This window comes from Miniopterus natalensis, chromosome 5 (assembly GCF_054644295.1).
Source record: "Miniopterus natalensis isolate mMinNat1 chromosome 5, mMinNat1.hap1, whole genome shotgun sequence".
Taxonomy (NCBI): domain Eukaryota; kingdom Metazoa; phylum Chordata; class Mammalia; order Chiroptera; family Miniopteridae; genus Miniopterus; species Miniopterus natalensis.
In genome coordinates this window covers 21,735,002-21,879,180 of record NC_142085.1, presented here as the reverse complement: position 1 = coordinate 21,879,180, position 144,179 = coordinate 21,735,002, and positions in this window count along the sequence as shown.

Sequence of the window (144,179 nt, the reverse complement as noted above, 5' to 3'; positions counted from 1 at the left end):
GACCTCTACCAAGTTCAGGACAGATCTTTACAAAATCAATGAATTCCTCTTATTTTGTCTAACTTGGAAGAAGAAAATAAATCCTTCATATGGCACTGGGGAAAGGAGAGCAATGATTTTTAGAAATATTTTCATCTTAATTAGCCCAAAGAGGGGCCATGAGCATGAGGTACCTGACACTCTTAACAAAGTTTCAGTGCCAAGAGACTCCTGTGGAAAGCACTCCACAATAAAGGCCATGCACCTACTGCACACTCCTCTGGGTGGCCATGGGCCCTGGAACACTACCTTGGTAAGTCACAGGATAAAATAAGCAAGACACCACACATGAACTATGCTCCTTCTCTATTAACTTCTGTGATAATAGCACTGATAACTAGTGAAAGACACTTTGTTGATCTTATAATATTAATCAAATCACAGGCTCATTCTCTGGAAAAGAATTAAGTGGCCATTTAGTTGTTTACTAAAGATCATGAGGAGCCTGGGGACCTCTGTTCTCCTTGGCTGGATCTTTAGATTTGTCACCAAGATTTAGATCCCCTGGTGAGTTGCAGTTTGACACCGACTCCTTTCAACCCTGCTTTTTCAGAATGTACTTCAATAGTAACTTAGAATTTCTTCAACTGATGATTTATTTTCAGGTTATTTCATTTGGTTTTAAGGGCTACATTTATATGTAAATATTTTCTCCGTAGATGTCCAATTTCCTTTGAAATTTGGTCTCTCTACACTGAATCCCAAATTCTTTAATTCTTTCAAAAATATATATGAAAAAGGAAAGGTAAGAAAAAAATAAAAGAAAATTCCAAATTGAGATTAGTAGATATTAGATGACGTTTCTCATTCTTTTAGTAATTTAGATGTCATCCATGTGTGTGCCTTGGATATGGCCTTTGTCTCATTAGACCTGTTGCTGCTACTTTAACAAAATAAGGCACTTCTGTTTGCTTTGATTCGCTACATATGTTCATCTTTCTGGACTGCTCTGTATTGGGATGTATTCTTACGTAAGTATCTGGAATTGAGATCCAATACAGCAAAGAAAATCCGCAGCCCAGCCAACCTGGGTTTCTCAACCTGTGACCTATATCCACTAAGCGTTGGGGTCACATTTATAGGTGAGTGAGCCACTCACTGTTCCAGAGAAAAGTAGGAAATGTATGTAACAGCATTCTTTCATTCAACCCCAACATTTCCCCAATCTTGGAAATTTGGCGAGTTTTTGTTTAGCTTGTTCTCTGATAGTGTCAGGTGACATCAACAGCAATGCAACCTGGCAGGAAGGGATGGAGACATGAAAGTCCTATTTGTTAAGAGTAAAAGGGAAACTTGCCCTTGCAGGTGTGGCCCAGTTGGTTGAGTGTTGTCCTAGCACTGGAAGGTCACCAGTTCTTCGACTCCTGGTCAGGGCACATGCCCAATTTGCAGATTCAAACCCAGTTGGCAGTCAGGCAGTCAGGGTACATATGAGAGGCAACTAATCACATTGATGTCTCTCTCTCTCCCTCTAAAAATCAATAAAAAAAAAAATTATTTTAAAGAATAAAAGGAAAAGAATAATCGTTTTGCTTATAGTAACTAGCCGGCATAATCCCATCCCTTTGCTTCCTACTTCCCAATTTTGTAATAAAATATTTTTAGTTTGATTTACTACTGGGGACATGGTGGAAAAATGGGAGTCGAGAGAAAACTTTGATCTGTGTCCTACCCCAAACCTTTAATTATGGAAATTCCAAACTGCCCAATATTTTTGCCATAAATACCCAGACCAATGCAATCTTATAGGTGTTTTAAAACTCATTTGTGCCCAAGTAAGGCAGGGTGATTGGACCAGACTCAGTGGATGTAAAGTCAAATGCTCTCTTTATTTGCATCAGTTTACTCAAAGTTAATGTTTCCCTTCGCCTGGTTTTCTTGTTCCATATTTCTCCACAAGAAACAGGTTGTCACGCAAGAGGCTGTGCTCTCTTATGACTCACACAATACTCCAAACCAAACATTTTCCTCCCACAAGACTTTAGTAGGTTTCATTTTTAAGTGTGGAGTCATTGCTCTGTGAATTGCTAACACCAATTTGTCTTTCTTTCTTTCTTTCTTTTTTTCTTCGCTGAACAATAATGGGAATGGTTTGAGCTTTAACAACCAAGACACAAATAAGACAAACAGCTAGAAAGCAGAACACTGTGTGGCTGTTAAACCATCAGCCCCTTTCAGGTCCTCCGTAAGGATTAAGGGCGAAATGAATCTTTTCACATATTGTTACTTGGACACAAGGCACAGAATCAACTTCATTCTTCTCCTTTGAACCAAAACGACAATCGTACTGGGAAGCCTCCCACCGTCCCCCGAGTCAATTAAAGACCCTGTTACTGGAGTTATTTTAAATGGGTGTGTATAAAGCGCTAGGGGACAGATTGTAGGATATAATCCTCAACTGACAGAGGGGAATGTACTAAAAGTCCCCCAGGAGATCACCCATCTTGATGTTTGTGAGACACATGGTAGCAGAGATGGACAAACCAATTTGAATGAGATAAGAAAAGCCAGGCTTTTTCTTCCCTTCCCCCAAATCCTCAGCCACCTCACAAGCTGAACCTTTCAAATACACTTAGTGCTGAGGCAATTTGACATGGACGGTAGATTAACACACCCGCACAATACACACAGGCCAGGGCCTCTCTCCTAGTGACGCCAAGTTGCCAGCGTCAGCTGCCGCATAGTAGGCCAAAAGCCAGCTTGGGAAGACCAGGATTGTATCCGTAACTCTGCCTGTCTTTATTTCAGGGCTCGCCAGGGCCTCCAGGAGAAGAAAGTTCCATAGGTTCTTCAAAAATCCTGAGGTTGACGCTTTCCTTTTTTTTCTTTTTTAAGAAGGAGGAAAGAAATCATCTTTAAAGTGTGCTTGCTTTCCCATAGTTGCTAAATTGCGGTCGTATTTAGGGGCCATTGGCGAGCGAGACCAGAGAGGAGTCATGGAGACAAATCCAGAGACAGAAGAAGAAACCTCGCATATTTTTGTGATTTCTATATAACCCCCTCGCGTTGCTCTTGATGACCTCCCTCAGTCCTCTACCTCGCTCTGCTGGGTATGTCATAAAACTTACAGGAGGAAACAGCAGCGGCCCTGCACGGGCGCCCAGGCCGGGTTCCAGCGTCCGCGTAGCCCTTCCCTGTGCTGCAGGAAGGGGGGGTCCCCGCAGTTCCCGATGGCATGGAGAGCGCACGCATGCGAGCGGAGTTTAATGCATCCCCGTGATCTAGCAAGGCTTGCTTGGTCTATTTACCCCCAGCCCTAAAAACACTGAAAATCATTTGAAAAGAAGTTGCTTAGAGGCCAGTTTCTCTTGGGCTAATAGATGAATATGTGCATTTGTTTCCAGAAGTTTCATGTACTCTAAGCCCAAACACACACTAAACCTTGAATGCTCAGCTCTGAAACCTACCCATCCCACTAAGGTTTATTTTCCTTACCTGATATTACTTATTTTTGGCATACCCCCTCCCCAATTTCACACCAAAATGAATCAGTGGGCAAAATTGGAGCCATTACTGTAGGATACAGAAATAAAAAGGAAAAGTAATTTTTCTTCCTCGCCACCCTAGATTTTATTATTTATCTTGATTAATTTTAGCCCTATACATTTTTTGAAATCATGGTGTTAAATTTTGTGCTAAGTGACATTTAATTCGTTCAGAATATGATGTATGTTTTTTTCTTAATATTATCAGGCTTTTCATTAGAATGGGGAATGCGTGACCAAAGACATGATATAATTGGGAGAAGTAAATACATATGACGTGGTCAAAATAGGAAATGCTAAATGTGAATAGTCACAGTGTCTCACATTCGGTGGTTTCAAGTACAGTTCAAAAAAGTTAAAAATAGCCTCAATCCAGGAAGTAGCCTCTGAAGAAACGGATTGTTTTGGTCAGGGCATTGGTATATCCACTGTATGGAAAACTTAGATTTCATGAGAGCAGGGATTTCCCCAGGAACTCATGAACATTTTTCAGCAATGACAAAACTCAAATCCAGAAACAGAGCTGATAATCTGGAGCCAATAGAACCAATATACATACTAAAGTCACATAAGTCCTTTCAAAACATGGTGCAAAGCTACCATAAAAATGTCTCAGCCTTTGCTTGGGGAGTGGGTGGCTTATGCAGTTCCCTTATGGAACTATTTTGTTCTGTCCACCTGTGTTAACTCATGCAATTGGAGCATACTTCTTAGAGTTCACAAGCACTGCCTGATAGCTCCTCCTATCATTTACTGGTTTCATGGAAGAATCTTTAATTGTGTAGAATGCTGCTTTTTTCAGCACATTCTCTACCTTTCCTTTTACTTACTTATTTTTGTTTGCATATTGCTAATAACATACAAACACAAGAACATCTTGGAAATAATCAAGTGCTTTTCCATGGCTTCTAAGCAATTATAAATAATTTTTGAGGTGTGAAAGTGGGACAAGACTATCATTATTTTGGAACCTGCTCATAGAGTATATATTAGCTTATAAATTGCTTAAAATCAATTTGAATTATTGGTATAAAATGAGCTCAAAGATGCTTTTGACCATTTATGTGTCTCTGAATAAATGAGCACTAAGGAATTTGTAAATCATATATACCCATGCAGTCCTCTAAAGTGATAGCTCTAAATATGAATTCCAACTACTAATATGTCCATATGTCTATAGAAGAATATTCTTGTGTCTTTAAGTTTGCATACATATGTGGTTCAAAATAGGTAAAATTTTCTGAAAAAATCTTATGATTCCTTTCATGTCAATTGCATCTGTTTATTAATTGATGATTGTTATCTCCCTTCATAGATCTATAAGACATTGATCTGTTGTCCACTCTATACCATTATATTACCTGGTTTACACAATCTGCCAAAGTGCCTTGAGCAAAACTGATGATAAACCAAGTTAGTTTAATTGTGTCTCATTTCCTGCCCTTCTTTGTTTACTGGTAAAATCTGATGGAGAGTTGAGGGAGCCGAAAGATCCATCCTCTGTCTGTTCTCAAGGGGTCTCTTTTCCATGTATGAAAGCTCTGGGTAAATGAATCCCTGAAGTCCACAGTACAAACTATGATAACACACCTTCCCAAGTATGGTCTTCATCTTGTGCCCAATATCAAAAGAGATAGTAAGGAATCAACTTCTCTAAAATAGCAGTCAAGTTTTTGAAATGGTTTCTTGCTTGGTTAGTGGAGTAGTAGACAAAGATTGTGGGGCTTTTTTTACTACTGAAAATATGTGGGGGGGGGAGTAAAGTTCTGCTTGTTTTGTGTTTTCCTCAATTTCTAATTCCATCGACTTAACTTCAGTGCATAGAACTACCCTCCTACCTTGGGCAGTCAATCATGCCACACAGAGTAGGAGCCCTCAAGCTGGGGATATTGGATGCAGTGAAGAAAATACTATAAACTGTAAATCAAAGATAATGTCTAGTGTATGAGAATTTTGCCTGAAGACACATTTTTATTCCCCAAAGCCTCTTTGCTAAAGCATTTATTATGGATCTTAATTCCTTTTGCAAACTTAGTTAATACTCATGGATATCTTTTGCATACAGAGCAGGGCACATGCCGTCAGAACTGATGTGTCTATCTGGCAAGTGCAGAGCTGAGCCAAGTCAGTTAGAGAGGAAAGGAAGGAGGGCCACTGAACAGTATGCCACCTAAACAAAATGTTCACTCTGTGAGCCACTCCTGACTCCTTGTGCCTTAGGACCAACTCCCTGGGTCCACCAGCTGAAAAGTCCACACTTGGAGAAGTAATTCTCTGTGTTCTCCAAACAACCTCATGACCAGTTTTGAAATAATTAAAAAATATTTGCTGTCTTTAGATCAGCTTCCTTCAAGCCAGTGTTTATTTAATTCATATTTCTGAGGTTTTCTGGCTTGGTTGCACTTGAAAGTCAACATTCTTGTCCCTTTCCCTTGTCCCAGCATGTTCAAAGTTGAGAATGGTGCTCTTTCTTGCTTTCTTAAGAGCTCTTGCCAAGCCACTGGGCATGTGTCTTTTGTTCATTTTCTGGGAGTCACCAATAGATTCAAGTCCTCATTCTCCCATTTAGTCAAAAGTAAGAAGCTCACTTTCTTTACACATGCACTGAATTATTTTCATTCACAAAGATACCTTACATAGGTGTGTTCCCAGTGATTGGAAAAATCAAGCTACAAAGACCCCTAAAAATGCCTTCTATTCTTCTTCATCCCCAGCTCCACATCAAGACATGATTAACTAACCCCTGTCCAGTAGCCAGGTTCTCCTTCCTCTACCTGATTATCTGTCACATCCGTTCCATCAGAATTCTTTATACTGAGATTTCCACATCCTGGTCCTAGTTTGGGCCCACTGATTTTAAACAAAATCTTACATAACTAAACTCTGAGTTGATACAGGCATGTAGAGAGCTCCTCAAGAGTTTTTCAAAATAAACTTTGACCGAAATGGGGGAAAATTGAGTTCTCCTTTGGAATATGCAATATTTTCCCCAATCTCAGAAAGGTATATTTTTTATTGCATCCATTTAAATGCACCTCTCAAGAAAACAGTTCTGGAACCCAGACTATCATGCCTTCCTCCCAGTCACCACCCCTCATCACAGTTAGTGTTTGCTTTGTTCATCTGGTAGTTACCACACACTTCCATTTTATTGTTAATTTCTTTCTTTCTTTCTTTCTTTCTTTCTTTCTTTCTTTCTTTCTTTCTTTCTTTCTTTCTTTCTTTCTTTCTTTCTTTCTTTCTTTCTTTCTTTCTTCTTTCTTTTTTTCCTCCCTCCCTCCCTCCCTCCCTCCCTCCCTCCCTCCCTCCCTCCCTCCCTCCCTCCCTCCCTCCCTCCCTCTCTCTCTTTCTCTTTCTTTCTTTCTTTCTTTCTTTCTTTCTTTCTTTCTTTCTTTCTTTCTTTCTTTCTTTCTTTCTTTCTTTCTTTCTTTCTTTCTTTCTTTCTTTCTTCTTTCTTTCTTTCGCATATTACCTATTAAATCTAAGGCCTTTAAAGGTGTCAGGAGTTATCTCTCTTATATTAGTTTTTTTGGATCCCAGTGGAGGTTTGATTACAACAAGCCTACTTGGCGCTAGATGTGCGTGACTATGCTGCTGATACACAGGCCTGGCAAGAAGCTCTGGCCTAAGATGCTGGAAGCCACTGAGAAAAAGAACTGCCCACTGACTTATTGTAAATAGTCTCTTAGGAACTCTGTCCTTGAGGTGACTCATCTGAGAGGGGAAAGTGCTGCCAGCTTCAGGTAGGGGCCTTTCCCTGTGTCCCCCAGCCTGGCCTTCTTGAGCTGAGATGTCATGAAAAGCCCAGGACACTGTGCCTAGAAGGGCACTCTGAAATTTTCAGCAAAAAACAACTGAAGAAGTGATGAGATATTTGCTGGGACTAGTTTAGAGTTCTGTAAAGAGAAACTCTTAGAACGAAGGATGCCTAGAGTTTGAAAAGGTGATGTAGCTTCTTCAGTGTCCCAAAGTTCTTTTGCTTTCCCTCTACTGGAGGGAGATTTGGGGTTTCAGAGTTCTGCCTTCTCACTTCTCCATCCTTCAGTTTCCCCCTTTCAATGGAGACTCCTTTTAGGCTTCTGTGTCCATATGCTTTCTTTATTCCTCCCATTTTTTTTTCTTCCAATTGCAAAATCTTTCATTTAAGCATTATATAGTAATTCATACTGAGGGATAAATGACCTATACTACCCTGTGTATGGAGAATTCAAATTGCATACATAATATTTAAGAATATGAGGGGAAAAGTTTGACATTGTTACAGTGAATTCCAGGAATTAATGTAGGGAAATATAGTTTAGGGGGAGAGAGAGAGGCTTAACCAAGATCCCTAACATTGTGCAGGGTACTCTACCTTGCATATACAGTCTCTATGAGAAAATTGTTACTGAGGTACTTTCCCATGAAAATACCCCCCACCCCCGCCCAGTGTTAACCTTGGCAAGACTGACAAATATGGAAACTATATGATTAACTGTCTGAGAATCAGAGGGATTCTAGCGGAATGATGCAATCCAGAGAACCATTTTATATTCCAATAATTCCACATTCATTTCAGACTGGTGGTGTCATCCTCCAGATTTCCTTATTTTAATACAGGATTCAAATTTGGTGATTCACAAACCACATAAGATCATATAGCTGGCTTATAACAAACACGCATTCATCCATTTTATCAAGAAATTGAATGCTTTTTACTAGCTAGGAACTCTGATAGGTCATAGAGCAGTGTTTATCCACCATGGTGATCTACTCCACTACAGTATATATTCATATATTTAGTAAATGTCTACTGAGCAGGCAATTTATGCCCAGCACTATTTTCACCACTCTAAATACAATGGCCAATCTGACCAACTTCCTGTTTAGATGTAGCTGGGCTCTTTTGTTTTTAAACTAAGAATCTCCAAATTTTTTGTCACAAAAAATTTCCCAACCATAATGCACCCTCATTTATTTGCATCCCAACAAGTGTTTCTGGAGAGAAGAAGTCTTAGTTTTTTCCCTATATTTCCCCATGGGAGTATCTCACACAGGAGGGTATTAGAATTAGCACTTTGTACAGGAAACATTTTTGGAAATTATTTTTTAACAAAACTAAGTAGGTCTTAGAACACTAAATTCAGAAAAGAATATTTTGGAATGATGGTAATCCCCATCAAAACAAGGCTTAAAACAATGATTCTCAGTCCTTGGTTGGATTCATAACGTGCCCTCATCACTGGTTTTCATCTGGTTATCAGATGAAGCTTAAAGTGCTGAGTGTATTCGCTGCCATCCAATGACCTTAGGTGTGTACAGCTTTGGGGGAAACACTATCATTATCATCACTCTTATGCTCCACCCTCAAGGACTTGACACTGCTGTAAAGAATGCTGAGTGAATGAGTGAATGATCCAGAATCTGAACTGATATCTGTCTAAATCCCCCATGCTAGGTTTTGTTTGAACTTGGTAGAGATGGGAGGGGTTGATAATTATGTTATTAAAACTTCTATCATTTCCTAATCCTTGCTACCTTTCCTCTACATCTCCAGTACATTTCTTTCATCCTACATCTGTACTGATTTGACTCCTCTTTGATGGAAGTTGATTACCAAATGCTTGACATTTGGTAACCTTCTAAGTTGGTTTCTGAACCCAATTCTAAATTCCTGTGTGTGTGTGTGTGTGTGTGTGTGTGTGTGTGTGTGTGTGTAGACTTCCCCATACCAACAAGCAATTCTTGGACACCCATTGCTCTTATTGTTCAGGAAAATGCCAAGGGTTTTGAGAGCTGTGAGCCAGGAACTGTGGATGAAGACCAAATATACATGAGAGATATATTTTGGTCATCTGAATGACCACATATATGATTTCTTATAAATCACAATACTTAACCTTTCTATCAAACCGATACATCTGGAACTATAGTATTTAAAAAAAATAAATCTAATAGCCTTGTCAGCCTTTGCTAGACCTTTTTTCCTTACTGTCAGGGTTTTCCTTTCCAAAATCAATGTCTCCCATTGTCCCAAATCTACCGGACAAAGCACCTGCCTAGTGACAGGTGATGTAGACAGTGATCCAAATTTCCATGTGCCTTTCACTTTCCATCCTGCTTCATTCCTGAAGACCTGTCTTGTCCTGGGCCCTCACTTCCCTTCTCATATTTCTGTTTATGTTGCCCAGTTGCAGCCTATCTCCAATGTGTGTCAAAACCATTGTTTGGTTCCCTCAGTAGCAGTTCAGAAATATATTAGTTAAATGTGTTTTGTATACATGAGCAAAATTGCCAACTGGCCTAATTTTTAAAATTTCAACCAGTGGCGGTGTTTTTTATATTCATGTAGAGATGAAAACTATCAGTCGAAGATCACATTCCCAGGACTAGTAGGCAAGAGAGCTACACCTCAAAGGATCTAATTTTAAGTTCCAGCATTTCCCAAAAATGCAAATCTTGCATTTTACAAATAATTCCCCATGAGTCTAAGTTATGAGAAGAGAATGGGAATGCTGGGCAGCCCAACACTTCCTACAGGGGAAGCCGTTCAGCATATTGCTAATTAGAGCCATATTTTATTAGCAACAAATGTGGCCATTGACAGAGCAAGGACATTTATCAGCATCATTTTACTGGGAACTCACTGCTCAGTTAATATATATTACCTTGCTGCTCTGATACTTTGAAGACCTCTGCAAGTAGCAAGTAGTGCTTAAAGAGGGGAAAGTGAGAGCTGAAAGAACGTCAGAATTCTAACAAAATTTTTCAAAAACATCTTCAGGTAACTTGGAGAATCCCAGATAAAAACAAGTTTCTCTGTATATCCAGGAATTAAACATAATCTTCGGTAAAAGTGGTGGGAAGTTAGTGTAGTGACCAGCAAAGGGGATTTAATGCATTTTAAGGCCTTAAAAGGCCATACATACATTGTCCGAAATGATTAGATTTAAAAGTGTCCAATTGGAGAGCTCTGATTGCTTTGCCTTTTCCAAGAAATGTACCCCGGTTTAACAACTTCCTAAAAGTTTTAGCTTGCTATATTCCTGACCGTGAGGCATAGAATCCCAGAGGATTCTGTCCCTGCTTGTAAATTGTGTCAGTTGCTGGCTGTGTTTGTGTCTCATTTCCTTTATCATGTTACAAACGAAGCAGCCGCGTGTTTGCCTCTCACCCTGTGCCTCTCAGTACATCCAGGGCTGAGCTGTGCGTGGTGTGCAGTCAGAAATGCCTATTGAATGAACTTCTTGTCTATGTTGATCCTATTAACCAGATAATTGCCTAATCTCCACTTGGCTTTGTGCTCTATAGGCACAAGATAACAGGTGAAGTGAATAAAAGCTCTCTTCAAGCAAATACGCTCGTGAATGGGGCCTTTTTCTAAGAGGGCATGGTCGCCTGTACCCCTGGAAGACAATGTTCATCTCACACCAGTGAGCAGATTAGATCCAGAGCAAAGTTGACCCAAAAGATCAGATTTTGTAGCAGCACAAACAAATCTTTATGGAGGAGAAGTCAGGGGGAGGCCCGGCCCAATAGGACTTTCCCTTTCCGTCTCCACTTTTCTCCAAGCAAACATCTGAACTGCAGACATTCCGATCACCGTCAACACTGTTTACTGGGGCTGAGGCAAAACTCAATGAGATCAATTCCAAGTTACAGAACCAGATACCAGATACACAGAGGAGGAGAGCTGTGGTATGAATGGGGGCGGGGGCAGTGTATAGAGAGAGAGAAGAAAAGAAAAAAATATCTGTGCTAGCACATACAACAGTCAGGTTGCTAACCATGTCATGAGATTGTGGGGAATGATCCACCTCTGGACATATCTATTGCATTTGAGGCTCTGAGTTAATCAGATACAGTTGACCAGCATTTCAGCAGACATTCGACTATTCCTGAAGGTCAAGAATGCTCACTTGAAGGAAGTCATTTCAAGCAGCCACCTATATGTCTTACATCCCAACCCCTGATACATAAAAAAATACAAATATGTGACCCATCACAATATTTTCATATTGGGTAACTACAGAGAATATTTTGGCAAGGGTGCTTAATCTAAAATGTTCAATTTTAATCAGTTTGAACTATGGTCTGTCTTTCTGTGAACTGAAAGCCACCAATCAATTTTCCTTTATCTTTTTTTCTGTTTTTCTTACCCAAGGCAATGCCTTTTGTAAAAGGGTATTTATTTTTAATGGATTTTTTAATGAATTTTTCAGTCAAGCTATTAATAATGCCATTAATTATAGGCAGCTTGTATTAAAGTGCACGCTGGCCTCTTAATCCTGACCCCCAGCTATTGGCTTGCAGCTAATCCAGCCTGGTGCTTGGCAGAGAAGGGCAGGGCTCAGCCAGCGGCTGCTAGGAAACGGGATGGGAAAGGCAGAACCATGGGATAAGAGGGAGGAGGGCTCCGAGAGAACGTTTTGTCTCTTCTTTGCCAGAGGGCCTGAAGTTTAAAGCCAGATGATGTGGGAGTGGGGTGGGATAATCCCGCGGATGCCACGCAAGCACTTAGAGGAACTTCCCAGTGGAGGGCTTTGCTCTGCCTTCAAGGCCTGGCCGGGTTGATAACCCCACAGGAACACTGCGTTCCCTCACCTGAGGCGCTTCTGGGCTCCAATCTGCTTAAATCGACCAGACAGAAGCCTCGGCCACATAATGGATTCCAATCCCTCGCTTTCTCCCCTTCTCCGCCCCAGCTTCCTCCTCTTAGCAAAAGTGTTTAATTACCATTTGCTTTCAAGCGCGTTCAGTGATCCATTAGTGAAAATGCTGCTGCGGGTTGAGGGTGATGGGTGTGTTGTGTATTTTTTAAGAATGTTGGCAGGTAGCACAGCAAACTGTTAGGTTTCGGTGAGGGCCAGCCAGCTTTGGGGAGGCTGTTGTTGATTCTTATGGTTGACATGGGCCTTCCATTTGAGAGAGGGAAGCCACTTTAATGTGAAGTTGGAAGAAAAAAGACTTCAAGGGAATCCAGCAGCCCAAACTGGAGCAAGGAAACGCCGGCAATAACAACTAAACAATACTGGAAGTAGGCAGCTGAATGCATTTTGATAGGGATCCTGAAACAAAAAGTCAGGAAAGTAGGAACCCGTGAGTCTTCCTGACAGCAATTTATTTTGTCTCTCAAAGGGCATGGCTGCCTGCAGTTGGTATGAGAGAAAATATTGTCTCTAAAAACAAATCCATTCTAATAAAAATAAACAATAATCCTCGTGGCATTAGTGTATGGAGGACAGTGTGAGAGATATTTTCTGGTGCAATGATTTTGACATTAACCAAGGTGAAACTTTACTTTTAATTAATACCCCAAATAAGTCTGGGTTGAATCCTCCAAAGGAATGAAAACAGGTTAAGGGGTTTATTTCACATTAGATTTTGATAAATATTTACATTGTGTGGGAATAAAATAGTTTCATGGGAAGCTGATTTCAGAATCGATTGATTTATTAATAACACTTAACTTTTATTTTTTTCAACTATAAACATTATCAGTTTCCCATCTGCCTTAAAGGATTTCTGCCATTAAAAATAAAACAGTATATTAATGGACTGTTTATACTAGGACAAACTGGGATACTATTCTCACATTAGATTAAGATGGTTCTTCATGTAACCTGTATACACTATATGGCTCTCATGGGACTGCTTCATTTTTAGGATAGAGTGGTGAACAAAAACAGCTAAATTCTACCCCTACTGAGCTTAAAGTTAGCCAAAGTGCCTTGGTAATGCCAACCTCTATCTTCCTCCCTGTTCCAACCATATAGAAATGAAAATTCAGGGTTTGATCATATCCATGCCACAGATGACCACCAAAATATTTCTAAAGAGTACTGGAGATGGCCAAGATTAAAGACAAGGGAAAAATTTTGTTTCCTTCATTACTTCTACCTTTGATATGAGTATAGAATTTTCCTTTTTTTTTTTTTAAATCCTCACCCAAGGATATGTGTATCGATTTTTAGAGAGAGGAAGGGAGAGAGAGAGCAGGAGAGAGAAATACCTATGTGAGAGAGTAACTTTGATTAGTTGCCTCCCATACAGGCCCTGACCCGGGATGAAGCCCAAAACCTAGGTATGTGCCCTGACTGGGAATCGAACTGCACAGGTTCGATGCTCCAACCAATGGAACCTCCCAACCAGGGCTAGAATTTATCTGAGAAAGCTAAGAACATGCATCTTTATTCATCTAAGGTAATCCTCTCTGGTGAATCTATAAGAAATTAGCCTATGGAAGAGTTTTATGTGCTATTAACTTCCTCCAACTAGAGCATCTGTCTGTTGCATCATTTGAGAGGTCACCCTTGCCAGTTCATCACTATCTGGCCTAAGCCCATGCTCTTTCAAGTTCTAGGTACTTGATGGTCAAGCCATACCTTGAACTCTAGACTAAGGAGAAGTATTCTTCACATGCCCCAAATAGTTACTCAATTAACCTTATTTTCTTAGTATATGGGAGAACCTGGCTTATGATTTCAGAGCATAAGGAGAGATCCTCTGTGTATTACCAATATTTTATATACTTGACTTCCCACCAAACTGAAATCTTGGGGAGCAAAGGTTGTATTTTTTTCTCCTCAATCTTCTCAGTCTGGCACAGTGAAAAACAGTTGACACTCAGAACACTTGAGTAGGAGAGTGACAGGTGTAAAACTAAAATGAATGTAAAGTCAGATGTGAGGAAATTGTAATTTTTTTGTTTGGAAAGCTGGTTCCTATTAAATTGTCATTGAACACTGGATCCTTTCATTCTCATTTTTAACCCCTAACTATCCACAAGCTGGATAATTGTGGGCCTGATGTTTAACCTCTCTACACCATTATTTTCTCATCTTTAAAATGGGAATAAAAATCTCTGCTTCTAAGAGTAATGGAACTTAAAGAATGCAAAGTCCCCATAAAGGAGCAAGAGTGGGAGCTCAGTATAAGCTAATAAGTTTATTATTATACTTGTTCTCTGACAGCATAAATTAAAACCATACCATGTGGCATTTTTTCTATCGAGTGTATCCTTCCCAGGAAAATAACTATGCCCGTTCCTTGATTTAACTCCTATGCCTTATTGCATATGCTTCATTTAGTTGGCGATTAGACCTCACTGGTCGTTGCATTACTGTGATAGATTATAATTCTGGGAGCCAGCTTTATACAATTAAGAGATGCAAGAGCAAACAGAATTCTCACTAAACATTACTGAGAGCCTTCTGAGTTCCTTTGTGAATTTCTCCATGTTTAAAAAATATATTTGGACTAATTTTTAATTAAAGGGGCTTAATGTTCCTTACGGCTAATCAGGGTTCAAATGCAAAATCAAACTCAATGGGGACAAACCATTCCAATCAGGTTACTGTCACTCTGCTACTTAACTGGAGAGGAGGAAGAATCCATGAAACTTTAGTTTTATGAGCAGTTTACATGAAACTCACGAAAGGAACACCCTGTACTCACATTTGTGAGCTGGGCATTTTTCCCACTGGATTTGTGGATTTGTAAATTGTGACTTAAAACGAGCAGTAGAGTGAAAGTAGACTGGCGGTGACAGACTCTAGATGTTTCCAAGGCCCAGATTATGTGGCTGTGGCCGTGGTGTCTCTCTTCAGAAGATGTCACAGTTGAAGTGTCATTGTTATTTAGTTGTTCCAAAGTTGTTTGTTTTTTTCTGCTTTAGGGTTTTGCATTAACTCAAAATTTCAAAAATTTTAAGAACAAGTGAAACTATAAATTTACTTAGCTGATTTCAAGTGTGTTGGTAGTTTTATCACATATTCATTATTCTTCCCATTTTCCCCTCAGAATTTTTCCTGGAAAGCTGAGTTTCTGGTTGCTATGGGGAGGGGAAACTTTATAGTTGCTGCCAATCAACATTTGATGTTAGCTTCATTATCAAGCCAGACCAGTCAGAGTCCTAGAAGGTTACTTGTTGGTTTAAATGTTTCATTTAAATGTTCATTTAAATGTTCACAGTGTTGTGAACAAGGCAGAGGGTGCTTCTCTTACCCAGGACTCAGTTGAGGATACAACAAAGGACTCAGCAGTCCGATCTTTCTGATCACAAAAGCTACATTTAGTTAATTGGACAATATGTGTCAGTGAATATATTTTATATCTCTCTTCATGCCAGTTCTTCAGTGTCTTCTTTTAAGTTTATCCTCAGCCTTCATAAATTTTATATTTTTATCAGTTATGTGTAAAGCCAATTGCAATTTCTAGGACATTTCCCTATAGAAATTTTTGTGAAAAGTGGAATAACCTCTAAGTTCAGCTGTTTTATATGACTGTCATTGACTATATTCAGTCTGTCTTCTGTGTGGGAGACATTGTGATTTCATATACTGTGGAAGCTATTGCAGAACATAAATTCTACACTTAAATTTATTTAAAATAAGCCAGGTACAAGATAAGCTAAATTCTTCTGAGATAAGATTGAGAAGGATCTAATTATTTTCCTGAGGGGTACAAAATAAAACACAGAAATTTTTGGTACCTCAATGTGGGAGTTATCAGACAAGGCTTTAAGAAACTTAAATTTTGCCTAGCCGGCCGTGGCTCAGCGGTTGAGCATCAACCTAGGATCCAGGAGATCGCAGTTCGATTCCTGGTCAGGGCACATGTCCGGGCTGCGGGCTCGATCCCCAGTCAGGGGCTTGCAGGAGGCAGCCGGTCAATGACTCTCTCATCATTGATGTTGCTACCTCTCTCTCCCTCTCCCTCTCTCTTTAATATCAATAAAGGTATATGTATATATATTTTTTTTAAAAAAAAGAAACTTAAATTTTAAGTAATTTATTTATTTAAATTTACATAATAAATTTATTTAAACTTAAATAATTCTTTCAAACCTCTCTCCTTCCCAAGCCCATTCACAAATAAATAGTACAAAAGATTGAGTTTCTATCTGAAAAGAAAGCAGCCTGTGTTTATGAATGGCATCCTGTGTGCAAGTCCTGACACTGCTTAAAATAGTGACTCACCTTCCCCACTTCCTTGATCAATATGCCGCGTTAGACGATTGAATGGAATACGCCCTTGCTTTCATATAGCCCCTCACCTTCATTTTACAAACTGCTTTTGCACCCATTTCTTCCTACTATCCATGTGGGACAGCTTGTAATGTCCTCTAGGCCTTGTGCAGTGAGTAGAAAAAAGATTGTTATCTCCATTAATAGATTACGAAATTTAGGCTCAGAAACTCAAGCGATGCCCACCGTTCTATAACTTTAAGCGGCAGGGTTAGGATTTGATCCCCAGATCACCTGAATCTCCATCCACCCGGCTTTCTTTCCATCACGCTAAGTTGCATACTTAATGTGACACAAATTAACCTGACTTCGTATAATGTGTAAACAAAGCTATGATAGAAACTGGGTTGATAAGCTGAATTATACAAAGTTAAAAGTTTCCGTTCAACCCTAGCTTGCTAATTGTGTTTCTGGACCAATTTGAAATGCGTAGTCTACGCAGCAAGGACTAGGCGGGTCCTGGCTAGAACCTTCTTTTTTTTTTTTTTTTTTTAACTTTTTATAATTTTTATTTTTGTTTAAAGTATTACAACCGGCTAGAACCTTCTTCCCTCACCCCACTGCAAGCACCAGAGAGATTTCTCACAGGGCTTCTGGCTCCATGTCAGATAAGAGAAGGAGACATAGAGTGTCTTCAGTGGAAGGCTATAAAAATTAAAACTAACTTTTGAAAACATTCAGCTAATTAAAATCGTATGTTAATTAAAGAAAACTAGGTAATTTCCCCAAGCTGTGTTAGAAAAATCAAATAGTAACCTAACTATTCTGAAGGAAAAATGCTGGACTAAAACAAGTTCTAAAATCACTCCCGACCTATTGGACTCGGTCCCTCACCCATGTGGTGGTGGCAGCGAGGGACGGAGGGCCCAGAGGACGGTGCACTCTGTCTTACAGTCTCCAGCTCTCGGTGAAAGGTCTGGGAACATGACTCCTGCTCAGACACAATCGGGGACAGAGGATTAGTCTTCGTTCCATCTTTCAATTAATTTCTTGGCCGGGCAAACTAGTATGTTGCCAAACTCTTTGCTCCTTGTGCGGGGTCACTCAGGTCTTTCTCTCTCTTCCTTTTTCCATGACTTTTAGTAACCTTCAAAGAAAACGTACCTGATAGTAGGGTAGTGTTGCCAAAATGAATATTCAGTGAGTAAATTTATAACAATTTCAGATCCTTGGAAAATAATTCAGTGTTGTCGCCAATCCCACTACTTTTCTTTTCCGAGGGAGGTTCCAAACGGCTGATGCTCTGCTGTGTCATGTCACTTGCTAGTTGTTTTGTTTTGACAGAGCTGGGTTATGGATTCAAGGGAAGGGAAGAGTCAAAGAACAAAAGGAGCCCACTTCATGCTGGAGATTCTCTGTCTTCCCAGTGGGACTGCGTTTTCGTTTGTTCTTCAGAGGAATGAATACTGATCAGACTAAATTTAAGACCCACAGGGAAGCTGTACATACTGTCAAATTCTTTGGGTCCCAAACAGTAACACACTTTATGATTTCAAAAGTACTGATGAATCTCAGTAAAGACCAGGCGATTTTTTTTTTTAAAGCAAAGTAAATAGAGTGCCCAAGGGATTGGAGTTCTCTCTCATTTTTCACTTTCTCTGTTTTCTCTTAATTCTTTATAGCCCCCACCCTTCCAACATTTCTCCAGGGAAGTGCACAACTCCCAAGGTTATAGCAACAACAAAAATGACACTCAGTGTGCTTTCAGAGTAAACAAAGGCTGTGCTTGTGTACAGAGTCTGCTTTATTGACCCAATTTAACAAATGCCTTCCACATAGTCTTGTGAACAGCAGGAATTGGGACATGACTCCTGGAATCAAGACTGTCTTATGGAATCCTGGCAAGTGAGAGCAATTCAGACTCTCAGGTCTATCTGATTTCACCACATGCCTATAGACAGGGTGTACAATACAATTGGGGGTAGTTGTGATTTGAGGAGTCCAAGAAATCATGGTATGCCTGTTCCTTTTACCTTATAGCTTAGTTCATTATGAAGAAAAACTGGAATGTCTAACAATAAATGTCAATAGGTATAGATAGATAGATGATAGATTCTATTTTATAGTCATCTTTAAAGGACGATTTGATAAATATTAATCCTAACTCATTTCATTGAACCACATAAAATAAAAGCTAAAATATGACTTTATCAGTTTTTTTTAAAATCCTCACTTGAGGATATATTTAGCTAGAGGAAGGGGGGAGAGAGGGAAAGAGAGATCAATGTGATAAACATCGATTAGTTGCCTCCTGACTGGAGATCGAACCCTCAACCTAGGTATGTGTCCTGACTAGGAATGAAACCCACAATCATTTGGTGTATGGGATGATGCTCTAACTAACTAAGCCACCAGGCCAGGGCTCTTCACTCATTTTATTATATCTTCTTCCTCATTGGTATCAAGAAACTCGTATAGTATAGTATAGTATAGTATAGTATAGTATAGTATAGTATAGTATAGTATAGTATAGTATAGTATAGTATAGTATAGTATAGTATAGTATAATATGATAGAGTAGAGTCTATCTAGTCTAGTCTGTAACAGGAATCAAAAAAGTTTTTTAGCAAAGGACAAAATAGTAAATGTTTTAGGTTTTATGGGCTATATGATATCTGTCTGAACAATTCAACTCTGCCGTTGTAATGCAAATGAAGTTGTAGTCAACAATGTTGGTGTGTTCCAATAAAACTTTATTTATAAAAACAGGTGGAAGCCTGCCCGTAGGTCATTACTGGCCAACACCTTGTCTAGCTCATGGCCTATGAGGTATATAGTGTGAGGAAAATGCCTCATCAGTTTTTAATATTAATACAGAGGAAAGTCTACACAATGGTGCAGTTAATATAATCTGAAGTAGTACCATTCAGTTACCCCTTCACTTGTAATATTACTTCCTAGTATTACTATTATTCAACAAGTCTGAATTTATCTTTCCATTCATTGGTAAGTAAAGAAAGACTGTACTGAACATGCATATGAGGATAAGGCATGGTGCTTGACTCTGTAAGGAAAGAAATATATAGGAGGTGGAATTCTAGATTCCCCAGGAATTACAATCTGGTTAAGATGATGATTTTAAGGGATTAATCCTTAACTGAAATACAAGATAGACTAGGAAAAGTGTCATATGGAAAGGTATTGATAATACATTATGTGGAAATCCAGAAACAGCAAAGTGATTGCTAAGGCAGGAAGGTACTAAAGTATCTTAGTGTCAGTAAATATGTTGAGTGCTTTCACTTTATTGATTTCTCATTTAGTCCTGACTATTAACCTAAGATAATAGTATTATTATTTTCTTTTTTTTTTTTTTTTTTCAGATTAAAAAATTGAGACTCAGAAGAGATAGATTAATTCAAAATATTCTTTATCTCGGTTTGCCTTTTTCTTTAAGGTCATGGTGAAAGGAGTGTTTGCTCATTTCTGTCCAGCACAACTCAGAGAAGTACATGAAAACTTCCACTTCCTGTCAAAGGCAGAAGCAGAGAGAGATGGAGTGAGTTGCCTCTGGCCTCACAGTAATTTACCTAAAAAGCTGCATTGGAATTTGCAGCCTTATTTTTTTAAACCACATCGGAACACACCACCATGCAAAGGTCAAGATCTAAGCCACATTACAGTGGTGAAAAAGGTGAGGAGTGGGCCATGAGTTTACTTACCCTTGGAACAATGGCATTCTATTATTCTGAATGGAACATGAAAATATACTAGTGAGTGTAGAGAGAGAGCTTTTGAGCTGATAAAAATATTATGGGATGATATTTCTGAAAATCCTCTACAAAGCTAAACGAAGGCAGAATGAATCTCGGGATGTCATGGGGATAATTCTAACCATTATTTGCCAGTGTTTACATCTTAAATCTCATTATAAATGTCATTATTAGCTCATTAGGTGGTAAGTCATTTCAACTCCAGGACCCCAGTTTCTTCCTCTGGAACAATAAAAAACTGCACCCACACTCATCATTACGGTTGCTTCCAGATCGAAAAACTAAATACATCAGAGACTCTCTAACTTGCTGTGATTTAAACCTATGAGTTACATACATGTGGCCTTTGTATATTAACCTGCCCATCAGAGTTTAGAATTAAGTGCTGAGCCAGAAAACATGTGAGCAAAAAGTGGAGGCAACACAAGTCATACTGACTATGAACGTACCTTTCAGAGTAAGCAACTCCTTTTTTTTTTTAATTGAATTCAAGATGTATTTTTAGTATTCCATGTCCTTGGCATTTTTTATGACTCCTCCAAAGGCAGAGTCATCAGGGGGTCAGGTCTCATGAAAAGCCTCTGAGAAGAGAAAATTCAGGTGTGCATTTTCCTTCCAAGCACTGCCGAGTAGCTCCGAGGCCCAGGAGCAAGGGAGCAGGTCGTCAGGGCCTAATGGTCTCTCATCTTTCTCTTTAGGAAGATAGGATTAAGGAATGTCTGGTTTGTGCCTCGACCCTTTTTCTTGCATTACAGACATATATTATAGGAACCTCTGCCTCCACCAGCCACAGTTGCTGGGTATCTCTGTACTTAGCCTGATCAATTAGCCCATTTAACGGGGGCTCCCCAGCCAGCATCCCTCTGGAAAATAGGTGAGGAATTCTTATATTCCTCTCAATATGTTAATCAGACAACTGGTATCACAGTTCTCTAACTGTGTAATACCAGTCCCCCTTGGCAGATATATTTTATTTGGATAATGATGTGAAATTTAAGATCTACGTTTCAATTGTGCAGAGCCATAGGCAGTTGTCAATTTTAGTGACAGACATAGACCTGGAGCTAAATTCCTGTGCACAAGCAAAAATTCCAACAAGCATAGCACAATTCTGGTCCCTTAATAGAAATACATTTTCTCCCATCGAGGGGCAGTCTTTTTAAACTGTTCATCGCATCTCTTGGTACCGGCAAATCATTAGTGCTCTTGAATATTTCCTTTAACACGGGCACTGGTGACTGGAGCCATCAAGCAGCTTGACAGGAAAGCAGATGGTTATCACCCAGGAGCTGACTTCTCTAGGAAAACAGTGCTGAATATACACCCTCCTTTCTTTATCTCTCTGCAGTTTCTCTAGCAATGTTGCTCCTTAATAGGGCCAAACTCCAAGGCAAAAAGAAGAGCTCTCAAATGCTGAATTTCTGAGACCTCATGATCTACGTACTGGGGAGAATTCCCACTGCTGATCTTGCTGTTGGCAATTACATTAAAGAAACAGCCAGCGAGTGAACTGCGTGGCCCGGAGCCTGGGTAATGTGATGAGCGGCCTCTCACCTCCAGGTCACTTGTTCAAATCCTACTGTGGCTAATGGGGGCTGAACAGCGTCTGGCATTCTAGGTAAAATTATTTGTTAGATTTGTGAAAACATGCGTCAGAACCTCAGGCAAATGTACCAGAATAAACATCACAATTAATCCCAACCCATCCGTGTTCCGATTTAGCATTTGGTGAGTTTTAACCAGCCAAGAAGGGAAGAAGGAAAGGAAAAGAACAAGCCTGTAAGGTATGCGATATGCGCTCCTCTTGCAAAACTGCTTTGTGTTGTGTCCTCGAGGTAAATCAACCAGGACTTTGTCTCAGCAGAGAGCAAGGGATTCCAGAGAACAGGCTCCACTTCCCTGAAATGCAAAGCAGGGACAAAGGCCAGAGGAGCTTGCTGTGGATGGGGGAGACACTGCCCCTCCGTAGCCTTGCTGACACGTTTCCAGGCACTGATCCCTGGCCCAAACAGGAAAACAGAGGACCCAGGGGTGGGGCGTAACGCTCCTCAGATCTCCTCTCTGGACCTTATTTTGTCATCTCTAGTATGAAGGGTTTAGGGAGAAAAAAAATCTCTGGAGCCCCAACTAGCTTTGTGAATCTGCGATTCTTACGCCTGCGGGTCTGAGTTCTAGAATATGAACAGCTTTTTCCTCCCTGATTGAGTTGGTATCGCCACCTCCTCCAAGCCCCAGCAAAAGGGCATCGGGATCTTTGTCATGAGACCCACACGTAAGCTTGGGGGTCACCCGGGCAAGGCCTAAAACCTGTCTCTGCTCTTCCCAGCTGTGTGGCCTTCTTCAGGGAACATCCCCTGCCTAGCCTTGGGCAGGTCCCTCTCCCATAACAGAAAGATAATATCTACCTGTGGGTTGAAGAAGATAAATAAAGAACCTAGCATGGTGCCTGGAACATAGTATATAACCAATAAACGGTAGACATTTTATTGATAATTACCTCTTTCACCGCTCCCCACCCTCACCCCAGAACCATTATAGGGTTAGTATTGCTTATCCACTCACTCGGGGAATCCTGAAATTAGAACTTATCTCATTTTGAATCTATGTAATCAAAAAAAGTGAGCTAAATGGTGCCAGCGGCTGACCATCACAATCTCACCTCTGAATAAATTCAGGAAACAAAGTGCTTTGAATATTCTTGACAAACCTTCAGTTAGGACAAAGGAAGAAACTGAAGGAATTTTCAAAACTGGATTTTTTTTTTAGTAAGAGACAATAGGGGGGGAAATCAACCTTGAGCGGGTCATTGGAGACGGTTTTGCAACTCATGTTCAGTCCCTTTCTGGACTCAGCTTGCCTGCCTCCCTGCCTCTCATCCTCTCATATGTCCCCTGACTATATGCACCCGAATTGCTAATTGTTAACTGCAGTGACTCACCAGCTGAAACCTCATGGATAAGAGAGAAAATCTTATGGGAGACAAATAAAGTTCTCTTCGACTAGTTAAATTCTTATTTTCATACATACAGATGTAGAACAGGTTTCTCAGCCTCAGCACTATTGACATTTTGAGAAGGATGATTCTTTGTTGTAGGGGCTGTTATGTGCATCTTAGGATGTTTAGCAGAATCCTTGGCCTCCACCCACTAGAGACAAATAGCATGTTCCCAGTCCTGACAACTAAAATGTCTCCAAATGTTGCCAATTGTCTCCTGGGGGTGGCAAAATCCACCCAGTTGAGAACCACTGATGTAGGAACTCCACCTTCCCCTCCTCAAGCCATCTGAGAAGGTAACTCTAGGGGAAGGTAAGTAGTTGGCATTTTCTCAGACAGCAAAGGGGTATAATTTGTATTGTGTTTACCTAACTTTCAAGTTACATGTAACCATTGCTTGTCTTTCTGCTCTCTTTAAGCCCCGTGTAGAGCTGTGGATATATATGTTGGGCTATAGTGTTACCTTGGGATTTAGAAACAGGAACTGGAGGATTGGTGTTTGTTTTTATTTGACAGTTTTTGAGATTCTGTGTCTATTGATCTCTGATGTTTTCCAGATGGAACACACAACAACAGCATACAGCTCAGTTGTTGATTAAAAACAAAAAACAAAATATATAACAGTTTCTAAAAAAAAATCCAGAAAAAAAAAAAAGGTGTGGTAGAAATCCAACCACAAAAGAACACCACTGCAGCAGGAAGTAGTAACTCAGAGAGAGCATGACAGAGCTGGAGCCACAGAGGAGGAAATCAGAGACATAAAAGGATGCCAGCCTCACAACAAAGCCGTGCACTTTCAGCTCTAAGACGATAAATAGACTCAGTGTTCTCTTAAGATTGACTGGCACTTAAACGTTATTATGAGTGAGTATGTCAAGATAATAACAGAAAAGTACTGCAAATATGCAAAGAAAATTATTACACAACAGCCTCCATAATTTAAAGGGGGTGGGGAGAGATAAATGACGCAGCCACAAGATCTGAGCAAGAGCTTGAAGCTGGTTAAACTGGATTGGGGAGCTTCCTGGCACTCTGCATTTTCCAAATGCAGACACTGTTCTGGATGGTATATAGGATATAAATGTAACTGATGTCTTGCAAAGATCTTTGATCCCCAGGCAACTTTGTGGGATCCTTTGGCAGTTTGCCCAAGCCTCTTCAGATGTGTGTTGTTACATGTCAGCTACAGAAATGTTACTGACAGTTCCTTTTTTTCTGTTTGTGTGCTCTGCAGTGAAATAGCACACTCAAAGGTGGCCTTACCGCCTCACGTTTTTCTTAAGAGCCAGACTCAGATGAGATGGAGGAATAATATATTTGGCAATTCATGCTTTCAGACTCCCCCACTTTGTAGGGACCTGGCAAAAGGCAAGTGGAAATAGGGTGGCAGGAAGTGGGGTGCAGGAATCAAGGAAGATGGGTAGAGTCGAGTATTTTCTACCTGTTTGTTGAAAGATCCTTGTAAGCTTCCCTCCCTGCCAGTAATTTACTCCTTACAAGAGACTGAGGCATGTTCAGCATTTCAGAATCAACTAAAGGGCAGCCCACTGGTTCCACAGTAAGACTTGCCTTCTGCAGGAATTTTTCTGGGATTTGTAACTAATCAATCAGCCATTCCTCTCCAGTGTCCTTTCCTTGCTCCCTGTAAGAAATCTAGAAATAGCGATTTCCCAACCTCCTCCCCACTCAAAATACCACCAGTAGTAGAATGTACATTTTGCTGCTCACTAATAAAGAATAACACAAGCTCTTTTTTTTTTTTTTTTTTAAATCCTCACCTGAGGATATTTTTTCCATTGCTTTTTAGAAAGAGTGGAAGGGAGAGAGAGAGAAACATTGATGTGAGAGAGACACGTCGACTGGTTGCCTCCTGCATGTTCCCCGACCCGGGCCAGGATCCAGCCTGAAACCGAGGTACGTGGTCTTGGCTGGAATCAAACCTGGGACCCTTCGGTCTGCAGGCCGATGCTCTAAGCACTGAGCCAAACTGACTAGGGCACAAGCTCCTTTTTTTTTTGAAGCAAAGGCTGCCATGTTGAGCCTTCAAAGGGGTCTCCAAAAGATGGCTAGAGGTTTCTCTGTGCAGAAAAGACAAGACTCTATTGGTATTTTCAGCCAAGTACCAGGTAGAGTCATAGCCAGACTCATCTTCAAAAATAAGAAAGCAGCAAAACATACATTGTAAACACCTCAAGAATTCATAAAATACTTTTCGCCTCTCATGATAGTTTATCAACTATAACAAGAAGCTGTGCTTGGGATTTAAATGAGACAAGATGTTCAATCCCAAGCATCCTTCCCATGGAAATGGATAGAAGGTGAGCGATACGCCCTCAGTTGATACAGCAATTCGAGGATCTGTGTGGGTGGTTTTGGAGTGATCTGCAAAAGAGAGTAATATCAATTATCTTTCACAGTTGCTTTGCAGATCAAATGTGATGGTCTATGAAAGCACTTGGAAAATAAAAAGCGGCAGTTACGTGTACGATGTTATTAACAACAATGGTTATTTGTTTAAATTGCAGCTCAGTGTCTAGTGCATCGTTCCGGCAGATCGGGAATGTGGCGTGAAGGGAAGTTGGGTGACGTGCTGAAGTATGTGTTCTCCCACTGTTACCTGTCAACCTTATTAAAGAACCTGGTGATGTGTTAATTGCATTCTGCATTTAGGGAGCCTTCACCACCATCATGATCACCATCAAATGCTTGAGGTTCCTTGTCCCCCTGGGCTTTTTTTGTCACATGAGCAAAGGAAACCACTGAAGATGATCACAAACTCTGCCCTCCATTCACAGCTTAGTGTTAACTTTTGTTTGCATTCTGACATTTTCCAGTCGACATTTTTAATAAATACTATCCCAGTTCCTAAGGGACCTCATATTGCTAATGATAATTATCACATGGACATGAATAGTTTAAGTGCAAATATTAAAACACCAAGGAAATAGGTAATTTTGTAACAGACAGATCACATGGTTAAAACATCATGGGGACTGGAGCAAAGGTAATGTGTGGTAGGGAAGGAAATATATAAATGGGAAACTTCTCTTTATTTAACTTCCCATTGATTTCTGTCTGGAAACACTCTCAGTTAGAAACACTTCTTTTTTGACAGTAAAGACAGAATCTGTACACTTCTCTGGCAATAGCTCTCTCTTCTCCAAGAGAAAAGTTCCAACTTTCAGACACAAAATGCATAACTTCCATGTTTTACTTGTTAAGAGAGGGGGAAAAAGAAGGGACTCTTTTCTGATTGTACTACTTTGGGTTGTTACCCTAGGCAAGAAGACATTTATAAGGAATAAATATCTAGGCATATGATTTCACTTATATGTGGAATTTAATGAACAAACTGAACTACCAAGCAAAATAGAGACAGACTCATAGATAAAGAGCAGGCAGACAGCTCTGGTGTGTGGGGGTGAGAATGTTTGGGGTAGGGGTGGAGGGATTGAGCAAAAAAGGAAAGAGAGAGACCTCAAGGACATGGACAACGGTGTGGTGATTACGGTGGGGAGGGAGGTGGGTGGAGGTGGAAGAGGGAATAGAGGGGATAAATGGTGATGGAAAAAATAATAAAATAAAATATTAAAATATAATAAAATAATAAAATAAGCTACCTAATTAACTAACTGATATATTTTAGTTAATACTTATCCCAGGCATAATTGTCAACATGATATAATTCCTTCTTTTTTTATAGTAATTTATATTTGAAAAGTAGCTAAAACACTGATTTTAGTATAGAATCTTAAAAAGAGAGGGGACACGATTTTTACATGGCATCTATATTTGGTGACACTTGAGACAATCTCCATTCTCAGGGGCTTTCTGCTGATTTCAATACTTTGGCAGACTGAAAAGCTAAAGGAGTAACTTTTTTGACTACTGATTATCTTGTTCTCAATTATTTTATAAAATGATGCTTTTACTAAGTCTTTTGAGTAATAATTTATAATAAAGAAAAGAAAGCACTTTACATATTTTTAAAATGGTGACCTGTCCTAAATTACAGCTGATAAACACCAAGTCTACATAATAGTAGGGGGGAAATCTGCTAATTTTCAGTCAATTCATTAAAATGCTAAACATTAATACATTTGAGTTCTTCCTTCCCTTAGTGCTGGTTGAATCATGAACCTCATCAAGGAACCATTAAAGGCTCGCGTTCGGCCCCACACAAAAACAACAACACAGACCTGTTTCCTGATCCCTGGGGGCTCAGAAACCAATTTCTAAAATAGTAATGTGGGCAAAAAATTTACAGATAATAGGAAAAAAGTGAAATTGTTATCTTTATAGTCAGTATTCTGCACTATGTACATTCCCCATCTGTAAATATTTGGAGAGATAAAGAAGCAGCACACTACATATAGTAGGCCTTCAGTTAATGTTTCTTAACTATAATTAAAAATGATTCATGACTTTTATGGGCCCAAACCATATTCCCAAATCTCTCAAATAGGCCCACTATTTTGGTAGAAACTTGTATAAGGAACCTGCCAGTAGTCAAAAGCCAAAGATCCCACAGTCAGTCTTCTAAGCGGCCTTAAAACGTCCCCACAGACTGCAGGAGGGTTACATGCCTGTAAGTGCTCTCCTCATAGAAATTCCGAGAACACCACCGCCGCTCTGCAGAGAGAGGGAAATGACAATAAGATTAAAAGCCGGGCGTGCTGATCATTACAGCCCGAGAAAAACTTTACTTCTCCCCCAACAGCTCCCCGCCCCCCAAACCTAACAGATATCAGAAACCGATGGCACTTCCTTTGCTGTTTGTGCTTGGATGCAGAATTCTTCATTAAAGTTGAGGGATTAAATATAGTCCTTTAGCTAATTAATTATAGTTTGATCGTTTTGACACCTCCAAATGACTCAGCCACATACCTTGAAGCTTTGTCAACTCAATTGCATCTTTATTTTTGTTGCCTTTAACCAACAATGAAGACGAATGCCACTCTTGCTAGTTTTCAATCACCTCTACAGAAGCGCTCCCCTGGCAATGTGCAAGGACAGACCTAATTAATCCCTCATCTGCCCTCCGTGGTGTCTATACATCACACTGGCAGTTGGAACTGCTGCTTGTTTTAAGGCTATTGCTGGAATGAAAAGCTCATCTGTTTTTCAATAATTTTACCACAGGTGGTGATTTGTAATTAGAGAGAGAGGAACCCGAATTTTGGTGTGTGTCTGTGTGTGTGTGTGTGTGTGCACGTGCCCGCGCCTGCATGTGCTTTGTCATTCGCAATGGGCACTTTTGCAGAAGAGGGAGACGGAATGAAAAGAAATAGCACAGCTGGAGGAAGGCATTAACTTTTGCACCAAGCCAAACTGCAAGACTTTAAAAGAACTGGCATTTCTGAGTTTAAAAAACTGATATGGTCATATACAGTTCAGAGGTTAAACACTTGGAGAAACTGGAAAGACCCTAAGATCCCGGAGACCTTAGGCCTCACTGGTGTTCCCTGGAGGAGGCATATGCTTGTGGTGAGCGCATGGAGGTCCATGAAAGAGGTCAAGGTGAAAGCCTCCTCTTGGACTCTGGTCTCCCACCTGGTGTCATGATGAGGGGGGGCCCTTGCATCTCCCCCCCTCCTCCTAGGGGAGACTTGTTGTAACTGGAAAGATAGCTTAGCATGAGGAGGCAGCCTGGCTTGCTTCAGCAAAGCCCCTGGGAGAGGAGGCTTGCTTTCAGGTGGGTGGAAATGCCCTGATAAAAGCGACTCAATCTCAGGACTTTAGCAGTCACTACTGGCCATCCCCTGACATACACCTTGATCACTTTCTTTGCTCTCCTTGACCAATTCAGATTCTCCTCTTTAGTCTTCTGGGCACTGTTCTTCCATGAAGTCTTGCTCAACCATTGCAGCCCGCCATTCTTATTCTGCAAACCACAGGGCTTAAGGCCTGAAAGATAGACAGCCCAGGATTTCCAAATATCAATGACGTGCCTCTCCATCTAGACGGCAAACCCCTGGAAGGCAAGGGTAATTTTTATCCCAAAACCCTGTGTAGAGCTAGTTTGTGTGTGCGTGTATGTGTATCTACCTCAAGTCAAATTGGTATTTATGATTCCCAGAGTGAATTGTAGGCTAGAGACTGAGAGAGTGGCTTCACTCACGTGAAGGAAAAAGGAAGGTGGTATCTAACTGTGGCAGAAAGTCAAAAGTAAAACGCCTTGAGAGGATTATCATCTAAGCACTGGAAGGATCTTCCAGGCTACAAATATTATGAATCATTGGAAAAAAATGATCCTACAGTCTTCTACAGACAGTGTTTGTTTTTTAAAATGTTCCCAAGTGTAGTTTGCTTCAGGGATGGTGGAAAATGAAAACTTTGGTGTAGGTTCCTTCCAGGCATAGGCTTCTACAACGATGGGGCTGGTGGGGATAGAGGACGGTGGGGGAGGTGAACAGAAGGGGAACACCCACTCCACATGGATTCCACCAACTATTGTTTGTGCAGAAGGAGACTGTTTTGCACTCCCTGGGATCATGGAAGAGTAAGGGCCCATCATACCGTAGAAATAGGAGATCTCTGTCAAAGGTCTGGATGCCCTTTCACACCAAGAGATTTCCTCATTGAAAGGAAACCCTTGCCTTGTTCTCCAGGGCTTTCTCTCTACAAGAGCAGCAACAGAGCTGATCCACACCACTTCCATGTGTCTCTGTCCTCTTACACCTGGTGATTGTGGGAAATAGTTCATCCAAACAAGCATAAGGCAGCTGGATCCTATATGTTGTCTTTCCATTTAAATAGTCATCTGTATTCGAATTAGACTAATGTCCTCACATTCTTTTGTTTTGTTTTGTTAATGTTCACCAGAAGATATGTTTCCATTGATTTTTAGAGAGATTGGAAGGAAGGGAGGGAGGAAGTAGAGAGAAAGAAACATTGATGTGAGAGAGACGCATTGATTGGTTGCCTCCTGCACACACCCTGACCAGGGCCAGGGATGGAACCTGCAGACTAGGTATGTGCCCTCGACCGGCAATTAAACCTACAACTCTTTGGTGCAAGGGCTGACACTCTAGCCACTGAGCCACACTGCCCAGGCTATCCTTACATTCTTTTTTTCTTTTTCTTTTTTAAAATATGTGTTTATTGATTTCAGAGAGAGAAAGGGAGAGGGAGAGAGAGAGAGAGAGAGAAACATCAATGATGACAGAGTCATTGATAGGCTGCCTCTTGCACACCCCCTACTGGGGATTGAGCCCGAAATCTGGGCATGTGCCCTGACTGGGAATTGAACAGAGATCTCCTGGATCATAGATCGATGCTCAACCACTGAGCCACTTTAGCAGGACTATCTTCACATTCTTAATTTAATTTAGATGAAAAACATTGTCTGCTATGTTCAATTTTTAAAAAGAAAGTAAATATTATAAATGCAAAGAATAACTTGGATCTTTTCTTTTTAAAGCTACATTTTTGGTTGGGTTTTATAGTTTCAACCTTGCATGCCCCCCTACCCCCTCAATTACCTATATCTCTTGGTTCTAATTATTTACCCTAGTATTATTGCCTCCCCCTATTTTATATGAAATCTTTATTTCTAGTCTGATTCTTCGCAATTTCTGTACATGGATTTTTCCTCTGTCATTAGGTTTCTGTTCTCACACCCTGCAGACGTGAGATATATACATTCTCACTTCTGGGCCTGTATATACACCATTCCCTTCTTAGGGAACACCCTCACACCTCTCCTTATCACCTAAAAATCGTATCTTTTTCAAGCAAACTATTCCAGTTGACCATGATGCCTTTGTTTGACCTCAGTGCTCTCAACATGAATACCATGCCATAAGGCTCTATGCCCAGTACCAGGGCAATCCATTGTGGTTTTCCACAAAATGTTTCTGTATTTTTATATTTATAGTTACTTTATTCTGGTGGCATCATTTTATACATTAAAGCTTTATTTTTGAATTAAATTATTTAATTTAATTAAATAACTGTGTACTGTTTTTGATTTTTACAGTACACAGCAGACAATCAATAAATGTTCAATAACTTGCTTTTAAACAGCATCTGTAGTACTGTCCTTCCATTATCTGAATCTGTACTTCAACAAAAAAGGAGGAGAAATATAAGATAGTGAACATCTCTACAAAAGGATCAGGAAGCTGCAGAACCAAAGGTGGTAGAAAGAATTGTGCTTTTGCAGAACTGGGAAAATAGTTCACAGACCTAAAATGAGCTGGAAAGAATGTTAGAGCTAATTCCCTCTAATGCTTTTCAATAATTGAGAACAATGAGACTCTATAAGAAACAAGTTGATTTTATATATTTTTACACTATACCTGGACAAATGTCATACAATTTAATATACTTCATATTTCTCAAAGTATTTTATATACATCTATTTTTATTCCCTATTTTAAGACTTTTGTTGTTGTTATCTCTTGCTTTTTTTTTCAGATTAGTAAAATTTTAGAAGTTCACTTGCTTAGGTCATAGCAGAGACAGTACTAAGATTCGCATTCTAGACCATCTCTCTGTGGGTAATCTCTTCCATCCATTTCCCTAAGGTCAAATATATATTGCCAATTCAGAGCTTACCTCTGACTTCCAGATTTATATATATATAATCTTGGTGAACAGGAGTAGTGGAAATGGGGAGGAATGGAGATAAAAAAGAAACATTTCCAGGCATAGGGAACAACATGTTTAAACACTTGAGTTGAGAGAGCACAGGTCAGCTCTAAAGAAGAAAATGAAGTCTGAAATATAGAAGGCCGGGTGGAGTGGGAGCAGAGGATATGTGTATGTGTGTGTAGAAGAGGGTGATCCTCTTCACACTTCTACCTGGAGGTCTTAAAAACACTCCAAACTCTATATATCCAAAGCCAAACTCATTATGTTTACCAGTGAGCCCACATCTGGTTCCACTCCAATATCTCCTAGCATGATGAAGAATGTCCCCATTCATCATCATTCGAGCTAGAAGTCTAGCACTCACCCTGGTCACCTTTCTTACCCATGATCAAAACAGTTTTTCATTCCACACACTCTCTCCACATAGACCATCTCCACTCGAGTCCATGCTACTGTTGTCTCTTGTCTTATTGCACCAACCACCTCCCTGGTCTTGTTGGTTCTACTCTGAACACCAGCTCCAGTCTGTTCTTCCATAATCTATTCAGGGCAATCTTTCAAAACTATATAAATTTGACAATTTTATCAATCCACAAAATTTCTGCAATGACTTCCCATTGCTCTAAACATTAAGATTAAAAATCTTCAATTAATTTTAGATTAATGTCTGTTAAACTTTCATGTGTATACAAATTATCTGGAAATCTCTTAAAAATGTAGTTTCTAATATGGTGTGTCAGGCTGGGCCTGAGATTCTTCATGTATAACAGGCACTCTGGTCAATGCTGGTGGTGGGCGGATGATACTTTGAGTAGCAAGAACCTAGATGACCATTATTGCTCTGGTCCACCATCTTTAGATATCCCTCTTCTGTCATTCATTACATTCAATCCACAGTGACATCCTTTTCACTTCTTGAAGTCAGCATGCTCTTTGTCAACTCAAGCCTATGAATATAGCCTTTCTTTTCTTTCCCCATTTTCTCACACCCCTAACCTCCATGTACCTAGTCCACTCATATTCACCCCTTAAGGCTTACCTTCAGACCCACTTTGACACCTACTTTCCTCTCTCTGAAATCAATAAAGACATTAAAAAAAATACAGCGTGTATTTTATGTCTATACCACATCTCAGTTGGGATTAGCCACAATTTCAAGTGCTCAGTAGTCATATGTGGTTGTTGGCTACCATATTGGATTACATAGCTCTAAACCATTTGGCCTCACTCTACATTTCTTGAATGAATATATGACCTGGCATATACGGTGAAATGAACATCTAGAATAGGGTAGAGCTAACAGCTGCAAACCTGTTATGTCCCTCATCCCATGCCCCTTATGACGCAGTCTTCTTTTTATCCACTGCTGTGTGCTGTATGCTCTGTGCCAAGTTCCTCTCAGTTGAAAGCCTACGGTGTGAACAACTCTTACTACTGAGAATGGAAAACAGAAGTGGAAATAGAGTCTAAGTGCTTTTATTTCTGTACCAATATGCTGGAAGGGTAGCAAAGGTTTTTAAGACATCTTATACTTGATTTGGAATCTTGAACGAAGGTGATTGAAGGATTTTTGGTTTTACATTATTTGCATGCTCCTAACAAGCCACTGACAATTCCAGGTAAGGCATGCAGTCGGTATATACTTACATGCATTAGCACTGGTTGGTGACAAGGAACAGCTCTTTAAAAAAGCATTTGAGACAATTTCTCTGTGACTGCTGGGAAAGCCATTCATGAACATGTGTGTAATTTTGAAATTAATCAAATGCATTCCTTGATCTGTGCTTCACAGTCTGAATAGAATCACAAAAATTGTGTGCTGAACATTGTATGTTTTCGTTTGTAACTCTAGGCATCTCAACTCCCCATACAAGATTTTTGACGTAGGTTTTAGAGACACTTGAAAAATAGGCTGCTAATCACATATAGCAGGTGTTTTTGTCAGACTCATAGAAGTTCCTTAGTATCAACAAAATAAGTCAAATGTCCTCTAGGCCCCACCCCCTAAATTCCAAGGGTAGGTCACAGTTTGTCCACTGGTGTTCTGATCAACATTGCCATCAATCATAAGACAGAATCTGAGCAACTTCCCCAATATCACCTGTCCTCAGTCTCTAGGCAATTAAGGAGAAGGGAGTGGAGAGGAGAATGGCTTCATACAGCATCTGAGACCCACTACAGTTCTGTTGGAAGCCTTCATTGAAGTTGTCTTGCCATGGATTATTAAAGTGTCAATGCTCACTTTCTTTCTCACCCAGGGGGATGGGCCCAAACTAGGACTCTGATGTCCATAATCTGCTTGCCAGCATTGTTATTTTTTCTCACTTGCTCTTTCTCTTAGTTTCTCTGCTGCCAATATAGGGAGTTCCTTGCCATCCTTTAGGCTCATCCAAAACCCCAATGTGCATTTGTTTCTTTGATCAAAAGGGAAGCAATACTCTCTTCTAGTACTCAGCTCTTTCAGAAGAGATGCTCACAGCAAAAGTGCTAGGGTTCCTAGTTATCAGCTCTTTCAATTTCTTCTACTACATGGTCTTAGTGGGGTACATATTTCCTAGAGAAGGGGCTGGGTAATGGAGGGTCAGAAGTAGACCCTTTCTGTACGTATCCTGTACCACTTGTCTTATCTGTTCTGCTACTAAATCTAACCCACCTTGCAGCCACATGCTGCAAAAGAGAGAAAATATTTTCTCTTACTTTCTCCATTACCCAACTGCCCTTGGAATTCAATCAAGCTCTCCTTCCCTTCTCAGATGGGCTGACATGTGCATACATTTCAACTCCAGCAGTGGACAAGATTCAAGTATTTACTCTTAGAGCTCGTTGGCCCTTGGTTAGACACTTGTTGAAGTGTCTCTGAACATTGTACGACAGGTAAGGAGTCTGTGTCTGCCCAGAGAACATGAAGGACTGCCAGGAGGTGTCAGCCCTCTCCATGCCGAGAAACCCTTTTATATCAGGTGCATCAACTCTGATTGTGTCGGGGCCTTGGAGTTCATAAAACTTAAATAATCAGCCTCTACATTTCCATTTTTCTATTATTATGGATATTTTAAATTTTCATGATAAACATCCCCCATGAGAAGGAAATGTAATTCATGTATGTGTCACAATAAGAGTAGATCTTTTAAAATTTATTTTATTATTGAGAGTAGTTATTTTGTCAGTTTTTTGGTGCACAATGTCTTGGAATGTGCAGGTTCTAAGATGACATCACAAATGGTTGTTTAGTTGAGAAAAAGGCAAGCATCAGGAGGATGGGGAATTTAATGTATGTGATTATTAAGCTAAGTAACAAGACATTGATCTATTTTTGGAAAACCTAGCTACTTCCTCAACAGCTAATTAGCATTTGTGATGTACCTCCTCTTTGAATTCAGGCTTTTATTAGGTTAACCTCTTTGAGATGGTGAATACATTCTTATAGAGATCATTATATTCAAGGCATGTTTTTCCTGAAAATATAAATGAGTACGGAATATATGTTACATGTAGGATCACATATTCCCATTGACTTTCATGGCTGTTTTAGAGAAACGTCCCCATATGGAAATTAACAAGGGGAAAATACAATAAAATTTCCAACTTTCCATTCCAAATGCAATTTGGTTTATTAATATATCACCTTTGTGGCTGTTATTTGCTAAATAAATTTTCCAAGAATTAGGCAGATAAATGGATAATCCACATGAACTCAAGATATTCTCTCAGGAGTATATGCGTATCAGTCCATCAGTGGAGATTCTGTGGACTTCATGGGATTTGCCTGTTGCACCAGCAGCTCTGACAGTATTAAACTGAAAAAGCCGACTACATTTTTTATTCTCTACTATTTCAGTTATTATAAAGCATTACAGTCTCTCCCACTGGGGTTCTCTGCTTTCTGTAAACTTTGGTAGGTGTCAACACTTGCTTCATTAACAACAGAGTGTCGTTAAACTCTGGGATTCGATCTAAAAGATAATTTTATATCTGAGTGATTCAGGAAGAGGCAATCTTGAATGAATTACCTACCGTGACCCTTCTCTAAGCTGTTGGTATGGGTGACTTCGGGTCTCATGCTGTGAGACACAGACAGCACTGAGCATCTTGGGGCTCCAACCTTCCCCAAGTGATTTCATGCAAGATGAGATAGTTTCCAAACAGTTTGGGACATTAAAATGTACCCTTATAATCTGTAAGTATCCCTAATTTCCACTTTATATCCCTTCTCATAGACATTGCTAAACTATAGATGATGAAGTAGAGAAACTATGCACAGTCATTGCTTACCTTCTACTACTGCTTCCACTCCCCCCACCCGACGAAGGAAAAATAAGATTGAGAAAAGGGTGCCAGTGTACATGCCCCTGGGCATGTCTTCTCTTCCAACCCTTGGACTCCTTCCCAAGTTTTAGTTTTACTACCTACCTGGGAAAGTAAACAGCCAAGTGATTTTCTGAACATTTCTGCAAGACTATCTTAACAATTGATTCTCTATCAGCTCGTGTGTGCTTTATGCCTTGAAGGGGATTTGGCAGAACCAAGAAAAGCTTATAACTCACTTCTGGGTGACTTGGCCAAAAGTCCAACAGTTTCTCCTTCCCCCAAGTGATTTGCCACTTATTTTCAGATCTAGTGTTGGATGGTGTGGCTGATAAGCTGAAATCCTAAAATCAACTGACCACAGTCTGAAGTGGCAGTGAACTGAAGCTGGCGTGTGGTGGGCCTGGTGACAGCGGCTATGTGACAGAGCTTGTCAGCAGCCCAGGCAGGGCCTCAGGACGTAAGTGGGCCTGACCCTTCCAGATGAATGAGAGCTGACAGGAGTGAGCTCTGCCACGTATAATGGAGTGATGACATGAAAGCAGTGACATGTTTGGGACTGAAACATCAGGCACAGATATGTCACTTGTAATGGTCAGAGAAATGACAGGGGACTCACACTAACTTTACTTGATTTCAGTTTAAAGATGTCCTTTGTGCTAAGAGCTAGAACTAGTTGGGAGTCATGTTTTGGGAAGACCACTTGCTCCCTCACCATCCCTACCCCAATTTAATCTCATCCACAAAACAATTTGGCATTTTGTGCCATTAGAATATTGATACTTAATCCTGGCTTCACATTAGAATCACCTGAGCATTCTTGGCCTGGCCGGGAGAGGTTCTGATGTAATTGGCCTGGAGTGGGACACAGGTATAAACATGCCTTAAAATCCCCCCCCCCCCCCCCCCAGGTTCTGATCTGCAGCAGTGCCTGAGGTTCTGATCTGCAGCAGTGGCTGAAAATCACTGCGTGAGAGGACTGAAAATGAAGAGTAAATGCCCTGGAAAATGGGTATACTTTCCCCCTTAATAACATTATGAAGCTCAAACCCATTTATATTTTACTTTTTAAAATATGTTTTTATTTATTTAAGAGAGGGAGGAAGAAAGAGAGAGAGAGAAACATTGATATGAGAGAGAAATATTGATCGGTTGCCTCCCCTCCCCCCCTTACTTGGGGATAGAGCCTGCAATCTGGGCATGTGCCGTGATCAGGAATCACTGACAACCTCTTGGTGCATGAAAAGATGCTCAACCAACTGAGCCACACCAGCCAGGGCCCCTTTCCTATTTTATTACCTCATTATTTTATTTTTATTTTCATCTGAAGCTCAACAAGGCTAAAAGCATTCACTTGATTCATCCAAAAAGTCACTTGGTTCTGGGAACACACGTTTCATCCCTTACTGTCTAATGTCTTTTCTTTGAGCTAGAAGTTAATATTGATTGTGAACCACAAACAAACTAGTGTTACCTTGCCCCTAGTCCCATATGAACTCTGAGGATCAAAGGAAAAGGCACACTAGAGCTCTTAATTCAATAATGCAAGGTTATCCCTTTTTTTGAGTTATAATTTTGTTTTCAATTCCTATCACATTAATGCCTAATTTTACTTTCATCTCAGAGTATGTAGCTCAGTTGGTTGAACCACCAAGAGGTTGATGGTTGATTCCTGGTCAGGGCACATGCCTGGATTTCAGACTTGATCCTCAGTATGGGGAGGTTTGTGTGCCAGAGGCAACAGGTCAATGTTTCTCTCTCACATCAATGTTTCTCTCTCTCCCCCCTTTCCTCTTCCCTCTCTCAAATCATAATTTTTTCTAGCATTTTTTATGGTTTTGAGCCTAATATGTAAGTCTTTAATCCATTTTGAGTTTATTCTTATGTATGGTGCAAGAAGGTGGTCCAGTTTCATTTTATTGCACGTATCTGTCCAATATTCCCAATACCACTTATTAAACAGACTATCATTCCCACATTGTATGTTTTGCCTCCTTTGTCAACTATTAACTGACTATAAAAGGGTTAATATGCAAAACTTATAAATAACTTATGAAGTTTAACATTAAAAAAGCTAACAATCCAACTTAAAAAATAGGAAAAGGACCTGAATAGAGACACGTCTCCAAAGAGGACACACAGATGGCCAATAGGCATATGAAAAGATGCCCAGCGTCACTAATCATCAGACAGATGCATCTTAAAACCACACTGAGATATCATCTTACACCTGTCAGAATGGCTGCCATCAGTAAATCAACAAACAAGTGATAGTGTTGGCAAGGATGTGGGGAAAAGGGCACCCTAGTGCACAGACTGGCACAGCCACTATGGAAAGCAGTAGGGAATTAACACAAAAAATTAAAAATGGAATTGCCTCATGACCCAGCGATTCCACTTCTGGGAATTTATCTGAAGAAATCTAAAACACTAATTTGAAAAAATATATGCGCCCCTATGTTCATGGCAGCATTATTTACAATAGCCAAGATTTGGAAGCAGCCCAAGAGCCCATCAGTAGATGAGCGGATAAAAAAGCTGTGGGACATTTACACCATGGAATACTACGCAGCCATAAAAAGAAAGAAACCTTACCCTTTGGGACAACACGGAGGGACCTGGAGAGCATTATGCTGAGTGAAATAAGCCAGAGAAACACAAGTATCACATGATCTCCCTCATATGTGGAATCTAATGAATAAAATGAACTAATAAGCAAAACGGTGACATAGGTAGAGAGCAGGCTGACAGCTGTCTGGGAAGGGCAAGCTGGGGGTGGTGGAGGAATTGAGAAAAAAAAAGAAAATCAGGGACATGGATAAATGGTGATGGACAGAGACTAAATTTTTTAAAAAATATAATAAATAAATATATATCCTTTAGTAATAACCTCCCCAGAGTAAGAGTGAAATCACTGACCATGTTCAAGACAACACATATTTTTTAGAAAAACTGACTTTTCTAGAATAAAGAAAAAAATAAAGTATCATGGGAGAGTAAGATTTACTTACTTATTTATTTATTTATTTAGTTAGTTAGTTAGTTAGTCAGTTAGTAAGTTAGTTAGCTAGCTTTATGGAGGTGGAATTAACAAATAAAAAGCAAGCTAATTTTAAAGAAATGAATTTCAGCTAATCTCAGATTTCTCTTCCTGACTGGAACAGTTTACAATTTTAAAATATTCTACATTCATAGTAAACAGAGAGATGAAATTGATAATGACTTATGCTGCCAACATGTTTTTAAGAAATAAAGCTTTCCAAAATTCTGGGTGGCAGCAAGAGTAGTACTGAATACTATTGGAAGTGGTATAAATGGGTAGATGTGTTTTGAAAAACAATTTGGTTATATGTGTCAAGACACTTAAAACTTTGGACACAACTTAGAGAAAATCTATACTGGGATTAACATTAGGGTCAAAGACATAGATTTGGGTATAAAGGGACTTAGCTCATCATTATTGATTAAAGGAATAAAAGTGTGATAACCAAACATATATAGACGGGTAAATTAAATCTGGTAGTCTTTTCTATAAGATTATTAGGATTATTAAAGTTTCTAAATAATATTTCACAAAATTGTGAAAAGCATCCATAAAATAATAATGCAGAATATAAAATATATACACATATTGTGGTCCTAAATTTTTAAAAAATCTACATGGAATATGTATATAAATAACCTGAGCTTAATCTATTTTGTTTTTCAAACATAAAAACATGTTAAATGAAACTTAATTAATAACTCTTGTGGCGTTATCAAGGGTTATTTCCCTGTGAAATAAGGAATCATAGGTCATTAATATTTTTTACACTGAGCTATATACTTACAGTTTTTTAAAAAAAATCATCTATCTATTTTTAAGTAATAAGAAAAATTTTCATCAGCTAAATTCAACAGCTACTTTCCTTACTCTGAAAAGCAAGATAGCAAAACACTTTTAAATATAGCCATAAAATGTCAAATGATTTGTAGGGTACATTAATTCTCTGGAAATTCAGAAGAGAAAGAGCTAGTTTCTTGGAGAAAATGGAATCGCTCATAAAGCATAGTTGAAGTCAGATTCAGAAGGCCTTGAATGCCAGACTAAGAAAGAAAGACTTTATTCTGAGGCAAATAGAAGTCCTTGAAGAGATTTTTCTGGCCCTAATTAATGAATGTCCTTTGTTCTTCTCCATTAAAGCAGGTAGCTTAAAATGTATATGCATTTGTATACTCATATCTGAATGTATATACACTGGATGCATTCACCCCAAGGCAGAAAATTATGTGTCTATAAAGAAGAAACAGAAAGAGTGATTAAGGCATTCGTTAATTAGGGTCATTTTATATTTCCAGAGTCAGCTCATCCACTTATTTAAACAGAAATTTCCTCAGTTATCACAGTCATTATTACTCAGCAGTAAGAGATAACTAGTTTGAATTCCACAAGTAGAGAAAATTGTACAGTCTGTTGCTTGTCTCAAGAGTCACAATTAGTCAATGTTTGTGTAAAAGAAATTCCAATTCTTAGGAAATAAAATTGACACTTATTGAGTACCTACTATGTACAAGACAGCTGGATAAATTCCATAGATATTCTCATGTACTCCTCACAGAAACCCCTAAAGGTTATTTAGAATCCACAATTTATAGTAAATAAATCTGAGAAAGGTGTTAAGAAAGCCATGTAACTGGCCCATGTGAGCCTAGATTTAAACTCAGAACTGATTTTCTCTCACTGATTAGGGTAAGCCAACAGATGATATTTATCTGACTAGAGCACACCCATCAACTCAAGCATTTTCTAATATTACTATCGAATTATATATTTTTATAATATATACATGGATGTGTAACATGTACACATATCTATGTAGTGATAATGTACATATACAGCTATTATATACTTATGTGCTTATGTATGATATAGACATGCATTATAGTGCCAAATTTATACATATAATTATAGCAACATATTACTTATTGTGCTATGCTTTTTTATATGCATGTGTTATATATAGCTATATTAAGTAATGCATAAATTATACATAAATGCATATGGATATATCTTTATATGTAAAGTCATATAAGAAAACTGCTGGGCAACTGGAGAACCTGTGTTCTAGTTGAGGAGACGTTACTCCGCAATGCAGACTGAGTCGGTACTTGTCTCCGGTCTAGAGGCCGGACATCCTTAACAATAGCCTAAGAGTCCCCAGGTGTAAATGTGGAGGGACTTCCTTTTTTCTTTCTCCATGCACGTGCCCCCAGCACCCACCTCACCAACACACGCCCCGTGAAAGTCCCCACTTGGAGGAGCAGTGGCGGAGCCCCTTGAGCCCTGACTCTGATTCTACTCCACATGCTCCAAAGATCAGCTCTAAGTCTGGTCCCTGCCGTGAGAGGACAATCACCTAGCAGTGAAATTCATTCAGCTCTTTATTCAAGAAAACCATGTAGGATTTTCATCAGTGAACCAACTGAGCAATCAGCGCTACAAAACATAAAGGGCCACCTCGGACAGAAAAGAGCCCTTGGTGGGAGTTCGTGGTTGCGCACAAAGGCTGCGGAGGCCGAGCTGTCAGCCCTTTTCTCGGCCCCAGCGCCCCATGCATAGCACCAGCTCTAGCGTGAAGGGAGGTGTAAAAGCAACTAAGTCCATATAAACATTTCTCATTCATTATCTGGGGGTTCCGCTACCGGGTGACATATCATTAGTCCTAGTGTAAGGCAAGCTTTAAAAACGTAATTACTTAATCATGCAGTTAGCTTCCCATCAATCCTAGCAGCATTTGTTCTTAACTAGCTTTTAAGAACAAAATTAGGAGTAATTTGTAAACAAAAGTAATTGAAGAAAGGCAGATATTGCCAAGGTGTTGACAGCGTTTGCAGACATTATTGTTTCCCCTAATACCACCAGGCGCTGCAGTTAACAATAGGTAGCTGGTAAAAGGCAATGCTAGGCAATTGGTAGTCTGCAAAGTGAGGAAGTGTAACGGTAGGCAAAGCCGTCCTTCCCCAGCCCTACTAGGTATCCAACTCCAGCAGATAGGCAGGGGCTCTACTTCAAAATTGATTTGCATTATAATTTGATGACTTGGAGATTTATGGTTTAACATTTTTAGCATGCGCATGAAAATAATCTCAGATTTTTCATACCCTCTTATTACATATGGAGCCCAGAACTTTCCCCTGAAAGGTGCAGTCCCATTCACATGAGCCACAGATGTACAGTTTCCATGTGGTAAGGCTCTCTCAGAAAACTCAGAAAAGATGAGGGCCAGTGCTTTCTCCAAAGAAGCTTTGCCTGTGTTTACTTCTTGCTACTTGTTACAGGTACAGTGACTTCATAGTGCACATTGCTTCTGGGCCAGGCAGTGTGCTAAACATTTGAGAAATAGCAGTGAGCAAATCTGGACCCATTTTCAAGATGCTCATTACTGTGAGAGAGAAAATAAAGGAAACAAAACATGATCAGAAATAGTTACATTTGCAACAACATAAACAGATCTTGAGAGCCTCATGCTAACTGAAATAAGTCAGACAGAAAAAGGCAAGAACCACATGACTTCACTCATATGTGGGATATAACACAGAAAACAAGGAACAAACAAACAAACAAACACACTGGTAGATACAGACAACAGAAAGGTGGTTACCAGAGGGGAAGAAAGGTGGGGGGTGTGTGAAGAAGGTAAAGGGGGGCAAATATATGCTGACTGAAGGAGACAAGGTGATGGTGAGCACACCACAAAGTTTATAGATGTCGTATTATAAGCTGTACAATTGAAATTTATAAAACCTTATTAACCAATGTTACCCCAATACATTTAATAAATAAAGAAAGGCTTAAACCAAGTTTGTAATAGCCGAACAGCTTCTGACTGTGCCTGTTGGTACTAGAGACTTTATAGGGCCTCCAACAGAAATCATGAAAGGAATGTAAGTCTTGGAATACGAACAGGAGTGTCAGGTCCTGGAATGGGAATATGACTATCCTCATTTTATAGATGAAGTAACTGAGCCTGAAATGAATCAAATGACTTACTGAAAATCACCCATTAAATAAATGGCAAAGTTGGGATCCAGATCCAGACATTTATTCTTTTTATTACTGTTGTTATGAGGATGACAAGTTCAGCTATCTTTCCAGGATCCCCTGGAATTCAACAGAAGAACTCCTGAACCCAGATTCAGAACACCCAACTTCAATTCTGCCTCTGAAACCTTCTACTGTATGACTTCAAGTTGTAAAATTCTCTGAGCTTCCATGTTCCCATCAGTAAAAATTAGTACCTTGGTACCTTTACCTCAGTCTGAGACTAAGAATATCACGGAGTAATGAAAATAAAAACGCTCTGTAAATCTTAAGTTCAGAAATAAAGAATTAGTACTGTAGGATTCCACTTATATGAAGTCCAGGAATGGGCAAATGGCATGTGCTAATAAAAATTAAAATATGGTGACCTGTTGGATGGAAAAGGCACAAGGAATTTTCTAGGCTAATACAAACATTGGGTATCAATTGTCAATACCCATTAAGTTGAGCACTTAAAATGTGCACTCTTTTGTTATAAATGATGCCTCAAATTTATATTGAAAAATATATATATGGTTATTTCTATTGAAGTTTGTTTTGGAAATTACATGTGACTTTTTACATTGATTGTTACCATCTCAAAAAAGTCAGCTAAAGTCTAATGTACAAAATGGACACTCCAAGGGAGACACTTCATGTACCACTAGAAATCTGGGGAGAAAGCACATATCTTTAAACCTGTAATTTAATTCACAATAGATATCACCTCTTCTTTACATCCTTAAAAACCTAAGCATTAAGAATCATCATGAACTTCCAGGTTACATCCTCTAGCATATAAGAAAAAGAAGGAACTCACTGCTCTCTACAGTTCACAACGTGAAAAAAAAATGTCAAAGATTAAATGTACCAACCAGAGAATGGTAACCATATTACACATTGTTTGAAAATAAATGTAAGAGAGAACTTCTGGTCCACTGGCATATAGGACAACAGAAATTGTTACCAAAGCAAGTATGGTGCTTCTTCACATCATTTTGGGCTGGGTAAATGCTACCTTATTTCGATTTCTTTTTATGACTAGGGCATTTTAAAAATATATATCTTTATTGGTTTCAAAGAGAAGAAGGGAGAGGGAGAGAGAGATAGAAGCATCAATGATGAGAGAGTTGTCCTTGATCGGCTGCCTCCTGCACACCCCTGACTGGGGATAGAGCCCACAACCTGGGCATGTGCCCTGATGGGGAATTGAACCTTGATCTCCTAGGATCCTAAGTTGATGCTCAACCCCTGAGCCATGCCCAGCTGGGCAGGGCAATTCTTACTTTTTATAGGGTTTTATGATTCTAATATAAGCAAGAGTAAATATATACTTTTGAATGCTCAGAAATATTGGGTCAGCATATATATATAAACATACACACACACACACACACATACACACATACATATATGCCTACACAACTGAATAGTATTCAGCCTTAGAAAAGAAATACTGCCTGGAGGGCATTATGCTAAGTGAAAGAATTCAGATGCAGAAGGACAAATTCCGCATGACCTCACTTACACGTGGAATGTAAAATAGTCAAACTCATAGAAGCAAAGTGTAGAATTGTGGTTACCAGGAGCTGGGAGAAGGGGAAAATGGGAAAGTGTTGGTCAAGCGGTACAAAATTTCAGTTATGGAAAATAGCTAATTTATGGAGATCTAATGTACAGCAATGTGACTATAGTTAAAAATACTTTCTTGTATGCTTAAAATTTGCTAAGAAGGTAGATTGTAAATGTTCTCAGAGAGCACAGGCATGCACAAATGGTAACTACCTGAGGTGAGAGATATGTTAATTAGCTTGGTTGTGGTGATTATTTCACAATGTATATGTATATCAAATCACCAAATTGTACACCTTAAGTACATAAAATTTTAATTGTCAAATGTCCCTCAATTAAAAAGAAAAAGAAACTCCAATTCAGATACAAAAAAAGAAATTATTGGGTCAAAGCAAATCAACAAGTTTCCATTGATTGAACTTCAATGATGAGCCCAGAACAGCAGAGTTACAAGTGTTGAGATAATTATCCAGATAATTATCTAGGCCCCAAAGTGACTTTTATTGGTTTACATAGATCATTTGGGTAGAAGGAAGCGTTTCCCTTTTAATTATCTATAAAACTGAATCACCATATTATAAGAATGGCTTAGTTCTTTAAAAGATTAAGTAAAAATTACTTACAATAAATATAAATACTATGGCTGGGAAATTCTTTTGACAAAGCTTCAGAACTTGAAAACAAAATCATCAGCTTAGGCTTTAATGTCAGTCAGTTAGGTAAGACATGAAGATTTGTCAACACTCACAATAAAAACCACAGTTTAGCCCAACTGAGCATGGCTCAATGGTTGAGCATCGACCTAGGATCCAGGGGATAGCAGTTCGATTCCCAATCAGGGCACATGCCCGGGTTTCGGGCTTGATTCCCAGTGGGAGGCTTGTAGGAGGCAGCTGATCAATGATTCTCTCATGACTGATGTTTCTATCTCTCTCTCTCCCTCTTCCTTCCTCTCTCTGAAATCAATAAAGATATAAAAACAAAACAAAACACACCACAGTTTATTGCCTTATCTTTAAGAGGAAAAAGAATTGAGCTGACCTGCAGTGGCAAAAGTAAGACTATCTGCACCTGTGGGCAGGTTGAGTTTTGGAGTGCGCCAAAGATTTATGAGTCAACTAGGTGCCTCCCCTGTGTATGAGAAGCTCAGGGCAAATTCTCGTCAAAAATAAAAACCCTTCTCTATTTAGATACAATAGTAAACACCTCCATCACCATCATCATCATCCTCCTCCTCATCCTCAGACATTTTTAAAAGCACCTTCATATAAGGCTCTGCCATTCTATGATGTTTAATATCATCTCTCTCGTGTCTCTACAAAATGCAGCACAGATCATATGACTGGAAAGGGTGACCCACAGAATTTGTGCTGAGGTCTTGGCTACCATCACTGTGCTTTGCTCCTTGACAGGCAGCTGTTGATTCTGACAAACCCAGTTTCTGGAGGAAAAAGATGCTCTGAGAGGGGGAAGACAGATATGGTGAAAAAGTCGTCCTGCTATGGGACCCTCGGCAGGGCCCACCTCCCACCGCCTCCTTCTCCAGGCTTTGCTCGAGGTCTTCACCTCTACTTCAGAACCAGAGCCAGAGGGTAGAAACACAAATGCTGGAAGCTTCTAGCTTAGCTGGTAGTTCACTGCTCCATGGTAAGGGAGAGAACACTGGCGTGGGGACCCGGGAGACCAGGACTTCATTCTAAACTCTGCTTCTGGTTATTTAATCAGGGTAATAATAGCAAGAGCTTTGCATATATTATTTTATCAATCCTCAACTCAGGCCTAAAAATGTTTTCCAGGGATATTGAAATTGCTAGTTTATCATATCAAATGTCACCCCTGTCACCTCTTAGGAAACAATTTCCTCTTCCTTAGTCACTTTCCCTTTTTGCTCCCTTCATATCATCTGACCCTCTCTAAAATTCTTTTAAATGTGTTCATATGAATTTATTGTCTACCTTTTCACAAAGTTAAAGCTCAGGAGAACAGAGGTCTTGTCTGTCTGATAGTTTCTAAAAGATCTCCATTGCTTAACAATAATAATTCAATAGATAACTGGAAGGATATCCTCTTGTGGAAGAAGGAACTTCCACTTCACAGGTGAGGAAAATGGGATTAGGAGAAGATAGAAAACTTGCCCAGGTCAGCCCCCTAGCAAGTAAGGGCACAGCTGTGAGTCCTACTCCAGCAGGCTGCCTCCACAGCTCATCCCCTTACCACATATGCTTAAGCTCTTCCTCCGTGTCTCTGTTTTGTACCCTGAAAAAATGTAAATATTAATCTGCATGTTGGGGTTATCATAAAGACAAAGATAATGTGCATAAAACCCCTGACGTGTGCTATTCAGCCAATAAGAGGCAGATATAATCTCTCCGGGGATCTCCTGAGTATAACACTGTAGCCTTCATTAGAGCTGTCAGCCACTCTGCCTCCAAACTGGATAGTCATCTGTTTGTAAAGTTTAAGCCTGACTTACATGGAACGAAGTAGGGAGGAAAAGAACCGGGCATTTATTATCTACCAAGAGTCACACACACATTGGCATTCTTAATTTTAAAAATAGCTCTATGAAGTAATCACATTTCATAGTTAAGAAAATTTAGGCCCAGAGAAGTAAAGGTACAAGAACATGGACACACAGCATGTAAAATAAGTGGGTCTCTGGAGTCCAAGCAGGTCAGGCTGTATTTTAATTATTGGTCTGCATAACTCCCTCACCAGACTTCATGCTCCTTGACAACAGGGGTCAAGTGTTCAAGTTCTCTGTGCATCTCCAGGGTCTATCGTTCCACCGCACAGAGCTAAGTGCCTGCATAGACCTGCCTGTATCTTCAGCAAATGTTGTCTAAATGCATGAAAAAAGGAATGAGGTTCAGTGCTCTTTCTTTTCAAATATATCTTTATTGATTTCAGAGAGAGGAAAGGAGAGGGAGAGAGAAAGATAGAAACATCAATGATGAGAAAGTCATTGATCGGCTGCCTCCTGCACGCGCCTGACTAGGGATCGAGCCTGCAACCAGGGCATGTGCCCTGACCGGGAATCGAACCCCGATCGCCTGGATCCTAGGTCGACGCTCAACCGCTGAGCCACACCCGGCCGGGCAGTGCTCTTTCTAACATACCCTGTAACCTAACTGAGATCCAACACCAACTCTCACATTGTGAATACGGGAAACAATGCTAGCCTCCAGGAAACACATGGAAAGAGCTGCATCAGGATTCAGGATGGATGCGCATCTTGTGTTTCTGTGTAGGGAATGCATTGTTCGGATAATAAAAGGACTAGTTTTGAGGGTTGATTCTCAAAATGAAAAAGTGAACAATTGGTACTAAATGTTCCAGGGCCTTAGCACATTTGGAGACTTGCTTAAAATCAATCAATAAATCAATCTACTAATATTTATTGTGCTGAGCCAGGGGCTGTGAGAAGAATACTAACAATTTACATTAGCCTGGCGTCTACATAAATGACTTAGGAGTGTAGTCTACTTTCTCTTTAATTCTCAATACAACTCTGTGAGTTGGGCTTTCACTTCTACTACCGTTACAGAAGAGGAAACCGAGGTTTGAAAATGGTTTAGATTTCACTGAGTTGCACAGTTGCATAATGACCTGGATTCGAACTCATGCTTCAGATCCAGGCTTATGCTCAGACATCATCCCAGCTAAGAAAAAAGTCTTACTATACGGGCTCTGAATTAGAAGAGCTGTGACCTAGTTGTGATGAGACCATGTGCTTGAGAAACGGGCTGCACACGAAAGAACAGTGAATGAAATAGGAGACAGACTGAAGGCGGCAGACGTGGAGAGATGGATGATCACCTTGCCCCAGAAGGGATTTGCTTAGGCTGTGCTACTTGACAGGCCTTGGGAACTGGAAGGGTGATGAATCCAAACCTTACTTTGCCTGTGTCTTAGATAGTTCCCAAAGTAGAGAATAATTCTAATGGAAAGCAAACGTTTGTATGATGCTTTGCTGTTACAGAAATTTCCTTTAGTCAAGAATAAAAACTGGTTTAGACAAATGAGAAATTTAGATTTGAGTGGATTAAAGGAGATGCTAGAACATTGGACTAAAAATAATCACTTGGGCCTTGACTTTGGGTGAGAAGCCAGAACTTCAAGCTACAACGCTATGACCCCTCAGAGGGCAGAAATCATTTTTTAAAATGCATCCTATTTTCTCATAGCCACCTTTTATCTTGGGCTTCTGTTCATTTGCCTGGCATATATTTGGGCTAAATAAGTATGTGTAAATTGTTTGAATGAATAAGTGATTGATTTAATAATTATAATCCATCTAACCTGCAATAACAATTACAACAAGAAAGGTAGCTAAAGCCAAGAGCAATGATTCCAAACAGCAAAAAGAAATATACAATCCACTGTGGTTTAATTCTTTTCTTGTTCTATTTTCATAGGAAACTGTATTTTCAGGCAGACTATCTGCTACAAGTCAGACCTTCTGATCTTTTATGGGAAGATGAGAGATGCAGGAAGAGGCACTAACACTCTTTAACACAGCTAAGGCCAAAGTAGATCAAATGCAATTCCCTTGCATGTAATGTTTTCTGTTTGTTTGTTGTTTTTGTGTTAGTTTTCAGAAAGCATATGCAATTCCTTTCCACTCATCCTGAGACTCTCAAATGCCTTGCAACTTATAGACAGACCCTCCTTATCTCAGAGGATGGCTCTTGTTTAAAAACTGCACCAGTTAAATGGAATCTGGTTTTTAATGAAATGCACTGAAATTGCTATATGGTGCCACAGATTCTTCCTCCACTGCCGATCATGTCACGAGGAAACATTTTATAGGCATTGTAAAATCTTTTTACCACACACAGCTGCATTACCCAAAATTACTCAAATCTGCAGGGCATCTGCAACTCAGTCTGTATTAGTAATAGGCTTTGCTGCTTAAAAAGTGATTATGGCTAATGCACAAAAACAATTATCACTAGACTTAATTGCCAAGAATTAAGGATATATATATATATATATATATATATATATACACACACACACACACACATATATGTTCATTCTCACTGAAATTTGAGCAATCACTAGAAAAAAAGTGACTTTCATAACTTACAGGATCCTGAAGGAAAACTAGAAAAACATATTTTTAACTAGAAAATATTTTTAATCTGTCAGTCCATACAAGAAAGATTTTATTGGCATTATTTTTATAAGTCTTACAGTTTTACTGTTTTTAATACACACTTTGGGTTAATTGGAGAAATTCTAAAAAATATTGATGAATAAAACCGCCCCATAGGGCTGGCCCTACACCAAGAGGAGATAATATCAGGTGTTGGAAAGAGACAGGAATGCAGCCCAATAGACTTGGTTTCTAGTCATGGTTCTTCCCTGTGCAACTCATTTATCTCTTTAGTCCTTACCTTCTTCTTTCATGCAAAGAAACCTTTGGGCTAAGCATTACTGGGGTCTTTTCCTACACTAATCTTCTATAATTTGATCTTAGATGATCTAAAGTAGAAAAAGTTTGCCGTCTACCATTGACCTCTTCTCTAAAGAGTTTTGGGGTAAAAGATGGTGATATGGAGCCATCTGATAGTCTGATAAAAAACAGTATTGTGGGAAAATACAGAAATAGTTCAGGAAATGGATGGAAATGTACACAAATCTGATATTAGAGAAATTTAAAGTTAATAATAGTTTGACTTCCTTCAATAGGTGTGGCAAAGAGTTTCTAGATGCTCAGGAAAGTCCAAATTCTCCTTTCCTTTCTGAACTCTCAATTAGTCCATGGAGGTGATGCATGTTACTTTGGACCTGGTCCATAGAGCTGTTCCCTGGCACTCCCCCATGTTCTCTTCTCTTGACTGACCAATAAAGATGACTCTGAATGGGAGACCCAACTGATGAAAGAAAGTCCCATCAGCTTGGGTTTCTAAATAAATGTATGGAGCCAGAGACACCCTGCTAAGCCCAAATCACTCAGCACTTTTAGATGAGCAAAAAATAAATTCAAAGTTTGAATGTTGCATGTTAGTCATTGGCTATTCATTATCTAAAGAGTAATTGCTGTGGTGTGGTGGTTACAGAAGGCAGAGTCCACTATATTGTGGGATTAAAAAAAAGGTTCATAATAAAAATCAATGGGAATAGATTACATTTTCATGAATTTCAAGTGAAAAGACAGAGATTGAAGAGGCAGAAGAGTTAAGGAAGGGAGATATCTGAGCAAGTTCAGCTTGTTGTTGAGAAACTAATGGCTATGAGTCCAAGCTCTGAGTACAGATGACCTGAATTTGTTTCTTGGACCCAGCTTAATTACTTACATGACGTTATATAGTAACGTTTGATACACATTTGCAATTTAACCCTCATAACAACCTTATTAGTTGGATACTCTTATTAACTCCATTTTAGAAATAAGGAAACTATGACTTAGAGAAGCCAAGCAAGCATACTGTCCAAAGTAATTCATAGTAAATACTAAAGCTGCAACTTAAACCCAGGTCTAGCTGATGCAAAAGCATAGAGTCTGTGCTTTGGTAAGGTTGAAATTGGCCAGTTACTGGAACAACTAACAAGATACTGTCAACATTCAGTATATGCTGAGAGCTCAGTGATCCAATTGCTCTACAGTTGAGCTGGTCTGTGCTGTCTGGGAACACTGACAGAAAGAAGAGATAGTCAGAGGCCTCTGAGCACAAAGCACCCATTGGCACTTTGATCGTTGGGCCCATCACTGCCCCACACCACATCAGGTGAAACTAATGTCCTTAGCTACAAAGAAATCTAGTAATAGCTGTAGGACACTGAAAGAACAAACCATCCCTAACTCATATCTCTGTCTCTAGAAGTCAACTGCAAATAAATTACTATTGTATTTTATTGCATTTTACTAATTTCTTGCTTAATGTAGAAATACAAAGTCTCTATGTAGCCCTTACAGGCTATAACTGGATGGTCTTAATAGGCTCTGGTTGGACAATTCAAGTAGGCCTTTTATTGGTGGCTTCTGAGCTCTTATAATCCTTGTTAAGGTCAAAGGCATGTGATCTCATTAAAGGACTTATCCAAGCACATGTTAATTGAACATCTACTGTGGGATAGGCAGTTTGCCAGGAAAGTGGAATCCAGGGAAGACTAAGACATAGCTATTGTGTTCAAGGAATGCCTAACATAGTGCAGAAAGCACAAAAGTGAATGACCCTTTAGCTTTGGTGTAAAGGTTGAGAGAATGGAATTAGAGAGAGGATGTATCAATTTGAATTCTAACTCCTAGTTACTAGTTGTGTGAATTTGGGCAAGTTACTTCAAATCTCAATGCCTATTCCACCTATTTACAGTTCTCTCAACTATAAAATGGGAAACTGCCTCACAGGGTTGTTAAATGATTAAATATTTTAAAAATTAAGTGAGTTAATAAACTTGAGATTAGCCAAGGTTAGTTTTTAATGACAGTCTGAAGAACATATGAAAATAGAGAAATTAAGTACATCAAACTAGTTGGCTTAGTCACTGTAAGCTTCCCACTGGAGGTGATAACTGAGTTGAGCACTGAAGACAGAGTAGGCATTAATTAACCAGGAAGTCAAAGTTGTGAAGGTTTTAGGCAGGAGATGGCACATACATGGAAGCTGTAAAAGAGCCTATTACTATACTAGTACATATTTCTGATGGAAACTCCAAGAAGTTCCATCAGATGGAGAATCATGCATCTGAGGTAGATGATATAGACAAGGCTGGAAATAAAGGCAAGAACCAGCCCATAAAGAGCCCATAAGTCAGGATCAGGGTTTAGATTCATTCCTGGAGGCAGATGGTGCCACTGATGAGGACCTTTAAGCAGGACAGTGAAAAACTGGATTCCAGTTCATTGATGTTGGATTAATATCCCTGGGGGTCGACCGAGGCAGAGGCATTTGATGCAGATGGACACAAGTGTGGGTTGACTCCCAAGGACTTGCTTTATGTCCTATAAGTTTGTGTAGATAATAAAAACTAGGAATATTTACATAACACCTTAGGAAAGTGACTGCTTCTGTATCCTGTTAGCCACCTCAGATTCTACTGTTTTCCCAGCCTCATATAAACTGAGAGCAGAAATGAACTTCTGCCCTGGTGGTACCAGGAGGGCAGAGCACTGAATTCAGTGCAATAGATTTAATAAGAAAGTAAAGGGCCAGGCATTTGTCCTGATGATGCCATATTCTAAGAGGACAAGAGAAAAAAATCATACAAACATACATAGAAAGGTATGTGAAAACTGGTCCCTAAGAAAGTGGGCTCCACATCTATAGCAGTGTCTCCAAAGTACAACCTGAAGGCATCAACATCAGAATGATCTGGAACACCTGCTTAAAATGCAGTTGCCTAAGCTCCACCCGAGACCTGATGAATCAGAATCTGCATTTTTAACAAACATTTCAGCCAATGTGCAACACACTAAAGATGAACTTATTTCACCATCCCTTGTTTTAAATATTCATTCATGGCTTGCATGCATCTGTAATCAAAGAACAAGACTTACTGTATCTGTTTGAGACTATTATGTTCCCTTAACTTTAGGGAGGAACGATTCTTATCTTTTTAGGAAACTCTCATGCTTCTCATAGGGCACTCAAACCTCTTAATTTTTTGTACCAAAGTTAACCACCACAGACAAAGGAACCAAACCATTGGTTTGATAGATAAGAAATTTCAATGTTTTCCTGGGACAACCGTAATGTTTGAAGGAGAGTGCTGCTTCTTCTGAAATGGTGTTGATTTAGGGACAGCCCTTTGGCTTTTCATCAGCCAGTATCATTGTCTGCACATTCTAGGCACACAGCTCTAAACCCATGAATTATGATGAAAAATAAGATCTGGGAAAGCCATAGTTATTTTATTTTATTTTTTGGCTAGAGAAAGTAGATGGCATTGGGAAAAAATATGGAAATAATATCAGATAAACACAGTATTAGAGATATGCTACAGGGACTCTGGGAGGTCAGGTAGAAGATCTCAGCGTATCAGGAAAGGTTTCACAGAGGAAGTGATGCAGCATTTTGAGCAGATGCTAACGGGGGGTAGGGATGCTTCTCCTTAAGGTGTTAATATAGGCAGGGCAACTCCAATCAGTCAAGGCCTCAGGGGAGCACTAGGTCCTGCATTTCCTACAAGGGACTCCACCACCCAGCCTTCTTCATAAATCTTAGATGGTCTGACCAAAGAAGCCTTAACAGATGTCAGACTTGTACCATTTATATACGGATACAAATATTATTCATTCTTACATCAAAAAATGAGAATCAACCCAAATAATTTCATCTAAAATCAATTAGCATCCTCATTTACTTTGCTCTAATAAAGAAAAAATATTTTATTTTCTTCACAAAAAGACATTTCAAGACATCCTATATACATTACTAAAAAGAAGAAAAACACCATTATGTTGTAATTAGGTTAACTTTATTTTCTCACTTCTCCCTCTGGCCACCTCCTTCCAAAATAGATCACATTGTAAAAAGTAACAGTTATTCAAAACAAAATATGTTGGTATATCTTGCAGCCAAATAAAATGGATCGACACAGCACAACGATAGAAGTCAACCTCAAATTGATGAATTTGTCCAGTAAAAGAATATAGCTTGAACAGCTTTGTTGATCATTTTAAATGTTAATGGTAATATGCTTCTTTACTATTGCGATATTTATGACTAATGGTGTGATGTTGTTTAAATTTACAACACTCATTAATTTCAGCCGTTTTTTCATCAGTAGAAAAAATAATTCAAAAGAAACTTCAATATTTCCCAAGAACAACATATGAAACAACAGCAGAGTGCTACCAAGCACAGAAGGTCCCTTCCACAGACTCAGTCCTGCCAAAACCAAGCTCTTGAATGACTTCCTCTGGGTAATTTCTGGGTTCCATCCAGATTTCCAAAGACTCAAAATAAAAAAGAACTCTTCTAATTTCTCAATTTAACTTGGTATCAGAATATGATTAGTCCCATTGTGGTTATGATTAGTAATATATAAAGGCTACATTTATGCCCCATGTAAAGGAGGTCATATGACCAAAGTGATTTTTCCCCTTGAGTCCACGGGTGACTCAAGATTCATTATGTTCACATTTTATAACAGGAAATAAAAAGTTAATTGACAGCTATTTAGAGCCTTTAAAAAAAACCTTAGACAATGAAGAGTTATTTTGTATGAGATTTGAAAGATCATAGAAAATAATTTATTAAGACTGACTTCCATATTGGTTGCTGCCAACAGACTACTGGCGCTAATTGTTTACTTAAACTAAGTCATTGCAACTCAAGTCAAAATGTTTTCCATAGTTAGAGATTGGCTTTAGCTCTTCACATCCCAGAATTGATGGGCATGAAGTTTCCACAGTATTTCCGCTCAATTTTCCCCGCTTTCTCGAAAAAGATCTTAATGTTTTTTACAGTCAGTGGTTTTGTTTTATTTTTGTTCTGTTCTACATAATCCTGCCTTTATCCATGTTTATGGATATGGAAGGAGTTACATTTATAGCCATGCTTATCTATAAACTCACTGACTTGTTCATTCAGGGTAAGATTAAAGAACCACAGTTTTTGTTATTAGATACTTAAGCAGTAAGTAATGTACTAATATTAAGTATGCAGTATTGCCAAAGTTAAAATGTGCCTAGCAAATGAGATCATCAGACTTGGGTCATCTTAGCATGTTCAGAGGAAGAGCTCTCATAGTGTGATGATCAATTAATCAATAAATTGTTCTAACTTTTATAGTTACAAATACCTAACCAAACCAGATGAAACATGCATATCTATAGAATCATGGTGAGCTAAGAAAAACAGTCACTAACTGCCTGCTAATAAGAGGAACCTAATTTGCTTGATTAACAATAACAATAAAATACTGAAATGAAGATGCCTGAAACTGCAAAAAGAGAAGGGAAGCATTGACAGAGAGAGCCACAGAAGAAAATACTTGATCAGACATTCTTCATGGTTCCTATGACAGATCATTGAGCTTAGCTCTGGAACGTGCAGAACTGTATGGCTGAGTTATTCTTGATGTTGGGGAACTGAACGTGCTTTTATGTTCGAGAAAGAAAAGAAGGAAGAAAGAGAGGGAGGGAGGCACGGAGGGAGGGAGGAAGGGAGGGAGGGAGGGAGGGAGGGAGGGAGGAGGAAGGAAGGAAGGAAGGAAGGAAGGAAGGAAGGAAGGAAGGAAGGAAGGAAGGAAGGAAGGAAGGGAGGAAGGAAGGAAGGAAAAGAAGGAAGGAAACAAAGGGAACCTCTGAAATTTATAAAAAAGCAAAGAAATAAAAACAGGGAGTGAGGAACCAGTGATTTCTGATATGCCAATTTGTTATCAGGAAAATGGTTGGAATAGACAGTGAAATTTTTGGCCAAAGAGATTGTTCTGGGAGGCTACTGCTGCATCATAAACCACCCTAATCTTAGTGACTTATAACAATTTGTTATAGTCCACAGTTCTGTAAATTGACTGAGCTCACCTGGGAGACTTGCTTGGGGATTCTCATGAAATTGCAGTCAGATGTTGGCTGGGACTACAATTATCTCAAGTCTTGACTAGGCTGGACATCCAGGATGGCTCCCTCATGGCTGGCCATTGAAGTTAGCTGTTGGCTGGGAACTCACCCGGAGCTGTCAACTGAGGTTCCTTACACATGGCCCCTCCATGTAGCTTGGGCTTCGTGTTGTGTGGTGGCTGAGATTTTAGAGGAAAGGTTCCAAAAAGAAGCATTCCAAAGGATCTGCAAGCAAAAACTAGGAAATCTAATGACCTAACCTCTGAAGTCCCAGATCACCATTTTCACCACACTACATTAGTCAACCAAGTCACTAAGTTCAGCCTAAATTAAGGGAAGGAAAAGCAGGGCTCTATCTCTTGCAATGCAGCAGCTGGATGTATAGAAATGAAAGAAACTGATAGTAGTCATCTTGGGAGATTCTCACAGAGGAATTGTTTCTGTTTTGAACATGCTTAAATATAGTCTGTAGATCCTTCAAGATGGGTCTATTAGGGACATCAATGGGCCACAAATATTGATGGCAAATGGAACATACAAATGAGATCATGTCACCCTTCCACTTAAAACTGACCACTATTTCCGTTATACTGAGAATAAAATTCACATTTCTTAGCATGGCCTGCAACACCCTATATGGTTTGCTCCCCTGCAACTTCTCTGACCTCATTTCCTTTCACTCTTTCCCCTACCCACTCTGCTCTAGCCTTGATATTCGTCCCACCATCCAAGCTCATTTCCACATGACAGCCTTGTCAATTTTTACTACTTATTCCTGGAAAACTCTGTCCCCAGGTCTTTGTGCATTTTGTTCCTTTACTTTATTCAAATTTCTGTGCAAACATCTCTTCCCAGAGGACACCCCTTGACCACTCTCTTTAATTGATCACCAGCTATGCTCCACTCACTGTAATGTCACTGCTACCTGAAACTACCTTCTTCTATTGCTTAGTTGTAGGCTTATGTCTCCCCCATGACTTTAAGCCCAACTGAGGCAGGGACCTTATCTGTCTTGTTCATTTTCATATCCCCAGAACTTGGAACAGTGTCTGACACATAGTGATACTAAATACCTAATTTTTAATAGATGAATGAATGCTCAAGTGTTCTTTTTAATTGGTTATAATTAGAAATGACATAAATATCCTTAAAAATTATGTGTCTTATGCATAATTCTTTCAACTTTCAGTTTCATCTATGACTATCCATCTGCCATATAATTTAGAAAGAAAAGAGTCATGTTCCCTAACTTACCTTTACAACTCTAATCTATCAGTTATTAGACCCCTATTGCTGCCACACTTGGCAGGGGTCTCTCTAGCAGATAGCAGCATTCCTTGTTTCTGTTATGCTACATGAAACAAATCAACACAAAATAAAACAAAATATTTTCCTGCCCTTCTCTTTTTCCAATCCAAGGTGGTCTTTGGAAACTAAGGATTGAAGAGAGAAGACAGGAAAGGTAGCACTCACTATCTAACAAAATTATTTTTCTATTCATTTTTTTGGATCCCATATTCCAATATGTTCATCATTTGATGTCTGTTGCCTTAAAATCTACAAGACAATTTCAGTGGACCAAACTTCCCTTAGCAAATATATCCTCTCCCTACTTTGTGGCTTTCTGGAATGCTGTTTCCTTCTTTATTGCTCCAACTAAGTATCTTTCATCCCTGAACACCTATTTTGTTTATCTGCTCATTTTGAAAGACTTATTCTGACCACCATCACCACTTCCCAATCAACCTTTTCTCCATTAGGTCTTTGTGTTTCTAACTGTAGCACAGTACAGTAAACGCTGTCTCCTCATTTAGCTATGAGTCCTTTGATGTCATGGGAGTCATCTTATTAATTTCTATAATCCTATTGCCAACTCCAAGCACATAGTACACACTCAGTAAGTACTTACTGAATTGGATAAAATTAAATTACAGCAAAATAGAAGGAAGAAAATGGTAGGGAATTGGGATAGTGGTAGATAATATCAAAAGGCTAAGAGCACACTTGCCTCTTCCTTTTATACACACTAATTTTATTAGTTCAGGCTCAATTATATGTGCCTTTCTAAAAATGTCACCATTGTCTAATATGTTAAGAAAAGAAATTGAAACTAGAATTATTTAGAGGGCAAGCATGAAATCAGGCATTTTTTATACTCCTTTACTGACACACCCATTACTCCTCCTCTTGCTCATTTGCATTTTTTTTTTTGCTCAGTCTGTAGGATGCAGGTGCAGAATGTGGGCACCAGGTGCACTCTATAGAATTCTATGCTATCTCCGACAAAAGAGACTTTCATCCATGTATTTTTTATAACTGCAAATTCTTTATTTTTCATATATATTTAGATACAGCTACATTTATGAAATTATACCCTTTGTGTGTGTGTTTTGGGTTTCTTTTATAGGCATATAGAAATTAGATATAATACCCATTCCCAATAATTGAGCTTATTATTATTGGGATTTAACTTAAAGTTAAACTTTCAAGGTAATGAATATTACATTCTGAGAAATTAAGTGTATATATAAAATACTTTTAAAAGAATTGATAACAGGGTGGTTTTCCACTTTTTTAAAGAAAATGAGAACAGAAGCAGTCGGCTAGCAAGCTAGTTAAGTCTTACTTTGCTCACTGCATACAGAGTGCAGTTTGAAATTGCACCTAAGGAACCTTCAATTCAGCAGGGCCATTCATCACCTTGTTAATAGCCCTATTATAAGGCCCCTTTGAAACACCCCTGTAATTGAAACTTTCCAGGTGGGAAAAAGAGCAAAATAACAGATTTAGCTCTGGCACAAGGCTGCAATGCTTGCAAGGATTATCAGATATTTCACAATGCGGATTGATCAATAATTGTAGAACATGTTTTTCTGCAAAGTCTAAAAGATTTGGGCCAGTTGGTGGTTGAAATGATGGATGAAATAAGTTAATGGAAAGATAAAACTAATGAATAGGAGAAATCATTACTTTGTGGTAGCTTGGAAATGCAAGGATTGTGCTTTCTGGTTCAAGATTTCCTATAAAGTAGAAGTAGCTGATTAAGAAGTACATTCAGCCTGGCCAGCGTGGCTTAGCGGTTAAGCATCGACCTATGATCCAGGAGACTTTGGTTTAATTTCTGGTCAGAGAACGCCCTGATTGTGGGCTCGATCCCCAGCAGGGGGTGTGCAGGAGGCAGCCAATCAGTGATACTCTCTAATCATTGATGTTTCTATCTCTCTCTCCCTCTCCCTTCCTCTCTCTGAAATCAATAAAATACACATATATATATATACACATATATATATAAAAGAAGTACATCCATTTCTCTGCATGTATGTATCTTCATTGAAAGGATGGGTTAGTATTAAGTTTCTTAAATACCACAGGGATGTGTTTCAATGTGTGCTACAGAACTATCAGACTGAATATGGCACTAGCCTTTTCACTTTCAGAAAGAGCACAAGTACCCCCCTCCCATCCAGATGCCTACCACTTCTATCAGTGCACGCCTATTAGAGGCCAAGACAAATGTACCACATTTCACTGCTTCTCAGCTGGACGGCTTGCTCTGTAATCTAATGCCAGCTCCCATAAAATTCAAGCTGTAGCAAGTAACCTTACAATAGGTCATTCACACAGCTTTGTCCCTTCGAGTTTATGGGAACAGTACATACCCAAGCCTGGTGTAGACCATCAAACCACTCTCTTTGACTAATGGTGGACTCTTGGTCGTCGTTTGTGAAAACCAGTTCTTTGGTCAGCCAGACAAAAAAAGCTTCTAATAGATTTCTTCGTGTGTACTTTTTCCTATAATTTGGCCCCCATGAGAAATATTTTCTTTTTTCCTAAACATTTCATCTGTGCCTCAATTTTTTCATTTATCACATCCTGCCTCATAGTCTAAGTATTCATATAACTTCCGGTATTTATCCTATTAAACTGAAAGCTCCCAAAGGGCAAGGTGTTTGTCTAATTGGGCTTTTTATGTATCAAACAAATAAAAGGACGCATTGTAGTTATTCCATATTCATTTAATTAACATATTAATGAACAGCTAATTCTGAGAGACTGTATGGTATGGATTCAACTTTGGGTGAAGGAAACCAAAGTATAATCAATTCCGGACTGAAGTTATATGAAAAGATTGATTAGCTCTGTAGAGACATGCCTTTGGAATTTCAGATCAGTTTCAGATACCTTATTTTTAAAATGATGCTACCACTGAGGCAGAGTTGCCTTCCTCAATGATGTAGCAGCAGCCGGTTGTTATCAAGGCTCCAACCAAGAGCTTAGCTCTCTAGACCCCAGGAAGGGCCCTAGAGGGAGGGAGTCTAATGAGCAAGATACCACAGGAAAAAGCAAAATTACTCATCAGACTAGGAGAAGCCAAGCTTCCAACCTTCAGCTCTCCTATGCCCTGAGGTCCTATGGCTGTCATACTCCATAGGATGAGAGGGGAGACAGAAGTACTGGAATGGGGGAGCAGGACTGACTCTAACAAGTCTGAGCCTCCCAACATCCACAAAGGCTGCATTGGCATGAGTCAACAAGGGAGACCTCAGCGACCCCTCTAAATACCAGTATGTCCCCAGGACCAGCTTCTACAGAAGCACAAACAGCTGTTGGGAGCTCTCCCTGGTGCTGCTACAGTACAGACCCAGCCCCCTAATTCAGCATATTTTGCTCATCTAGAACTAATCTCTTTTTGTAAACCTCATTGCTCAGAAACAGAACAACAACAACAAATGTTTTATAATATAAAGTTTCACATAAGTTAAAAGTAGTGAGAATAGTTGAACTATCTTGTATCCATTCCCCAGTAAAGGGCTTTTCTCAGTGTCTGTACTTGATCACGCTTAATTGTGCCTTCCCAGTCCATCTTAGCATTTTGCCATATGTGATCAATCCCCCAGACTCAGCTCAGCCTAGCCCATAATTTAGTCTGATCCAGACCTCTGTCTGACTTACTGTGACCCTACAAAGTCACATCCCCATCTAAATCCCAGACCAACTGGCCATAGCTCTCTCAAGTATGTCCATTCATTTATTTTTTCCCCTCTATTGTTTCTCAGACTTTTATTTAGCACCTAGTAGATACTCAGACACTTTGCTGAATACTTGAAATATAAGAATTGATAACTCTCAGTTGCTGTCCTGATGCAGATAATGTATGATCCAATTGAGGTGTGCTCTAAGTACTACAGGCTGTTAGGAAAGAGAATGAGGGCCTTTTCCACCATGGCTAAGATGAAAAATAGTAGCAAAGTTAGGGCTAAACCCTAAATCTCAAGGGATTGCATTTCTATGATATCAGTTATCTACTGGGAAGCACATGATAACTTTTGATTAGGTAACTGTTATTTACTAGCCTAACATGCAACAAACTCAGTAGTTTTAATAAAAATAATTACTACTCTATTCAAATAGCCCTGCCTATGAATGTATGATTCCTTCCAAAGAAGGTCAGATAATAAGTCCTCACTAAAATGGAACTGGGGAGAAGTGCTGGGTAGTGGGATCTTCATATAACTTCTAAGCAGAGGGAGTTGCAGGAGAAATCACATGGTGTATGTTTGAGAAACATGAGTTCTAGCAAGTAAGTACTTTTCTTTGAATCTCAGGTTTTTCTACTGTAAAATAAGACAGTTGGACTTAATCATCTCTAAGATTTCCAATATGTGGTAGGACTATACTTCTCTCTGGCCTGATCTTAAGGAAGAGTAGCTGGCTACCATCACCTTATGGCTGGAATTATCTGTGTGTGATCACTCACTGGACTCGTTTTTGGTTGCTGACACTAAACAATATTGTGAGACTGTCTCTGAAGTACTGTCTTGTAATTTCTCATAACTACATTATGCATGTGACTCAAAATTCTCTCTCAAGCATCATCTCTTTCCACTGCCCAGCCACCTGAAGCAGGTGGTAGCATTCTCATGTTTTTAGAAAACTGAGCTATGACACCATTTGAAAGGCAACTGTCTTTTCCGGTCCTTCTCAGGGCCTATGTATAAGTTATTTTCTGAAATAGACACCATCCAACCACCTTTGTTTTCTTGTCTTTTTAGTCTTTTAAATTATTTGTTAGAGCTCATGTTAGAATAGAGTTGGTCAGTGGTATGGATAAGTATAGATGGCTCTCACACTATGACAAAGATGCATGCTTGAACAGTTGTGTTCGAATTGTTCTTTTAATCAATTTTCAATATGCCAAAGGTCTCTTCAATGGCAAAAAAATTTATATAGTGAATACACTTCATGACAGGCGCCACCCACAATGCTTTGTTCTGGAAACTTAAAATTTCTACTATAATGTGTGCTCAAGGAGAAGCATGGCTGCATTGTAATGGGGTCCACTTGGGCTTCCTGGAGAGAACACCCCTTCCTAGGTGACATCCTGTGGAATCTGGGGGTGCAGAGCCTTAGGCCCCTTGCTTTGTTTAATGCCTCCTTCCTGCTCTAACACCTATTTGGAGGCCCTGTATTTCTTGGCAGCTGTGCTGTTCTTACATCATTTTAAGTAAATTAAAATTATTAGTGTAGTTTTAATAGCCAGTGCTCCCTGAGGCCAAGTAACAAACGGTGCAATTTGAAGAAAATTGGATAAATAAAATAAGGAGGAGACAAATGAAACAATAGTTCAGAAAAGGAATGAGAAAAAAATTAGCCTATTAGCAAGGCCATCTACACTAAAAATTATGATAATAAAGTGTATTATTTCAAACAGGAGCCAGCACACAGGACAAAACTGGTCGTGAAGCTTTGATTTCAGGAACACCAGGAGGAGCTCCGGGCCCACCCCGTCCTCACCAGCCCGCAGGTGTATGAAAGGATGTGATTGATGCTCTGGCCTCCACTAACTCGCCCCCTAGGAAGGCAATACAGTGTGCCTTATTTAACTCATAGCACTGTGGACAGGATGCTTTTATTTGTGCTTAGCTCTTCCATTTCACTTGTAAATAGGGCAGCTCTGCTAACTTATTTGTACACTCTCTCAAGTGTCCATAATGCCATGATCTCCGCTTCCAGAAGGGAGTTAGCAGGGACATGGAAGATAAACATTTTTAAGACATGAGAAGAGAGAAGGGAAAAAGATTAGAGCAATGACTATGCAGACTTAAGCAGATTTCAGTAGTGGGAAGAATGGTGAGGTCCTGGGATAAGAGTTTTTCCCAAATGCCACCTGAATGACTTGCTAGCTTTCAGACCTTAGACACATTGCTTAGCTTCTGTGATCATCAGGCATTTCATCTGAAAATGAGGGTGAAAAGAAGGATCTTTTTTAGAAAGATCATGGGGTGATTTAATGATATCACATATGCAAAGTACTTAACACAGGGCCTAAAGAACAATAAATGCACGATAAAGCCAGTCATTATTATTATAGTTTTTTACTCAGCAATGGAGAGAATCCTTGGTATTACAAAAAAAAAAAAAATGTACAGCCCAGCTGGTGTGGCTCAATATTTGAGCATGGACCTATGAACCAGGAGGTCAAGGTTGAATTCCCAGTCAGGGCACATGCCCGGGTTGCAGGTTCAATTCCCAGTAGGGGGTTTGTAAGAGGCAGCTGGTCAATGATTCTCTCTCATCATTGCTGTTTCTATGTCTCTCCCTCTCCCTTCCTCTCTCTGAAATCAATAAGAACATTTTAAAAAATGTACCCAAGGGTGAGTCTAACAATCCTAGTGCCACACTAGGTACCTTCTGTGTTTGCTAAGGTCTAGGTTAAATTAGCACTCTGCGGTACAGAAGTAGTAACAGCCAACATTTAGTGAGAGCTTTCTTCACACTGGGCAAGCTTTACATGCTTTCTATGAATTTCTCAAAATGAGTCTGCTTAGATGCAATTATTACACAACCATTTCACAGATAAGAAAACTAAGTCTTGGAGCATTTAAGTATCTTGCCCAAGAATACAGATTTGCACAGCTAACAGGGTAAACCCAAGGCTTAAACTCCTAGCGCAGCCTGGCTATGGATGCCTTGCCCGTGGCCAGTGTGCCATGTTGTGATGACCAATGGCTGACAGAGATGGCACGGCCTTTGCAAACTGCCCCATATAGTTCTACATTTGTGCAGAGTGTGGATCCCAGCGTAGAGCTGGAGTGCTGGGGAAGAGGCCTTTATTTTTCCTTAATCCACTGCCTCGGGTTTTCACATTCTCACAGAGCCCCCCCTAAGCCAGGGTAGGCCCTGGGGCCTAAGCTAGTCTTCCTTCCCTGTCTTGCACACATTCCGCTGCCTGTGGAGCCAAGCCGAGCTCCTCCTCTACAGCTAGCGTTCTGTTCTCCAGGCGGGTGTGCCCAGGAAAAGACTAATCATCTGAAAGTGTTGGCCATGGGAACGGATGCCCTGGTGTCACTTGATCAAAGAAGACAGAGCTGTTAATGTACCGGAGCATTCTGACTTCGGAAATGAGTCACACTACAGGGCCCGGCCTCTGCAGCATCATTCGGAAACTGTAACAGAACTCAAGGGCCACTCTCGAGTGGAGGAGAGCTCGGCAGAGAGCCAGGAAAAGGTGGGAGGGTGCCAGGCTCCTAATGAAAGGATGGCTTCACAGTCAAGCCTCTTGCTGTAACTGTCTCTCCTGCTTTCTCTTTTTAAAGCTATTTTTCCTATTGTAAATAATCCCATCAAATGAAGAGCATTGTCTCCCCCTGCACACAAGAGGCCCATTCAGAGTCCCCAGCAGTAATGAAAGGGAAAAGCACTCACAGTCAAAGAGATGAGGGTGTGGTGTGCTCCATCAGGACGGCGGAGGTGAAGGAGGGCCGGGAGGGGCTGGGCTGAGTGAGGGAAAGCCCAGTGTGTCCAACTAGCCCGGCCAGTTGGAAAATCTCTTGTGAAATCTCCACAGTTAATGCTGGTTCACGGGGATGGGCAGGAGGCACAGAAAGGGGAGACAGATGCAGGGAACTGTGCTCATAGCTCTGAATATCTTTGTGAGACAGAAAAATAAGGAGTGTGGTGATTGACATAAACAGGTGACCAAAAGGACATATTTTCTGTAGTCTTTAGCACACAGATATCACTCCAGTTAGCCTTATTTTTCCTGGGCAGCATTCAGATGAGTTTCTTTGCCATTATGAAACATAGAGATTTCAGATGATGAACAATTAGCTGATGTTTAAAAAAAAAATTAAGGCTATTGATAAAGTTTAAAATCCTTTCAGGGATAGATTCTTGACAATTCTTATATTCTTACAACCAGGCATCAACACCACATTGGCCAATCAGTTAAAACACAGCTGATACATTTCAAGGAGAGGGAAGGGTAGGGTAAGGAGATAGCAGGGCATATTCATTAAAAGAGAAGACCCTAGAACAAAACTATATGGATTCAAATTAACGTCATCATTCATTAGGCAAGTTACTCAACCTCTCTGTGCCTCTGTTTCTCATATATAACTTGGAAATAATAATAGAAAGTACCACAGAAGATTGTTGTGAAGATTAAATGAGTTAGTATAGGTGAAGCACTTAGAAGAGTAGCTAATAAATGTTTGTGTTATTATTAAAAAAACATTGTCAAATAGAGGACCAGCATCTCCCCTTATATTGTCATGTAAGATAATCCATGAGCAGATATGACATGCAAAGATTCTGACATGAGTTTCCTCCTGTTGGCGTATGACTTGGTGAACACTTAGGATTTTGTTCAGAGCAAAATGCAAATCATACCTCTGTCTTTTCTAAGGCTTTGAAGCGTTTGAATGTAACTTGTCACCCAGGTTGGTGACATGCCAGCCACGAAATATTTATTCACTCTTTCTGTCATTTAGCCAGAGTTATCATAAGGATACACTAAATCAGGATGGTCACCACAGTCCCATTTTTGGAGGCTTTTGTAACATTTGAGGTCTTTTGATTAATGGCCTCAAAAGAAAACAAATAAGTCCTAAGAAAAGGTCTTTGAATCATACACCGTTTTCTCTGACTCTTACCCCAAATCACCAAGTAAAATGAAAAGATGGCTTCTTACTTGAGATTATGGATTATGCTTTGGTGAAATTTTTCCCTTGAAAGTTATCCCTTCCTGAATGTTAATGTCATTTATCAATGTACAAATATTCAACAGGCCACAGTGAGTCTCATTAGCAATGAGACTGAACACTACAACATCGTTAATTATTGAGGCTGTTTTCCATGAGAGACGATCTCTACATACACTGTGGAGCTGTCCTCATTGCTCAAGCTGTCTCTCGATGGTAGAGCTAACCTGGTGCACTGTTCATAGAGTTTTAGACCAACCTAAGTGCACCATATGTACCAAATCTTTTAGACTCATCTACATTATTACATACGAGATGAAAGCTAAAGAGACCTTGACATATGGAAACCCATAAAATTGTTTTAAGTGTGGAGAGAGAACTCCAGCCTCTGAGTGTACTCTGGAAATTTTCAGGGGTAATTTTGGTTGCCCTGACCATTGGATGTGTTGTTGGAATTTAGTAGATGAGATTGAGGGTTGCTAATGTTTTGCACTGTGTGGACAGTCAGACACAATGAAAAGTTGTCCTACATCCCTCATGACTTATTGTCTGGTACTGAACATTCACATATGCAAAGATATGGTCATGTGCTGGGCATGCTATTCCTACATCAGTTGGGGTTATTTCCCTCTTCCTCTCATAATATGCTAATAAATCTAGTCTGTTATTATGTAGCCTAATGCTAGTTTTTAGTCTAGTGTTTGCTTCCACCCCTGTTCTTTCATTTTCCTGTATAGTTTGACTGGAATGGCTTCTGATCTTTTTATAGCTCTTAATCCAGGGGTAGTCATTTTAAGTGTGGGAAAAAAAAATCTAATTCATCATCATGACTTCCAGTATAGTCATGCCCAAGATTTTCCAAATTGAAATAAGTATTATTTTATTATTAATTGCTTTCTTGCTATTTCTCCTTTATAAAAGAACATATTATTAAATATTTAAATTACACATGAAATCATATTTTATACTTCTGAATTTTTAATTTAGAATGGAAAGAGGAGCATATTTATGACATATTATACATATATTACACAAATATCTTATATTTTGTTATGATGTGTGTTGCATATACATGTTCTGAAATATGTTTTATATATTATATATTTACATATATAAATGTCATGTATAAAAACATTTAGTATAGATACATGTGCCATATGTTATAGATATATGTTATATAGGTATATATATTATATAGGTATATATTATATGTGTATGATATAATATTATTTATGTTCTATGGTTATATACTCACTTCAGCATGCTACATCTATACATATATGTGCATACTATGTACATATGCCTTATAATGCATGGATATATGCATGTTACTCCCATACAAGTTACATGCCATGTCCATTATATACATATTATATATTTGCATCACAAATGTTTATATGTGCATATATGTGCTATATGGATATGTGATAGATTTTAAATACACATACATGTGTGCCTTATACATATACACTTTCATTGGTATAAGTGCTTTGTACATTCATGTTATATATGTTTTATATATTATATAACAAAAGGGAAGCATGCCTAGAACATATTTTTTAAGATAAGGAGATGCTCCATGAGATGCTCCATGAGAATAAAGTCGTTGGAAAGACCTTGCTATGATGTTTATTTATTGAAATCTCTCTCCTCAAATGGGCAGTGATGGGTTTGCAACTTTTAGCATTTGAATCATAATTTCATGGTATAATCAAATAAGACTCAACAAGTCTAGAAATATTTGAAAAGACGGCAGTTGTACGAATGAAGTAATATATTGCTTACTGACTCATCAGTACTAACATGACCGAAGCCATGTTGGAAATGAGAACATTCTAGCCAGTTTGCTTACACCCCCATCTTTTTCCATTTGTAGGTCTGAGCCAGAGGCAAAAAGGACCCGAAATATCTCTAACTCTCATTTGCATTTTCATATTTGCACGTAATTCAATTTCCTTTATCCAGCTAAGGCTACCTTTAGAAGTTCCCAAAGACACAGAGAAAGAGCAAGTGTTAGAGAAATTATTAGAAATATAAATTCATGGAAACATACTGGAGGTAGAACAGGCCCAGAAGCCCACTTGGGGGTATTGGCTTATAGAGTCTGGCCTCCAGTCTCCTCAAAGATTCTCAGTTGACAGACCTCATGTGGATTTTCTACCTTCTTATCTTGACAGACAAGAAACTGCCTTATCATAGACAAGGATCTAACTCTTGTTTATGAGACTTGATGCTAAGTATGCTTCAGATATTAGAACTTTCAGTGGTTAACCCTGAAATCAGAAATAAATTGTTCTTCCAAGCTTCATCTAGTAACAGTTTTAAAACCGGATTTCTTAGCAGTTCACCAAGGCAGAGTGATTTCCCATCTATTGACATCACTAGTCTTATGCAGATTTCAGCCCAGTATTCATCAACCTCCACTACGGTCTTATGACCTTATGTATTTAAGGATCTGTCACTCCCCTCTGAACCTGGGACATATGGGCGTTAAGTGAGCATGGCCATTGGTGTCAGAACAAGTCCACATAAAACTCTTTTTTTATACCTATTTATGTATACATCCTTGTTTTTGCCTCTGGATAGCCTCATCTTCTCCAGTTGTGCTTAAATCCTCCAAAATGATGCCCTGTCTACCGTATGCATTAGGTATCTTCCATTTGCCATCTCACATGCCCTTTCCACTCCTACCCATCCTACTCTGCTCAAGGACTGCATCAATGGGTTTCCTTGCTGGCTTTTGCAGGTTACATTCAATTAGCAGAGATGTGTGTGTGTGTGTGTGTGTGTGTGTGTGTGTGTTGTAGGGGGTGGATTGGAATGACACTGGCAATACACTGAAGAAAGAGGAGAATGGTGTTTTGGTATTTGTTCCCCAAATTCTCTCCCTGCTGAGTCACCCCAGGTTGACTACCTGCGTATACCAAAAGCCACCAGATCTGTAAGGCAGCCCTCTATCCAGGTTCTGGTAACTGCCTTCTTCCCCTTTTTTTAAAAAAATAGAAAAACAATATTTCGGTGGGCTTGCCCAGACATTGCCATAGGCTGGTAGGTTAATAATGGGCTCAGAAGCCGGGGAAGAATTTCAAGAGATTGCCCAGTCCCTTCTTTTTACAAAGATGGAGCTAATGAACAATTATCTATCTATATGTAAAAATGTAAACACTGTAATCATTAGGTTACAACATAGAACACTGGCGTTTTTCTCTTAATGTTAACATGGCTTGAACTGGCTACAGGATTTGTGTAGTTTTTTAAAATTTTATTTTTCAGTTACAGTTTGCATTCAACATTATTTTGTATTAGTTTCAGGTGTAAGCATAGAGGTTGGACAGTCATATACTTTATAAAGTGTCCCTCCCCCGCCCAGCATTTTAGGTACCCACCTGGCGCCATACACAATTATTACAATATTGTTGACTGTATTTCCTGTGTTTTACTTTTGAAGGTGAGCAAATGTGAGGGGCAAATCTCACCTAGTGAAAGAGGAATAGGAGGGGGAGGAGGAGGGAGGGGAGCACGGGTTAGGAAACCGAAGTGGGTGGAGTGACAAAGTTACAAGGAGCCCTCACAGACTTCATTTCTTCCTCTAATTTTCAGAGCTGCAAACCTCCTAGATATACATGGAAATTAATATCTCCTCACTGTGTTACTGGGCAACACACATTTCATTGAACTTCAGGCTTCATTCATTATTCCGGCGCAATGTTATTATAAACTGTTGTTGATTATCTAACTCTTCTGGGCATGTGACTGATGCCAGAATGTCAGTTTTATATTAAAAGGATGTCGTTTGTGAAAACTAAATACAGAAATAAAGTATGTGTTTAATTATGGCTTTAATCTTCCCTGAGCTCATTTTTAAGAAAGGTGGGGGGGTGGCGCCCTGGATGCCTATGGGGTTAATAATATTTCCCTAAAATGATTCGTGTTCCTATACTAAGTATCAGTAAACATCCGTTCGTGTTAGTAATTAACTTTAATGGCTTGATATTATTTTACCTCTCTTGATTGTATGTTCCAGTCCAGATACTTATAAACTAATGGTGCCATCTATATATCCTGATGAATTTTTAAAAAGCCAAATACAACTGCCCACTGAGCAGACAGCTACAAGAAAATAACCAGGCAGAAAAATAACGGGGGGCTGAAGGAGATGGGGAAGCAGGGGAAAAACGTATATTTGAGAAGCTGGTACAATAAAGAGAATTTAAACAGTGAGAACAATAAATTAAAAAGACAAAATAAAACAAACACAAAATCCATCAAATTTAGGGAGCAGGAAAGGAGGAGAGGAAAGCAGCACAGCGTTGGACGAAGGCCAGGATCCCTTCACACTGGCCCAGGAGTGCAGAAGGAGCTCCAGTGTCCCTGTGACTGACAGAAGCAGAGCGGTTGGGCCACGCTGACGCTCAAGGCTGGCTCTTGCTATGGAGCCAGTGGAGGTAAAAGGAAATGTCAGAAAATTAAGCCCACTGCTAAAGGGTATGTTTGTTTTACTGGTTCCGGGGAAAGCTTTGTTTTCACTTAGCAAGCCCCCGTTAATAATGACAATGTTCTCAGCATTTCCTCTTTGGCCTTCAGCGGCTCAGTCCTGTGAGCTGCATTCTTTTTCTGTGTCTCTGCCGCCTGTCACCTAGCCTGGATGCCACCTGGGTAAAGACGCGCCAGGCTCCTGATGCATGGAAGGAAGGTCCCTGTTGCTGGATGGGGATCCATTTCTCCTCCTGTTTGTAGAGAAAGGGAAAGAAACCGGGGGAAACAAAAAACAGAAAACCAAAAAAACAAACAGATGGGTCCTAGTGAGTTTGAAGGGCTGATTGTGGCTGGTTTCATGGAAACAAGTTCCTCTATCTTTTTGGAGAATAGTAAACAGGTATGTGTTTTTTTAAGGCGTCTCTTCCCAAATAGGTCAAATGTTGAAACAGTATAAAAATTCTGTTATTCCTTTTCTGTTTCATCCGTGGCCCGGGAAGGCTTACTGACTTAGCCCCACTTAGGCTTCCGATTCCGGGAGTGCCCTTGAGTTCTAATGATGACTGTAATGACACTGTTGGGTCCCCCACTGCTTAAACAAAGACAGAATTTATAATGCGCCTCCGAGCAGCACGGATGGATGCTAGGGAGCATTAATATTACTATTTTTATCACTATTTAGTGCGTGGCCCTGGAAGATGTTAATATTACCACGATCATTATTACGGTGAGGTAACGAGGAAGCGGAACTCCATGTGGCAAAGAGATTGTTGAGGGGGAGAGGAGAGATGAGCTTCTTTTTCTCGAAGTTCTTTAAATCAGGCTTAACTAGAAAAATCATCGCAGCGGCCCAGAGAGTCAGGAGTCAGGGTAATTAAGTGGGTAAATGAGGCCCGCGCCGTTTGAATTGATGGGTTTCCTTCATCCCTTTGTTTGCTCTGCCTTTCCCTTCCCTGGGCCTCCGCCACCGCCTTGTATATTCATGGAGGGCGCGCCATGGTTTTCAATCCTGGGGGGGATCTGAAGCCCTTCATCCGACTGGCCGACGTGTAGACTGGAGAGAACACAAGGGGAATCAAAGTGATATGAAGACAACAGGGGCTTCATTAAAACGTTCCGTTCTCTGCCTGAGGACAGAGCAGGGAGAAAAGGGTGGAAAAAAAAAAAAAATCATCTAGCCCAAACAAGTTTAACTTAAAAAAAAAAAAAGCCATGAACCACCTGTGGTCTCCTTGGAAACAGGCAAGCACACCCTCCAGCCACCTTTTAATGAAACCCCAGAGCCCCTTTATTAATTTATTAAAGAATCTATTTTCTGAAGACTCATAAACCCCATATAACTCATATTCCAACATATCTCTGCTATGCTAATGGCACGCAGTTCTATGAATAATTAATTATTTAATTAGTAATAATTAGAGGTTGTTGTATAGGTCAAACCATTGGACTGACAGCATGCTATTGTCAAAATGTCACTTGAATTAACGGAAGAGCATTTAAACAGGGAGTGATTCATCGGTTAGGGTGGTGACTTACCTACTCACTCCCTCCTCCCCCAAATATCTTCCACAGCACATGGCATTTTAAGATGCGTATAACGTGTAAAATGGAGCATTTAATATCGGGCGTTTTACAGAAAACGTGTAGCCTTGAGTACTTTGTTAGACACACAGAGCAGGGTGAGTTAAGTAACTGAATTTCTGACATTCAGTCACTACAGCAACAGTACATGAGTTCACCCCATTTACATATAATTTCTAAGACTCCTTTTATGTCGCTGGACCTAAGCACTCATAAAGAGCAAATACACTCAAAGGGAATGATTGTTCCAGTACATTGAAGTACATTTGTTGAATGGTTCTGGTAAAATAATCCTTAAAGATTCTTATTCTTAAACAGCCTAGTATTGTTGTGTCACTGCTCTGGGCTGTCAGGGCTTCACCCTGTCGTTTGCACCGTCTGTGCTCTGGACTCCAACCCCGCTGACCGAGATACTTGATCCTCAAGATACACATAAAGGAACTGAGAGTGAGTCTTCCTGAGCTGAGAGCAGGCGTGGTGCTCGTTGGTAGAGTCACTCCAGCCGTCAATCATCAGTTAAGCTCTTGATGCTATAGTTTCTTCATTTGTCACATAGAACCCATGACAGCAGCTACTTTGTGAGGCTCGATGAGATGATCTATATACAAAGGGCTGAGCTAGACACCTGACTCATAATAAGCTCACAGTAAATGAGAACTATTGTTACTTTACATTTCAAAATATCACTTTTCCATACACAGAAGAATATTATGAATTGGACCAGGTAGACATTTATGTCCTCAATATTCTGATCAGGAAACCAAACAGGGCACAATATCTTTGATCCTCTAAGCCAAGGGTCACAAAGTTTTTGTGTAGAGGGAGAGCTAGTAATTATTTTCAGCTTTGTGGCCCATGTAGCCTCTAATGCAGAAGTAGCCACAGAGAATATGTAAAAGGGCAGGCATGACTGTGTTCCCATAAAGCTTTACATACAAAAGCAGGCAGCAGACTGGACTTGGCTGTGGGCTGGAGGTTGCCAATCCCTGGTCTTAGCCGTGTTGACAGCAGGCCCCACATGGTAAGTGCTCAATAAACACTAGTTGGATTAATGAAATAATAAATGAATGAACACATCCTGGAAAAGACACCTGGTTTTAATCTTAGTACTATGTATATTCCAGATAGTACCCCATTAATTAAATTCACAGTACCTAAAACAGAATAAAATTTACTTTATGGTTTTTATATACAAAAAAAAAAATCACACGTTAGTATGCATAGATAGATAGATACTCTTTAAAGAAACCCTGTAATGGAAATTTGAAAGTTGTTTTATGTTTTTATTGATTTCAGAGAGTTCAGAAAGGGAGAGGGAGAGATACAAACATCATTGATGAGAGTCATTGATCGCTGCCTCCTGCACGCCCCCTGCTGGGGATCAAGCCTGTGACCGGGGAATGTACCCTGACCGGGAATCGAACCATGACCTCTTGGTTCATAGGTCAATGCTCAACCACTGAGCCATGCCAGCTGGGCTATAACGGAAAATTTTAACAAAGTAAATACATTTTTTAAAAGGGTATAAATGCATAGACATTTAAAAATATGTACAACATATTGTGCATTTACTGGCTTCGGCTTAGAGCTGATTGGTGGTGGAAAATAGAATTTGCCTTTTGTCTTAAAAGAGCACAATGCATGTTGTTCGTCCTTCTGCTCTTCCTCTTGATGGTAGCAAATATTCTGAGGGCACTGCAGGGAGAGGGCCTGGGCACAGTGTTGTGCCCCGTTTCATCTCATCCCAGTTGAAGCTCCCAACTTTCCTCTGCTGTTTCCCTTCCCCCATCCTCCAGGGCCCTGCCTTCCTCATGGTTTCTTTGCAGCCTCCGAGACGGACTGGCAGTGAGGGACTCCTCCTGTAGAGAAAGTGGCTGAAGCTGTTACCAAAGCCTTGGTACCTCAGGTAGTCAGTCAAAATGGACCCCAGAAAAGCTTTAAAATAATAACAGAACACACAGGCAATGGCCCATAACAGTTTTTGGAATTTTATAAAGGCAACGATGGTTATAAATGTGAGAACATTTCTGATAAAAGAGGTCAAAAGGAACTGGATGGCAGCATCGAGGGGTCAGGATGTCCAACCAGAAGATACTACCAGTAATTTCCAGGTGTTTGTTAGAAATCTGAGCTAAGAAATTATAACAAAGATATATCCAATCATCCTTTTCTTCTAGTGATGAAATATCAGATACCTGGGTTATTAGATATGGCAGCAGGAAAACCAACTTATATACTTTATAAATAAGTGGATGCAGAAAACACAATTTTATATATGCGGGACCAGCAATGAACTAATTGTCAGATCAGAGCTACCCGGACCATAAAAAGCTCTGTATGCCTAAAGTACATAAAAATACAAACAAATGCAGTTGAAAGTTGAAAATCACTAACTTAGAAGTTTACAGAAACACACGTTTGCTGTTTTACAGTTCCTACAGTTCAGTAGTCCAGGCACAGCTTATCTGTACCCTCTGCTTAGACTTACAAGGCTGTAGTCAAGGTGTTGGCCAGGGTGGCGTTCTCATCAGAGGCTCAACTGGAGAAGGACCCACTTCCAAACTTTTTGAGGTTGCTGGCAGAGTCCATGTCTTAGTGCCTGGAGGATACATGGCAGTTCGCTTCTTCAAAGCCAGCAATGGGGGGAGAGAGACTCTCCAGCAAGTCTGCCAGCAAGACAGAGTCTGTGTAGCGTAATGATGGGAGGGACATCCCATCACCACTTCCACATTCTGTTGGTTAGAAGTAAGTCACAAGTCCTGTCCACACTCACAAGAGGGGTTTATACACGAGTGTGAACCCCCAAGAGTCAGGGATGATGAAGGATACCTTCAATTCTGTCCTCACAACTATGTCATGTTCTGTGTCACGCTTTGAAGATGAAGCCTTGGATCTACTGGCTTTGTGACCCCAGAAAAGATTAACCTCTCTAGCACTCATTTTCCTCTTATGGAAACTATAGACAAAATACTGAGTTAATAACATTGCTGCACCTAATGTGTAATAAATGTGAATGTGCTTTGCAAACACTAATTTCAGTTAACATTGATTGGCCAACCAGGCCTCCTCTCTCCTTTGCATTTTCCTTTACCTTAAATGATTATACCTCTATGTACTTTCATTGTATTTGAATCTCTAATAGCTAGCTTCTGAATCTGATATCTAAGAAGACTTAAAACTTAAAAACCACAGGAAGGTGTCTACAATCCATACTAAAATGTAAATAAGTAACTACAAAAAATAGGGCTTTGCCTGCCAGCATGATTCTGGGTAAGCAGAGTCAGCCCCACCTCTCTCCCCGTGTGGTCAGTCTTGGAACCTGTAATGTGCCAAAGCCTGGTAACTAGTTGCTAAAGATTCATGTTGTGCTCGCGTGCGGTAGACTTGTTGCTGCGTAGCAGCTGCCCAGGCCGGGATTGTATTTTGCAGCTCTCCTTTGCATCTAAGCAGAACTGTGTGGCTGAGGTCTGACCAGCGGAATGTGGGAGAAAATGATATACACCACTTCCAGGCCAGGACCAAGGATCCCTCCCAGGGGACCCTTCACTCTCTCTCCCGACTTTTCCACTGGATACTGATGCAGCTGCCGCCGCATCCAGTGTCAGAGGGATTTTGGAAGCCCAGTTTGAAAGCACCAGTCTCATTTCCAGGCCCTGACTGTAGAGAACACAGCCCCCTACTGCCACTGATTAGAGTTCAAGTCAAACAAAACGTAAGATGGCATTGTATTAAGCTGTAGATTTCTGAATTTATCTGCCACAACAGCCAGTATTTTCCCCATAAATAAATCTTGAAAAGGGACCAATGGAATTTTTAAAATTACTCAAAATTCTCCCTCTTTTAAAACTTTAATAGGAATGAAAATGACCAGGGGTCTTTTTAAAATATTGGTTTTCATTTGTTGAGTCTAAAGCAGGGCCTAGCTCTGCATTTCTAACCGGCTCAGACATGATGTCAAGATTGGAACACCCTTTGAGCAATAAGGCCCCAAAACAATGGTTCTCAAATTTCAGCAGGTATCAGAATCCCCTGGAGGGTTTGCTAGCATGTGGATTGCTGAGTCCCATCCCCAGAGTTCTGGGGTCAGGCACAAGAATTTGTATTTTTAACAAGTTCCCAGGCTATGCTGATACTGTTGGTCAAGGGACCAAATTTTGAGAACCGCTGGTTTAAGCAATTCCGATGCAGACCTTTTCGTAGCTTCTTTAGCAAAGCATTGGTCCCCAGACCAGCATACCATTTATCACAAGTGTGTTGCAACAGAAGAAAAAAAGCACTCATGGTCCAACACCTTAAAGCAGCTGTCATCACCTTGAATATTTTTTTATTGTTTTTGTTTGTTTGTTTTGATTTGATTTGTTTGTTAAAATACTGATCCCCAAGTCTCAGTCCAAACTAATTGAATCTGAATCTTGGGGTGGGGGCAAGCATTAGGCATTAACATTTTTAAGTCCCTCATGTAAATCTAAGTAACTAGGTTTTAGAACCATTGCCTTAAAGAAATACCAAGTGTCAGTAACCGGAGAGGCAAGACTCTAGTTCATCATAAACTGTTTAACTATTGATATGGACAACAGCCTTATCTAATTCTCTCTCTAACCGGTAAGAGAGACTGAAGCTTCTCTAACATGTGGTTTGTATCAAAGCTGTTCAATTAGGTACTCTCCCCCAGCCTCTGACAGGAGCTTAAGGCTGAATGAATGCAAAAGAAACTCAAGAGGCCCTCTGCTGAAAAAAATACAGGTGAATGCTAATGACCACAGGAAAGAAAGAGAGGAAGAAAGAAAGAAGGGGGGAAGAGAGGAGAGAGGGAAAGAGAGAGAGAAGGGAAGGGAAAGGAAAGGGAGAAGAAGGGGAGGGGAGGGGAGGGGAGGGGAGGGGAGGGGAGGGGAGGGGAGGGGAGGGGAGGGGAAGAACAAATAAAAGCCATAACAGTTATTTCCTGGGGAAATGGAAGTTATTTTGTTCCAAGTCAAAAATAATTATCTGGTTCCATCAGAAATCACTTAGAATGATACACATTGGTGACTAGATTTGGCCCTCATAGTACTTTACTGTTAATGATAAAACCAGGTAGAGAAAGATGCAGCAGGAGATTCCTTGGGAACTGATACCAAGGGGGATGTTCTCACCAAAGAAAACTATAGAGGTGATTAAAGTCCATTAATACTTTCTCTTCATTATCAATTGCAGACACCACTCATTTCCTGGCACAGATTAGCTACCAGATATGCAGTTTTATAGGGAGGCACCATCTTCAGAGACGTCCATAACTTTTTCCTTACTGAAAGATTAAAGGGTAGCATGTGATTTGTCCCATCATATCCTTGGAGTCACTAGCTGGGCACCCTTCTGAATAAAGGGGATGCAGTGATCCAATATTCATCGCAACCCCTCATCCCTGAACCCTAATGCCAGCAAGGCTTCATCTGCCCAGGAATCTCATGTAACCAGTACATGAAGCCAATAACATGTACATGGTGGCCCTTCCCAATATAGTTTTATGAAATAAAAAGGAGGTGAGAGAGGTCAAAAGCCTGGGTACTGAGTTCATTCCAGCCAGGCTTTCAGTTCCAGTTAAGTGGCTTATCATCTATGAGAGCTTTAGGCAGGTTCCTTGACCGAACAAACATTCTACTTGTTCCCGTGCTTCATGTTCCCAGTGGCTAGACATTAGGTTGTAAACTATTTGAACAAAAATTAGAAGAGATGACTTGTGCTCTTACTATGATATGATAGAAATGATATGATATAATAATGTACCACGATAATGGTGTGAACAAAATTTTGAGGGAACATAAACAAGAGTGCTTAGGAAGAAAGCAAAAACAGTGTGTGTTCTTTACAGAGTAGGGACACCCAATTGTTGTCAAATTGTGATCCTCAGACCAGCACACAGGGGTTATCAAGAAACTTGTTAAAATGCCAGTTCTCAGGCCTCACCCCAGGTTTACTGAATCAGGAACTCCAGGATGTCACCTAGCAATCTGTTTTAACAATCTCTCCATGGGACCCTAAATATGAGAACTACTTGTATCGGTCAGGATAGGTTAGGTTACTCTGTCATAACGAACACCCAAAAGTAATTGTCCTAAAAAAACAAGATTAATTTCTTGCTCATCTGCAGGGCCTTGGTGAGCTATGACATGTATCACGTCTCACAGTCCAAAGCAAGTCCCATGGCCACACCTAACCTCAAGGGCACGGGTACTGCTAACACCACAGGCTGGAGAGGAGAGCTGGAAGCGTTCCCTGGACAGAACTCATCATTCCCACACCTCTCCAGCCCACACCGGCTTTCTCTGCCTGAGGGCAAAAGTCTTTGTGAGGCTACCTTGTGATTATTGCAGAGAAACCACCAGGCAGTGCTGCCTCCGTGGGGAGCGTGCTGCAGAGGAACAAATGCCATGAGCCCTCGGCAGCTGACACCCGACCAACCAGGGGCTGGAAAGGGCATATTCCAGGAGAAGTGACTATATGGGCTGATTTGAGTCAGAGACACTCCAAAAAGCTGGACCAACTTGTCATATGAAACAGTGCTATTTCCTCCTCGGGACTCTAAAGTCCCATGATTTCATGGTTTATGAGTCATTTTGGTTGGCTGTTCTGAGAAGGAAGTATACACTGTCTTCATTTAATATATGTTCCAACTAAGACTAAGGGAAGAAGCATAGCGAGGTTTTCCTAGGTTTGCTCATCTGTCAGGGAGAACTAATCATAGCCATGTCATTTGTTGTGAAAATGATAGGCAATAGCATACATAAAATTCCAAGCATTCTGGGAGTGCTCAGCAAATATTCCTTCCCTTTCCAGTTCAGAGATACAGATCAGTGATGGATTGGCCAGGGACTGCTTTACAAAATGAGGTGGGACTTGAACTGAGGCACTTCGCTTCATACAAAACACTGATTTAAAATCAGCAACAGCAACAACAAAAATAATATATACTCAACTATTCAAAGGATATTACTTATTCCAAAATAAAAAGTTTAAAAGCTAGCATTACTATATGTAACACTGTTCTAAGCTTTTTACAAATATTAACTCATTTAATATTCATGATAAGTATATGTGATGAGTGCCATGATTATCATGATTTTTAGACAATAAAACTGGAGCACAGAGAGGTTAAGCTTTGGCCCAAGTCACACAGGGATGGAACTGGGATTTGAACCAGGCAATCTGGATCCAGAATTTATGCTCTTAGCTAATAGAGCGCTTCGCTATTTCCCACTGCAACAAACATTCTATTTGGAATGCAACTCTGATCGAAGAATCCGTCATCTCTGTTCCCTAGAATAGCAATGCATGGCGCCCCTAACAAAGCTGGGATGTGGCACGCTCTCCCTTCTGGCCATTCACCTCCTGACTCAGTGGAAGGCATGGCCTGGGCACATTGTGTTCCTCGTGGCTGGTGAACTGGAAAGCAGCAGTATTGTTTCAAAACCCATATGTCACTCTTCTTTTAACATCTGAGTTTCCACAAGTTCTTATCTACAGATGGCTATAAAATTCACAGAGTTTTTTAGCACCTATTAAGTATTTTATGCAAATCTTGAATACCTTGCATCACAATTAGATCAAACATACTGCAATCCTATTTCCTGGCTTAGCAGATTCAGTGCACTGTAAGGGCTATGCCTGAATTTTAATGTTTCACTGTATAGATAGGGCCTCAGTCTCCTTTTTAACTCTACATGCTAGAGAGACAACTTGTAGACATTATTTCAAGGGACTCCACAGTCAAGTAAATGTAATGTTAAAATAATTAATAATTATCTGGACTTGGGCCAGATAATTCAGTGCCCACTCTCTGTTTGGTCCTTGTTAATGGCAAGGAGCCTTTCGTTCAATTCCTGTGCACTTGATTTTACTTCTGAGATCATTTCTAAATGGTTCTATATCAGTGTTTAGTGGAGTGATTGAAGAAGCAAAACATCTAAATGACGACTTCTCAGACTCCCATAAAAACCGAGAGTTTTAACTGGGCTAAACTGCCCAGGTAGAGAAGCCTTCCAATGAGGATTTCCAGCTAAGGAGCTCACTAAATAAGTAGTCTGTGAGATACCTTATTTGCATAAGCATTTAACCCCAAAACAGGTGACTATTCTAAGATAAATTAAAACTTTAAGAAATGTATAGCAAGAGAGCTAGAGGGTATTCACCATAGCCTAAAAAGGAAATATGAAATAAATAAAACACAGCCACCCCCTCCAAATGAAACAAAACTCAAAAAGTTCCTCCTTAAATGGAATGTAAGCAATTAATTTTAATTAGATCACAAGCCCCTCCTGTTTACCACCCAGTGGTTGAGGGGTTAATGGAATGAGGGAGGGCTACCAGGATAGCTGATGAGTGATTCTTGCATGAATAATAATTCCTGAGTGGGAGGGAGATGTGCCATCTCCCTCCCCATCTCAAGGTACTTCAGGCTCAACTGGATATAAAAATTAGACAGTGTTCTTTCTGCTTCATACATCACCCAGCAGAACACAGCTGGCTGTTTGGCTCCAGGGCAAACACATTTGAATAGACAAAAATACAGGCTATGTTCGGGTAGCTTGACTGAATTGCCCTTCAACCTGGATTTTGTCTTTTTTATTTCTTTATTTATTTATTTATTCATTCATTTATTTATTTCACAAGCTAGGAGGCCTTTGAAAATGTCCCCAAATCCCAGAACACCCTTCTTTTAGTAAGGATCATTCCTTCCCTAAAATCCTGTTTTATCATTGATCAGTACAATCATTATGAGCATCTTTTCCACCTCTGTGAACCCCAAAGTGAAGAAGGAGTTGCTGAGACTTAAGGCCTGAAATTATGGGCCCAGCACGCTTCTGCTGCGCGGCTCTAAGGCCTGAAATTAAAGCAGTAACAATCGAGGCGTATGGATTCTTTCCTTCCAATGTTTGGAAATCAGCATTGCTTTACAGGTTTATGTCAATCTAGAAAGTTATAAAATCTTGTAAGGTTTGTGAAAATTGTCTCCCGTAATAGTCACCTGCACCTCTTGGGGTTGTGGTAAGCTTCCTTGATCATTCAGAGGCAGCTAGGTCTGCCTCCAAGTTGAAGATTTTACTGACCAATCATTGTTCATAAAGTAAACAATGGGGTTTTTAGAAGGAAGGAGATGTGAAGGCTGGGAGATAAAAAGTCAGGAGACCTGGAGGCAGAGAAAAGAAGAAAGGTGGGCCCTTGGGATTGGAATCTAGGTCCCCTTGCCTTTTCTTTTCTGTAACCAGGGTGATTAAAGAAACAAACCTCCCATTTTATTGAATTAACAACAACAAAGCCCAATGGAAAATAAAAGAATTTACCAGCCCTGCTCCCAGGATTCTGCAAGAGAGAACACTAATGCATTGGCCTTGCAGACTTAACCAGAATCATATTAAAAGAGATGAAAGTACTAACAGGGAGACAGACGCCACCAAAACAACAAAATTATTTTCCCCAACTGTGATCAAATTGCTCCGATCTTATAAAAAATGTATTTGGTAACAACATCTGATGCTTCAGAGCATGTGAGCAATTGCTGAAATACGTAAGAGAAAGAGAACTTGTGGTTTCCTCGCACACAAAAATGAATGCTATCAGAGCCACATAATTAGATTTAGATACATATTAAGATTATAACTTTTAACTTTAAAAGGGCCTAAAATTGTCCTTTTTGAAAATAATCTTTGCATGGTTTGTAAGACCCACTTGATGCTTTTGCACTTTGAATGTTGCCTTATATTAGAAGAGTTTATTTGGTTTTTAGCTTTGGGGTATGTCTGTGTTCACACACATACACACACACTCTCTTTAATGAATAGCTTCTGTGCACAAAAATGACATTATTTTTGCATAATTTCGATAAAATTACCGATATAATTAAATCCACTTTTATTTTCTCCTCTCTCCCCCACTTTTTCACTTTTACTCTTTTTTTAATTTATTGATTTTTAGAGAGAGAGAATGGAAGAGAGAAAAGCAGAGAGAGAGAGAGAGATGGATTTTTTTGTTCCACTTATTTTATGCATTTATTCATTGATTTTTGTATGTGCCCTGAACGGGCATCGAACCCGCAACCTTGGTACATAGGGACAAAGCTCTAAACAACTGAGCTACCTGGCCAGGGCCTAACCTTTACTCTTAAATAAACCAGCTTTGACATCTCAAAATAAAGAAGAAATACCTTTCGTGGACAATGAGTATTCTGATCACATAACTATTTAAGTTCTTTGATCCTGAAAGCTGATTTAAAAGCCTAAAATCTGTGTTTATGACCATGATTGGGTTTTCTCAATGACTGAGTGTAGGGTTTGGGCCACAAAATATATGGCAAATGAAAATAAGAATGTAAATATACATATGTTGATAAGTAAGCCCTGGACAGTAAAGATTTTTAACCAAATGGGAAAAATTATCTGGTGCTAGCAGAGTGGAGGTTTTAAGAAATGGAAGACGGCCAAGAGAATGGATCCAGGAAAATGGATGGGAAGTTCATGGACTCCTAAAAAGAAGATGACCTCTGTACAACTGAGGGATATGGGTCTATTCAGTGATTGGTATTGAGAACTGGGCAGGGTGGGGAGGCCTGAATCCTTGAGAACTCAATCTATTGTAGTGATTCTCTATGGGGGAAAAACCCCCCATGATGCTTTAAAAAAATACACATACTTCTGTTCCTTTCGTTCTAATGTTGTCTCTTCAGGGGAACATGTCCCCAGATAGCAAAATCCCTAGGAACTTTGTCAGATAGCATGAGAATTGCAGAGTCTTCCAGTTAAGGACTCAAGGAACCATGGAGCTCAGGCCTTTGGGATAGTCAATGCCATGAGGTTCTAGTAAGGATTTTTTAATTTTTTTATCAACATTCACGGGCACCCTACAGAGCTGTATATAACCGTGACCTTTTGCTTTCACTCTTCCTTGCTGCCAGTGTCTACTTGCTTTTGCCTTCCTTCACTCTGACCTAGTTCACCTCACTCACTCCGTCTTCCTAAGTCTAACCCTCCTTTAAAACCAGGCTCACAGATCCCCCTCTCCCTGATTCTCCAAGTCTGAGTTAAACACCTATCATTCACGTTCTCCTAGCACCCTGGTTTCTGTCTATGAATGTTAGCACTTGATTCGTTTATTTACCCTCTTATGTTCTCATTATACTCTGAGATTTGTAAGGTCAGACAGCATGTTTCGTTTGCCTTTGAAATCCCCCTCTTCATATGGTCTGATGCAAAATAAATATCCGCTGTGTATTTGTTGGGGAAAAAAACAAAACAAAAAACTAAACTGAAATTCCTAAACAGGTTTTTAAAGACAAAGGAGAGAGGAGAGAGAGACATATTTTAGTTATTCAATGATCTTAATAAGTAATGGCTTTTAAGGAATATCATAACTATGAGATGAAAATTATTGTTAAAGCTATAGTTACACATGGAATATAGTTGACTATCAATCAAAGAATATTTAGGTGAACATTAAAGGAAGTTTAGATAGATCCTGCTGAATTGAAATTTTTGCCTTTGGATACATTTAATTGGCATGCAATTCATTGTTTAGACAGGTGCATTTTTTGCTATCCCTTGTATCACCAAACACAACAACCCAAGGGTGGGAAGATATCTGGAGTCTCTATGATCCTCTGTCTTTCCATGCTCTTTCTGACTATGTTATGTCTGAATGGCATAGCTTATTTCATTCTGTGAATCTTTTTAGGAAGATGTATTAAGTGAATCTGGAAGATGGAAAAAGAAAAAAAATAGCTGATATTCACTGAGTTCCTGCTGTGTGTCAAAAATTTCAAAAGAACTCTACTTACATGAACAAATGTAATTCTTACAACCACCATTCAAGGTCAATATTTGTATCACCAAGTGAGGAAACTGACTTTCACTGAGGTTGAGTCGCTCTTCTAAAACTACACAGCAACCGAAGAGAAGAGCAAGGATTGGGATTGAGGTTTGTCTGTCCCCACAATCCATGTATAATCTTCACTGCCCACAACCCATAGTCCTGCCCATGGACAGGTTCATGGAGAGCAAGATCCACCACCAATGGCTGACACAGGGCCCCTGCTGTTGACATGACACACAAGAGAAATATTTAGCTACATCCACAAAAGGGATTGTATGGCACAGTGGACATATTAATTAACCTGGGGAGATAAAATTAAGAAACTGCATATAAAAATTTATTCATTCAACAAAATATTTATGTCCTTGTCTTTATGCTAGAAGATCAGTATCAATATTATTTGACCACCCTTCTTGCGTGAGACTAAGTCAGTTTAGTCAATCTGCTGATTCAGCTACTTCTGAGATCAGGAAAATGTTCTTCTATTGTCTACAGAAGTATCACCCTTCCTCTCTCTGGGATCCCTACTGATTGCATGTTAATCCTGAACCTGCCCTCTCAGTCTCTCACTTTCCCCTCTTGATTTCTATGTCTTTGCCTGTTTGAGGGTGAGCTGTTTTTTCTGCTGATGTACTACTCACAACTTCTGTTTTCAACAGGGTCTATCTTTTTTTTCAAATCTATGGGATATTTTACTTTATTTTTAAATTACAATTGACATTTGATATTATATTAGTTTCAGGGGTACAGAATAGTGGTCAGACATTTATATAACCTATGAAGTAATTCCCTTGATAAGTCTAGTACCCACCTGGCACCATACATAGTTATTTGTTATTTTTTCATACGTAGTTATTAAAATATAATTTACTATATTCTCTATGCTGTAATTTACATCCCTGTGAAACCCAAAACACTAATTCAAAAAGATAAATGCATCCTTATGTTTATTGCAGCATTATTTACAATAGCCAAGATATGGAAGAAACCTAAGTATCCATCAATAGATGATTAGATAAAGAAGATGTGATACACATATGAAATGGAATATTACTCGGCCATAAAAAAGAACGAAATCTTAACATTTGCAACAATATGGATACACCTAGAGGATCTTATACTAAGCGAAATAAGTCAGACAGAGAAAAACAAATCATCTATTGGATTTTAAAGTCATTGACCATGTTTCCTAAATTCAAAACAGAAGTCCTTTTTCTGTGTTCCAGTTTTACTCACTTGAAAGCTCTAGTGTTTTTTATGAGATATCTCAATTGACATTTTCATTGTTTCTGCTTCAATGGGCTTCCTATTCCAGGTAATCAGATAGGTCTTCCCCTCTCAGATTGCTAGTACCCTTGAGTTGTAACTTGTCTTTGCCTCATTATGAAATATAAGCCTTGGGCAGTCCAGTTAAGCTATAAGATCTTTTGAACAATGAAAAACCAGAAAACGAAGAAATAAAAATGCAGCCTCTATCATTATGAACCATCAGAGAACAATTTGGCAAATAGTTCACCCTCTGCTGAAGCCACCTGCTCCTGAACCTCCTAGGAACACATGACAGTTCTCTTCTGATCTCAAGGACGGGGAGCATAACTGTCCCATCCATGCCTTCCAGGGTCAACTGACCAGACAAGCATTCCCAGGAAAATTGTCTAACGCAATATTTGTTAAAGGGAATCATGTCAGCTGACCACTCTGGCAGGTACAGAATTCTGGACTTCCCAATTCTCAGGGGCAAACCAGACCTCCTCTCTACAAGTGCTACCTTGGCTCCCTCCTATGTAGAACCAAATCCTGGCCTTGCTCTTGAAATTAAATCTTAGACCCCTCCAGTGTCTACCACCAACCTGTCTCCCCTAGTTCATGCCTAGTGCAGAGGAAGATGAGAGGAAAGGAGAGTCAGAGCCACATGTTCTGGTTGCTGTCTTCCCAGCATTTCCTCAAAACATATGTACTGAGCACCCATTATGAGTTTCCAGTGGGACATCTTGAGATAGAACTATCAGAAACTTGCATAGCTCGATCATGGAACATAATATTTAATGTTTGTTTATTTGTTTAAAAGAAACTGTTAAAATTATGATTAAAAGAATTGATGGTCCTGGACAATCTCTGAAGATTAGTAACACAGGATGAGCAAAGCTATAAACATTTTTATTTTGTGATGCATGAAAACTTTAGTAATATGCAAAACTTAGAATAACTTTTTCTGCTTGGTAGGGTATCAGAGCTAAGAAAAAAAATTCACTAATATCTCATAAATTTTCTAGAGAACTCATGATAGAAGTATTATTATCATTCCCATAACCCTGATGAGTCCACAGTCCAGGGTATGTTAAATTACTTGCCAAATAAATAAAGAGTGGAACATAAACCTTCTTATGCAACATACCATGAAACTTCCTATCATCAGATCACTAATAACATCAAATAGTGATAGCATAAAGGAATGCTAGCTTTAATCTCCTAAAGCAATGGTTCAATTTCTAATGTAAAAACTTGACAAATATGCCTTATCCGGGTATGAATTAACACATAAGCTTGAATGTTACCTTAAAGTTCCTAAGATCCAATAGAGGAAGACTGGGGAGGGATCACTATATGGAAGGGACTGGGAATTACTTGTCTCTCTGAGTAGAACATGTATCTGTAGATGGCAGAGAATGATGCAGAGCTCCTCTGGAATCTTATGCATCCTAAGGAATTGGATGTTTCTTTTCCAGCAAAGGAGGAACAAGGCTGTTATTGGTAGGTGTCAGCCACACAGTGCCTGCACATGAACTGGGTAAAGGTCCTGTTGGCATTAGATCCTCTTTAGGTATCGGGCTAGATGGCTGGAGTGCTGACATCTATCAAGAGGTGCCAGATATTCAATAGGAGAGCTGCCCACACATAAGTAATTCACCCATCCTTTAAGTATGCACAGCTAACAATATAAGTATGCATAGCTAATCAATGTGTATTTATAGCTAATCTATAAGCATGCATGGCCAATCAATCTTAAAGATGATGTCATCATCAAATTCCATCCATCCGTATTATATTTAAGTCCAATAAGCTTAACCAATTAAAGGGACAATCCCATTACACAGGTTATAGTGCTATTTAATCGAGAGTCCCAGTTCCCAAAAGGGTTTTCTTTCAAAGAGCTCTATCAATACAAATGTATATATAAATACACACCTAGCCTTAGGTTCCACACACAAGGGTGTCTCCTCTATTGCATAGTCGCTACTTTTCTTTAACTCCTGTTTTCCTTTACCTTCCTTGCTCTGTCAGTCTTCTCATTCCCTAGATACTTGCCTTCTTATTTGAATGTTTCATCTCTAAAAGCATATTATTTTTTCACAACTCCAGTTATCCAATATACAATAGATTATTTCCAATTTCTATTAATCTTTGTTTAAAATTCACACTTACGTTTTTAATTGCCTTAACTTTGTTGAAGGAACTCCTTGCACACATCACATTTTACACGAGTCTCTCTTTTCGGAGGGAACTCCTCTAAACCACTCAAAACACACAGGTACAGGCCCCCCGAGAGCCTGTGGGTTGAAGATAAGAGCTGGGTTAAAGCGTCACCCCTCTAATTACATCTAAGGGCGCCATTGATTCCACATTTGATAATACACTGACCCTGCAATAAGGAACAGATTACAGTGGGGAAAATGGAAGTGGTTACTCATATTTTCTTCGTGAGGCAATTTTTCTACAGACCTAATAAAAGGGCTTAGAATTAAAAAAAAAAAAAAGAAAGAAAAGAAAGAAAAAAAGAAAGAAATTCCATAGATTGGTCAAAATTACTTCTATGTAGATTCACCATAGGAAGTTACGTGAGAAAAGGAAACTTTCCTAAGGTGTCTGCTTCAAAACCGTGACAGTAAATACCTACTACATGCTGTAAGTTTTGGTTCCTTATTAAAAACATCATTTTATTGTCTAGCTTGTTTTCACACGTTATCTTTAGACTTCCCTACATCCTGTTACTTACCCTCCTGTGAAATGTTTTTCTGTTTTACTTTTTCCCCTATAAGTTGGCAGCAGCGATTTATAGAGGATGCTAAGTGCCCCGTAGGTTTGTATTCACACATTCACATATATGCAGGTAGTGGGCATCAATATAAAATAGAAATAGATATACAGTAATTGAAATATATGTACAGTGATATTAAGTACATAATATTAAGATATTTTGAAGAATTTTTTACCATACCTAGTCTTACATTGATCTAACATTTTATAATTTTCAAAGTCACTGCACATTTTTGACACTGCAATAGTGAGGTAGGGCAGATATTAACCTCAACTCTAAAAGGCTCAGGCAGGGCAATCAGACTCAAAGCCCCAAAGTTAGTGATAGACATAGTGCTTGAGCTCTCGCCTCTCAACCTCAGCTTCCTTGTACGAAAATGTTGAATAAAGAAACACACTTATAGCTTTTATTACCAGAGGACATTCTGCTCTTACAGACAGGGCTGGACAAGTAAAACTGAGAAATAGGAAAAAAGCTTCAGTTGTTCTTTGGGGATCTTCCTGTGCCGGTCACATCCTTGGCTCATTTATCGATCTATCCCTTTTCTGTTCTTTAACCCTACAATGACTAGCCCCCAAACTCCAGCCTCTACACTGTTCCTTGGTCTGAAAGCTTTATCCTATCACAGTCTCAGCCCTCTCCTCAGTTTCTCCTTGCCTCCATCAGGACAGCCCCAAACCTCCAGTCACGGACTCTGCCCTCCTCTCAAGCTCCAGAGCATGAAGCTCATATCTACCTACATACCACTGATCAACCTTTCTCTGTGTGTTGGGAAATTCTCAGAAATGAGAATGCAGGTGACATGATAAGGCAACATCAAGAAAGACCAGTAGGCCCAGTTGCAGGACTAAATGTGCTCCACATTCCCCAGGCAGGCAGAGGGTGGTTTGTTTCAGTACATATACCTAGAAATATGCTAGGAGCATGACTTGCTGCGAATGGGATGCTCTCCTCTCTCTGCCAGCATTGCTGGTGAGATTAGACCTTTTATAGATTTTCATTTGCCTTCAGACCCTCTTAACATGAGTGGGGTAAAAAACTGTGTATCACAGCCCCCCTGCCTCAGAGTGCTGCCTTACCTCTACATGCCGTCACCAGGAGCAATCATATTTCTCTCTGAGCACAGAAGGGGAAAAAGAGACAGACTTAAAATGTCACTTTAGTGACACAGAAATTCCTTTTATAGTAATAAGTGTTTTCCAAAATATAAATATAAAATCTGAATGGAGAAATGATCAAGGCCAATAGCTATAGAAATATGGAATGGGTGAACGTGGAAACAGCTGTCTCATGAAGTCAACTCATTGAGGGCTTTTTATATATGCCTAAGACTTATTTACCTAACCCCAGAATGACAGATAAGTGAGGTTCCTAGTTTTAGGCGGCATGAATAATGTACATACACTAATCTCAAGAGATGATTTAGCATAAAAATCTAATAGATTTAGTACATATTTTATCTGTTAGTTGATTGATCCCAAATCTACTAAATTTAATACATATTTTCACCTGTATCAGTTGATTGATCACAGTTTTTAAGAATATGTATGTTAAAGACTATCACCAACCTTTGAAATTATTAGCCTATAGGACAAGCACAGATCCTACTGCTCAAATTTGCTGAGGCACCTTTCTCTAAAACATAACAGAGGTCAAGGTTAACAGTGGGCTAGTCGTGGCTGCTCATATATCCCTCATAAAAAATATTCTACATTTTGCCCTCGTTTTGGTATCCTAAGAGCTCTAAAGTCTTTCCTGAGCTCTGCTTAGGAAATATAAGGAGTTCAGAAAAAAATGTAGAAAAGACATCATATATCCACACACAGAGATTATAGACCATCATCTGTCTTTTCAAGTTCACTAGATATTCTAATCAATTAATTCAAATCATTGGAGACCAGTATGCCTAGTGCAGTGCTACCTTGTCATTTACTCTCCTTTTCTTAACACAGATATGCTGGCCTATATGGTCAAAAAGACCTGATTTATGGCTCAACAAAGTCATTTATTGGACATAGAACTTTGGAAAGGTCGTTTAATCTCTACAAACCCTACTTTACTTTCATGTAAAATGAAACTAATAATAAAACTTACCTTATAGACAGAGGATTAAATAAATATGCTTATTACAGTGTCTGGACAACTACAAATGTTAGCTATTATAATTATTATTAAATAGTTCAATTTAACCGAGCTCTACTCAGTTTCCCCATAGTAGTAGGTATTCCATCTTCTTAGGTGGTAGCACTATAATCTTCTTCTTAGATTTGCAAAAGTAAACATTAATGGGTAAGCTCATATTATTTATAGATTTCAACTAGAATATTCTTCCTTCCTTTTTACCCAGCCCACTTTTTTGCTTCCATATTATGTTCCCAACTTCTGTCCTTTGGGGTTGAATTTTTCCATGCATGATCTCAGCCAAAAGGTGATTTTTTAAAAAAAAATAATGTTGAATCAAATTCACTCTGTCTACTTTTGAATTAGAAGCAGATGAAAGTAACTTATTTTATTTTTCTGCCTGAAAGAAACATAAGGCTGTTTCTGTGCCCAGATAATTCACTAATAGCTGAAAGTATCCAAATATCTCATCTTCACTCAGGAAGTCTCCTGGCTAATTATGAAAATATTAATTAAGTTAGAAGCAATTGAAAAAAGTTACCTTTGAACCTGCTCCATGTGAGCTCGTATTAAGTTACTACTGTATTTGTGTGGAGTCAAGTTTCAGAAACATCTGGGAACAGATTCCCATCAAATATAACTATGGCTGTATGATCTTCTCTCTCTAGGAAAAGAAGCAGGTATTCTACTGTCAGCCAGCACACTTGACCTTTGGAAATTATTCGAAAGTTAAGTTTATCTAAAACCACTCAAAAATACAGCTTGAGGCAAAAGTAGGTTTACAGTTATGAGTAAGCAAAGCACAGAATTTATTCTTGTATTATTATTATTTATTAATGATTGTATTCTTTTGAATGAGAACAACTGTAAACCTACTTTTGCCCTACCCTGTATGTCCAAACTCTTTCATAATGGATTGGTTTTGTGTTCTAGAGTTTGCCCATTTGCCCCTCCAGATCCACTGTCCTCTGTTCCCACCCTGTTGTTCCCAGGAAGCTGACCCTTACGGACAGCATCCATGGATCCATTTGCTTCTAGCTGGTTTCAGCCAAGGGGCAGCATAGTACAAGCTGAGAACACGAGAAGGGAATGAATTGGGAATGTATTCCCTGCCCCGCTCATGCTAGGTTGCTGTGGGCTGGCTGCAGCCTTCTACCAGAGGCTCCTGTCCTGTTCCTGTTTCCATGTGGTTACTCTGGGGACCCTGGACAGCCACTCCCTCATGTCACCTCTTTGGACAGGGATGACTTCCTGATGCTACTAGCTCTGGAGTGCTGCACACCTTTTGTTGGGCTCCTGAAACTCCACCCAAGTCTAGTCCCCATATTAAACTTCCTACAATTATCCATTTTGAGTGTGCCATTGCATACTTAGTATTAAAAGCTTTTAAAGCTGTTCAGATTCTGTTCCCTTTGCCTAGAATTCCCTTCCCTGTCTTATCTGCCTGGAGAATCCCCATTCATCCTTTGAGACATAATGTCAAGGACACCTCCTCTGTACAGCCTTCCCCTCTGGTTCTCCAAGGAGCGAGTCATGCCCTTGTCTGAGCTAAAGCCTTGAAGCAGCTTGGCTGGGTTCAAACCCCGGCTCCACCATTTATGGGCGGGATCGAATGAGTCCCTTCACTTTCCTGGGCCTCGAATTTCTCATTTGTAAAATAGAAACAATACGAGTAAGTCTCATAAGATTATTGTGAGAATTAAATTAGTTAATAGTTTTAATGTTCTCAAACACTGCCTGGAACATTTGAATCAATAAACATTATGATTGTATCCATTGTTACTATTATCCCTCTTAATCTACATCATAGGCTGTCAGTGCTGCTCATCTTGGCCTCCCTAGCCTTGGCCTAGCACTAGTAAAATTTCAATCATTGTCTACTGAATATTGGAAACATTGAGTCTTGTGAACATTCTCTTCTCTGGGCTACTTTCCATTTCCAAGGAGATACTGAAGGTTGTGTGAGGTGTAGAATTCCATTTTGACTTTTCTGTGGAGTTGTATTTGAGGAGAAATGAATAGCTCAGATACAGGGATTACCTATACTATGGATGCTTTGGGAAACTTTCAGATTAAAAAATTACAACACACTAAACAATGTTAAAAAAAGTGCTTTCAAAATTTCTTGTATGTGATACTGTGCTAGAGAAACACCCCCCCAAACTGACTTTCTGAGGCCTTTTGTTTCATGTCTAGACACATCCATTACAACAGCCCTGGTTGTCCAGCAATCAAGTCCAGCCTTTCCTACAAAAGGAAAATTTTAAATTAAGAAAAGAAAGAAGCAAGAGAAGTTACTAATTATATACTGTTTGCCTACTATTCATGAGGTGAGTCACTAAGAACTTTATATACATTATTACATTCATTAATTATAATTATGTTAACAATAATCTTATGAGGCTCCTTATTATTATCCTCATTACACAAATGAAGAAACTGAGGCCCAGGGATAAGTAATTTGCTTTAGGACATGTCTAATAATAAGCTCTACCTTCTTTTATGACCATTTATGTGATTTTTATCTGATCAGAAGTTTTCAACCACAGGCCGAACCTCTTCTCCTGCCCCCCAGGAGCATCAGGAAATGTGTGGAGCATTTCTGTTTGCCACACTTCTGATCAAGCCCTTCTGGTTTTAAGTGTGTGGCCAGAATGCCATGTATCCTGCAAAGCATGAGACAACTCTTCACAGAGAAAACTAGTCTTCCCCAGAGCCTACACACACCCTTTGAAAAACACTGTGCTTAAACTCTAGAGGTGGGATAATAGCTAACAAATAATCTCGTAATTAAGTAGTTCATTCATCTGAATTTTATTTTAATCAATTACATTTATCATAGTCATTAGCTGGAGAGCCTGTGCTTACTGATCTCAGATCACAGTCCAATTTTCACTGAATTTTTTAAACAATGGAAAACAAGAGGATCTCTCAAAACCTTTAATAGTCACTGCTAGAATTGTCTCAATGGGCCTGGCAAGACTGGTATGTTAACATGTTTTCTAACTCTGTTAACGAACCTTTCACATTTAAATACAAACAATTGGTAAATTATCTTGTAGAGTTACTGCAGTTCAAGGTTTCAACAAGTACATCAGAACCAGAACAAATGCATCAAAAAGGTTACCCCCCAAAGTCATCACTCTGAAGTTGGTACATGTATTCCAGTGTGTCCCCATTATTCCAAATGCAACTGTCATTTCTCTCTGCAAATGTTTTCAAAACCTGTGTACATTCTTTTCAAATGTACCCTCTGTGAGGAGTTGTTGGGAGTCAACTCTTAGTCAATTACATTCAATTTAATTGAATAAGACAAAAATAGATTGTTCGCATCATGTGACAGGATAGAGGTGAGCAAGGCAGAAATCTGCTAAAAGACAGATAATCCTTCTGGATAGAAATTTTCTTTGTAAAAATTTACATGTGACTTAGACCAATGGAATAGAATTGAGAGCTCAGAAATAATCCCATATGGTAGTGGGCAAATAATTTTTAACAAAAGAGCCAAAAACATACAATGGGGAAAAGAAAGCCTCTTCAATAAATGGTGTTGGGGAAACTGGAAAGCCACATGCCAAAAATGAAGCTATTCAACTGTTTGTCCCCATGTACAAAAATTAACTGAAAATGGATCAAAGACCTAAATATAAGAACTGAAACAATAAATTACATAAAATAAAACATAGATATCAAACTTACGGACCTTGGTCGTAGAGAGGATTTTATGAATTTGACCCCAAAGGCAAAGGAAGTAAGGGCAAAAATAAATGAATGGAACTATATCAAACTAAAAAGCTTCTGTGCAGCAAAATAAATCACCAACAAAACATAAAGGCAACCAACAAAATAGGAGAAGATATTAGCAAACAACAGTTCTGACAAGGGATTAATATCCAAAATATATTTTATAAAAACTCAAACAACTCAACACCAACAAATAATCCAATAAAAAAATGGACACTTCTTAAGTCAAGCTCCAAAAATGGGCCAAACCTGCCTAGAATGATACATACAGAATAATGTTCACTTAAGCATCCACCTTCTGCTGTATCTTTTAGAAATCAATTTTATTATTTTATCATCACACATGGTATCTGTCCATACAATTTGCTCCAGAGACTTACTTCCTTCTTATTTAGGGCCACATTTTATTCTCTAAGGCCCCCACAGAGCAAAGTGGCCCCTTCACTCTAAGATTAAATAAAATGATGTGAACACTGGTAGAGGCATCAAAAATCTGGCCAGCTAGAGACACAGAGCCATCAACTTGAGCACTTCTGGGAACTTCGACCAGATCAGAAAACATGTAGGGACAGATGACTTCTCTTCGTTTTAGTTCACCAACCTTCCACAACTACTTGTATAAGCTTAGACTACAAAATAGTGTGGGGAAAATACCTCTTACATGTAGCAAATGAGGCCACTTGGAAGAAGCTGTAAATAAGCACAGAACCAGAAGCAAGAAGCCTATATTCTGTGTTACTCTGCAAATTCCCAGTTGTGGAGCTTTGGGCAAACTCTTTGACATTTCTGAGCCTAAGTACCCTCCTCTGTAAAATGAAGACATTCAACTAGTTAATGCTGACCATTCTTTTTGATTAAATTTTGTACTGTTTCTGAATCAGAAAGAAAATGAGCTCATAAAAAGATACAGAAGCTAAGAAATTCAGTGGCCCCATTGAAAAAAGCTGGATTAGAGATGTCTTTCAGCTTTAGGAGTCTAAATTCAAAACAGAAATTGATTTTTGACCTCATAACCTTTACAAATGTGGCAACTCTCTCCCCTTCTCATGAAAATCTTATCCCTACTTCAATGCTTGCCTTCCAAACTTCATCATTCATTCATCTCTCAAATCAACCTAGTTACACAATTCTTTTAAAGTTCTCACTTAGGGGGATTCCTTGACTTAAATTAGAAATAAATCCCAGGATTCCCCAAACATTAAAGCAGGCCGTCCTTCCTTTTGTCTAATGTGGATGCCCTGCATTATGCCCTGCACCATGATTTTAAGCCCTTTCCCTGACTCTGTAAATAGAATCACCGTCAACACCCCAGACAACCTCTCAGAGAGAGTTCGTGATTCATTCTATAGATAAGATGTCCTTGGGAGGAAACCAGAGGTTTTTCTTGTCAAACAAAATCTTTCCCAATATACAAATGAGAACTAATTTGACTTCATCTAAGTTGACTGGGACAAAAAAAGGAGCTCAGAATTGGAATTCTCTAATGATATGGGAATTGGGAGTCCACAACAACTAACATACATCCACAGTCTGAGGGCAGTTTTAAAGCATTTGGTAGCTATATAGAGTCCCATAAAAGAAGTAACCGAAATGAGAAGTCTATGCAGTGGCTTTCTATCTATGACTGGAGAGAGACTGCGATTTCTTCAAATGCCTACATTATACAAGGTGGGGCAAAAGGAGGTTTACAGTTAGTTTCACAGTTGCTCGTATGGAAAAGAATATAATAATTAATAAATAATAATACTAGAATGAACTTGGCTTTTCACGTGCTCACAGCTGTAAACCTACTTTTGCCTCACACTGTATAATCAATTTCTGTTCTGGGGGAAAGACACTTTTCCGTTTTGGGATTAACAGAAGTGCACTTAAAAGACCTAACAATTAAAAAAATATAAATTATTGCATCAGTTTATAAATAATTCTATAAAGCTTGTTTTGATGTGGTCCTTCCCCAGAACAAAGGCAATGTCCCTGCACTACATGGTGGGTGGTATATTATATTGTTGGCTTGGTTCCCTTACTGTAAGTAGGAAATGTTATTTAATGATAATTGACATTGTTATGGCAAATGTTTTGATTAGTATCATAATCAAGATTTTGGTTACACAATTATCATTATTATTCCTGTTTCATCTTGATAATAAGATGGGTCACTTAGTGATTGATCTCAGAGACCTGTTGGCTTAACCATTGATTGGTTGGTAGTAAATCTCAGTGATGACAGTAGGTGTCAGAACTTAGGCAACATGGTCATAGGGTGACCAACTTACCCTGTTTGCCTGTGAATTTCAGTTTTTCACTGAAAGTTTCACATGCTAGGAAATTTGTCAGACTCGGGCAAACTGGAACAGTGAGGGTGGGACTAGAGTCTAACAGTCAGAAGACCCAGCTCTGACTTCACCCTGTTGTTCTCTGTCTGATGGCCCCTGTCTGAGCTTAGTTTTCCACCTATAATAATGTGTCATTAAAAACATCTCTATATAGTAACATACTTGAATGTCTTTTGAAAACTATAAAGTTATACAGGGATATTAGATCTTTTCATTTATATCTTACAAAGCAGCAGCCTGAACAGGTCTGCCCATCCTCTCTAAAGCCCTGGATTGTCATAACTTCTGTTTAACGTCATTAGTTGTTATGGTTCACTGAGGTGATGCTTGGGGTGAACTTTGGGTCTCACAGTTGTTAGGTTTACTTAATGCCCATAGGAAGTTATCTTCTCTGTTTAAGTCTGAGCAGTTGTGTGAATTGGGAGAAAGAGTATGAATTAGGTTTCATCTTTGTTGTGTATTAGCAGTGTGGATTGGAGTGAATCATCTGAAGTTCTTAGCCTCAGTGCCTTCATTTGAAAAATAAACAACAATTATTGAACGAAACAGCTCAAAGGTTGTTTTGATTATGAAATAATATACAGGGTGGGGCAAAAGTAGGTTTACAGTTGTTCATATGGAAAATAATAAAAGAATTAATAAATAATAATACAAGAATCAACTCTGTGTTTCACATACAACTGTAAACCTACTTTGCCCCACCTTGTGTGTAAAAACAATAAAGTCATATATAAATATAATATGAAAAGTATATTATTATTTATTATAATATATTATGTATTATAACACTAAATATAAAATCATAGACATCAGTTTTATGATGCATACTTGGAATTTGTTCTTCAATCACAACATCATGATATTCAAAGCCCAGAGTGTTCTAAGGACAAATCAGTAACTTAAATGGACATAGAGTAATAAAGGTAGAAAGAACTTTAGACACCATCTGGTCCAACTCCTGAAGTGTAAACATGACCCCCTCATGCCATAAAATGAAAAGTGAATTGGTTCATTTCCACAGCTAATTGGGGGGAGGGGGGAGAGCCATGTTCGACCTCCATTCTCTTGACTCTGAGAGAAGTCTCTTTTACTACACTTCTTGGCTTCCCCTCCCAAGGCCTTAACAGTCAGTGCCTTTGATTTTGTACCTATAGTTAATTATTTTGCACATTTTTATTCCATTCTCCTAGAAAGATGAATAACTCTCAGGCCAAGAAACCGCCAAGACAGTTGTGAAAGACAAAATACAAAAGTATTCAACATATACATCTTTAATGCTTTAGTCAATAAATGGCCCCTAATACAGAAAGGATGACATGGAACATTGTGATGATCAGCATCTAGCCCTCCTTTGCATGTCTATGATCAAGCTTTAACTTCGGGTTAGACTGCGAGGAAGGGAAGGGGAGGGAGAGAAAGAGAGAGGGTGGAGAGGGAGAGAGATTGAGAGGTTAGAAGTAGGTATGGGCTAAGTTGGACACATGAGCAGGAGAGACAAGGCAGAGTATCTACTGCATAAATATTTGCAATCTCACTCAGACTGGCCTGTAGTTAAGGATGAGTCAAAGCTCAAGGGAAACTGCATGAAATTAGGAATAGGGTCTGGCAGGAAGTTGTGATGAAGAGCTGTAAGGAAAAAGAAACTCCAGGGTTTTGGGGAAAAACCTGTAGTAAACAGAGTCCTGAGCAGAATGGAGCTAAGTCAACATAGGAAGGGTTTTCCATACTCTCATGTGTATACAAGTCATCCTAGAGAGTCTTTCCAATAGAGACCCTGGAGTTTCTTAATAACTAGTTGTAGAGGGTTGATCCAGGAACCTGCAAAGTGATTTGGATGTTGGCACCGTGGCCTACAGTTTAAGCAGCAGACTCTTCAGAAAACTTGAGTGTCTTTCAGAGTTTCCTCCACCCCAGCACCTCCAGCTTCCCTCCAAGTCACAACATCATCCAAAGGGCCAAGGCTCTAGACATGTTTCATTCGGAACCATGGAAGGGGACTGCATGCTGTTCTGAAGAGTTAGGATGAAGCGAGGACTTGGATCTCTGTCTGGATGATCCTAACGATGGTAATGATGATGGGTGGTGGCCATCACATACATGCTCACAACGTACCAGGCACTATGCTAAAGGCTTTCCATGAGGTATATCAGGTGAGCCTCACAGCAACACTGTTAGCTAGAGCAGCAGCTTTAGCTTCACTTAAGTCAGGGGAAACCTTGGTTTTAAAAGGTAAAGCAATGTGCCCATGGTTACACTTCTATGAAGCAACAGAAATGAGTCAAACCCAGCTCTCTTTGACTGTACACCCATGTTAATGCCTGTATTTATTGCTTTTCACCAGTTATCTTTCAGAGAAGGCTTCTCCCCACTTAAAACTCAAGTGTCTCCTCAATATGCAGGAACCCTCATGGGTTCCTGTCTCTCAGGAGCAATTTCTCCCAAACTGTGTTGCCATCCATAACACTTTATATGACTCAATTGTATTTGCATTATAAGTATCAGTTTATACTCTGTCTCTCTGGCTCAATGGAGAGCTCCTGGAAGACAGGAGCTATATTTTATTCTACTTTGCATCTCTTTGCCTGTATGCCAGCATCAACTCTGCAACTGATGCTGTATTGAGCATTTAGGTAACACTACCTTTAAAGGAAAAGTTTCTATAAAATATTGTTGTTATTGTTGCTTTCAAGGCCATGCTGACTTCGAAGATTATAAAGATACAATTTGAAAGTGATAGAAATTAAGGGGAGATAATGATTTGAGAAATCTTTCTTTCCTGATCCCATGAGAGCAAACCAAAAGAAACATTTTTGGTTTGAAAGGAAGTTCTTAACTGCAAATAAGGTAACATATGGAATTTATTATGACAATTATTTATATGAGCTGAAAGTAAAAATAGGAGCAGGAAGGGTTTAGATAAATTCAAAGATGAGAGCTGCATAACAAATTGTTAATAGCAAATTGGTCTGGTTTAGGGCATGTCCATAATTTCTTCATGAAGGAAAACTGTCCTCTTCCCCTAAAAGGCCTTCTGATCTTAACACTGAGAGCTGAGTGAGGGGTTAATAGGATTTAGTTAGATTTAATTTGATGCTCACATTTATATATAGTTTTTTCTGTTTTACTTTTGTGATTGCATTTGATCCCCTCATATGCTGAGCAAGACTTGGCATTAGGCTAAGACTTTGAGGTTAGTACTAGCGAATCAAGCTGCACCTAGCATACCACTGACACTCAAAAAATGTTACAGAAAAATAAATTGGATGACAGAAAGCTTGGTTACTTTTCCCGTGAGCCAGAGGACACTTTGAAAAACCTATTGGGACTCATGTGATTCAACACGGGTGCTATAAATCAATGAAGTTGTTTGTTTAAAATCTCACGATCAACTATGGTATCCAAGGTGATATAACAGAAAATACTGATCTTAAGAATCAAGTTCAGTTAGTTTATGAGTATCATGGGATCACTCCCTGAGAATTTCGTAGTATTGATATGATTGGATCCAAGTCACTATGAAGACTCTAAGTTTCAAAGGGTCTACAAAGTGTTCTGAGTGTCCCTTCTCCCTCCTCATCTCGGCATCTATGAACGCTTCCACCAAAGACACTAAAGGAAAAGAGACTATTTTAATTCAGAAAGAAGTAGGACATAACACATTCTCCCTGGATGGTCCTCCCCAGTTACTTCGTTATTGACTATTGGACAAATTATTCTTAATAAAAATCTTATTTATTAGACTTCCACATATGTATTTAGTATTAGCTATTTCATCAAGGAAGGCTCTTGTGTTATGTACCACATCCATTTCTCCAAAAATCTTATTATTACATGTCATTTCACTTCCCCCCAGAACTAGGAGTAAAGCTGGTTAAGTCGCAATTACCAATATAACTGCAATATAAAATGAGATGTGCATTTCCACAGGCCCTTCTCGTTTTGCCCAACTCTCTGTAGGCACGGAGAGTGCAAAGTTAAAATGCTTAAGATCAAGGTAATCAGATCCCCACTAAGTGAGTAAAATGGAATTGCCTATACAAGGTAGCACCGCTCCACCTGCGAGCAATGAGGGGCCTGTAAGCAGAGCTGCCGCCCGCCCTCCCTGTTGAGTTATTAGTAACAAAAGAAAGAACCCTTGCCCTTGGCACACAAGCTATCACACTTGAAATAGATTTTTCCAAAAGTGCAATCTGATCATCCTTGCGGAATGTCTGTAAACTCGGAATTATTGCTGGAGTACCCAGGTGGACTGAGATTCCTAGAGATAAAAGGCCCATGAGAATGGGCATGGAGCGTGCTCGTGCACATACACACACACACACACACACACACACACACACACACACACACACACACACTCTACTTAGGGATTTTCAGTGCACCCAGAGAAAGGGGCAGACTGCTTTAACCGGTGAATGATTATTAAGCATTTACAGAGCCTGGGATATAAGCGGCTCTGTCCCAGGCACTGCGGGAGGCAGGCGAGTGTAGAAAATTAGACAGTGTCATCCCTAACTTAAGGGTGCATAGAGTGTGTAAGGGAGACAAGAAAGGGCTCATTTACCAGGGACGGTCATTTGTAACAACTGCTGCATTATGAGGCATATTAGTACAAATTCGATTTAGCAAACCTTGACTGAGTACTTCCTAAATACAGGCCCTCTGCCAGGTGTCCCAGGGGATGAAAAGCGTAAGGTTCAGGTCTTAGGATAAAGAAGGGGAACGCAGGGGAATCATCCCACTGTGGACCTGTGACAAGGCCCTCTGCTCAGTGCTCAGCCCATTAACCTTGTCATTCAGGTCAAGGTTTCCACAGGCTGGTCCAGAGCTGGTCTGTGGTGACCCATCACTGGCAAAATGAAAACCACGAAGCCAACGCAGTATTTCATAAATCCAAATGGATTAAATTGAAGGGACTCCATTTATATGGAGTTTGTTTCCTTCCTCCTTTTGTGATATTAAACCTCCATTTAGGACATAGCGGTGCAGCGGATGGCAGCTGTTGTTATGTTTTAAACTCTTATTTTTTTAGAAAAGTAAACTCAAAATTGGGACCCTGTGTCAGTTTGTCATGTATTGTTTTGATTTTTAATTTTTTTCCTTTTAAATGGTGCTTGGGCCCGGCCAGGAGTGGCTCAGCGGTTGAGCGTCAACCTAGGATCCAGGCGATCGGGGTTTGATTCCCGGTCAGGAACATGCCCAGGTTGTGGGCTCGATCAATGACTCTCTCATCATTGATGTTTCTATCTCTCTCTCTCCCTCTCCTTTCCTCTCTCTGAAATCAATAAAGGTATATTTAAAAAAAAATAAAAGTAAAAAATAAATAAATGGTGCTTGGAATCCAAAATCTGGAAAGCCCTAATTGAATAGACAATGTTGAGGTCAGTCTGTGTATAGTTTGATGATATAAAAAAAAGTTCTAGAAACTTTAAGTGGATTTAAAAACAAAAACAAAAAAACAACCAAAAAAATAAATTCTGGAAGCCCTGGTTTTAACTCTAGATCATGTTCCAACTCTCTTTCATCCACATTTTTTTGATGAATTGCTCAAACCACAGAGAAATACCCCATTTCATATCCTCTCTGGAACCTTCCCCTGCTTAGATACGCTGCGCAATGTAAGGAATGAGAGCAACTTACATGAACACAGGACAGAACCTGCAAAGTGCACCAAAAGCAGACTGTTACTCCCGGTTAGCTTGCTTTTCCTTAAAGGATACACTCAGCCCCCTCCTCTCAGTTTGCCTTTCTAATCATAGGAGGCCACGGGGCAGCTGTCAGCTGCCTCCCATCTCAGTGGCAACAACTCACTCAATCGTCACCTCCTTCCAGAACTTGTACCAGGCAGATAGAGAGAGGAAGCAGGTATGTCAAGAACTGGAAAGGAAGCCGATCTCATTTCGGCGGCATCCACTCGGTGGCCCTGGCTCATGCTGAAGACCGAGCGGCGACGGGAATGGCAGGGGGTGAGCTGCAGATGAGAAAGCTCATTGCTCAGCAGAGAGGTGGGAACCTGGGCTTTCTGCCTTAATGTCTTTTATGCCAACGGCATGGTTCCCTCTCCCAGAACCAAAGCTCTGGAAAGGTCCTAACAAGAGGGACAAAGAGTCACCAACTATCACGTGACTTGCTGTCTCAGCCCTGCCGCAGATGAGGCAAGGCCGGCGCCCTGGATCCAGCGGTGGCAACACCTCCCCAGCGAGGCGAAGGCTCTGAGCGACGAGACGGAGGGGACCTTGTCTGTTTGTCTCAGCATTCCCGGTCCCAGCGCAGTTACTGGCACCTAGTAAGGATGTGATAGATTCTTGAGGGATAAATAAATAGAAGGGAAATTACTGAACAGGTGTTCAATAAATATGCATAAATTTTAAAAACCTGAAGGTACTTAGTTCAGAGTGTTATGTGAGGGTCAGGACTGAGTCAGTGGGAGTGGCCCTTTCTTCGGGAAACGTTATAGTAGTGCTATGGTTACTAATGGTTCTTTTTCATCTCTATGTCCGCCTCTGTCCACATATGTATGTATATGTGTGTGTATGTGTATGTGTATGTGTATGTGTATGTGTATGTGTATGTGTATGTGTATGTGTATGTGTATGTATGCATCTGCTACCTATCTAGCTGCCTCTCTCTCTCTCTCATCTTTCTTTCTCGCTTAGTCTCTTTGTCAGTAGCTTGCAGGACTCATGCCAGAGAAATTTCAAAGGAAAAACATTCCCATCCCAGTGCTTCCTAAAGGAGTCAGCCCATCCCTTCAACCTGACTTCACTTTCTGCTCCTTGCATTTCCTTTCCAGCGCCCAGCTCCAGCCCTCAGTCCTCTGACAGTGGACCGTGCATGGCCTTGAGAGCTCTGAGAACCCTCTGGGGCCCCTGTCATTTATTCTGTCCTGGAGACTCTCTGGAAGACCACCAAGAGCAGAATACACGGAAGGTGCTAAGGGTTTACTCAGGAGGGCTTGAGAAATTGTCAGGCATAAAAGGAAAACTCCAGGCAAAAATCACCCACGTTCTCTACTAAATGAGGCTTGTCATCACTTTCAAAGGACAAAGAGAGCCCTGTTTCATTTGCTACAGTGTCTTCAATTTGATTTTTTTTTTTTACATGCTGTATTTTAGGCTGTTGGTCAAGGTTGTTAAAGGAAAGAGGAGGTGCCACAGTTCAGCAACCTCTAATGTGAAAGTGAGTGATTTTCTGATTTTCCCTTGTTATGTGACACTCCTTACTGACTCCCAGTAGCAATCCCTGACATAGCCTGATCACGCTTCCCACGCCAGCCTCCCAGTGACCTTTAACCACATCCATAAGCAGCAGAAGCCAGGCTTCATAACCGGCAGCCTCACTGTGCACACAGCCAGGCCCTGCCGCCTGCTGCGAGCCTGGGCTGGGGCCTGGACCCTCACTCTCAGGCCCTGTCCTCACTGCACAGTGGAGATGCCCTGGACCGGCCCTGGGCTTTATTCAGATACACACTCTCTGTGCCAGAAATAGTTCCTTTGTCAAAGTCTAAACTCCTCCGCTCTCTCTATAGAACCCGTCACCTCCAAGGGAGCCCCACACTCTGCTCACATCATGAGTTCAGCTCCCCTCAAACATCTGCCTCCTTTTGCAATCTTTCAAGCCCTGGCTCAAACACCATCACCTTCATAGAGCCTGGCTTGATTTGTACCAGCTGCAAATACTCTCTCATTTCGCATAGTATTTTTTGCTGTGGCCACCTGACAAATGACTTATGAGCACCCAACCTCAATTTTCTTATTTGTAAAACAGGGCAAATAATACATGCCCCAAAGATTAGGCAATCAATAAATCTTAGCTTATTTTATTCAAATATCACAAATTTTATTATCATCATAGTTATTTATATACATATATATAGATATATATATCGTATCTGTAATATCTGCAATACAGAGAGCAGACACCATCTTACCCATATTTGTAAATTGCCTAGCATAGTACTTTGCATAGAGTTTTGATAAAGGATATATATTGAATGACTAAATTTAACTCTCTGCCTCAGTTTTGCATCTGCAAAATGGGAATGAAAATAGCTTACTTGTTTCAAAGCATTTTTATGAAGATAAGTTAAGATACTGCAAGTAAAAACATTTTGAAAAATAAGAAGACCAAGTGCTAAGCAAGTATGAGCTATTATTTGATAATTATACTATGTGGACATGAGTGAAACGTTACCCGATTTATCCAGTAGAGGGCAATGACACACGCATGCATATTCAGATTCTTCGTAAGACTCCAAAACCATAAACTAAGAAATGAGAAACACTTTGGTATTATGTAAACAAAATAACATAGTTTTTTCTGAATTCGGCTGTTTTTTAATCTCTTACTGTGCTGACTATGCAATTTATATGTGTAAAAGGGACCTTCGACTCCATTGGGTGTTTCCAGTATGGTTCAATGACCTGATGTTCTAATTTCTCTATTCAAATTTTCACTTGCTTCTTAGCCCAGGGTGAGGAACCAGCCCAGCCTAGCCAATGGGGAAATAATGCTCTTTTCACTGGTTTTATTACCTCGATCTACAGTATTTCTTCCCGATCTGGAAAGCAGCCTGGAAGGGTTTCCATGCTGGGGGAGGGGCCAGAGAGAGACTTGGGAAAACAATGCCAACCATTGTTTCCTCAGCCTGCTTTGGCTCCCCTTCGTCTGCTCGGTTAAGACACTGGACCCATTGAGGAAGCCACTGACATTTTGTGAGGACCGGCTGAGTCTCGGAGATAAAGAATGACAGGGGGTGGATGAGGGAGGACAGCCGCCGAGTGGACTCACCACACACTCATGCTTCTGCTCCCCACTCACTTCTAAACTCACTACGTTTCAAATGGAAAAATGGCCTGAGGAGGGGCATAAGTGTCTGATATCTGCCCCTGAGGAATTAAAAAATTAATATGAGGCCCAGCTGGTGTGTCTCAGTGGTTGAACATCAACCCCTGAGCCAGGAGGTCCAGGTTCTATTGCTGGTCAGGGCACATGCCTAGGTTATGGGCTTGGTCCCCAGTACAGGGCATATAGGAGGCAGTCAATCAATGATTCTCTTCGATCATTGTGTTTCTCTCTCTCTCCCTTTCCCTTCTCTTTAAAATCAATAAAAACTATTTTTAAAAAATTTTATACGAGGTCATCAAGTATAACTTAAATTAACAAAATTTGAATAATACATTGAGTACTCTCTGTGTGTCAGGCACTGAGCTGGGGGAACAGATGATACAAAGATGAGATGTGACTCTTACCCTCAAGGAATTCACAATCCAGACCAGAGTGGAGAAACCCATGAAAGCAACCAAAATAGATGCAGATACGACCATAATAGAAATAGCTACAGTCAGTGATGCCATAACGCTTGTTTTCAGAAATAGATTTGTTCCAAGGATTGTTATATTAGGGGAGCAGTTTGAACATAACACTTTTGCATCTGATTATGTGCAATTTCAGCTGCAAGAAATGTTAGGTGAATGCAGAAAATTGCACGGAGATGGACTGAGCAATGAGGGAATATCCTAAACCACACAGGCACATGCATGTAGACATGCATCCACTCCCTTGGCTCGCCGAGTGGGTTCTGAGCCTCACCCGCCACACTCTGGCCTTAACAACTTTCCCTCCAATCTCACATAACCCTCCTGCCCCACTCCACCACAAATCATGAGCTGCACCCTTCTGACACCCAATGTAAGCAAACTGCAGGTCTTTTTAAAAATCAAGTGGCCTATTTATTGTAGTATTTATGATTTTTAAACCATTTTACGGGTGCAAAATTGAGTTGCTGTTTTCATTTGGTTTCTTCCTTTTTTTATGTTAGTGTGTAACTTAATAATGTTTGTGCCTGTTGTGTCCTTAACTCCATTTCCCCCGTAAGTCTTATTTTCATTGCTTGATTTTGCACAGCACAATGATTTTTAAGCACATTCATAGTATTACTGCAGAATGTACAGCAAGCCCTTGAGTGCCCGAAGCAAGGAGCTCCTGCCCTGGAGGAGGGGAGAAGAGGACCAGGAATGGCCTCCCAGAGAGGGACATGGACAATAGCAGTGATGTGGAAGACTATGAATATCTTTTTGTCTTCTATTTTTTTTAACTTGCTTCATTATAAGACCAACAACCAACAAGCAAACAAACAAAAACACTTAAAAATGGCTTATAAAAAATGCGATAATGCGGCAAGTCAAAATAAATGAAAATAACTTTAATAAATTAGGCAGAGAGAATATAAAAAGAGACAAATAAAGTAAAACCTGGAGTTGGGTAGGCTTACAAAAGGCACGCTTTAAGTACCATACAAAATATGCTAGAGATAAACCACACTTCATCTCTATGATTCCCACCTATCAAGTCTGGCTTTCTACTGGTCTGATGTGATCCAGAGAGGATTTTACAAAATCTATGGTAGACCGGACAACATGGTAGCCATAGTCACATGCAACTCTGACACTTGAAATTTGGGTAGTTCAAAGTGTGATGTGCTAAATATGAAATAGACAGTAAATTTCAAAGACACACAAAAAGTAATATAAGAATCTCAATAATTTTATAATGATTACATGCTAAAATGATAATATTTTATAAGTGATTAAATAAAATATATTACTAACATCTATTATACTCATTTATTTTTATTGTTTTTTTCACTATGGTCACTAAAAAAATTTAAATTTTATATGCACCTTACATCTATGGCTCTCATTACATTTCTTTTGAACATCCCTGATCCAGGGGAATGCATCGGCTACACAGGATAATAGATGATCATCTGTACAGGCTTATTTCTGAAAAACAGAGAGTTCAAATGATGTTTCTTGAAAATGTTTGTGATGAGAACCTCGATGTGCTTGGTGAGGGAGACAGCCAGTTGTTGCAGCAATCAACTGAAATGAGGGTAGCATTAATGTGCTCTTGGGAAAAGCAAGAAGCCTGATTAGTTCATGAACCAAATAAAAGCCTTGCTGGGAGTGAGACTCAAGAAAGAAGAAGGGTTAATCTGCACGAGATGGAGCGTAGGGCGTGTGTCCTTGAATATATGCCGAAGTCTGCGTGTGTGTGTGTGCATGTCGGCGTTTGTGTCCTATGTAGCCTCATGGTGTATGTGTGTGTGCATTTGGGTGTGCTCTTACATATGAACCTGTGTGTGAATACATACCCATGTGTATGTGTGTGTGTGTCTGTGTGCATTTTTGGTTGTGCCCATGTGTACACGTGTGTGTTGTGTACCATATGTGTGCCTGTGTGCACATTTGTGCGCAAGGACATTTCTTTGTGTCTGTGGTCTTTCACATGTGTGCCCGTGTGTATCTTGTGTTTTTCCATGTATATACATATGTCCTTGTGTGTATGAATGTGCACACAGTGTGTGTCCTTGTGTAGGGAATGTGCCCATGTGCTTGTGTGTGTGCCTTTGTACCTGCGTGTATATATTACTTGTACATGGCATGGGTGAGAAAACTGGGTGGGAGGGAGAAGTAAGTGTGGAAAGATGTACTCAAAGCCTAGCCCAGAGGGTAAAGGTTTTATACACCAGGCTTGGACTTCATCCTGTAGATCCTGACAGGTTTCAAACCAGAAAATGCTATGGATAGATTTGCATTTTTTGACAGATAATATTGGCTATAGTGATGAACTAAAAACTGGACAAAAACAATTCTATAGAGAAAAAGAATAGCTATACATTTTTATAACTTCTTAAAAATTAGAAAACATAATATTTAAAGCTGACATTCCTATATGCTCTACAGAATGTATCTTCTTTTGCTTTAGGTGTCTAAAAACCTGAAATGAAAATTGGGACCACCTGTTAGCATGTCAGCCCCAGAGGAGGGTGGTTTAACATGTCATGTGCTTAATCACTACCTTCAGGCAGCATCATTTGTTCCTTCGCTATATGCAAAGGCATGTCACAAACTTTGTTGTGTCATATTGGGAGAAGGACCTCACCATTCTCCTTGCTCTTAGACTGAAAAGTAAACAAGATTCCCATGTGGTTATGAGTCTTGTCTTCAGTTTGCTGGAGTTCGAGCTGAAAACTGAACTCAGAGCCCACAGCAGAGGGTGTGATACAGAAATCTACCTGCTTCTCTGCCCTAAATACAAGTAAAGACTTGAGTGTGGACTGTTTTCAGAGAATGGGAGGGATCCGCTGGCTCTCCTCCACTGCCAATCACTCTTACCTCTGACCCACTCCCTTCTTAATCTCCTTAATCTAGTCCATTTACACAAACACAAAGGGGTGATGTCACCATATGCGTAGTTAGGGTTTCTGTGCCCTTTAATAAGGTTAACATCAAAGGACATACTATTCCCATCCACAGTCTTGAGAGTGACTGATTTTAACTGCTCAGGCTCTTCCATATTAATAGGTTCTGCTACATCAGTGGGAGAAAAAAAAAAAAAATGAACACAGAGGCTAGTAAATGTTCAGGAATTCTCACCAATCCTCTACTTGCCACGTCTTTACCTGGCTCTACCTTGGAATGTTACTCAGGGTTTACAGAATATGAGTGACAAAAACCTCCAGTCTTCAGAAACTTATACTTAAGTGAAGCCATTTAAATGTTAAACATGCTATCCAATAGTTGAACTGTTAAGATGAAAATAATCAACTGGAACCATTTGACAAAAATATGCATGGAATATTGAGGGCAGCCCAGTAGATTGAGCCCTAGGCTGAGGGATGTATTCAATGTGGAGCTGTGGGGCCCTGGACCCCGTGACATACACAGGTACACAAGCCAAAACAGAGAGGTGCCACTGTACATGAGTCTCCAGGCAGCTCATGGATTCCCAAGTTTAAAGTTTCTGCATGGAAAGTGAACAGTGGAAACGCTGAACGAGGGACACCACTGGGGGCTTTCAAAGGGGTTTAAGTGACTGTCAGTTTCATTTTAGTTATGTTACTCTGCTCCAGCAGCTGTGATCAACAAAGTGACATCGGGGGCGAAGCAAGAAGCGGTTGAGATAGAAAGTGGTCAGAGCTTCCATGTCAATTCTGATGGCCATGGCAAAGGAGGGAAAAAGAAGAGAGAGAGAGAGCGAGAGAGCTAAGGGAAGCCTTTTTAAGTGATTGCATGTGGGAGAGAAAGCAGAAAGAGAGGATGATAGACTCCGAGTTTCCTAGCTTAGACAACCGGGTAGATGTAGAGCTACCTGAAATGGAGAATACAGGGCTAGTAGGGCCATAGTCCACAAGATGAGGAAGACTTCAATTTCAAATATGTTTCATTTGCAGTGTTTTGGAACACCCGCTGGAGACATGTCCAGCGAGCCTCCAGCAAGCCGTGGGATGCATGGCTTTGAAGCCTGAGACAAGGTCTGCACCACAGGTACAGACTATGGGGTCAGCAGGACACTGAGATTAGCCAGGGGAGTGTATCAGTGAAGAGTCATGGCTGAGACCCAGCCCAAGTCTGGGAATCTCAAGGTTCCAGGCACTGGTGGGGAAAAGGAGTCCAAAAAAGAGACAAGAGGAAAAATAAAAAACCAAAGGGAAGAAAAATTAGAGAAGAACCACAGTGGACTTGGGGCAGCCCTTGAAGTCCACACTTCTGAGCTGAGTACTGAGTTTCAAAGAGGGATTATCCTGCAGAAGAAGATGGGAAGGGTATCTGAAAGGGAGACCAGCGCTGTGAGATGTGAGCACCCTATGGATAATCACTACTAGTCTACAGGCTTCACTTTGTAGAGCATCAGTGCATAGCATGATGTAAGTTAATCAAAACAAAGTGACTTCTGTAACAAAACAAATTAAGCGACCCAACTGAGTGCTGTTCAATTGAAAACCATAATAAACATAGATAATATTTATGCTCAACTTTCCATGAAGTTCTTTTACACACACCATCTCATTTGAACCTCACAGCAACCCATGTCTCAGATAGCATTATTGCCCTCGCTTTAACATGCAGACTTGAGGTGGATGACTTGCCTAAGGTCATATTAGGAGCACGTGGCCAATGAGGGACTTGAACTTGGGCCTTCTGAATTCAAGCCCATGCTTTCACAGTTGTATCACACTGAGCCCCTTTTCTTTAGTGAGTTCTTTGTATCTGGCACAGCACACAAGAGAAACCTGGGGCCCTACAATGTGCAGGTCCCAGGTAGGCTTGACCCTGCGGTTAGTGGCTGGTGCAATGGAGCTAATGTGACAATACTGACTTGCAGCTATAGAAAATTGGAGCTTCCTCTGAAACACCTTGAGGTCGCTTCCCTCTGCAAAGTGCTGCTGCTCCCATAGTTGTCTGTGCGCCAATTATACTCCTCTCTTCCTCATTAACAGAGCCTCAGTTTTGTTTGGAACGGCGATGTACTCAGCACCAAAACTCACCTCCCCAGTTTCCCCAGGCAAGGAATGGCCATGCAACTAAGTCCAGGGACAGACCTGGCAGGCAGCTCTCTGCTCTATTTGCTCTTTGCCCTTCCTTCTTAGAAGATAAACACAGTGGCTGGAGGTGCAGCCATCATTTTCTGAACATAGGGGCGGAAGCCACAGGCTACGAATAGTGAAACAGGAAGGTAGAGGAAACTGGTCTCTGATGGCACATTTGAGCTATCCTATTGGCTGTGAATTGCCCACTGACACACTTCTTAAGTGTGAAAATCAAAGTCCTTTCTTATTTAAGATGCAGTCTTGCAGCTATTCTGTTAATTGTTCAATGTGATCCCAGCTGACACAAACAGCATCTATGCTAGCGTTTCAGTTTCACGGCCCAGCCCACTTCATTCACTGATGGTAACTCCCTCTCAGGATCTGGATTTGTGACTCACAGTTTAGAGGTACAGGAGGAGGGGGAGTCATTTCTTCACTCAAGGGAACATGCAGCCAAGATCCTTTCAAACTGAAGAGTTGTACTTCTTTCAAAATAAAATAGATATAAGCAAAGTGGTAAAATACTTTACAGTCTAATAGAAATAATCTACTGCTACAGAGGAGCAATGAAGAGTTTGGGATTTTGAAGTTATACAGATCAGGGCATGCATGCCAACTCTGTTATTTGCTAGCTGTTTTTACCTTGGATAAGTTACTTAACTTCTGAGCCCTGATTCACTTATCTGCAAACTGATAATTATCCAATTTTATAGGATTGTTTTAGGTATGAAATGGAAAAGTGTAGAGTGTCTTGTACAGTGTTTGGCACAATCAATATAACCTTCGTTAATGATAGATATGACTATTAAGGGAGATTTTCCAGGTTGCTTTCCACGTAAACCACTTAGTATAAAATATGTCCTTCCTGCCCTGCTCTTGGTAGGTATGCAGGATGGGAATATGGTGTGATGAGCCATTCTCAGTCCCACCCCAGTCTCCTTAGGACCAATGGAAGAGGGCAGACATGAGTGTCACAACGTAAAGTCTGAGACATGAATTGAAAAAAAAAGTTCAAGCCACTGGCTTTCTCAGCAACCCAGAGAGGGGACTGACAGAAGTGGGAGTGATTTTGAGAACCCAGGTCACCCTCAGATTAAAATGATAGCCACTGGTGTATGATTTGCCCAGAGTCTTGGACAGAGCCAGACAGCTCCTATACTCAGCACAAGAAAAGCAAACTGAACTCCTCAGTGAAGGCCAGGGACCCAGGACCTATGGCACGTCTCACTCCTTCACTTCCTGTTGGCTCCCAAGAAAGTGAGTATCAACATCCCTCTTGCAAGATGCCAAGTTATTGTACGGTAACTTTGGAACTTTCTTATGCAACGTAAGAATAAAAAGATAAAGATCCTTACTTATAAAGGTAAGTGTACTGTTCTCTAATCCAGCAATCTTAACCCTTTCAAAGTTTCAAATTTCTTTGAGCATCAGATAAAAGTTATACACCTTTTTTACAAAAATGCATGTATACACCCACTGAAGTTTGCTTATAATTTTAGAGTTTACAGAGACCCCCTGAAGTCAATCCATGTGCCTGCCATAGGATCACAGACTCAGGTAAATAATTCCAAATCTAACCATTTTTCTTCTTTCTATATATTAACTCTCAGCCACCAGAGCCCCAACATTACATATTTTATTTTTAATGGGTTTACAGTGTAAGGTGACAGTGTCTTCCATGAAGGTCTGGCTTTCTGCACTTCAGAGCTGTGGAGAAACAAATCTTGTTTTAGGTTTGTTATTCAGGAAGTGAGAGTTGTTTTCATTTTGTTTGTTTATTTGGTTGTTTTTTTCATTTGGATTTCCCCCCCTCCCATTTGTAGTTGTTGGCAATAGGCTCAGGTAAAGCTGTCTGGGCTTGTTTCCTTCTGATGGTGGCAGGTCAGTCCAGAGGCTGACAGCTGAGCCAGTTTTTCATTAGGAAAAGGGTGACCATTGCCTCCTGCCCCTGGCTCATATTAGTATGACTCATGTAGACAGCTGCCTCAGTGAAATGGGATGCTTCTCATTCAGTGTTGCTTTTCATACTGTGTCCTATTGCTGAAAGCAATCTTAATACCAAATTCCTATACTTGAAGACAAAGGTAAAAATAAGGGATAGTGAAGAACTCTAGACTCTCATGTCCCAGAATGCAGGGTTTAGACAATCAAATAGTTGTCCTGTTAGTCCCTGATAAAGTTGATTATTGATTACTGTTTACTCCGTGCCATGCACCTTCCTAAGCAACCAAACTGAATTACTTCATGTAATTTTCACAGCAACCCTATCCATAGATGTTATTATTATTATTATTGATTTCAGAGAGAGGAAAGGAGAGGGAGAGAGAGGGATAGAAACATCAATGATGAGAGAGTCATTGATCAAGCCCGCAACCTGGGCATGTGCCCTGACCGGGAATCGAACCCCGATCGCCTGGGTCCTAGGTTGATGCTCAACTGCTGAGCCAGGCCTGGCTGGGCCATAGATGTTATTATTATCCACATGTTACAGCTGAGAAAACTGAAGAACAGAGTTACAGGAATTATCAGAGAGAGAAAGAGAGAGTACTTTCCTTACATTGGTAAATTCAGTCCTCACAATAAGAAGCATGTACTGTGAGGAAACTATAGTTCCCTGGATAGACTGACATGGATAGAATACTTGGTAGTTCATAATGTGGTGCCAATCACGTAGTAGGTCCTGAACCCTAATTTAAATGATGAACTGTAGGTCTCGTAACTACTACACTCAGCCTGGAACTCAGGTGTGCTGGCCCCTTCCCACTGCACCACTTCTGACCCTCTAACGCAACCAGGTTTCCTAGAATATGTGTAATCATTGGCTTCAGGATTATCCAGTACAGTGAATCTAAAATATGGAAAAGTCAAAGATTATGCAACTTCTAATTAAGTCAAATTAGACACACATGCACCCCCCCACCCCCCCCACCAGATCACTTAATTTTATTGTTACGTCTCTGTTTTTTTCTCTCCTCTATTTTTAGTTACTAGAACTCTTGGTTCAGCCTTCCCCAAACTATCAGATCTATTGCATGTAAGTGGAAAACACAGTCAAGACATAAAATTTTATCTTTGGATTCCTAGGTTACAACTTCCCAAGTATCCCCCAACTCTTATTCTCTCCAGGATAAAAACCTGCCCTGGGTTCGGATCAACCAGAAGTCCTTCACACCCAGTGGAGATTTTGAAGCACAGCTACTCCTCTCAGGGGCATTTCTATTTAAACTTTAGTTCTAATAATGTCATGAAATGGGTGTCTTCCTGCGAATGGAATCTGAGATCTTAACTCTTCTGTTTGGGGGGTAATACTTTGGGGGTACTTTGATTCCTCCCTAGGTTTCTAAAATGAGAATGCAGGCATCCAAACTGCTCCAGGTTCAGGTAAGAACTTCCTGAAAGGAGCTGTCACAGAGAACCCCTTATTCTGAAAATGTGATTGTCACCCTCGCCCGGAAACACTGAATTCTTCAGGGCGCGCTGAAATTTTCTGCCTGGAAGAAGCGGTGAAATGGATTCGCTCACCAACGGTTACGCTTAAGAAGAGAGTGTGGCAGTGACAGGTACTTCTAACAACTATTTGGAAATTGTGTCTGCCTGGATTTATTTTCATTTATCAAATATTATTTTGCTACCGTACCTAAGGAGGTGTAACTAATGCCTCCAATTGCACTTCACCACACCCTGGCCCCGTGCCCGCCAGCCCTGTGGGAGCAGGGCGTCAAGTGACATCGGCGAGGCTGCTCTTTAATAGCCGATATTATTTTATTAAGGAAAATTTGTATTGCCCTTTTTCCCCTTCAAAGGTGCCAAATGGGCAGGTTTGGATTTTTCTTGGCCGAGGGAATGAAAGACCAGGGAAGTGGCTTCGCTTCCCCCCGACCCTCCCAAGGCGAGTTCAGGAGGCGCCTGTGGAATCCAATCACTTGAGCAGCTGAAATTTCAGGTTTGAGTTTCATCTCAGAAATGCACAAAGCCTGGGACTCGGTGACAGTGTCAGAGCAGGGGCTGTGTCAGCTGCCTGTTATCCTGTTGACTCCCGGCTGGCCCAGGTGCGTTCCCCGCAGGTAAGGCGGGAGGCCCTGCCGAATGCCACGGCTCTTTGTTGCCTGTTATCTTGTTAGTTAAGCTGTCAAGAAAGTTGCCAGTGAGGAGGCTGGGGGTGGAGGGACCCAGAGAATTTAATCCAATTAAAACTTCACTGGCTTTTCCACATTCCTTGTATCCTGGCTCCACATAGGAAGAATCTTTTCAACTTGGGGATGGCAAGGGGGGGATACAAAACCAACCTTGACTATTTGTGCTGCAACAAGGCATCATCTAAAGCATAAGGCGGCAGAGAAAGGACCTGTGATATGGGAGGCAGGAAGAGCTCACTTTTAACTGTTCTCTCTACGGCCTTTAGCCCAGTGCTGTTCCAGCGTAAAGAGACTCACTGATCTTGCCAAGCAAGGAAGCTCTGCCTCCTTCTACCCACGAGAGTTTTTTGGTTTTTGTTTTTTTGCAGCAAATGTTTTGACCTGACTTCTAAGAGGGGATTTGGCGATCCCAGGAAAGTCTTTCCTTTGAGGGCCGGAAGAAACAATGACCGCAGCACTGGATGCCTGGGAATTAAAACTAACAAATGTGCTCACATTTAAATCTGCACCATCACGTTTTGACACATATTGACACAGATGGTATATTTTAGCGCTAAATCTATTTTTCTTTGCTCACAATGGAAAACAGGCTGTGTGAGCTTCCTCGACAGAATGGTTTCCAAATGAAATCTGTACTCAAGAAAACTTGGGCGTGAGGCAACCGCAGGGCCTTGCACACATCTTCTGAAAGGACAGCACGGGGCGCACAGGGGCAGGGCTCGGTCCCCTTCTGCAGCGAGTGAGAACGTGAGGGCTGAGGACTGTGGGGTGGGTGCGGGTGAAGGACACAGACGAGAAGGCCTGCTTGGATGAAAGCTGCTCGCTTTGACATTCAAAGATGCGTTTCTATTTCAATATTACAGGAAGGATGCTAAGGACCAGAGACCCTGGTGCCTTCAGAAAATAACACTGTACACTCTTTCTAAAGCACTTTTGGAAGCTGGAAAGATGTCCAAGATATATTGTTAAGTGAAAAAAGGAAATGGAGTTCTAAGGTTGCATGAGTTAAAAATTACACACACACACACACACACACACAGTGTGTGTATTTGTATTTGTCTGATGCATACAACACCACTGTAGTCCCTCCTTATCTGTGTTTTTTGCTTTCCGTGGATTCAGGTACCTGCTGTCGACTGTGGTCAGAAATGTTAAATGAAAAATTCTAGAAATAAACAATTCATGTTTTAAACTGCATGCCATTCTGAGTAGTGTGATGAAAGCTCATGCCACCCTGCTCTGCCCCGCCTAGAAGTGGCTCATGCCTTTGTGCCAAGTATCCGCAATGTACACACTCCTCACCCGTCAGTCACTTAGCAGCCCTCTTGGTTATCAGATCAGTTATCAGAGTTAGAGAGATATAGTCATCTAACTTGTGATATAGTATTTTTTATAATTGTTTTATTTATTGTTAGTTATTGTTGTGAATCTGTTACTGTGCCTAATTTAATAATTAAACCTTATCGTTAAGATGTACGTCTAGGAAGATACAGTGTGTTTAGCGTTTGGTGCTCTCCAGTTTCAGGCACTCACTGGGCATCCTGGAGAACATCCTTCTCATGTGAGGGGGGACACCTGTATTCACAGTGGCCATCTCTAGCGGGAGCAGGGGAAGTGGAAAATTATTTTACTTTTTTTTTATAATTAAAAAGACTTGAGTTCTAATAAAACAATGAGGTAATTATGGCCAGTTTGAAGTAAATGTACAGTTTTCTTACAGCACTGAAGGTTCCTAAAGTCCAAGACAGAGCTGTCTTCTTATGTGTCATAGAAGAATGTGTGGCTAATGTTTGGTATCAATTCATGTTGAATATTAAACTGAAGTAATCTTTTTTTTTTTAAAAAAAGTAAATTTCAAGTTTCATCTACCTAGAAGATCTTGTTAATAGTTAGGAGAAATGTTTTACTTTTTTTATGTAAAAAGTTAAAAAATATCTTCTGGTAGGATTTATATTATTAGTGTATTAAGTTGATTATTAAATAGAAGAAAAGTTATAGGTCTATTTGATAATCTAATATTTTTCAATATCTATTTCTACACACAAACAAAAGTCACAAGCTTAAAGTGTTGCTTATTTGCAGGGAGGAGGTGGTCCATGGAACTCTTGAAATCCCTCCATGTACCAAGTTACCAATGGATGGTTATACCAGACATGCTTATCAGAATTAACTGAAACTTACCTGAGTTTAAAGCAATAGATATTAGATATCGAGGAATGGGAAGAAAGTATTTTAAAAAATCTTTACAGATGAGCTTACTTTAACATGATCATGCCTGACCATTGGGCTCCTTGAATCTTTGGTTAAGAACCTTCCCTTGTAGTTTTCCATGGTTTCTGCCTTTTGTTATTGTTCTTGTTCTAATGAGTAGGAGCTCTGAGGGAAGGCAGTTAAAATCTAGGGGGAGCGATTTCAGACGCAGGCTGTAAAAGTAAGTAGGCCCAGGAGTGATTCCCTGTGATTAACTGGGAAGCACTCTGGGGATCCTGCAAGGATTGAGTGTTCAGGTGAGGTCATTGTGGTGTGGTGCAATCTGAGGATATCCCCCAAACCTTCCCAGAAGATATAGCTGTCTGCTTCTCTATGCACCACTTCTACTCTCTCTATTGATCCCAACTCATCCAAGTCCTTCACAATCTGTGAGTTGGGATAGACTTTGTTCAGTAATTTCTTTAGGCAACACATCTCAAATCTGGCTTAATAGTAGAATCATTTGGGGAGATTGAAAAATTCCTGATGCCTTGGCCATGTCCCAGAGCAGTAAATCAGCATCTCTCTCAGGTGAGACCCGAGCACTTGGGTTTTATAAAGTTCCCCAAGTGAGTCAATGTGCAGCCACTGCTTTAAACCTTCTTGGTGAAGCCCTCCTCACAATGTGCCTGGAGCCACGTAGGCATTAGTAGCGTCACTTAAGTTCAGCCCTGCATTCAGTGTGTGTACCCATGCCCTGGGTAAGCATTTCAGTGAGCGACTGAATAGTTAACATCCTAGAAGTTTATGGAATGAGAGCAGAATAGGAAGCCTCACCAAGATGTCACCCCCTTTCATTCTGCTGTGGTCCTTTTTGTTTTCATATCTCTCTAATTCGATATTGGCCTGGGAATATCAATCCTTGGCCAGAGAAGCACAGCTGAAGCTCTGTGAGGGCCAGTTGTCCATGTAGCAACCACCTTAGATTTTACGACCCTCATTAGCACAGGTAGTTATGAACTAATTCTGTTATCTCAAATCGTTGATCAAAAGGCCAAAGCACACAAAGAAATTTAATAATTTTAGACTGTCAATGCTGGGGATATTTTAAACTGTATTGGAAATTAACCAGGATTTTTCCATTGTAAGTACTAGGAACTGAACTCAAAGCAGATCAGGCAACACCATAAAACAAAAGGACAGCAATAATTTTTTGGCCCATCCAGTGGATCGAAGTACGGCTTGATCCAGGTGCTCAAAAGCAGCACACTTCTTTTTCCAGCGGCACTCAGCCCTGTGCTCTTTGCCATGTACTGAATGTTCAAGCCTCTTCTTTCCAAGTGTCAGGAAAACGGCCATTATGTGTTCAATCGTCCATGGTCTCCAAATCATTGTCCCTGACACCTAAAATAACTCTTTACTTCCAGCATCCTTATAGCCCATCTAACCGAAAGACTAGTTGTGCTCTGGGATTTGTCATTGTGGACAGAAAGGTGAGGTCCCACGGTCAGCCAGACCTGGATCACATGACCACCTTGTGAAGGGCAGGCTGGCGCTAGGAATGGCAGTCCCGGCAGCACCCTGGGAGGAGGCGCGGCTCTTGCACAGACGAAAAGCAGCGCGGGGAGTAATCCCTGCCTACCACAGTATGTCAGCTGTGGCCTACTCCATGGTTTTCATCAAGAATATCAGCACACAGGAGAACAAAACTACCTCAAATATTGTTATCAGCCTCTATCAAAAAATAAATATTATGTAGTAATATGTTATGAAGAAGTCTGTTGAACCCATAAACTTTCTCAGTGCTATACCATGAGACACTAGGCTGAATTTCTATTTGTTTTAGAAAACTTTTTTGTGCAAAACAGTAATTCCCATCAGAGTAATTCTTGAATCATTAACAAAAACCCCACATTATTATAACGTACATATGGTAGAAATAAGCTTTATTCTTTTCTTACAGTTTTGCAAATTTTAAAAGTGCATAAAACATAAATTAACAGTGAATATATAACTACAAAGCAATTATTCATATATCTACCAAAATATGACTACTCAGATCAAAACATTACACTGCCAGCTCTCCAGGACCCCCATGTGCTCCCCACCATGCATCACACCCCCTTCGCCTGACCTACTGTGAGTCTTATCCCGACTTTCATGGTTTCCACTTTCTTTATAGTTTTACTACTGATGTAGACACCCCTAAAAGCATGGTAACTCTTTTTTGAACTTTATATAGGTAGAGCAATATGTATGTATTCTTTAATGTTTTGCTTCTTACGTTCCATTTGCTTACAGATATTCATCTATATTATCGTAGATAACTATTCTTGTTTATTTTTATTGCTGTGCAGTATTTCATTGTATAAATATATCACAATTTATTTAATCAAATTTTGATAAATGTTTGGATTTTTTCCAGTTAGAGCTCTTATGAACAATGCTGTTATGAGCATTCTTACATGTATATTCTTATACACTTTAACATATATCAGGATCACATGAAAGGTTTCTTAAAACACATAGTTCTTGGCCTTGCCTCAGGGTTTCTGATTCAGTAGGCATAGGGTAGGGCCCAAGCATTTACATTTCTTATAGGTCTCCAGACTCTGCCAGTACCTCTAGTCTGGGAAACATACTTTGAGGCCCATTGCTTTGGCCCTGGCAATTCAAAGTTGGTCCATGGGCCAGCTTCATATGTCTCACTTAGGAGTAAGAACTTCAGAATTTCAGACTCCACCCCAGACCTACTGAATCAGAATTTTAATTTTAACAAGATCCCCAGGTTATTTCGATGCACAATAAAGTTTGAGAAAAAATGTTGTTGGTTAAATATATCTTGAAGTGGAATTTTTTTCTGGGTCATAGTAATATAGGTTTTTTTAAAACATTTCTAGATAATGTCAAATTCTTTTTATAGCAGGTTTACAATTTACATATCAACCACCAGTAATATGTGTATTCTCAGATATTTTCAAATTGCTAAGATTAAGACACAATGGTTTTCAACTTAAATAAAGCTTCCTAAAATATTTCTAGCTTATCACCTATGAGACATTCTTTCTCTTACCTTAAGTGGGTGAAAATGGTAAACACTGTAAGCCCCTTAGTTATTCCATATAGTCCCCTTTTTCACTTTAGAGAAAATCATGAGCTCTTAAAGCTTTAAAAAGTAAAGTTATGAAGGTTTCAAAACAATTTTCAAATACTATAAGCAATTTTTCTGGGACAGGTGACATTAATCAAAGTGGTCATAACATAATTTTTAAAATATTTGAAGTAATAAGTCATTTTAATCCTAAGAAAGTAAAAAGCTTTAGAGATACTTTCAATTTTAATATGGAAATTTCAAACAGAAGTGATGCAATCTCAGCTATTTTCCATTTTCATAAACTTTGTAAGGTGAGTGTTCACTGGCTTTCGGGTGTCATGCTCTATGTTTATCTTCCATCCTATTAAACGTTTGTGTTTATTTAAAATTTCCTTAATACAAGAGTGTGATTTTTCTGTTGGTATTAAAAGCTTAAGTGGAGCAATCGTATCTTTCTTTTATTCTTTTCTTTTAGTTTAGATATACAATTCAGATCTAATGAGTGCCATAGGCTTTTGCCATCCTCTGTAAAAATGTTATTAGGATAACATATACAATGGTGGGGGGAAAAAACACACCATTACAAAGAGAACGTGAGCAGTAAGGAAATATAAATATGAACAACTTCTAATATTCTTCTACATAATCGTAGGTGTGCCCTAAATATATTTCATGCAAAAAAGGCCATATGAAAACTCCATTCAAAATATTTTGTGTATTTAAATGTAGATTCATTTAATGTCTTTTTAATTGTACTAATAATGTTACAGTGGTTTCCAGCCTAATTAAAAGATAATTAAGTGTAGGACAATAGCTAAAAAGTATATCTTTTACAATATAATCACTTATGCTAATGCACTATAAATTGAAATGGCAATAATATTGGAGACAAAATTAAGCTTGCAAGGGAACTCTGTAATAGCTTAATATAACAATACTATTCTGCTTTATAGATAAAAGAGGAGAACTTGGCTAATAAGGGTTTCATTTTGTTTATTTGCTCATTCAAGTGTCACCTCACCACTGCCACCTCCCTGTGGTAAAAATTCTAGCCCATGAAATAAGTTCACTGTTTTTGTCCATTAATTTGATGAATGTTTTTTTATGTGCATTGGCTTCTCAGAGATTAGGTTTCGGTCTGACCAAGGGCAGTGCAGTAATCACCCAGGCGATCATTATGAATTGTGCACCAAGAGCTTATGCTCTGGTCATCCCAAAGGGTGTATGGTGACTTTACAGCAGGACTGACTGACTCAGTAGACTCACCTACCTCCCCACCACACGTTCTGAAGAGCCAGTCATCTTACAGTCCTTCCTTCATTATTCAGCTTGACCTAAACTCGAGACACTCACTCAACTGCATTCTCTCCCACAGACTTGCGTCACCCAGATTATCACCAATAACCATTACCCACCTGACTCCAAGTCCTTGCCAAACTTCTGTGTCTTACTGATTAGTGTTATAAGTACAGTGATAACTCTAGGCTGGTTAACTATCCTTCATCTGCAAAAAAACACCAACACAAAACTTGTATAAATTACTATCATCTACAATAATGTGGGTGTCCCATCTGTGCCTCTGTAAGTATTGTCTGCTGCAAATGGCACTCATCTGGGACAGAGGAGTAACTTTCCCAGGCCCTCTCCCAACCTCAGGTTCCCCATTCCTACATGGAGAGATATGAGAATAGCAGAAGGCTCTGACTCCTCAAATATATTTCTTTAGCAGGCTCCTATGTTGATGAAACTTCTACCATGAGTGACATTTATCGCAGTCCTTATGAAAATGTACATTTCCAAGAAGCAGAACACCAGGATGTAGCCCTCAAGCATCTCTCTGTGTATATATATATATACACATATATATATATATATATGAATTTATGTAAAGATATAATGAAATGCAAGATAGAAGTTGTGATCACAATAAGAAAGTATAAATTTGGGAACAAGTGGCACTCTTACCATAACTTTCCCTGGTTAAATTCCTAACAAGGACTGTCTCATAATCAATCCTCCTAAAATTATTACCGAACCTCACTTTACTACTGTGTCATTTTATCTTCTATTTTGAGTGCAGTGACAATTCCAGCCTGATTAACCCTATTTAAAAACAATTACCACAAGAAGGGGGTAAGAAATACCAATTGGTAGTTACAAAATAGTCACAAGGCTGTAAGTACAGCATAGGGAAATATAGTCAATAATACTGTGATAACTATGTATGGTTCCAGATAGAAACCAATACAAAATAATATTGAAAATAAACTTTAATTGAAAAATAAAAATTAAAACACACTCAAATAAAAACAATTACCATGATCTAGGAGGAAGTGCATGCCCCACCATGCCTGACCTGTGCCCTCTGCAAGTACTTTCTGTTCCTAATGGCATTCATTTAGGACAAAATAGAGACTTTTCCCAGGCTGATTACTAAAGTGTGGTGTTCTGTTCCCACATAGTGTGTTGTGAGAGCTACCATGAGGCTGGACTGACCAATGGGTGTCTCTTACCAGACACCAGGTTACAAGGACCTTCCACCACTGCCCCATAAGGTCCTTGTCAACGTGTTCATCGGGAAGGGCAGAAAGAGCGGCAGGGCAGAGAACTTCTTAACATCTCTTTGGATGTGACTACGAATTTATCTAATGTTAAAGTATGAGACATGAAGCAGGCATTGTGATGTGACTAAGAAACAGGAAATCTGGTGCCAATGGCCCTGTCCCGGGTGGAGGATCCTGATAACCATGGAAAAGTACAGGTGTATAAGAAGTTCCGGGAAGTTTGGTGGGATAAGAAGGAGCCCCTTAATGGAGAATTAGAATACTAATATACCTAATCCCACTACCCACTTAAGTCCTAAGCATAGGAGTACACTTCCCTTACAGGAGATGCCCCAAGAACTGGACTGGGAAGTTTTGATAGTTGGAAAAGTCCTTCTTGATGGGTTTCCAGATACTGAGAAGTTTAAAAGGCCAGAGAAATCTTCAACCCAACTTTACCTTTATGGAACATTTGCTGGTAGCATTCCTAAAATAAAATGTAATGGGTAAATACATATATATATATAAATATAAATATATATATATATATATATATATATATATATATATATATATATATATAAATAATTTTGTCTGTTTCTCACACTCCCACCTGAAACACCCCTCAGCCCCATTCGTGAATACCGGAACATCTTAGGTGACCAGCCCAAGTAGTTTTTATAGCCTTAAAACTATTAATAGTATTCCTATTACATGTGTGAGTATATGCACATATGGGGAGGCAGGAAGTTAGTTTATTTTAATAACATCTGAATCATGTTACAGTACACTGCACTCAAATATACCAGACAGAGTAACTCAGGCTAAATATTCTTCTCCCAAGAAGTGTCACTTCACATCCTGGTAATGAACAGACAACCACATTATAATGAAAAATATTCATTTTGTGTACAATCTTATTAACGTAGTGAATTTCATAAGAAAACACTTAAAAGTTGGAGAATGTGGAGAAAATTCAAGCTTCAGAATCAGGAATGTTGAATTATAAAAGATGCCAAACAAACGAAACAATTCATAGATCAAATAAATTTTTATTTGCAGTAAAATATGATAGACCATAGTTCGCTCATTATTTCTTTAAACACCAAGACTTGGGGCAATTTAATCTTAACTTTTGTAAACTCTGAAAGCTAAATATTGAGTACATTTTATAAAATATATGACAGTTAACAAACAGTCCACAAATATTGGATGGCCGTACTTGATGACTCCCAAATAAAATTTTAATGAATACCTTTGAATATCTTTAAAAACAACAACCACCAGTGGTCTATATTGACCTCACACAGACTGAGTTGTAACAAATTATTTTACAGAGGTAAAACACAAAGGAAAAGGTCATGATGACCAGTAAATCATCTCATATTGTTCTTGATAGATTTCTTTGCAAATAAATAATATCATTGGCAACTTTAAAACAGTCACATCTGAAGTGTTCTTCTCATAAAGAATATTGACCTGGTTTGCAATGATAAGGGAAGATCACAGAATATATATCTCGATGGAGGGTCCAGTAAACTGGTGGATGTGTGGGGTGGAATTTGTTTCCTTGTTTGTACTCCAGATGCATCAGGTAGGACAGTCATTGCAGGGTTGCTGGCCACCATCCTATTCAGTCATCAGACACTAAACAGTGCAGTTCTTGTAGCAGGACATTGTCAGTGGTGTTTTATTTTTTAATTAGTTGCAAAATATAAGGATGAATACTAGAAACCAGAAAGATGCCTTGGATATAAAATACTTGGGGCTGTTATTGGGGATTATAAATATATGAAAAAATAGCTTACTAAGTGAGTAATCAACATGTGGGAATACAATATTTTTGGCCTGAGTTTTGGGGGGACTTCAGTGATGCCCGACACAGTGAAGATGGTGATTGCCAACCCATACCTGGTGCCTTGGCCTGAGGGACAATTTAGGCCAATTCAGACTGTCTGCACAGGAAGATGTGCTCCCTCGGCACAATCCCAGCCCCAGCCCTCTCTGTGTCATGTGATCACAGGCTGGAAGTGCTTTACTTAAGGTATCAGTGCCTAACCTGTCTTTTGGTAGTCAGTGCACCTTATCAGCCAGTAATTGCAGGTACTAAAACCTCTGTGCTTCACTCCCTGGGCATAATGAGGCGGATTAAGGAATGGAGCCCTGGCTCCTTACAAAGGCCCTGAAATGGATTAGAGTGTGTCATTTTCCTGTGCAAACGGCTTAGGCCACTTGGAACACATTGTTCTTATAATGCCGTGGACTTACCAGCTCTTTCATGCTTGACCTCAAAGCAAGCTGCAAACAGTGCTTTCTACGTTTTGTAAAGATGGAAAGGGTGGAGCACGACATAGTAAAATGGAAGTTAGAGTTTACAGTTCTTTTAGGAGGACCTTATAATGAGAATTGTTGCTTGCATAATTTAAGTTACCAAAAAACAAACAAATCAATAAAAGCTGTGTTGAGAGAAATGAGTTAAAAAAAGGAGTCATCTCTATTAGCTGTCTAGCTGAATCCAATTCATACACTAACTCTTTAACACTCCATTGTTTTGGTCTATGTATGTATAAGCTGGCTGCTTCATTAAGTTTATTTTAGTCTATATACAATCACATAAGCTCATATAAAGACAATTGCTGAGTCATCTGATCCAGGGAACAATGATTAGATTCCAACATATGAGAAAGTCAAAAGTATACTAAAGTCCAGAGATATTTCAAAAGGAAATGTGTAGAGCAGGAGAGAGGGTTATTACTCAGTCACTTTTTCTATAAAGCCAGATCATATATATACACACACACATATATACACACACACACACACACACACACACACACACACATATATATAGAGAGAGTGGATATATACATATCCATTTTACAAATACAGTGTGTCCCCCCAAAATGTATGCACACTTTAACAGCTAATAGCTCAAATTTGAAAATGAAATATATTTTAATAAACAGTTCCTTTATAATTATTCAAAGTGTGTGTATACATTTTTTGAGACACCCTATATTTGTACTTACGATGTGCCAAGTACTGTTTTAAGCACTGAGAACAGAACAGCAAAAGAAAAGACAAGGTTCCTGAAGAACCTGGGGAAAATGCAGGCCCTGCTTACAACCTGGAACCTAGCATTTAGGTCAGTCTGAAGGAGAAACAGCAAAGGAGGTGGGAAAGGAGTAGCCAGTGAGGCAGGAGCAAAGCCAGGAGAGTATCCTATCACAGAATCAGAGAGACTAAAGGGCATGGAGAGGGGGGATGCTAACCGATTAGAAGGCCTTTGCGAGGGAGTACAATCCAAAGAGAAGAGGAGACTGGATCTGGCAACATAGATGCCATGGGTGACGGGATGAGCCCAGCCTCAATGGAGATGTAAATAAAGAAGCCTACTCCGAAGGGCTTGGGAAGAAAGTATGAGATTAGGAAGTGGGTATGGTGACTAGAGACAATCTGTTTCCTTAAATTTTATAGTGAGTGAGCAGTAAAGAAGGGAGAGACAGGTGGAGGGAGGTGTAGATGAATGGAGAAATTTTTTAAATTGGAGGTAAAATAGCAAGCTAGTTGTTGATGGATCAGATACAGTAGGGAGGGAGGAACTGATGACAGTTGCTAGAAGAAGGCTTTAAAAACGGAAGATGGGGTAGGACCATAAGCACAGGAATGGGGTTGGCCTTCCATGGGTGACAGGCACACTTTATTCACAGCAGTAAAGAGGAAGCATTTGGGTACAGATATGGGCAGATTAATAATCTCAAAAGTGGCCCAGCCGGGTGTCACTCAGCGGTTGAGTGTCGACCTAGGATCCAGGCGATCAGGGTTCGATTCCCGGTCAGGGCACATGCCCGGGTTTCAGGCTTAATCAATGACCCTCTCATCATTGATGTTTCTATCTCTCTCTCTCCCTCTCCTTTCCTCTTTCTGAAATCAATAAAGACATATTTTAAAAAATTTTAAAAAAATAATAATCTCAAAAGTGGAAAAATGTGGGACCTATTGTTGTTTTTTAATAATAAACTTTGAAGAAATGTTTTCATCTGAAAATTGTGGTGTAGTATTTAGGAGGACTGAAGAGAGAAAAGTGGTATGAAAGGTGAAAGCTCAGTTCTGTGGTCTTTTGTTTTTCTCCAGCAACATTCAGCAGCAGAAATACAGGATTAGGAGCTTGAGTTTCTTAAGGATTTCATCTTTGCCAGGCAAAAGGACATACAGAAAGGAGTGATTTCAAAGATGCACATAGTAAGGGAATGAATGAGAATCAGAAAACACATCTATAGGGAGAAAGTGCCAATGCCAATGGATTGGATAGCTAAGCACAAAGAATTGCTCTAGCTATAGAATGGGATCCTGAAGATGGGGCCTTGGCAGTGATGCAGTCACAGTGTTGACAAGAATAAGGCTGGTGACTAAGACAAGGGGCACCTAAGGTACAGTGAGGAAAAGGCAGATGGTAGCAAAAAGGCAAAAGAGCAGACTGCCCAAATACAAACCTGGGTAGAAAGTAGGAATGGATCTTACAGAATATGCTGGCATTTATTACAGAATAATTTAAGCTATTATAATTAAAGAGACCACAAAACACACTGGCTTCAATAAGATAAAAGTTTATTTCTCCCTAACAGCCCAGATATAGGCGAGAAGACCAGAGAAGTAGGTTGCTGTATTGCATGTCATCCAGAGACCCAGAGACTCTGCCGTTTTGCCCAGCGCCTCGGTGTAGCTCTCACTCGTGTGGTCAAAGCTGCTCATCAGCATCACATCCAAGGGGAAAGGGAAGGGCGGCTGCTTCCCCTTCTGGAAGCTGAGCACATCGCTTCTGCTCGCACATAACTGACCATATCTTAGCATGAGGGCCACACCCCAGTGCTCTGCGGTGGGTTGGCCACGTGCCTGGTCAAACCTCAAGGTTTCTATTACTAAAGGGAGGAACAGGGAGAAAGGACACTGGGGAACATTAGCATCTCTCCCACAAATGCTGAAGTCACCAAGAATAATGGCAGTGGTAATGGATACATTTCCATGGAATTAAAATATTTATTTCATAGAAATTATGGCATAATTAATTTCTCTATTTATTTGTAAGACTCAGTTATTGAGTGTTTGCTCTGTACTGTTGACATTAACAATAAAACAGCCAATTATTTTTACCAGCAAGAGTGAGTTTATTTGGGAACAGCAGAGAACCGCAATTCAGGATGAGTGGGCTGGAGCAAAAACTATAGGTGGGCAAGCCCAGCAAAGAAAGCAGAAGAACATTATAGAGGAAAAGGAGGGAGTTGGGAGGGGTGCTTTGAATAAAAGTCCTTTGGAGGAAAGCGAGATTTCTGAGTGGCGATGGCTTCTTATTGGCTGAGTTGTGATGGTTCCACTTGGCTGGGCTTTCTCCTTCCAGCTGGGGGAGTAGAGAAATGACACTTACTTGTTGGGAATGCGAGTCTCTTCCTGTTGGGGTCTCTGACATTTCTTCCTGCTGGGGTGTTTGATGCTGAGTGTTAGTGTCTGAGGTTCTGTTATTTAGCATCACAATATAAAGATATGAACAGGGAATACTTAAGTGATTCTAGCATGGTCCTTAATCTCAAGGAGCTCACACTCTTTGTCAGAGGGGCAAAACAAACAAACAAACAAACAAACAAACAAACAAACAAAATAACTAGTTCTATAAAGGGTTGTAGACACTATGTCAGATAAACGTCTGCAATAATGTGAGTGCCAAGAAGAAAAAATGCATTCTCCCTGGGTCAGGCGATCACAAGGAGGGGTCGAGGAAAGACTTCACAGAGAAGGCATGGCAGCGAGAATATCAGCATAGCGGTCTCTGTTACTTTGTCACGTGGCTTTACAGGACTCTGCAGTGAACACAGTGCCTTCATATTCACTCTCCCATATACTCCTGCAACCATTCTTTGAGGGGTGTTGGCCCAGTGTAATGATTTACATTTTACAGATAAGTAAACTGAGGTTCAGCCACTTGCCCAAAGGCTCACAGCTAATAAACAGCAAAGCTAGTTCTAGATTCCAGCCTCATGACTTTACAAGAGCAGGAGTCTTTCCAAGATGTTATGCTTGGGGTTATGAAAAGCAGACTTAGATGAATAAGACCTGGAGAGCCTGTGTGTGTGCGTGTGTGTGTGTGTGTGTGTGTGTGTAGATTCCAATCATAAAAAAATAACTTCAGAGGCAATTGTTTATTAACTGTAGAAACAGGTCAATGCACAGCAGACCACACAAGATGGGATTCTGAAGAAGAGAGGAAGCAGGCCAGCTATTGCATTATTATTTATTCTCATTATTCCCCCAATGGAGGCAATTTACAATTATATAAGGCACCTTCTCCTGAGGCAGAGTGTACCAAAATAGCTTAAAATGGCATTATACAGCTTAAGCATTCACTTCTACGGCCAACCTTGGCTCCCAAAAAGTTATAGCTGTTTCCAGAAATCTAATTCAATCTCAAAAAATACAGATTTGCCATGTGGAGGATATTGCAAAAGGACTGGAAAAGCAATTTTGAAAAGAAGTTCCAAAACTGTTGTTTTGAGCAATGGCAGCAACTTTAACTTTCCAGGATGCCTACGTGGAAGCAGGCGATGTCCACTTGGGCGAATATCTGCCTCAGGTGAAAATGCAATCGTGTTAACCTATTGCTGGGTCTTGGAAATTGTGTCAGTTATCTCTCTATCACCTTTAGAAGGTTGTGTGAGTCTTATTTACTAAGGCAAAGAGAAACAAGGAACAAGCAGCATCTAGATTAAAAAATTATTGGCTCTTTGATGCATGAGAGCTGAGGGTGAATTCCACTTATTTTGTTCACTAAGCTTTATTGCCTCCTCCCGTGAGTTAGGCACTCCAGTGCTGGGTAGAGAACACAGACTTTTCTCCGTCTCTGTCTGGCTTCTTCTATGTCTTCTTAGAAGACAGTTTGTTGCTCTCATCAAGTACAAAGGATCAAGTGGGCAGGGCTGACGCATCAGATACATAAACGAACTTGACTGAAAGGTGTTAAAAATTCTATGCTCTTAGATTATGCAGAGGATTATAGGGGGACTAGAAAACTTATCACTGGGATAGATCAAAAGAAGAAGCTTAAGCAGAAACTTGAAGGGTGAGTAATATTCATCAGGCTCCTGGGAACTAGATGTGGTGGGGAGGGAGAAACTCGTGGCATAGGATCAGTAGAACGTTAAGTTTGCTGATGGCCAATCCAGGCATTTTTCTTTCTTTTTTTTTTCTTTTTTTAAATATCTTTATTGATTTCAGAGAGAGGAAAGGAGATGGAGAGACAGAGATGGAAACATCAATGATGAGAGTCATTGATTGGCTGCAGCCTGCAACCCAGGCATGTGCCCTGACCAGGAATTGAACCCTGATCGCCTGGATCCTAGGTCAACACTCAACCGCTGAGCCACGCCCAGCAGGGCCAATCCAGGCATTTTTCACACTCACTCTCTAAAATACACTGCCTATGTAACAGATAGTGTCTAAATACCATAATTTTTATTAAAGGCCTAAAAGCATTTGTGAAGGTTGTCAAAGTTCTATCATAAATTATGATATTCATAAGTTGGAAATGGTCAAATATTGATCTAGTGTTCATGAAGAGGAGAAAGATAATTCTGGAAAGTGAAATTAGTTAACTTCACCTTGGCACAATTTTGGAGCAACAAACAAAACAAATGTGAGTAAACTGAGCTTGATAGAGAGCAGATCCTCCCCAACCCACTGTCAGGCCAGAAACATTTTCAAATACCTTGCTAAAATTAAACAACAACAACAACAACAACAAAACTACAGGAGAGGGTAAAACAGGCTTAATGTAAAGGTTTCAAAGAGGTAGACTGCAAGTAGATAAAACATTTTTTTCAGTGATTGATAGTAATATGAGAAGCCTTTAGATAGTCAAACAATGCAGTTCAGGACTTTTTTATTTGGGATGTGGGGTATATGAACTGGAAGGTAGAATACTCAAACTTCCTTTGTACTAAATAATCCACCAAATCTTTATTGCTCTAAGCAAGAGGAGGAAAATAGCCCCAAACTAAAAGCTACACAGAGCACACAAGAACCTTATAGACAATTCTTAGGAGGAAAAATATCCTAGGCTTGGCACTCTAACTTTCTTTTTTTCAGTGAATCTGTTACCTATCTGTTAATGCATGACATTAACAGTTGTTGTGACTGTAACAGAGATAAGAGGACATGTGTGTAAAAATATGATTCCCCACACAATTTAGAAGCATCAGTGTTCCCATGCTTTCTTAAACTTCTAGATGGAAATCACTAAATTCTGATTCATACCTAATGAAAATTGCAAAACTTGGTATCCAAACATTACCTGTGTTTTCCCTTGAATAGTATCTCATCAGGAAATTGTAGAGAGTAACACACTTAAATTAACATGTTCTTTTTGGATTTAAAGTTCAACTTGGAAACAAACACATAACTCAATGGGACAGAACTGAGAGCTCAGAGATAAACCCATGCTTCTGTGGTCAACTAATTTATGACAAAGGAGGCAACAATAAAAAATAGGGGAAAAACAGCCTCTTCAATGAATGGTGTTGAGGAAATTGGATAGATATATTTTTTAAAAAGTGAAACCAGACCACTTTCTTACACCATATACAAAAATAAACTCATGGATTAAAGACTTAAATGTAAGACCTGAAATCATAAAACTCTAGAAGAAACATTACGCAGTAAACTTTTTGGCATTGGTCTTAGCAATATTTTTTTTAATATATCTCCTCAGGCAAGGGCAACAAAAGTAAAAATAAACACATGTAACTCTATCAAACAAAGACGCTTTTGCACAGAGAAGGAAACTATCAACAAAATGAAAAGACAACTCACTAAATGAGAGAAGATATTTGCCAGTGATACATCTGATAAGGGTTTAATATCCAAAATATATGTAAAGAACTCATACAACTCAACATCAAAAAATAAAAATGGGCAGAAGATATAAATAGCCATTTCTCCAAAGAAGACATTCAATGGCCAACAGACACATGAAAAGATGCTCAGTATCACTAATCATCAGGAAATGCAAATCAAAATAAAAATGAGATATCACCTAACACCTGCCAGAATGGCTATTATAATAAAGATAACACAAAACAAGTGTTGACAAGTATGTGCAGAAAAAGGAGCCCTGGTATACTGTTGGTGGAATTGTAGACGTGTTCAGCCACTATGGAAAACAGCAGGGAGGTTTCTCCAATAATTAAAAATAGAACTACCAGACAACATAGCAATTCCACTTCTGGGTAGTTATCAAAGAAATAAAAAACACTAATTCAAAAAGACATATGCACCACTATGTCCATTGCAGCATTATTTACAATAGCCAAGATATGGAAACAACCTAGGTGTCCATCAGCATACATAATGGAATATTACTCAGCCAAAAAGAAAAATGAAGTCTTACTGTCTACAACATGGATGGACCTAGAGGGTATCATGCTAAGTGAAATACGTCAGACAAAACAAACAGGCAAGCAAAACAAAACAGGAACAGGCTTATAGACAGAACAAACTGATGGTTGACAGAGGGGAGAGGAGTAGGTGAAAAAGGTGAAGGGGATTAAAAGGCACATATTTCCAGGCCTAAAACAAATGTCATAAGGATGTAATGTATAGTATAGGGAATATAGCCAATAATATCATAATAACTTTGTACAATGACAAAGGTTACTAGACTTATCATGATGATCACTTCATGAGCTATAGAGATGTCCAATCATTATGTTATACACCTGAAACTAATATAATAATATACGTCAACTACACTTTAATTAAAATTAAGTAAGCAAGTAAGTAAATAAATAAAAGCACAGTCAAGTTGTAGGAAAAATTCTATTGTAGAAAAGATGAAATGAAGTAACAAGGAGATGCAGAGTGCTGCCCATCACTGCAGGAAACAACAGTACTAGTCTAGGAACCTAATCCCTTCCAATGGGACGATGCATGCTGGGGCCTTGAACCTGGATGTGGTGATACAGAGAACTAGGGACAGTCCAGAAATCAATCTGATTGTGGCAGAGGCAGCAGGGACAGAGACAGTGGCAGCTCTGCCTGAGGAGGCACGGGCATGGCATCGGGGTGGGCAGTGTTACCCACGGTCTGGTCATATGGAAGCAGCAGGGCCAGCGGTGAGATTGGGGCTCACCTAAGGGGAAGCGCAGGCAGTGATGTTTCGACCAGCTCTTCCATACTGTGATGTCAGCAATAATTCTCACCATCTACCTTACCTCAGCTGTGTTCCTTTTCTAAGGCTCTTAGTCAGTCTTTTCTTCCATGCTAAGAGCTACCCACTGTCCTTCCAATAAATATCCTTTCTGCTTACATTAGAGAAGAAAGGTTAGGTATTTAAAAAATAAATATAAAGGTCTGAGTGATCCCCCTACTGATTAGCAGACCAATCAACTCTATTTTATACCTTTTATACTTTACAAATGAACAGCCAGCCTTTGCCCACAATGAATGTCAAACTATGCTGAAGAAATATGTCTGTAGCTGGATGTGAAAGTGCCCAGATAAGAAAGGTCAATAAAAGCAGAGGCCCATCACTTATTTGAATAGGACTGTGTTATCAAGCCCTATTCCAGAATGACAGGAATCCCGGGCAACATATCTTGAAAGCAGTGTACGCCCAGCCGGGCATGGCTCAGTGGTTAAGCATCGACCTAGGATCCAGGCGATCAGGGTTCGATTCCCAGTCAGGGCACATGCCCAGGTTGCGGGCTGCAGCCGATCAATGACTCTCTCATCATTGATGTTTCTATCTCTCTCTCTCCCTCTCCCTTCCTCTCTCTGAAATCAATAAAGATATATTTAAAAAAAAAGAAAAAAAAGAAAGCAGTGTAGCAGGAACAAAGGTACTGCAAGTTATATATTGGGATTAAAGTTTTCTTTGGGGAAGTTGGGCATCACAAAGTTGACTAGTTTAATCGTGTGCTCTGAAAGAGGGTAGGAAGCAAGGAGCACACACATAGGACCAGTCAAGTAGGGGGAGTGTTGCAAGTTTTCAGAGTTCTTTAGTTCATGTTTCCTCTCTAACAGGTGAGGATTTTAATGAGCATTTAATCACTTGCTGTGAACCTCAAGTAATTTATTTCATGACAGAGAACAATAAAAATCTTAGTGACATTTTCATAGATAGGTGATAGGTAGGTGATAGATAGATATAGATAGATGATAGATGAGATAGATGATGATAGATAGATGATAGATAGATGATAGATAGATGATGATAGATAGATAGATGATAGATAGATAGATGATAGATAGATGATAGATAGATAGATGATAAATAGATAGATAGATAGATAGATAGATAGATAGATAGATAGATAGATAGATAGATGATAGATAGATAGATGATAGATAGATAGATGATAGATAGATATAGATAGATAATAGATAGATCCACTTGGCTAACTTTCATCATGAATGCCTTCAGTCTGGGCTTCAATCTGGGCTACGAGCTTCATTTTAGGATTTTATTACACTCTGTTCTATACGGTGCAGGAGTCATTTTATGATGGATGCCTGTATACTGGCTTATCATTAGAATTCCAAAATGCCCTAGAGCTCTTTTAACTCAAGTGAAAATCAGAGAGATGGGAGTTTATCCAAGATCACACAGCCAGTGACTGGTGGAGTCAGAACACTTTTCTTGGCCCATGTGAAACTTCTTTTGAACAAAATTAAATTCTTTCTTTAGTTAGGAACCACAATGAGCCAAAGTACTAGGCACACGGTGCTTGGAAAGACCCAGTTGTAATGTTGACTTCTCTTGATGTCTCTGTTTCAACCACTTTCCACATCAGTATTTGGTAGACCTTTCCTTGAGTGTTTTACTCCGATGATTGCACTGCATTGTGAGCCCTTGAATGCAAATATCACATCTTCATTTTTACACCTACAATGCCAAGTCCTCTTAGAGACCAAATAAACAAGCATAAATAAACACCAAATGCTCTATGACTTGATGCAAACTTGATGCATATCATGTGACGTGCCCAATCTGTGTTAATAATACTAATACCTATTTGTATAACATTGGTGAAACCAAAGAATATGTTTCGCAATAAACTGGACATCCTGAGGGCAGAGGCCACATATTTATTATTTTTTGTGTCTTTTCCAGTACTTAGCACAATGCCTAGTACCCAGCATGCGTCTGTTCATTGAATGGATAAATGAAGAGTTACTTCTCAAGTAAGTTCCTGACAACCCAGTGGCCCTAGATCATCTCTTACATTAGATGTGCACCAAGGGTGCCTCACGTTGGTCCTCGCCCACATCCTTGGCAAGAAAAGGGTAGCATTTTATAGGAGGCCACACACTCTGCTCTTATATCGCTGTGGGCTTCAGCTTCTGCTCCTCTTTATGTGCTCAAGGGTTTGAGAATCATCTGTATAAAAGGGAACCTTGCTTAGTGATAATACTCCTGCTATAACTAATTGGAGTGAAGGATATTAAACAGGAATGCTTACCTCACGAAGATGTGTGCTGCTGGAGCTCAAAGGGGAAGGGGAAGCCATTAAAAAAAAATTTTAGCCACTCACACATTTATTGGGCACCTACTGTGTGCCAGGTGAGTGAGGAAGACACAGAGATGAGTAATCAATGGATTTTGCTGTCAAGGGGCTCAAAGCCAGATGGGGAAGACAGGAATATAAATAGGTGATGTGATGTAATGTTAAAGCTGCTCACATAGAGTTATGAACAAAACACTTTTTGTCAGTTTCACCAGTTCAGGTTTTCTCCCAAAGCCTCTCAGGGTCCCTGAAGAGGGAATCACATCTGCAGGGCTCTGCCTTGTTAAATATTCTGAATTCTAATTGGCCTTCAGCAATTCAAAGTTAACATTACATTGGTGCTCAGGAAATAAACTTCTCCAAATTGATCTATGCTTCAGAGAGTAAAAAAAAAAAAAAAAACCAACAACAATAACAACAACTATTTCCCAGAAACATGTATCTCCTCTGAGGGGGGAAACAGCAAGCAAGTACACAAATCCCTTTAAAACAAATGTGTCAGAAGCAGGGCTCAGTAAAGCATGGATGTAACATGAAACAAGTCACATAATGGAGCTGATTGTGTTGTTGGGCCCAGGTTTTGAAATCCTTCTTCCAGCTCATGCTGTGGCCCCAGGTTAAAAATCTGCAATGTGTTAAGCAATAGTAACCTTTAAGGTAAGAGGGTCAGCTTACTCAATATGGTTTTACTCTGGAGCAGAAATGGGGACTAACCAAATGTCAAGTGCCTGCTACCAAACACAAACCACTCTCCCATGCACTAATAGAAACGTCGCTTTTCCCTTTGACGTCGAAAAACCTCATTTCAATACCTAAATTCCCTGAATCTAAGTAATACTGTTAGTGTCACAATTTTTTTTGAAGGCATAAGGCTGGGCCTTAATGCCTTCATAACATTATTTTCACTCTAAGAATTTCTAAGAGTTTAAAGTGCATTCGTTACATTTCTCAGCCTGCCTTGAAATGAGACATGTTCAAGATTGTTTTTCCAAAATGTGTAATAATCTATATAGAATATGTACTGGTGGGGAGTAGGTCACCCTAATTCCTTTTAAAATTGAAACAACTTGGCAAAATTGAAATATCAGATGGTTTACTTACTGATTACAAGGTGATGATGATTTTTTGGCTCACTTCTTGTGGTTCCACAGTGAAATCCACATCACTTCAAAACATTTGAAGGCACTGCTACCAGTGAAGATTGTCTCAAAGCAACACTCAATTTTTTTAAAATTAGACATTGTGTTTGGATCTTTGCTAAATCCTCATTTTTGGATGAATAAATTGACTAAATAAGCTTACATTTAATTATTGGATTAAAACAAGGTCTTTTCCTTTTTTATTTATTATGTATTGGTTTTGGGTGTACACTTCAGTGGTTAGATGGCCATATACTTTAGTGTTCTCGATATTTCCAGTACCTCAACTGGCACCATACATAGTTACCATAATATTATTGACTATATTTCCTATGCTTTACTCACTTCTCCGTGACTATTTCGTAACTACCAATTTGAGCTTCTTAGTCCCCTTCACCTCTTTCACCCAGGGAACCAACACCCCTCCCTCTGGCAACCACCAGTTCTCTCACTGTACCTATGAGTCTGTACCAATTTTGTTTAAAGCAAGGTCTTTTCCCTTGCTGACAGCTCATTATCTCAGTCGCACACCTCACTCCCTGCGCTTGGAGCAAACACGGCAAGAGAAGCCAGGATTTGGACTCTCAAGCCCTTGCTCCAATCATTGCACAAGTTGGCTTTTCGTTTTTTTTTTTACTCTAGTGAGTATCCTGCCCTGTGTCCTGAAGAAAGAGCAATGGAAGCAATTGGTTCCCATAGATATTCAGTTCCCCTGGATATTTCACAACTATTCAGCCGGTGCATTTGAGAGGGATAAAAATGCCATGTTCTTTATTGTTTCTTTAGTCTTTACTTTTCTCCCTCCCTGGTTAATCTGTACATTTCCTCTAGCCTATTTTTAAAGTATCATATTAAAACAGAGAAAAAATTACAAAAGCTGAAGGTAATGATCTTGGGAATTTCTTGACAAGTCATACCATGGGAGATGGGCCAAAATGTCAGTTTGGGGAAACTATAAAACATTGAAATCTTACCTTTCTCTCTCAGCCTGGAGAAGAGGGCGATTGTGGCCAGCTATACAATTGTAAGGCTCATGCAGCACCCCAGACTGAACAGGAAAGGACTGGAACTGGGTGAAGGCACATGTAGAAAGCTGCGTGGAAGAGGCGTTGTCATGGTGCCTATTATAATAATGGAGATGGATGGATGGATGGATGGATGGATGGATGGATGGATGGATGGATGGATAGATGATAGATGATGATAGATGATAGATGATAGATGATAGATAGATAGATAGATAGATAGATAGATAGATAGATAGATGATAGATAGATGATAGATAGATAGATGATAGAGATAGATGATAGATGATAGATAGATAGATGATAGATAGATAGATAGTAGATAGATGATGATGATAGATAGATAGATAGATAGATAGATAGATAGATAGATAGATGATAGATAGATAGATATAGATAGATGATAGATAGATAGATACATGATAGATGGATAGACAGACAAAGCAGGCTAGCTTAAAATGTGTCTGATACTGTTTTAAACCTGTACAAGTACTTTTTAATTTAATACAATAGGCTTATGAGGCAAGTAATGCTTAAGAACAATCATAGAGATGATGGAGATTAACCTTAGAGGGTGGGGGAGAAACCAAAGATTGAATCAAAGCTCCAGGCCTGTATGATAGGGAGAGTGAGGTTGTTTGGGCTAAAATCATTTTTGAATTGTTTTGGGGGATGGGTTGTTCAGTTAGAAGAATATAGAGCTATCACCTTTCTTTGGCATATCATATAAGAAAACCTTATCAATTTTCCCTAATTAAGGGTAAATTATGCCTTGTGAGGCAATTCTGAATTGAAGAAAAGTCTCAATAGAGAAGGACATTTTGAAAAAAAATGTAATTGAATTAATCCAAGTTCATAAAGTAAAACAACTGACAAGTAGTAGAATACTTCTTCCTTAATAGAAGGAAACATTGCCTATATTAAAGATTTTTTTTAAGTACTGATGAATATATATATATATTATTGTGAATATATATATATATATTAATATATATATATATTATTATTATATATATATATATTATATATATATATATAATATATATATATATTAGTGTGTTCACTGTTTAAAAGCAAATATGGCCATTAGAAATTCACTATTAAATAAGCTTTTGGGGGGGGGTGTCTTTATTCTATTGTTTTCTTAATAAAAACTACGACTGACGGGTCCATAAAAGCCTTAACAATATTTCCTCAGAACAAAATAATAATCAGGCCCTCAGAAGATGACCCATAAGAGAAATTATGTTCCGTTTGACTACAGTATAGCCTCTGCTATTAATATTCCTATAAACTGGGTAAAAGTTTTATTTGTCCCTTTTCTATATAAGTATTACTTTACAGAAAGTACTCTTGATGTTATGTTATGCCCAGTGCAAGCGGATTGGAAGAGCAGAGTTGCAATATTTTAAATCAATTCTCAGTTATTTTTGCAATTTTTAAAGTATAAAATTTTATTTAAGTCCCCTTTGTCACTTCCTAACTTACTAATGCCTCATTTCTGACTTTCCCGCTGCCTAGCCTACCCTCCAGCACTCACATTAAGCCAGCTACCATGTAATAAATGGATAATGCTTTGCATGGACAATCTCAATCTGCATAGGAATCCTATGAGAAGGTAATTTTATTATGTCCATTTTAGAGAAGGAAATTGAGGCATAGAGAGTATACAAAATTTGCTAAAGTTGTGCAGTTAACAGAGTCAGGTATTAAATCTTATGATCTTAACCACTTTGCTATAGAACCTCCTGCTCTGTGTAGCTATGGAACCTTCATTGGGGCACAGGAGTTGACCTAATAGTAACTTGCAAGATTGGATTGTGCACAAATTTTCATTAAGTTACATCATGTTGGTTGTTTGAAACTGGCCATAGTGAAAGTACTTATGGTATGGAAATTGGCAACACTGCAGACCAGGGCTTTATTTTTCTCTGGGGAGCTGGTTAAGGATTTATCAGCACATTAATGACACCATCTTTCTACTTTGGGGTCCATGAAAGTTCTGGAACTAAGAAATTCCAGTTCTATGCTGATGAACAAGAGCATCCTAACAAACTATAATATGGGATTAAATTAACCCTTTGGTGGTTATTGTGTTGACTAGAAGCAAGCTAGCCCTGTGTGTATCAGACAGACATGAGAACTAGTTAACTCTCAGGCTATATGTGGTCTAGCCTCTATGTCGACATGACACTTGTCTAGATGAAAAGAGTGACTATTGTCATCAGGCAAGATCTTTTGCACCACTTCACATCCTCTCAGCCTTCCTTTTGCACCCAGTCCTAACAAGTCAACAGTTCTGTGCCAACGTCTGCTAGATGCACTCAGACAGTGCCTGTCTCTAACACAGACAATGTGATTCTCACTACTGTCCCAGTGTTTCTGGCACACCACCTGTTGGGGCCTGCTTGGCATTTGCACATACACGATTCAGTGATCAACTCAACAATGCATCTTAATACTAGCTTTCCTTCCTTCCTTCATTCCACTTTTCCTCTCTCTTTCAGTCCTGTTACCTGGGGTATCAGCTTGCATCTGTGCTTTGCCTCCAGCTTTGTTTTGGGGGCTGGGACCTCCCTCTTTGAGAACCTCCCATAGCTGAGTCTAGGAAGCCTACATTTGTATCAAGAAAAAGAAATGGGAGTCTACCCCCCCTCCCCCAAGTATTGGGACACACGTGGCATTCTTAACAATTATTGGCCCTTTCAAGGAACTTAAAAATTCTAGCAAGAAAAATGACCATTAAGCAAATAATTATATAAGTATTTATTTTTCTCTCTAATAAGTATTACAAAGGAGAACAGTTCATTTATTTCAGTTAATTTGAGGGTATGTAAAAGCCAACATTTCACTTTCTTAGTGGTTCCTGAAATGTTCCTTTGTAGAAGGTGGGATCCTGGTATCCCTTGCCCAGGGCAATAAATTATCAGCATTAGAAATCATAATCACCATACTGGGGTGGCACAGGTCATCCCTTAAAAAATCCAATCAGAGATCACAACAGCCAATCTAAGGGGAAAAAAAGCAATCCTTTCATAAAAGAGAAACAAACCTTACTGTTCAGATAAATTTCCCCGTGGAAAATACAAATCCCCAATTACTGCCCAACATGTGCAAGATATAAAGCCTCACTTGGAGCTGAGGATCTGCACGATATTTAACAAATTACTAGCATCACAGCATGTTGGATGAACATTCAGGACCAGATCTGGCAGGGAAGAAAGAAAAAAAACAACACAGTGGTTGCTTTCAAAATCCTGCATGAAGCCAAGTAACTTTTTGAAAATCTCCATTTTCTTTCTAGATTTTTGCCATTTACAGACTCCAAGGACTCAGCTGATGATAAAGTTGAAATAGAATGAATCTAATTATCTTGGATGTCTGGTTTTAAGTTTTAACTTTCCTTGATTCTTTTCTGTGGCTTTTTTTTCCAGTGATAAAGGCATTTAGAAGACCAGAATAAGAAAAAAATGAAAAATATTGATCTTCTAAACTCTCATATTGGCTTCAGTCACCACTATTTGGGGTAACAGAGAACAATGATGCTACAATTTGAGTATACCTTGGTGTTGCAATGTGTAAAAAGTCTCCATTCCACACATAAATTTAGTCCCTGCCTTAATTAATTACTTCAACGAACACTATTGAGTTCCTAAAATTCCCAGGCACAGTGCTAGGCTTTTGGGATATAACAGTCAGCACTCATTTTTTTAATGTCCACCACATTCGAATCGCAATAAATGGTACATCAATACTGACTGTAAAATGTAGTCTTGAATCTGACCTATTTTTCACAGACACATGAGCTTGAACATGCATTTGTGACCAGTGTCTCAGGAAGAATTTTCAGTGGAAGAAATCACAGCCCCACAGAATGTCAGAATTATGTCAGGCCTCAGAAAATAATCTAGTTCACTTGCCTTATTTCACAAGTAAGGAAACAGATTCCTAGAGAGATGAAGTGACTTGCTCGAAGACACATAGCAATTAAGCAGCTGTAACTGGGAAATTAACTATTGATACTTTCTGGTTCTTCTAAAGTCATCTAGAGTTATTCTTTTCCCCTCCAGTTAATTTGGTCACCAAATGTTGGGGGGTAAAACGATGAACACAAGAGAAATGGTGCCCTAACTTGTTTGGCTCAATGGTTAGGGTGTCGGACCGCAGAGTGAAGGGTCTTGGGTTCAATTCCTGTCAAAGGCACCTAGCTTGGTAGCAGGCTCTGGAGGCAACCAATCAATGTATCTCTCTCACATCAATGTTTTTCCTCTCTTTTCCGCCCTTCTACTCTCTCTGAAAAACAATGGAAAAAATATTCTCCAATGAGGATTACAAAAACAAAAAACAAACAAAAACAGAAAAAGTTGCTCTTTAACTTTAGGACTTTAAAACCTAGTTCTTGAGACAAATACTAATCATAATAAACATAAATAAATAAATAAATAAGCACATACATACATACATATATACATATTCCTTTGTAATTTTGCTTCATTGATTATATGAAGGCTATATTTTATTTAAATGGGGAACTTGCAAATGCTTCTCTAAGGAAGTGAGCAGAGGGCCCTGGCAGGGTGCTCAGTTGGTTAGAGTGTCGTCCCAATATGCCAAGGTTCTGGGCTCAATCTTGGTCAGGGCACATACAAGCATCAAACAATGAATGCATAAATAAGTGAAACAACAAATCTATCTCTCTCTCTTTCTCTCCCCTTTCCTCTCCCTCTCTCTAAAATGAGTCAATCAATAAAAAATAAAAGAAGTGAACAGTGAATAAAAGGATGTGGAGCATTTAACTAAGGAGAGGAAGGACAGAGGCAGATAGAAAGAATAGGGGAGGCTTGGAGATTGTATTAATTTCCTAAGGCTGCTGTAAAAAAATTACCACAAACTTGGTGGCTTGAAACAATAGAAATTTCTTCCCACAGTTCTGGAGGCCAAAAGTCCAAAATCAAGGTGTCAACATGATGGAGTCCTTCTTGAAGGGTCAGAGAGTGAGCTGTTTCAATTCTTATACGAGTCTGCTTGGGCTACAATAAAACAAAATACCACAGACAGAGTGGCCTTATCAACAGAGGCTCATTTTCTTACAGTTTGGAGGCTGGAAGTTCAAGATGCCAGCAGGGTTGGTGTCTATTAAGGCCTCTCTTCTCGGTTTGCAGACAGCCGCCTTCTAGCTGTATCATTACTTGACCTCTTTGTGTTAATGTTCAGAGAGAGAGAGAGACAGAGAGACAGAGAGCGAGAGAGCGAGAGAGCTCTGTGCTATCTCTGTTCTAATAAGGATACCAGTCTTATAGAATTAGAGCCCCACCCCAATGATCTCATTTAAATTTAATTACCTCCTTAAGGCTCTATTTCCAAATATAGTCACATTAGGGATTTGGACTACAATGTATTAATTGGGGAACACAATTCAGTTCATAACAATACCTCTCTCCTAGTTTCTGGTAGTTGCCCACGATCCTTGGCATCCCTTGGTTTGTGGCAACAGAACTCATATCCCTGCTCCCTTCATCTTGTCATTGTCCTCGTGTCTCTGTGTCTAAATTTCCCTCGTCTTATAAGGACACCAATCATTGTATTTAGGGCCCAACCTAATTTATTATGACCTCATCCTCACTTAATTAATTCCATCTTCAAAAACCCTATTTCCAGATAAAGTCACATTCACAAGTTTAGGGTGGACAGGGACTTTTGAAGGGCACTCAGCCCAGTACACAGGATAAGGAGAGTTCTTGGAATTAGCACGTACAAAGCCCCTGGAGAGGTAAGGGAAAGAGCATTTCACAAGTGGGAACTCTAGCTGTGTACTGGAGTGCAGAGTAAGCGGACTGGGCCAGGTCAGCAGGCTTCTCAGCCACTTTGAGCATTTGGTCTCATTCAGAGAAATGGGCACACAATGAAGTAATTGATTAAAAAAGAAGCCCAGGAGATCACTGTTCGATTCCCGGTCAGGGCACATGCCAGAATTTCAGGCACGATCCCCAGGAGGCAACCAATCAATGACTCATTATTGATGTTTCTGCTTCTCTCTTTCCCTCTTCTTTCCTCTTTCTGAAATCAATAAAAATATTTAAAATAAAAAAGGAAATAACATGGCTGAATTAGTGTGTTAAAAGGGGAATTATGGCTTCAACATAGAGGCAAAAGGATTTGCAAATAGAACTTTAGGAGGCAGATGCAGTGACCTTGATAGTGAGGATGGTGGAGTAGGAGACAAATGTACTGGAGAAAGAGCTACTTGGGGAGATGGAATTGAGCTTGTGGTGGAGGAGAAATGGATTAGCACAAAAGTCTCAAACCTACAACTCACAGGTGCCACTTGTGTTCTTTGTCCTTTGTTTGCTTTTTGTTTTTTGGCCCACAGCCCTTGATGTGCAAATTCAAAGAAACTGTCCATGAAACAAAAAAATTTCTTCACAATTAATGCTAAGCTCTTTTAGTTTATATCAAGGAGGTATGGGCTAACAAAAATTTAATATACATAAATTTTAGAAAATAAAGATTTTTTCAGATATTTGTCCTAGGATTTGATGATTATTACTCAGATGGGCTGTATTTCCTCAGCAGTCTAAAATAACTATATAAATGATCTATTTTATTCCCTTGTATTTGTTTGATTTCCCCCAATAATAGATCTCCCCCAATAATCAATTACTGAGTTACTTCATTAGATATTACCTTTATTAATTAATATGACTAAGTAAATATAATTAGAAATGC